This window comes from Coffea arabica, chromosome 4c (genome assembly GCF_036785885.1).
Source record: "Coffea arabica cultivar ET-39 chromosome 4c, Coffea Arabica ET-39 HiFi, whole genome shotgun sequence".
In the NCBI taxonomy this organism is placed as follows: domain Eukaryota; kingdom Viridiplantae; phylum Streptophyta; class Magnoliopsida; order Gentianales; family Rubiaceae; genus Coffea; species Coffea arabica.
The window spans coordinates 51979820-52083409 of NC_092316.1; the positions used below are offsets into that span (position 1 = coordinate 51979820).

At 36.9% G+C, this 103590-nt stretch overlaps 9 protein-coding genes and 1 long non-coding RNA gene across 24 annotated transcripts; 7 read left to right on the top strand and 3 right to left on the bottom strand.

Moving 5' to 3' along the window:
* Positions 1-26438: 26438 nt before the first annotated feature.
* LOC113740393 (E2F transcription factor-like E2FE) lies at positions 26439-31913 on the bottom strand. Of its 2 annotated transcripts, XM_027268014.2 has the most exons (12): positions 31775-31913; positions 31379-31543; positions 31144-31211; positions 30906-30958; positions 30678-30755; positions 30523-30576; positions 30318-30429; positions 30162-30232; positions 29990-30062; positions 29842-29903; positions 29212-29623; positions 28331-28620 (listed from the first exon to the last, which is right to left on the bottom strand). In XM_027268014.2, the coding sequence occupies exons 2-12, from the start codon at positions 31519-31521 to the stop codon at positions 28532-28534; spliced, it is 1215 nt and encodes a 404-aa protein (XP_027123815.2). In that variant the 5' UTR covers positions 31522-31543; positions 31775-31913; the 3' UTR covers positions 28331-28531. The 2 variants fall into 2 exon arrangements, with proteins under 2 accessions (XP_027123817.2, XP_027123815.2); XM_027268016.2 differs by lacking the exons at positions 28331-28620; positions 31775-31913 and adding an exon at positions 26439-27049 and having other exon boundaries at positions 31379-31739.
* Positions 31914-33927: 2014 nt separating this feature from the next.
* LOC113740391 (pentatricopeptide repeat-containing protein At1g74900, mitochondrial-like) lies at positions 33928-38443 on the bottom strand. 7 transcript variants are annotated; one of them, XM_072046371.1, is made up of 4 exons: positions 36693-38443; positions 35730-35824; positions 34994-35070; positions 33928-34462 (listed from the first exon to the last, which is right to left on the bottom strand). In XM_072046371.1, the coding sequence occupies exons 1-2, from the start codon at positions 38086-38088 to the stop codon at positions 35802-35804; spliced, it is 1419 nt and encodes a 472-aa protein (XP_071902472.1). In that variant the 5' UTR covers positions 38089-38443; the 3' UTR covers positions 33928-34462; positions 34994-35070; positions 35730-35801. The 7 variants fall into 7 exon arrangements, with proteins under 7 accessions (XP_071902472.1, XP_027123812.1, XP_027123811.1 ...); XM_027268011.2 differs by having other exon boundaries at positions 35730-35835; positions 36592-38442; XM_027268010.2 differs by having other exon boundaries at positions 36592-38440.
* Positions 38443-43507, top strand: LOC113740390 (anaphase-promoting complex subunit 8). The gene is made up of 4 exons (XM_027268009.2): positions 38443-38724; positions 38846-39179; positions 41697-42947; positions 43045-43507. The coding sequence occupies exons 1-4, from the start codon at positions 38639-38641 to the stop codon at positions 43114-43116; spliced, it is 1743 nt and encodes a 580-aa protein (XP_027123810.2). The 5' UTR covers positions 38443-38638; the 3' UTR covers positions 43117-43507.
* A 1013-nt stretch (positions 43508-44520) lies between these two features.
* Positions 44521-59055, bottom strand: LOC113740389 (zinc finger protein BRUTUS-like At1g74770). Of its 6 annotated transcripts, none has more exons than XR_011813249.1 (14): positions 58515-59005; positions 57303-57521; positions 55911-56105; positions 55489-55838; positions 54829-55060; positions 52932-54592; positions 52016-52234; positions 51790-51927; positions 50160-50382; positions 50008-50067; positions 48812-48883; positions 48603-48716; positions 45309-45628; positions 44521-45238 (listed from the first exon to the last, which is right to left on the bottom strand). XR_011813249.1 is itself a non-coding variant. In XM_027268006.2 (13 exons), exons 1-12 carry the CDS (start codon positions 58794-58796, stop codon positions 48615-48617), a joined length of 3753 nt encoding a protein of 1250 aa, XP_027123807.1. In that variant the 5' UTR covers positions 58797-59005; the 3' UTR covers positions 44521-45628; positions 48603-48614. The 6 variants fall into 6 exon arrangements, 3 of the variants coding, with proteins under 3 accessions (XP_027123807.1, XP_071902474.1, XP_071902475.1); XR_011813251.1 differs by adding an exon at positions 49084-49202 and having other exon boundaries at positions 44921-45628; positions 58515-59018; XR_011813250.1 differs by adding an exon at positions 49084-49202 and having other exon boundaries at positions 44921-45628; positions 50148-50382.
* On the top strand, positions 45024-46126 carry LOC113740394 (LOB domain-containing protein 27-like). Its single transcript, XM_027268017.2, has 2 exons — positions 45024-45817; positions 45938-46126. Exons 1-2 carry the CDS (start codon positions 45024-45026, stop codon positions 46038-46040), a joined length of 897 nt encoding a protein of 298 aa, XP_027123818.1. The 3' UTR covers positions 46041-46126.
* A 3714-nt stretch (positions 59056-62769) lies between the features above and the next one.
* LOC140005012 (uncharacterized) lies at positions 62770-65689 on the top strand. The gene is made up of 3 exons (XR_011812838.1): positions 62770-63215; positions 64868-64911; positions 65513-65689. It is a non-coding gene; the product is annotated as an uncharacterized lncRNA (long non-coding RNA).
* A 5691-nt stretch (positions 65690-71380) lies between these two features.
* LOC113740395 (protein NUCLEAR FUSION DEFECTIVE 4-like) lies at positions 71381-75202 on the top strand. Its single transcript, XM_027268018.2, has 2 exons — positions 71381-72044; positions 73639-75202. The coding sequence occupies exons 1-2, from the start codon at positions 71547-71549 to the stop codon at positions 74830-74832; spliced, it is 1692 nt and encodes a 563-aa protein (XP_027123819.1). The 5' UTR covers positions 71381-71546; the 3' UTR covers positions 74833-75202.
* Positions 75203-75380: 178 nt separating this feature from the next.
* Positions 75381-81885, top strand: LOC113738394 (protein NUCLEAR FUSION DEFECTIVE 4-like). Its single transcript, XM_072046375.1, has 2 exons — positions 75381-76088; positions 79282-81885. Exons 1-2 carry the CDS (start codon positions 75600-75602, stop codon positions 80482-80484), a joined length of 1692 nt encoding a protein of 563 aa, XP_071902476.1. The 5' UTR covers positions 75381-75599; the 3' UTR covers positions 80485-81885.
* On the top strand, positions 81746-90198 carry LOC113740404 (protein EARLY FLOWERING 5-like). The gene is made up of 9 exons (XM_027268029.2): positions 81746-81885; positions 83064-83157; positions 86008-86093; positions 86851-86900; positions 87004-87076; positions 87159-87240; positions 87329-87756; positions 88040-88558; positions 89660-90198. Exons 1-9 carry the CDS (start codon positions 81805-81807, stop codon positions 89873-89875), a joined length of 1629 nt encoding a protein of 542 aa, XP_027123830.2. The 5' UTR covers positions 81746-81804; the 3' UTR covers positions 89876-90198.
* Positions 90199-92680: 2482 nt separating this feature from the next.
* Positions 92681-98015, top strand: LOC113738574 (HIPL1 protein-like). Of its 3 annotated transcripts, XM_072046376.1 has the most exons (7): positions 92681-93433; positions 93535-93692; positions 94322-95119; positions 95206-95422; positions 96218-96396; positions 97003-97244; positions 97452-98015. In XM_072046376.1, exons 1-7 carry the CDS (start codon positions 93337-93339, stop codon positions 97846-97848), a joined length of 2088 nt encoding a protein of 695 aa, XP_071902477.1. In that variant the 5' UTR covers positions 92681-93336; the 3' UTR covers positions 97849-98015. The 3 variants fall into 3 exon arrangements, with proteins under 3 accessions (XP_071902477.1, XP_071902478.1, XP_071902479.1); XM_072046377.1 differs by lacking the exon at positions 92681-93433 and having other exon boundaries at positions 93552-93692; positions 94341-95119; XM_072046378.1 differs by lacking the exon at positions 92681-93433 and having other exon boundaries at positions 93553-93692; positions 94344-95119.
* The last annotated feature ends 5575 nt before the right edge of the window (positions 98016-103590 follow it).

A 103590-nucleotide genomic window follows, 5' to 3' on the forward strand; every position in this document is an offset into this window, starting at 1 on the left:
TATGAGCTATATTTATGCACTCCATGAATATTTTATCATTTTGGTAAAGGCTCTTTTTTTTTCGGATGGGGTTCGGGCGTTTTTTTTTTGTGTTGTTTTTTTGTTTGGGGGGGGGGGGGGGAACTGTGATATGTTTAGTTGCTCTGATTCAAGCCATCATTTTTTTTTACTCCACTTGTTTGACATTAGATATGTGTGTCCAATTTACTTTGTTGATCAACTTTAGCTTAGCATCCGTCACTTCAAAGGCTTTCACCATCAACACCCCCACCCCCACCCCCCTCCCCCCCCCAAAAAAACACCGTGCGGGGGATGTTTCCCTTTCACACACACACTCAGGCACACAGCCAAGGCAAATATGTCAACAGAGAAACCTTCCCTTTAAATGCTGTTCTCTCTCTCTCTCTCACACACATGCACACACACTGACACACGCCCCTCTTCTGAAAAATATGTTGCTTAAAATTCCTGATCTTTTCAGCACCATGGACAAGATACAATGAACAACTTCTAATGCATTTAAATGCTATTCGATAGCTTGTGAAGTGGTTATTTTAGTTGTATTGGTGATGAACGTGACTGGACCCTCATCTTTGAAAAAGAATGGTTGAAAATTTTTTTTTCTAATGGTCTTTTCTCAATTTCTTTTCTAGGTTTGCTATTACGGGCAGCATTATCACTGTTTTGCGTACAGTCAGGATCATGAACGGTGGCTTATGTATGACGACAAAACCGTGAAGGTAAATCTCATTTGTCTTGCTTTTATACCTTCTATACCTTTGTTTCAAGAAACAAGTAAACATCTGAGGTTTGAAATATAGGTAATCGGTGGCTGGGAGGATGTTCTTACCATGTGTGAGAGAGGGCATTTGCAACCTCAAGTCCTCCTTTTTGAAGCCGTGAATTAGTGTGATGGGAGTTCATCGCATAAATTATATATTTACCATGGGCTACAAGTCGCTCGTCAAACGCATCCATGAATTGATATACTTGCCGTGTACAGCTAGCTCTTCAAGATACACACTTCCTTTAATATAATAGGGGAAGTTGGAAATGTCACGAGTCCAGAATTGTAAAATACGAGTAAAAGGAGATTTTGTTGTGTATTTCAGGAGGAGAGCAGGAGACATTGGCCTGCAGCAAAGTTTTGAAAGAAGTTTTGTCTGAAGATTAGCGAGTAAATTGAACCGAGAGAGTAGACTTTGGTGCTAACTAGCCTGTTGAACTGAGCCTTTGTTGGTGTTGAAATTAACCAGGCATCTCACAAAACGAGGCATTTCGGCTGTAAAAATAGGATTAAGTTGTGACAGTTGAGGGCCAGTAAATAGTTGCCTGCCTGGCCCTAAATTAAATAGTTGGGGCATGTGAAATGGCAGCCTCTTAAGTGGCACTTGGCAACTAGCACCTTTTGTTAGCGGATGGATCCTTGCTACAGATGTATACAGGAAAGTTTAGTTTATTAGTTTCATATATTATAGCTCATTGTTTTCCAGTACGATGAGGAAGTTGTGTACAGATGAGATGTTTTACCCTTTAGGGCTTACCTACCACCTCAGCCCCCCATAGTAAGTCTGCATTTTGCAATGCTTAAAATTTTGCAGAAAAGTTTTGGGTAGCGTATTGTGATGAGGGACTCTGTAATAGGGTGGATGATGATGATGATGATGATGGTGGTGGTGTTACAATTGATAAAAGCGAGATCATGTGCCCTTCTAATACTGATCTATTTTTCCCTAATTTGCTTTAGCTTCTTTCACCCTCGAAAAAGAACAGAAACCGAACCAACGCACTCTGCTCAGATTCTGCACATAAGACTTTGCGTGCACATTTCCACGTTGTATGTCAACCCAATGACCCGTTGAATATATGGACACGTAAAAGATTTCAAAGTACGTGATTGCTGGCATGTCGACGATGAGATTCACAAGAGCACCCACAATGCTATTACACTTTGTGGAGTTCTTCTCTTTTATTATACTTTCACTCACAATGGATTACACTCCACAAGGTGTAATAGCATGGGTCCACAATTAATCAAAAATTTATTTTAATAATGCATAACTCATATTCCATAAATAAATAAAGTAATTTTTAAAACTAATTTTGTTATTTTTAAAAAATAAAGTACTAACTTTCGTTAAATTTTGTACATTTTGAATTTTTTTATTTTCTAAAAATGATATTATTAATTTTTAAGTTTGAATAATATATCTTTTTCTATGTTTCAAAAATAATATATTGTTATTTTTTTAAAAATAATTATGTAGGAAATTAAACAAATATTTGATACTTCAAATGCGAAGATATCATAATAATCCATACTTAATTAATAATTCGGAATGTAATTAGTTGAACTCCATAACATAATATTACATAAGTTAAATCAAATAAAATACAAATAATAGAGTAGAATATTGGGATATGTTTTAGCAAAAAGTGTTGTGTGTTTATATAGAATTCTAAAAATAGTGCCGTTGGATATAACCGTTGGAAATGTTAAATATGCTTTGTGCTGGAATTTTACTGTTGCCATAGGGCCCACCTTCAATGGATTACACGCATCATGGACATGATGCGTGTAATCTCCATGACACAGCTCCAATGGGGAGCCGTGTCATGGAGCGGTGTAATGGCTCCCCATTACACTCGCGTTGTGGCTGCCCTAATCTACAAAGGTTATTATAACCATGTCTATAAGCAGACTAAGAAATAAATAAATTAACAATAATGGTTCTCTTTTTCCAATATTCGTTCCGTTCACCTTATTTTATTATTTTTATAAAATATATAAATCATTATTTAGAATTCTAACTTTATATGTTCTCCGCACGTGTAGCATGGTATAAATGCATGAATAAATAATTTAAAATTTGCTGCTTCAAAAGGAGATTTTAAAATTACTATTCTAAATTGTAATCTTAAAAGTTAAAATCACTATGTCAAGTAGCATCTTATCATAAGAATGTCGAAATATAGTATTTGTCCTATTACTTGAGTGTTTCTGACTACGTTTTGTGCTTAAATAGAAGATGAAAATTGCCAAAAAAAGAAGGGGGGTGGTAATTTAGAGGTATAATAAATTTGATTTTAACCCCTAAAAAACTCAAGAATATATTTTCACAACTAACAATTTGAGGCTTCAATTAATCAATTGTGAGCTGTTACAATTTGTAATAGGGAAACATCAGCATGGCTTGCATAGTCACGTAATATTTCTGTGAGTGATAGTTGAACAAATTGAGAGCACCTCACGGAATGTAGGTTTTTTTTAAAAAAATATTATCTGAGTTGCATCATAAATAAAAATGCCAACCAATTTTTTATATTCTCAACTATTTTTTTTTATCTCATATACATTATATTAAAAAAAAAATCCTACAGTGTTATTCTGAATAATTTGTCCAAATGATCTCTTATCCAAATACACTAATGTATATCCACAAGCACCAATTAGACAAATCAAACTCAAAATACATCATTTACCATAATTAATGAGTGTGATAAACGAATTACAAGTAACTCAACCCAAGTTACCAAATTGGCCTTGTTTGGATTGCTCCTTTCCGTCGAAAAATATTGTCGTTTTCCGTGATCACATTTCCCTATCACCTTTTTCCCTCACATATATCAAATCGCTACAGTAATTTTTCCATGAAAAATGACGGAAAATGCAATCCAAACACAACCGATTCCATCCCATATTTAGTTTCCAAATTGACACTTTCCAACCGACCCGTTCGAATTTACCGTTGGAACTCGGGTCACACTAGCGAGCCAAAATTAGCCGTTTGCCAGCAATCAGTGGACACTATATATATGCTCGCATCTGTATTCTTGCTTTCCAAAAATTCAAGAGAGAGAGAGCGGGAAAGGAGAGAGAGAGGGGTAGGGGGAGGGGAAGGGGAAGGGGAAAATCAGAAAATTGGGAACGCATTTGTTTCTTGGGAAAAAGTTGCTTGTTTTTGTGGCTTGATTCTGTCCAGAGTTGGCTGTTTTCTGCAGCTGTGAAGAAAGCTTTCTGAGGAGAAACGATTTCAGGAAAATATTATTTCTCTTCTCCTTTCTATTTTTTGTTTCCTTTCCCTGGAGATGAGATTCTTCAAATCCCGTGCTTTCTTGCTATGCATATTTGCTTTCAATATCCATTATTTGCTTTCAATTTTGACCTAATGGCAAAATTTCAGCGACTTTGTCCGATTCATGTCTTTGCTTCCAGTGGGTTTAGACCTAGTTATATTGAATTTTGCTTCCAATTTAGTACCAATGGTGTAGATTCCCTTTTTTTAAAAAAAAAAAAATTGTTTGAACACTCATAATTATTGTGTCTACTTTTGACATGTTAGAAACTGAAGGTCTTAGAGTGTTGATGCATATTGAAATTTTAAAAAAAAAAAAGAGAAATAAGACGAAATTAGTTAGCAGTTGTTTCAAGCACTTTTGTACCCCTACAAAGATTTCATATCCATATCAGTAGGCCAAGAATTCACAAAGCGGTATACGAGGGCTGTGAGTTGACCTATGAAGTCCCTTTAATCCTCGAAACATGTATGAATGAATTCCAGAGATTAAAACAACATCAAACTCAAATTTGCATTCTTGATTCTTCGAATTTAAATTTTGGCTCTATTGAAAGCCCTTCAGTTTATTACTATCCGGTGCACCTTCTTAAGTGCAAAAGGAACCAATTGTGCATGTCTATCTCCTTTTTTCTGAAAATTGAAATCTAGTGATTTTTTAGGCCCACACTACTGTAGGCATCACCCACTTAATTCCAGTAATTTCATTAGTCTATATCAACCTTCTGCGGCCATCTCCCAATTAGATTTCAAATTGTCTAGTGTGATTTTGTGTTGTCTTCGTTGGGTTTCAGCCTTTAATGTTATGTGGCATAATTCAAAAACATAAGCTGATCTCATGGACTTATTGTTCACTTTGTTTCATATTTCAGTGTCAAAATGACTAAAATCAATACAAGTATTAATCAAAGAATTTAAAGCAGGCTGCATGTAATTTTTTACTAACCATTTTGGACTCAGATAGTGTAGTTGTTTGACTCAAAGCACCTTGTGGTTTAAATGACGTGCCGTTTGCCCTATATGGCTTATTTCATCGACTCATATACCTTTCTATTCGATAGGGAATGGGTTTTTTTTTTGTAAGCCGAAAAGGGATAGATGGTACCATATGGAGTTTTTGAGTCTTTCAAGTACACTATCAGTGCCCAGAATTCTTTAGTGAATAATTTCTTTGTTGCCTGCATTAAAATCTTTGGCTCATACTTTTAATGATTTTAGACATGTTGAGACTGAAATATCAAACGTAACTGCACGATCAGTACTTGTGTTAGTTTCTATTTTTGAACTATGCTGCTTATCAGTAGAGATTGAAACCCCATAGAGAGAATAATGAATCAGACTAGAAAATTTTAGTTCTGATTGCGAAATGGCTGTTGATTGCTGTTTTTTTTTTTTTTTTTGCAAATTTGTTTGAAGACTCATAATTGTTGTGGGTACGTTTTACATTGTATGTTAGAAACTGAAGGTCTTAGAGTGTTTTGTCTACCTCTCTGTTTTGGTTCTGGTTTAAGCAATATTACCATAATCTTTTATGCTGATGGAATTTGAAATTTAAAAAAAGGGAAAATAAAATGAAATTAGTTAGCAGCTGTTTCTCCATGGTTGTTTTATGCTTGAAGGGTAGTCATATGGAGTTCTGTATGGTGGCTCTTTATTCTCTCATTTGGGTTTTGTTATCTCATGGTAAACGGCATAATGCAGAAACATAAATTTAGCTCGTAGACTGCTTGTTAATGTATTTTTTTCAGTTTTTATAATATCAAGACAATTAAAAAAAGCCAGTGAAATATGAATTAAGGAATATAGTGTTGGCAACTAGTAAGAGATTGACTAGATTTTATGGCCGCAGATAGTGGAGGTGCTCGAATCACAAAGCTCCGATGGTTTAAATACTGTACCATCTGCCCTTCATGGCTTGTTTTATCTACTCGTAAATCTATCCATTTGGTGGGTTAATAGGTACTTTTTTTCGTAAGCTGCAAAGGGGTAGAAGGTATATTTTTAAACCAAACGGAGCTTTTGAGTCCCGCAACTAGACTATCCAGGGCTGAAAAGTTAACTTAATACTTATTGCTTAGTTTTAACACTTTGATTAGTTTTACTAACGCTAATCATTTTTAGTTTGAAGTATGGAGAACTTTAGATTTTCTGTTGCATGGTCTGTTCTCATTGTTGAATTGTACAATTTGTCTTTTCTTGCTTTATTTTTGCATCAGCTGTCTTTTGTTCTGCTTAGTACACTTGTGAAAGACATGTAGCTTGATTACAATAGTGCTGCCCAGGCATGTTCTGTAGTAATTTGTCTTGTGAATGGTGGTGGTATTCCTTTGTCATATTGCATTTGATATTTAACTGATCTTGGTGATTATATGGGGATTCTAGAAAAAAAAAAAGAAAGAGATTTGTTTGAGTAGCTAAAAACTTATAATGGATTGCTAATAATTTCTTTAGTTGTTAACTGGCAACAAAACTGTTGCTGCTTTCATTTAGGCTTTGAACTTTTGCTTGTGACAATACACATGAGCCACTTTTGGTTTCACTGTATATCATCTGCCCAATTGTTGGGTAAAAAGTATACTTTTGGTTTCGCTTTTGGTTTTACCCAATTGTTGGGTAAAAAGTATATGTTTGCCAGTCAACAGTATCTCTACTTGTTTCTAGCTTCCCTCTTTTGTCAATGAGGAATTCCTGAATGAAATCCTACTGCCATTCTTAAATGAATAGGCCTCTCTTTTCCCTCCAGGTTTCCTTTCAGATGACTCAACAGATTCTAGCTTTGTTGCTGATTTCTCCATTTGCTCCTACTTTTTCCTTGCAGGAAATTACTTTAACAGACTTGTTTCCTTCCCTTTTCCTTTTCTTTTATCTTTTTCTTTTGGAATCCTTGGTTTCTTCACTGTTATACTTTCAATTCCGTTCATCTGATGCCCATTTGTTCTTCATACTTAAATAAGAGTCAATCTGGGTATACCCTCTTGCTGAAAAGTGTAATTTCATAGTATAGTTGTATATGCATGGTTGTCTTCTACTTCAAGGTAGGAGTTGGGTTTCTTATGGTTTTGTTTTTTGTCCTGCTTTTCCTTCTTGTATTTGATTGTCCATGCTCAATAAATACATGTTAGAAATTGAAATAGAAAGATATACTCCTCGGAGGACCTGATTTTTGAACTCTTCTTGTAGGTTTAGAATTTATTTTACCCATTTTGCTAAATATCCATATATCTTTCTGGTTATTGTGAAATCATTTAAAGAAGAAGAAAAAAAAAGAAACTTCCAGACCTCTTAATATGGACATAGGTGATTTATTATTCATTAACTGGCAAATAGGATGAACAGTTATTACTGTTAAGTTCTGCAATTTCGACCTGCACGATCTGTTCTCTCCTATAGGAGTCCTTATTTCTTAGAATTCCTTTACAACTCAAATTCAGAAGATACATTGGAGGCAAAAAAGTATCATGATATAACTGATGCTTTGATATGACTTAGCAATTCTCTATGCTGTTCATTTGGACTATTGGACATTGTTGTGCTTTCTTTGACATAGCTTCTAAAAGTCATATGTCAGGGAAGAACTTTCAGCTTCCTGACAGCCCAGAGTGATGGGCCTTTCTATCCATCATGACTTGTCTTCTACTCTGATTTTCCTCTTCAATTTTCTTCAAAATTTTTCATGGACTAATTACTCTTCCCAAGACCCTGTCTTTTGGTTTAATGTCTTAGGTAAAGCCCCCCCCCTATTTAGTAGGAGATATCCCATTTTCCCATTTATGGCTTATCTTCTTGTAAACCTTTGAGTATTTCCTAGAGACATAATGGAATAGAATAGCATATCACAAGCACTTTTGTACCCCTACAAAGATTTCATATCCATATCAGTAGGCCAAAAATTCACAAAGTGGTATACAAAGGCTGTGAGTTGGCCTATGAAGTCCCTCCAATCCTCTAAACACGTATGAATGAACTCCTGAGCTTAAAACAGCATCAACTTGAAATTTGCATTCTTGATTCTTTGAATTTAAATTTTGGCTCTATCAAAAGCCCTTCAATTTATTACTATCCGTTGCACCTTCTTAAGTGCAAGAGGAGCCAATTGTGCATTCCTATCTCCTTTTTTCTGAAAATTGAAATCTAGTGATTTTTTTGGCGCACACTACTATAGGCATCACCCACTTAATTCCAGTAATTTCATTAGTCTATATCAACAATCTGCAGCCATCTCCCAATTAGATTTCAAATTGTCTAATGTTATTTTTTGTTGTCTTTGCTGGGTTTCAGCCTTTAATGTTATGTGGCATAATTCAAAAACATAAACTGATCTCATGGACTGATTGTTGCACTTTGTTTCATATTTCAGTGTCAAAATGACTAAAATCAATACAAGTATTAATCAAAGAATTTAAAGCAGGCTGCATGTAATTTTTTACTAACCATTTTGGACTCAGATAGTGTAGTTGCTTGACTCAAAGCACCTTGTGGTTTAAATGACGTGCCGTTTGCCCTATATGGCTTATTTCATCTACTCATATACCCTTCTATTAGATAGGGAATGGGTTCTTTTTTTGTAAGCCGAAAAGGGATAGATGGTACCATATGGAGTTTTTGAGTCTTTCAAATATACTATCAGCGGCTAGAATTCTTTAGTGAATAATTTCTTTGTTGCCTACGTTAAAATCTTTGGCTAATAAATTTAATGATTTTAGACATTTTGAGACTGAAATATGAAAGCTAACTGCCCAATTAGTACTTGTGTCAGTTTATATTTTTAAACTATGTTGCTTATCAGTAGAAATTGAAACCCCACAGAGAGAATAATGAATCACAATAGAAAATTTTAGTTTTAATTTAGAAATGGCTGTAGATTATTGTCAGATACAAATGAACTTTTCAGAATAAAATGGGTAATGCCTAGAGTAGTGAGGGCCTAAGATGGCTGGATTTTAATTTCTAGAAAAGAGGAGATAGGTGCGCATTTGACTTCTCTAGAAATGATAGTGCCATGGATACAGACAAAGGCTTTCATTAGAGCCAAAGTTACAATTTTAAGAATCAACAACGCAATTTTGTTTTTGATATTATTTGGGTCTAAAGAGTTTGCTCTTGTGTGTTCCAATTCTTGGAAGGATTTCGCTGGTCAACTAGACTGGGCTTTGAATACCTCTTAGGTGAGGATGTTGTAGTATAGTGTTTAAGTTGAATATGCATAAGGAACTAAGTAGCGCATCATTTTCGATTTCTGAGATGTTTATGGCCTTTGTCTTGTCTAGATGAGTTAATTTGAATATATCTGTGGATTTGTTACAATTTTGAGGTTTGTGGTCAAATAAATGGTTAAGAAATAAATTTTAATTAGAAACTCTGAAACTCAGGTTTTAGAAATTGCAGACATTTGCAAGAAAGCATATTGCGCTTTGATTCAAGTGGAGGATGTTTTTGACCATTCCACAAGGTTTCTGGTTAAGAGTGCTCAGAACATACTAGGTTAGAAAGAAATTAGGTAGATTTGTAGAGTTTTGCCCTTTCATGCAAATATAGGATTCTAATTAGGGTATCAATTGGATATTCAAATGGAGAAAGAAGGAACAAAGTATATCTGCATGTTGTTAGATTCTAATTAGTGTAGGTGGGTTACTTAAGAGTTTAATTGTGGGTTGTTGAATATTTGGAATATTGCCAATTAATTTTATGATAAATGAGCTGTGTTCTGGTCAAACAAATGGTGAAAAGAAAAAAGGCATATAGAACAGAAAGTTAGGTTTAAGAAATCCCATGAATTGTAAGTCAGCAAGGTTCATTTGGAGCCTTTTTTAACCATTCTACAAGGCTTAAGGGAATGATTAACCAAACAATACTAGGTTTAAGAAATCCCAAGAATTGCAAGTCAGCAAGGTTCATTTGGAGTCTTTTTTAGCCATTCTACAAGGCTTAAGGCAATGATTAACCAAATAATACTAGGTTTGTTTAGAGGTTTGTTGATGCTACACAAAGATTGGTTCCTTAGCAGGCAATTAGAGGACTTGTACACAAGGATGCATTGCATTTTGGATTCTATCTAATTTAGGTGAATTACTTGGGATTTATCTGTGGGTTTGTTTTCACAAATTTTGAGCATTGTTAATGATTTTATGGTAAATAAGTAGCACTGGGGTGAAGAAAACAGAGAAAGTTAAAATGGTATAGGGGATCTGAGACTCTACTTCTAGAAATTTCAGAGATTTGGAAAAAACCATATTCCATCAAGGTCCATTTAGAGGTTGATTTTGACCATTCTTCAAGGTTTAAGGCAAAAGTAATTAGACATACTAGCCTTAGAAGTTAGGTGAATTGTGTAGACTTGTCCTTTGCAAGCATTTACAGGATTTTCATGCACTAATGTTGCACTTTAGCATTTGATTTGAGTATGGAAATGAACGACGGGCTGAAAATAGTATATGCATGTTTTCTTGGATGTTGATATTTTGTTGGACTAATTAATCTAGATGGGTTACTTGGAATCTGTTTGGGTTTATTAAAAATCTTCAATATTGTTAATGAATTTTATTTATGGTGATAAGTACTGTTCTGGAGAAAAGAAAATAGGTGAATTAGAAACTAAAATTTGGGTTTTAGAAATCCCAACAATTACAAGAAAGCATTTGGAGGAAGCTTCATTTGGAGGTTGTATTTTCATCATTATACAGGGCTTAAGGCAGAGAGTTACCAGTTTGTACTAGGTTTGCTGCTAAGGAAACGATTATGCTTAGAAATTAGCTGGCTTTGTACCGAGTTTGGTTCCTTTGCAGATGAGTTGCTTGGGATTTAAATTGAAAATCCAGATGGTAACACAAGGAACTAAGTATTGCATCTTCTTGATTCTATCTAATTTAGATGAGTTACTTGGGATTTATCTGTGGGCGCGTGACTAATTTTTAAGTGTTGTCAATGATATTATGGTAAGTAATTTTGTGGTGGAATTAGTGGAGAAAATGATGATGGTATTCAAATCTGAGTCTCAGCTTCTAGAAATTATAGAGATTTACAAGAAAGCATATTGTAACAAGGTCCATTAGAGGTTGGTTTTAGCGATTCTACAAGTTTTAAGCAAAGAGTACCGGTACATGGTAGGCTTAGTAAGAAGTTAGGTGAATTGTGTAGAACTTTGTCCTTTGCATGCAAATATTGGACTCTCATTTAACGACTTTGTACTTTAGCATTTGATTTGAATATTCTAATGGACCACCAGTTGAAAAAAGTATATGCGCATCTCATTGGATTCGGGGATTTTGTTGGACTCTCTTTCTTTAATCTTGGTGAGTCACTTGGAATGTCTTTGGGTTTGTTGAAAATCTGGAATATTGTCAATAGATTTCAGATAAGTACTGTACAGGAGAAAAAATTTTCAATTAGAAACTCAACCTTTGGTTTTCCAAATCCCAAGAATTGCAAGAAAAAGGTAAATTTTTTTTGGGGGGGGGGGGGTTTGCCCATACCATTTTATAAGGCTTAAGGCAATGATTAAATAGAACATAGTAAGTTTGGTTAGAAGTTTGCCAGCGTTGTTACAAGGATTAAGACAGTGATCAAATAGTACTTAGTGCAGAGTTTTCTCACCATTTTACAAGGATTAAGGCAATGATCAAATAGAACAGACAAAGTTTAGTTAGAAGTTTGCTTGTGTTGTGCAGAGTTTGGATCCTTTGCAGGCGATTAGAGGACTGATATACAAGGACATTGCACTTCAGGATTTATATTGAACGTCTAGATGGTGACTGAGGAACTATGTATTGCATCTTTAGGGATTCTATCCAAGTTTCTTGGGATATATATGTGGGTTTGTTACAAGTTTTGAGTGTATTGGCAATGATTTTATGGTTGATAAGTAGTACAGTGGTGAAATAAATAGAGAAAATAATTATGGCATTTCGAATAGAAATTTCAGAGATTACAAGAAAGCATATTGTACCAAGGTCCATTTAGGAGATTTTTTTTAACAAGGTTTTAGGCAAAGGGTAACCAGAACTTAGTAGGGTTAGTAAGAAGTTAGGTGAACCATGCAGAGTTTTGTCCTTGGTCAGCAAACATAGGACTCATATGCAATGATGTTAGCTTAAGCATTCGATTTGAGTATTCATATAGGCGACATGTGAAACAAAGTGTATGGTGCATCTTGTTGGATTCCAAAATTTTGTTGGACTCTAAATGGTCTAGGTGAGTGACTTGGAATCTATTTGAATTCATAAAAAATCTGGAATACTGTCAAGGAATTTTATGGTAGATGAGTAGTCTACTGGAGAAAAGAAAAATAGGTCAATTAGCAACTGAAAGTTAAAGGTTTAGAAATTTTAAAGAATCACAAGAAAGCATATTGCAGCACGGTTCATTTGGACGTTGTCTTTTTGCCATTCTACAAGGCTTAAGATAGTTTTTAGAACATACTGAGTTTGATTATAAGTTTGCTGGTGTTGTGTAGAGTTTGGTCCTTTTACAAGCAATTAGAGGACTTGCAGACAAGGAAACTGCACTTTAGGATTTAACTTGAATGTCCAGATGGTGACATGAGGAACTAGTATTGCATCTTTTTGGATTCTATGTAATTTAGGTGAGTTACTTGGTATTTATCTGTGGGTTTGTACAAATTTCGAGTATTGTCAATGACTTATTGTTGATAAGTAGTATTGTGCTGGAATTAACGGATAAAATAAAACTAGTATTTCAAATTTGGGACTCAGCTTCTATAAATGCTAGAGATTTACAATAGCAAGCTATTCCAAGGTGCATTTAGAGGTTGTTTTCAGTTTAAGGCAGTGAGCAAACCTCAACATACTAGGCTTGGTAAAAACTTAGGTGAATTGTGCAGAGTTTCATCCTTTGCTGGCATATATTGGACTCTCATGCATTGTTGTTGAAGTTTAGCATTTGATTTGAGCAGTCAAATGGGTGGAAGGTGGAATAAAGTATATGCACATCTTGTTGGACTCTAATTAATCGAAGTGAGTTACTTGGAATCTATTTGGGTTGTTAAAGACTTGAAATATTGTTAAAAACATAGTAGTGTTCTGCAGGAAAGACGAAAAGGTCAATTTGAAACTGATATTTAGGTTCTAGATGTCCCAAGAATTAGAAAAAAGCGTATTGCAGCAAGGTTCTATTGTAGGTTGTTTTTTAACATTCTACGACCTTTATGGCAAAGTGTAACAAGAACATACTAACTTTACTAAGTTGGTAGATTTATCTAGAGTTGAGTTCCTTTACGGCAAATATAGGGCTCTTATGTAAGGGCATTGCACTTTTAGGGTTTAACTTGAATATTCAGATGGTTTATATGTGCTTGTTGGATTCTGAGATTTAGTTGGATTCTATCTCATGACGGCGAATTACATCTATTTGGGTTGTTAAGTGAAAGAGAAGAAGCAAGAGAGGAAGATATTTTGGGATAACATTCCTACACACACTTATGTGAGTAGTACAACTGACATATATATACAAGATTGAAATAATCTAGATCCTAAAATCAAGCTATCAAGATCCTAAAATCAAGCTAGAATAATTAGCTATCTACTTCCTATAATTAAACTAGGATAATCAGACTAATAATCAGGCTATCTAATCCCTATAATTGATGTATAATATATCACACATATCTAGATATATTCAACACTCCCCCTCAAGCTGGAGCATACAAATCATATGCACCAAACTTGCCACATATATATTTTATACGAGGACCTCTTAGGGACTTGGTAAGAAAATATGCAAGTTGATCACTTGAATTAACGAAACCCGTCTCAATAACTTTGGAGATCAATTTTTCTCTAACAAAATGACAATCAACTTCAATGTGCTTAGTCCTCTCATGAAAGACTGGATTGGAGGCAATGTGGAGTGCAGCTTGATTATCACAAATCAACTTCATTGGGTCACTAGTCCCCAAATTCAACTCATTGAGCAATTGTTTAAGCCATATTAGCTCACATGTAGCCATAGCCATGGCTCGATACTCAGCCTCAGCACTGGATCTAGCAACCACATCTTGTTTTTTACTTTTCCAAGATATTAAGTTGCCACCAACCAGAATACAATAACATGTGGTAGAACGACGATCAATAGGTGATCCTGCCCAATCTGCATCAGTGTAACCAATTACTTGCATGTTTCCTTTATCAGTATACAACAATCCTTGGTCAGGTGCTCCTTTGATATATTTGAGAATGCGGAGAGCTGCATTCCAATGAATATCACACGGGGAATCTAAAAACTAATTGATCACTGAGACAGAAAAAGATATGTCAGGACGTGTTACTGTAAGATAGTTCAACCGTCCCACAAGCCTACGATACTTTCCAGGATCCTTAAGTGGCTCCCCCTGTCCTGGAAATAATTTAATATTGAGATCCATTGGAGTTTCGACAGGCTTAGCATTTGACATGCCTGCCTCCTCCAAAATGTCCAATGCATATTTTCGTTGGCAAATAACAACACCTTCTTTGGATTGGGCAACTTCGATACCCAAGAAATAACGAAGCTTGCCCAAATCTTTCGTCTGGAAATGGCCAAAAAGGTGGTTCTTTAACTGAGCAATTCCATCATGATCCTGTCCAGTGATAATAATATCATCGACATAAACGACAAGATAAATGCTACCTTTTGATGGAGAATGACGATAAAACACTGAATGATCAGCCTCACTACGGATCATGCCATATTTTTGGACAACATCACGAAAGCGTCCAAACCAGGCCCGAGGAGATTGTTTGAGACCATAGAGTGCACGTTTTAGTCGACAAACCATTCCACTAGACTTCCCCTGAATAACAAAATCAGGTGGTTGATCCATATAAACTTCCTCCTGCAATGTACCATGAAGGAATGCATTCTTGATGTCTAATTGGTGCAAAGGCCAATGATGAACAGCAGAAAGAGATAAGATGAGACGAACAGAAGACATCTTGGCCATTGGAGAAAAGGTGTCAGTATAATCCAGACCAAAAATTTGAGTATAACCCTTAGCTACTAGACGAGCTTTAAGACGATCAATTTGACCATCCGGACCAACTTTAACAGTATAAATCCAACGACAACCAACAGTTGATTTACCAGGTGGGAGTGGGACCGGCTCCCAAGTGGAATTGGAGTGAAGAGCAGCCATTTCATCTATCATTGCCTGACACCACCCAGAGTGGGACATAGCCTCACCTATAGTTTTAGGAACAGACATGGACGACAAAGAGGACAAAAAGGCATAATAGGATGAAGACACGCGCTGATAATTGAGACAAGTATAGTTGGGACATTGATTGCGAGTAGAACGAATACCTTTGCGGACAGCAATGGGTGGGCTGGCTGGAGAGGAGATCGTGGTAGGTGACGAACTTGGAATAGTTCGTGAGGCATCAGGGACATCAGCAGATTCTCCAACACCATTATCTGGAACTGTAGTAGGACAATTCCTTACATTGCGTCTCTGGTAAGTGAGCAATGGTGGTGATGCGGGTGAAGGTAAGGACTCTTTAGGAGGCTGACTAATGTCAGTGTCATGAGTAAGAGGAATAAAATAAGTAGAAACAGGAATATCCTCTGTGATTGTAGAATGCTCAGACTTGTTAAGCTGAAAGAAAGGAGTAGACTCAAAGAACGTAACATCTGCAGAGATGATGTATCGTCTAAGATCAGGAGAAAAACATTTGTACCCTTTTTGTGTTCGAGAGTACCCCAAAAATACACATTTGACAGCACGTGAAGACAACTTATCTTTTCCAGGAGTGAAATCATGTACAAAACATGTACAGCCAAATGTACGAGGGGAAATAGAAAATAGTGGAGTATTAGGATATACAAAAGAGTAAGGAACTTGATTCTTAAGGACAGATGAGGGCATGCGATTAATCAAATAACATGCAGTGAGAATGGCATCCCCCCAAAAACGTAACGGAACATTTGCATGAAGAAGTAAAGTACGTGCTGTTTCAACCAAATGTCTATTTTTCCTTTCAGCAATCCCGTTTTGTTGTGAGGTGTGAGAACATGATGATTGATGAATGATCCCTTTAGACTCCATAAAGGACTTGAAAGAGGTGGAGAAATACTCATGTGCATTATCACTACGTAAGATTTTTATGGAAACACCAAATTGTGTTTGAATTTCAGAGACAAAACTTTGAAAAATAGAAAACACTTCAGATCTATTCTTCATAAGAAACACCCAAGTACAACGAGAATAATCATCAATGAAAGTGACAAAATACTGAAAACCTAAAGTAGAAATAACACGACTCGGTCCCCAAATATCAGTATGGACCAAAGAAAATAGAGATTCAGCTCTACTATTAGCCCTTTTCGGAAAATGACTACGAGTGTGTTTTCCAAGCTGACATGATGCACACTCTAAGGAAGACATAGTAATAGATGGCACCATCTTTCGAAACTTATTTAAACTTGGATGACCCAAACGACTATGGATTAGCAGAGGATCATCTACAGCAGAACAAGATACTGGTGTTGGTAAAGACAGATGGTAAAGTCCCTGAGACTCACGCCCTGTGCCAATCGTCCGCCTCGTACCTCGATCCTGTAAAATTACAGATTCCTCATCAAATGTAACTAAGCAGTTAAGAGAACGACACAAATGACGAACAGATACTAAACTAAAAGGACAATTGGGTATAAAAAGAACAGAATCGAGAGGCACAGAAGGTAGAGGGTTAGCCTTGCCAATCCCTTTAGCTTGGGTTTGTGAGCCATCAGCAAGAGTAATATTGGGTAGAGAAGTAGAACTGTGGAGTGAAGAGAAAAGTTGTGGATTACCAGAAATATGATCTGTGGCAGCAGAATCTAAAACCCATGGGCCAAGAGATGGAGATTGAGAGACACATGCACTAACATTACTAGTGTGTACAACTGAGGCAGTAGGTGTGGAAAATTGTTTGGCTGTAAACCATTTCACAAAATCTTCATACTCGGGCTTGAGAGTTGGTTCTGAACTTGCGCAAGGTTCGGATTGAACAATATTCGCCACTTGTTGGGGAGGACATCCATGCAAGATCCAACACCGATCTTCTGTGTGGCCAACCTTTTTACAATAGTCACAGTAGGGTCGATTTTTGTTACCATTATAACCACCTCGACCACGGCCACGTCCACGACCTCCTCTTTGGCTGGATTGAGATGCCAAAGCTGATGAATCAACAACGATAGTCTCCGAAGATGATTTTGATTCATCCGGGAGCCGTAACAGCCGTGAAAAAGCTTGAGACAAAGTAGGAATTGTGGGGCTAGCAAGAATCTGATCACGAATGGTAGAATATTCTGCAAGTAATCCAAAGAGAGCCAAAAGCATAAAAAATGTACCTCGCTGAGAGAGTTGTTCCTGCTGAGTTGCAGCAGGGGGTAGCAACTCATTGAAATCGGAAAGGACCCCTTGAATTCTGCCTAAGTAAGAACTCATAGGCATATCAAGTTTTCGAGGTGCAATGAGACTCATCAAATTAGAACAAACGGCATAAACACGAGATATATCATTAGTGTATAATGCTTTGGCCTGCTCCCAAACACTAAAGCAAGTCTTATGTGGACGGAAAATTTGCTTTAGTGAAGAATTAATGGTCTGCCAAAGCATGCTACACAATTGAGCATCGATTCGCTCCCACTTGGATGGATCAGTCATAGTATCATCAGGTTTAGTAGTAAGATGATCTTTATATCCTTGTCCCATAAACCATAGCTCAACGTCAGCAGCCCAAGTAGAGTAGTTACTGCCTTTTAGTTTTTCGGTAGTAATAATAGTACAACCAGTAATAGATGGATTGGCCATGAGAGGAGTTGTGGATTTAGATGTTGATGTTATAGATGTATCGGATGTAGACATAATGATATTGGGTTAAAGAAAATCACCGGGTAAAATCACCGGGTGGGATGATTAGAAAACGAATTTCTCTTTCTCACTTGCTCTGATACCATGAAAGAGAAGAAGCAAGAGAGGAAGATATTTTGGGATAACATTCCTACACACACTTATGTGAGTAGTACAACTGACATATATATACAAGATTGAAATAATCTAGATCCTAAAATCAAGCTATCAAGATCCTAAAATCAAGCTAGAATAATTAGCTATCTACTTCCTATAATTAAACTAGGATAATCAGGCTAATAATCAGGCTATCTAATCCCTATAATTGATGTATAATATATCACACATATCTAGATATATTCAACATTAAGTATCTGGAATATTGTCAGTCTATTTTACGGTTGATAAGTAGTGTTATCGAGAAAAGAAAAAAAGGTCTACTAGAAACTGGCTCTTAGTTTTTAAAATCCCAAGAATTACCAGAAAGCATAAAACACCCAAGATTCATTTGGAGGTTGTTTGTTACCATTCTACAGGGTTTATCGCAATAAGTAACAAGAGCATACTAATTTTATTGAAAAGTCTGTTTGATTGTGCAAAGCTTAGTTCCTTTGATTGCAAATATAGGATCCTTATGTAAATGCATAGGATTTTAGGATTTAAATTGAATATTCAGATCAGGATACTAGGAATTATGTATTGCATCTTTTTGGATATTGAGATTATGTTGGATTGTGTGTAACGAAAATGAGTTATTTGGAATTTATTTGTGGGTTTGTTATAATGTTGGACTATTGTCAATAGTTTTATGGTGGATAAGTAGTGCTCTGGTGAAACAAATGCAGAAAAGAAAGAAATGTTAATCAGAAATTGAAACTCAGGATCTAGACAATTTGAAGAGTTAAAAGAAAGCATATTGCACCCCATGGTTCATTTGGAAGTTGTTTTTTGGACCAGTCTACATGGTTTAAGGCAAAGAGTAATAAGAAATTAGTGAAACCGTGCAGAGTTTTGTTCCTTTGCAGGGAGAAATTTGACTGTTGTCTATGGAGGTTACAGTGGGGTTTAAATTGACTATTTAGATGGTGACAACAAGGAAGAAAAGTATTTTGCATCTTGTTGGATTTTGGTAGTGTATTATGGAATTAAAGTTAATCTAGGTGAGTAATCTGGAATTTATTTGTGAGGGCTCGTTACGAATTTGGGAGATTGTTTAACAAAATTTTATGTGAAATAAGTGGTCTTCTGATGAAATAAATTGGTGATAAAAAGGGTGTCATTAGAAACTGATGCTAAGGTTTTAGAAACTCTTTTTTTTTTTTTTGTCAAAACGATAATGTATTATTAAAACTTGGTACTACAAAAGTTCTACAAATGTGGGCAACTGCCTATCAGATCATCTTGTGCCATCTGTTTGAGCCACTGGGGACAGCTAAGCTTCCACATTATATTCTTCACTAATGTTGACGCAAATTTTGCTACATAATGACCTAGACAATTCCTTTTCCTACTAACAAACTTGAAATTGCAAACTGAAAACCAATCTACTAACTGAATGATGTCTTCCACTATAGTTGTCACTGTGTGGTCCTCAATTCTTCTTTCTTTTATCATGTTGACCACATTTTTACAGTCAGATTGCAATTCAATTTTCGTCTATCCTGCATCTTTTGCCAGCTGAGCCTGTTTGATTGCTGCAGCTTCTTCCACTATTGCTCTTCCTTTCTTTAGTTCCTGTACTGCCCTCACTTCTACTAGTTCCCCTTTCCAGTTTCTTGCAACTATCCCAAGTCCCGTTCTGATCTTCTTTGCAGAAACAGCAGCATCCTGTTAATTCTTATTGTATCACACTGGAGAGGAGTCCATCTTTGGTTCATCATTTGTTGTCTTGGTTGGTCCTCCATTTTCTCCAGATTCCCCTTGTTTATCTCCGTGTATTCCATCCATTTTTTCTGAGCTCTCCTAATGGTTGAGTTGCTGTCCATTCTGTTGCCCTCGAACATGAATTTGTTTCTTGGTTTCCATATTTGCCAATGTATATTGACTGTGAGTTCCAAGTGTCCCTCTCTATTCTCCACTTTGCATGCATCTATAAGACATTCCCACAATCTATCTCCAAAAATTAAACCTCAGATCATTCAAGCCTTCCCACTGTAATGGTGCTAATTTCCATGTCTGTTGCGTATTGGTGCAAGAAAAGAACGTGTTCAAGAGTTTCTACTTCCTCTCCACAACATCTGCACATAGGATCACCCATTTTTGTTCTATGGAGTATGCATTTTTGAACCGGGAGTACTCTTGTAAGCGTTTCCAGAGAAAATGTTTATGCTTATGTTTAATGTTCAGGTTCCACAAACCTTTCCAAACTTTATCCTTCCTAGGTCCAGTACTAGCCTCCTCATGCTTTTCTTTTTCACACTGGAGTTTCTTCTTCCTCTGCTTAGCTAGAGCATACCCTGTTTTCACAGTATACACCCCAGATTTGGAATGTCTCTAGTACATCCGGTCCTTTCTTTGGAAGCAACTGATATGAATTCTTTGTATTTGCTCTACATCTTCCTGACAGAAAGTTTTCTTCAGTAACTCCATATTCCACTTGCCACCTGATAAAAGTTGATCGACTGTTTTCACTCTACAAACTGTAGGTTTTCCATTCTAACTTTGCCCTCTTCTGTATTGGATAGCCACTTATCATTCCATATATCCACTGCATTCCCGTCTCCAATCCTCTTCATTATTCCTTTGGCTAGCAATTCTCTTGCACTGGATATCCTTTTCCATACCCAACAATCACTGTTCTTCACCTTGCTTTCAAAAAGGTTTCTATCTCTCAAATACCTGGCTCTGATTACTTTGCTCATCTGCAGGTTTGGTTGAATTAAAATCCTCCAACATTGTTTGGCCAGGAGAGCTTCATTAAAGTTTTCTAGGTCCCTGAACCCAAGTCCACCATTTCCTTTAGTTTCAGTGATCTTGTTCCAACTTACCCAGTGCATTCTTTGTCTGTATTCGCCATTTCCCCACCAAAAATTTGCAATTCTTTTACAGATCTCCTTGGAAGCTTGAAGCATGATGGTATTCAAATCTCAGTCTCAACTTCTAGAAATTATAGAGATTTACAAGAAAGCATCATTAGAGGTTGCTTTTGGTGATTCTACAAGGTTTAAGCAAAGAGTACCAGTACATACAAGGTTTAGAAGTTAGGTGAATTGTGTAGAGATTTGTCCTTTGTGTGCAAATATTAGACTCTCATTTAATGACTTTGTACTGTAGCATTTGATTTGAATATTGTAATGGGCCACCAATTGAACAAAGTATATACGCATCTCATTGGATTCAGAGATTTTGTTGGACTCTCGTTAATCATGTGAGTCACTTGGAATGCATCTGGGCTTGTTAAAAATCTGGAATATTGTCAATGGATTTTAGATAAGTACTGTACAGGAGGAAAAATGTCAATCACAAACTCAACCTTCAGTTTCTGAAAAAATGTTGATTTTGAGCAATGATTAAATAGAACATACTAAGTTTGGTTAGAAGTTTGCTAGCGGTGTGCAGAGTTTTCTTACCATTTTTCAAGGATTACCGCAATGATCAAATAGAACATACTACGTTTAGTTAGAAGTTTGCTAGTATTGTGCAGAGCTTGGATCCTTTGCAGGTGATTGGGGGACTCATATACAAGGACATTACACTTCAGGATGGTGACATGAGCAGCTAAGTATTGCATCTTTAGGGATTCTAAGTTACTTGGGATATATATGTGGGTTTGTTACAAGTTTGAGTACTGGCAATGGAGAAATAAATGGAGAAATTCCAGAGATTAAGAGAAAGCATATTGTACCAAGGTCCATTTAGGAAATTTATTTTACAAGGTTTAAGGCAAAGAGTAACCAGAACATAGTGGGCTTAGTAAGAAGTATTGACCTTATATGCAATGAGGTTTGCTTAAGCGTTTGATTTGAGTATTCGTGTCGGTGACAAGTTGAACAAAGTATATGGGACATCTTATTGGATTCCAAAATTTTGTTTGACTCTAATTAGTGTAGGTGAGTGACTTGGAATCTATTTGGACTCTTAACACAGATATATCTCATTTCTGTTCTATTTTTGTTGAATCCAATTTGTCCTGATGCTTATATTGAGATTCTGAAAAGAGAAACTAAGGACTTACCTGACTTGTCAGAGATTTTAAAATTGGCTGCAGAAAATTTCTTTAAAATTGGACTCTTCCTGATTTGAACTTTGATTCTTCACTTGTGACAATATGCATGACCAACCTTCTTCGGTTTGATAAAATACCATTGGCCATTTGAGGATCTAATGTTTAACTGTAGAAGGTTGAGTCATCCCCTATGACACAACATAACTTGCTCAGTACGAACTCCCTTGTCTGGTTCCCCAACTTCACTTTCATCGTCTTTGTTTTCCTTTTTCCAATTGTTGGTTTTAACAGTACACAGTTTTCCGTTCAACAGGGGGAGAAAGGTCTCTCCAAAGAAAATAGAGCAGCCCTTTTGGGTAAACTTTCTATTCTTGATTGCATCTGATTAGATTGACGTGAAAGTAAGTATATCTACTTGTTTGTATTGTTCTTAGATGGTTGGTTTTCTTTTTATTCTGCAGTTACCTTTCTCTGCAAGAGTAAAAAATCTCCAGTTAGTCTTTCTCTGCACTGGTTCTGTGATATTGCTCTAAGCTTGGATTTTTTATCTTCCAATACTAATCGCAAATACAAATATTTATTCTTCCTCTGCTGCTGAAAGCATGCAGCTACAAACGGTTAGTTCTCCTAAGGTGCGACGAGGTACTTTTACCAAAATAGTAAAAGTTTGAACCACTTTATCGTACAAAATAGTAAAGAATCCTGCAAAAAGCAATTATGTGATGGCTGGTCCTTACTGATTTAAGTATAAGACTAGGTGGACCTACTGAGCAAATATGGAAAGAGGCTCAATTCCATGAACGATTACGGTGAATACAGATTGTAATTTTGTTCATCAACACGAACGATGTGAGCTTGGGTTAGCTCAAACAGGGCTCATAACTCAAAATCTTGTCGCGAGTCAAGAATGAGCAACACATTCCTGAGTCTTGTTGAGCTAAGTTTGGATTCAAGAATATGATCTACTGTATGAGATGAATTCCAGCCTATGTTACATGGACCTGGGGGGTGCAAGAGTCCATTATAGGTGCACGTATTGCATCTATATCGAAGTGTCTGATCCTAGTATTTGAAAATGATGGGATCTAGGGATATGTGTTCAAATTCAGATATGGGTGGAGGGATTCATTTCTTATACTCATAGGTGCACCTATGAGTATATTTAAAAACAAATCATTCTAAAATTTATCCACAATCATATTTGAAACTTGTGCTAATAAAAAGATCAGTTAAATGTGCAGTTAGGTTGAAATAAGGACGTCTGTGCATTTATATATAGAGTGTGTACATCTGATTTAGTATCATCGTCCACAAACTGCAATTTAAGTAGTACTTTCAGAAATGCAGTACCCGTGAGTCTTGTTTTGGGCTTCTGCTCTCACAGTCGAAGCTAGGCCATTCATATATATAACAACAACTTTATATAAATCCCAAAAACTCATCTTATTTAATTGCAGCTGATCATGTCTCACCAGGTAACATTAAAATGAAAACTAGAATTAACCAGGCACGATTCAGTTGTGGATTCCACTTCAAGAACAATCTAAGAGCAGGATATTTGACTGCTAATGGGTTTAAAGGGGTATTGATTATCGGCTGCATAATTGAAACTGAAATTGCCGTGTGTAACGCCGTAATAGATCGGCTGGCCACCGTTAATGAGGCAAGAGTTGCCGCCGTTTTGGGACAGGACAGCGGGATTAATCTTTTCAACGCTTTGAAAGCCGGAGCAAGACAACTTGACCTGGGTTTGAGTGCAAGTACAATCATTAAAGATGGTGAGTTTGAACTCCGGTTTGGATTGTACCTTTGCCCCTGTTGGAGCCTGCAATATGATCAGACTTGATAGAGAGCATCCCTGGGCATTTGCAGTGCCTGCAAGTTAAAATAAATTACTACTACGAATTAACAACATAACATATATTATTTATTAATTCCAAAGAAAAACACATTATACACATACATATAACTAATGCATATATATATATATATATGTATGTATATAGTAAGCCAAATACATGCATTGTATGTCAAAAGCAGACCAGCCAAAAGTTTTGAAGTTGATAACACTACTATTTTATCTTTCACTTGAAAAAAAAAAGAAGATGTTTTCAAGTATAGATTTTAAAGAAAATTTATCAATACACATCTCTAATTTCTTTTTTTTTTCCCAAAAACACAGCGTGCACACACGTATATGTATATGTATATGTATATTTTCTACGATTCTTTTCGAAATCTGCTGCAGTGGATATAATGATGCATTTAGAAACTATACCTGCGCTTAATAGACCAAGAAAGAGAGGCAAGCAAAGGATCTTGAAAATGGCTGCCATCTTCTTTGTTCTTGTCTCTTTACAATGATTCTAAATCTCAAAGTGTGCTACTTTTACCTGCATATGCATAAGAGAACTTGGGAATTTATATATGCAAGACTTTCATATATATATATATATGGAAAAATGAGCATTGGAGGGTAAGAATTAATATGCATGCGAAGGGGAATCCATATATATGAGATGGTCTATTGACAGTCGACCAGCTTCAAAGGTTTTTGTCTAGTTATCAACGAAACAATTAAGACGCCAAAGATTTTTGCTAAAAAAACAAAGAAAGAATTTCTCCATGCATATAAACCCGATTATATTTCATTAAATTAGAGATTTTATTAAATCAGCGGTGCATTTGACACATTGCATCCAGCTGCATATCCCAATTATTTTTCTTTCTAAAGAAAAATAAACCTGATATTATTTTTTCTTAAAGAAAGCACTCGTTAAGGGAGGCACTAGGTGATCGACTTTTTTTCTTAGTGTGATAAAGTGACTAAATACAGATAGTGGAATTAATGTGATTGCGTGCATTTATATAGCAAATTAGATACAATTGTCAAAAAAAAATCCATTAAAAGATGGAGAATTATTAATGTACTTTTGATTGACATCCCAAAATTCCACTTATTGTGATTTCATATCATTTCTATTTGAAATGTACCAGATTGAGTTGTTTTAAATGTTAAAAGAAGATTCTCATTAGCATATTGATTCCCTTGATTTCTTTATTTAAAAGGCAATCACTTTCGATTTATATTTGATTCTCATTAATTTATTTCCCGCAATGATTTGTATGCCCATTTACAGATCTCTTTTCATTTCCCAACTTTTCCTTACATTCTGGCCTAAGTTCTCCCAAACTGCAAGCCTAGCCATATTTCAGACCGGACATTTTTTGCCATCACAAAACGAGGTGTTTTTGGCCCACCACTTTTTTAAATCGGCCTTTACAACACCCGGCTCCGTCTTAACAAGCCCAAAATCCATCCAGAACTACCCATTTGTTGCTGTCGCAATAGATGAATAACCTACCCATTCTTTTTCTTTAGTCAATCCTAGGATTCTGCTATAGTTATGAAATTTATCTTTATGTCATCTTATTTTGTTGCCCATTAGGGCCATTGGAATTAAGGATGTTGATGTTGATCAAATTAAGCATTCTTATCATATGGATTAGAATCAATAAAAAAAAAGTTGTTAGGAATGAGTAGTAGTATAATAATGGAACCATCCACCGTGGGGAAGGAACCTGCAGCCTAGACAGGTGGATAATGGTAATAGTAATACCCACACATTGCCTTCCTTGGTAAGAAATTTGGTTAGGAACTCAAATGCGTAGCAGGTACCTGATTTCATTGACTGATTGATTGAACCCGAATCAATGACTACACGTTCTCTAATCATTTACCATACCATACCCTACATGCTCTCAGGGTCGGCTCGGCTGGTACTGGGGTTGCCTCATTAGGTCCCAGGCCGTATGGTTAGAGTTCGACTCCTTCTACCGTCTCAAGTCTCTTGGGAAGCGGCGACTTGGGCACAGTAGGACTAGTTGGGCCGAAAGCCCGAACATCCATTGTGTTGACAAAAAAAGAAATATCATACCCTACCAATTAGTGAGGGATCGAAATATTCATTTTTTAAAATGTGAGGGATGGAGAAATTCATTTTGTGAAATGTGAGGGACGAAAAAATTATTTTATAAAATGTGAGGGACGAAAAAATTTATTTTATAAAATGTGGAGGACTATAAATCAGATTATGTAAAATATAATTTGACAAGTTTACTCTTAAAAAATGATCACGTGCCTTGCACGTGATGGATTCCGGCCAAAAAATGATCGGAAACCTAGTTAGGGACTAAATTTGACCGATATAAATATGTAAGGGACATAAAATTACACTTTTAAGAATGAAAGACGAAAAAATTATTTTACAAAATGTGAGGGACGTTTTGGACGATTTTCCCATTATTAAAACATAAAGTTGCTATTTGGATAAACAATTTAAAAACAAAAAGAGAGAGAGAGAGAGAGAAGTTCGGGTAGAAATTGAATTTCTAATTAGAAGAACAATATCCAGGTAATTAAACCTCGTCATTTATGCTGATATGCATCCTACATGAATGTACAAGCTTTCTATAGAAAGAAAATAAGAAGATTAAATTTTTTACCAAAAAAATGAAGAACAAGAACGTAATTCCACAATGGACTGGTATACAAGGGCTCTTCCGGAGTAGATCCATCCACATCCACCCAACGGAAAACACCATCTAACATCATGAGTAGTGCTAGCAAATTTGTACTCAAGCTTGCCATTTCTCTTTGTTTCCTTGCTCAATTACGTCTGCAGGTTTCTTGCTCCATTGAATTTGAGGGTGATGGTTCATACAAGCAAGTGTTCCTCCACATCAACAATTCCCTCACAAATGACTCCCCTGCATTAGTTGTTCATTGTCAATCATCCAAAGGTCTTGATTTCGGCAACGTATCGCTTCCAGTTAGAAGCGAATTTAACACCGTCTTTCTTGCAGATTCGACCGGACAGCCTACCTACTCTTGCCACTTTTGGTGGGATCCCAAACAACAAGAGTTCAACGCCTATGATAAAGACGTAGATGGGCACTGTCTGAGTGCAGCTGAAGCTGGACCTGCACAAGAAGTTCCGACCATTTCATGTTACTGGCACGTACAGACGGACGGTTTTTACCTTGGTACTAAGGATACATCAGATGAAAAGTTTCATGATTGGTGATCCTGTCCCGAGTAAATGATTAGTCAAAGAGGGGAAACATAGGCCTGGTGATTATTAAGGCATTAAGATTCTCCTTTGCTGGATGTAAAGCTTGTTGGCCTATGGCGTAACCAATGGATAAATTAAGAATGATTGCCATTGCCTTCACAACATAAATTTCAGGATGGCCCTATTAAGATTAATGCTTTGACTAAAAGAATACACCTCTTTTTCTAGATTAATCATGTCCTTGCTAATTCTCCTCGCAAAGTAACTACAGGTCCCTGCAAAAGGCTCTCCCTTTACTTATTTATTTGAGCCCTACCATAAACTATACCACAAAACAAGAGTTACCACCACATAGTTAGCCAGATGATGACATACCAGGACTGAATAATGATAGTACAGACCAACTGTACTTACAATATTTTGCTACAAGTAAACAAAAATGGTGACGATTCAATTAAATTCAAGTGGACATTCATTTATGCTCTTATGAGTTCGTATATGAATCCAACTTGCAGAACCAATTTTTTTTTTTTCATAATATACTCAACGAGTTGTCCAGTGTCCAGCAGCAATCTTTGAAACAGTCCTTCCAGATTTTGTCAAAAGCCTTTGCTTAGAGGTCCGTATTTTACTTTTTCTAAGCATGTATTGACTTTCCAGACATCATCGATTAGATACTGTAAATCTTAAGTTAGAATGTTCATCAAAGCACTTTCTAGGGTTGTATACTTTGAAGGACTCAGCTTACAAGAACTTCTGATCCAAAGAAAACAACTCAAGCTTCAGACTTTAAGCTCCTTTCCGCATTGATAATATAGACAAATAGATAAAATTAACACCTTACAACAGTTCTGAAAACTACAGCTGAGTGATCTCTTCAAAACATAAGTGCTCTCTGCTTTAAATCCACAAATGAAAAGTTGGGTGAAGAGTTAGCGTTTCAGAGATGAGCATAAATCAACTATATGTCCAAAAGTCGGACGTTGATAGATGACTATTAACTGGTGCACTGAACATGGCCAAGATTAAACTAAAGCTAACACCAAACAGACATAAAGAAGTAAAAGCTCAAAGAAGAGTATATGGAGCATCATTCTAGTGATGTATTATTGAAATAAATATTGAATTTGAGCTTACAGGGTGTAAAGCTAATACCAAACAGACATAAACAAGTAAAAGCTCAATGAAGAAGAGTATAAGGAGCTTCACTCTTGTAATGTATTATTGAAATCAATATTGAATTTGAGTTTTACAGAGTGTAAGCTTTGTGGCTGATGCATGGAGATTATGCATACAGGATCAGAATATCTACTCTGTGCCATGAAATGAATCTCAGAGCTTAGTTGCCGTGCTTTCTGAATACAGGTAATGACTATACAAAAAGCAAGTTTTAGGAGATCAGTTGTATTGGGATCTCAGCAACTTCAGTGTACCAAGATTTCCAAGCTTCCACATAATGTGCAAAAAGATCTCTCAAAGCTGAAACATCAGAAGCACCAAAATTCTATTAGTAATGAATCACATCAGGCTCCTTTAGGGTTCAATGGACAAAAGGTATATACCTACCATCATCAAGTTATTCAGATCCTATCATTTTTTAATTGAAATCTGATCGACAATATGATGGCTGTATAGAAAACTGGTAAACGGACAATCTCAAAAATTGAAATTTATGACTGAGTGCATGATAGTTCTTTTTTTTTTGGGCAAGTATGAGGTCTTGAACCCAGGATCTCCTACTTATAATCCCTCCTACTTGAAGAAGAGGATGTAATCACAAAATGGACAGGTAGCTTAACACAAGGCAATAGACTATAGGAAGTAACAATCATTGTAAAACGTAATCTGTATGTCGAGAAGTATCAATGTAAGAATAACATCTAAGTAATCACCTAAGCATAGAATTCTAGTCGAAACATGCAACTATCCAACACACCAAACAGCACAAAATGGAGAAACTGGAAAAGAGAAAAACTGCACATTTAAAACTGTTACTGGAATGCCTCATTTATAGGTTTCCTGAAGGCTTATACGGTCAAATGTACTTTATTGTGTAATCAAGCATAATACCTTGATTATGGTACTGAGGGCGATAAGTAGCTGCTAGACTTTCCCAATCATGACTCTGTGTTTCTTTGTTATCCTCAGAAGCTGCAACTTGCGGTGCATTCACAGGGGCAAAAGGACCAAACCGGTAACTTCTTGTGCTGGCTCTTGAGTCAATCTGCAATTTTGGTCGAAGAACCTCATCTTCCAAAGCCTCACGTTTTACTTGTGCTTTAAGTTGTACCTTCATGCCCTGTTGCAATCCTCCATCCCCCACCGGTTCCACCTTACTCCTCTTAACTGTCATATTTGTCAGATCCATCCCAAATGCCCTTTTCTTAGACCCATCAATAGCCGAAGGATCAGCTCCGCTTTCAGATATACCTTTCATACCCAACCATCTAAAAGCAGGTTTTCTTGTTTCTGGATGATGCGTCTGCACGTCATGCAAATGACAGGTGATTAATACATAAATGTTGCCATTAAAGCTTCGCTCCAAATCCTAAGAAGTTCCATGCTCTCCAACTCATAGTTTGAATACAGTTTAATGTTCTTGCACCAATGCCATATAAAATCTTAACCATTCTACATGACTGGGATATTTTCCTTGAGTCCTGTGCATTACTATACACATACTAGAAAAGATGGGATTACCTTCTCAATAAATTTCATTGAAGCCAACACATTGGCAATGTCATACAGCCTTCTGACTTTACCTGCAGCACATCATGGAAAACAATGTTATCATCCACATCCAGATATCTACCAAATACAATGAAAGTCAAATTGACAAGGTAATTACTTCTTGTCATTGCAGGATCCTTTCCATTCTTAAGCAATATCTTTGCAGCATCATCAAGAGAAATCATGTCCATCTACAAGAACATAAATCAATTCAGGCACCCAAAAGCTGAACAGTGTGACTGATTACGCCAGCAGGAAAGATTAATCATTCAAACCGTGGTTTCACTTACATCCATACAAAGGAATAGCTTAACAAAGTTTTGGGTGAGCAATGCCAAAGACTTCTCTTTCCTGTTGTCAGCTGAAGTACAGGATGATAAATTAGTCTAACAATTCAGATAGAAGTCTAGCACAAAACTGACCGCACAATAAGCAAATAGTAGTACCATATTTGGATGACTGTGGAAGCTTTGGAGCAGAAATGGGGTTGAAGTTGTGATTCTGACTCGAGTAGTTGCTAAGATTTGAGTAGGTATCGTCCTCCTCATCATCTGAAGTCTAAAAGGAGAAAATGGTACACATATCATACAAGAGCACAAAATATGGCAGGAAACTGGAAGGAAGAAGAGTTATGAAAATGGCCAAGCATACTTTTACAGACGAAGTTCCATCATTTGCATTCTCATTCGTCACCATACCTTGTTCCTATGACACCATGAGAGCACAGTTGAGTACCATTTTCCCACAAGAAAGATTAAACATGACAAGGGAGGAAGAAAAAGAAAGAAGACAACCAACCAACCAACCTTAAGAAGTTGCAAGGCAGAAGGAATTGCGCCAAAACCTTTCCAAGTATAGCGATTTTTGGCCTTCCTAGCAAGAACCTGAGCCGATGAAAATTCCAAGACAGCAAGGTCAGGTTTTTTTGGCCCAATTCATTTAATTTTAGAAGGCCTAGACTGAAGTATAAAAATATAGTAATACTATAAATCTGAAAAAAAAGAGAGGGAAAAAAGAAAGAAAGAGAGTCTTACACCAACACTCTCCAAGACATTGACTATGTCATAGATCCGCCGCCTCTCAACCCCTAACATCATAGTAATAGAATTAATATAGTCAATTGGAAGAATCCGAAAAGGAACATCTCTTGCTGCTACTAATTCACGTGCAGGGGAAAATTAACAAACAAACAAAAAAAAAAAAAGAGGAAGAAGAAAGGGAAAATGGCGAAGGAAGTAAGTGAAAATTGGAGATGAGAAGCAAGGTACCTACCCAAACGAGCAGCGGCGTCGTCAAGGCCTATAGTCTCGACACCTTCCCTATCGTATAATCTCAAGAAACTACATTATTGCATTCAAGATACATGTATCAGACAATTTTCCGTCTGTAAAAAATGAAACACGAAAATTGATAGTACTATGCGGCAGTAGAAATGAAAATTGGAAAAGGACATGAATAGCGGAGAAAGAAGAAGAAGAAGAAAAGGTAGTGGTGGTAGCAGTAGTACTTGGAGCATAAGAGGCCGAGAGATTTCTGTTTACGGCAATAAATGTGTTGAGATCCACCGCCGCCGCCACCACTACCTCCAGCAGCGGCAGCAGCAGCTGCTTCGTACGCTTGATTTGCTGAGGGCAGCAACTCCATTCCCATTCTTCTTCTGCTGCTGCTACTACTGTGCGAGTAATGCGAGAGAGAAAGAGAGAGCCGTTAAGAAGAAGAGGACAAAGAGAAATAGGGATTTTGGCGGAATTAGAAAAGGAGATCTGGGAATGAAAGGAGGGATTTTGAAAGTTCGAATGAAAGCGCCAACTCCCTTTTTTATTTTATTTTATTTTATTTTTTTGGGGGTGGGTACTAAAAATCCGAAGCGCGGCCGGCCTGTATGAGCGGAGATGTTATTTACCATTTTGGCCTTCCACAATTCCAACGTCAATCGGCGGCAATTTATCTGGTCAACTCAGCTCCAGCCCAGGCACGGGAATGAATACCAGGGCTGACCATGACTTCCTAACCTAACCTAACCTAACTAACGAATCAAGGGCACGAACTCTTGTCGTCAGTGATAACCGTTTTGAACGATGTATAATTCTACGTCAATTACTCATAAAACTTAATAATAGAAACACAATTATTATTATATATGAGATCCATATGAACAGTAACAAAATATCACATCTCATGTTATAAAAACGTACAAAAAATTTACATAAAATTATAAAACATCAAAAAAAAAATGTTAAACTGTTCGAGGAACTGTTCCTGCCCCACTTCCCTAACTAACGAACCCAACCATGTGGGGCTTTTTTTATTAGTATCTTTATAAAATACTACAACTACATAATACTAGTATGATTTGGAGTGTTTACTGCTTAATTAATTGTGTAATATATCAGATAAGCCAAAAAACCTTCCAAGAAATTGCACTTATTAGTGCTCACCCTATAACAGTTGAGTTGACATTGATACGAAAAGAGTAGTCGTGTACATTAAATTTCTAAAACTCAAAGGAACCTATGACTTATCCTCGAACATACAAGGTTTAATGTTCACCGTCAAATCTTAGATGACAAATTCTTAGCTCCTTTTGAGGAGGAGGGGAAGGGGTAATAGTTAGTTTTTATGATTGGAGATGGTTTTATTGAAACTAGAAACGTTTGTTACATTTAGGAATATGATCAAACATATGGCTATAAACGAATCGAGTCGAAATCGAGCTCGAACTCAAGTTCAAAATATTAAGATCGTTAGCTCGCGAGCGTCGAGTATATATATATATATATATATATATTTAAAATTTTTTTATCTCGCGAGCGTCGAGTATATATATATATATTTTAAAATTTTTTATTTTAAGTATATTTTTTTTTTATTTTGAGTATATATATATTTTATATTTTTAAATTTTAATAATAAAATTACATATATATCCTTAATATTTTATTATTTATTAAGAAAAAAATATTATTTTATTTATTTTTTAAAAATATAAATATAATTATTTTTTTTTCGAGCTTAAGCTCGGCTCGAATCAAGTCGAGCTCGAGCTCGAGCTCGGGCTTGAAATTGTCAGCTCGTCGAGTTTAAGCTCGAATTCAAGTTCAATGAAATTATATCGAGGTTCGACTTGATTAGGCCAAAACTCGACTCGACTCAGTTCGTTTGCAGCTTTAATCAAACATCACATGCCATGTTATTCTATCTACTAAATAAATTTAGTGTGTTTTTTCCATTCAAAATCCAAAAAGTGTAACATCGACATACTTATCAATTACAATTTTCAATTGACATGAATTGGGACCCTCATCTCATTATATTGGAATTAGGCGCCAAACTTTTTATTATTGTTAATTAACTTCACTATTCAATCTTACTCGATGTTACAACGTTTCCATGAACATGTACATGCAAATGGTGTCCACCTAAAATAGTGATCATTTAGTATAAACCTTTATAATTTTCTTTTTGAACAAAATTTTCAATAATGATATGTGAACAAAGGGTTGCTTGTCAACAAAATAAATAGGAGTACAAACTCAAGGAACCGACAACAAGAAGGAGGTTTTATGTTGCTTTGAGAGTTGCTCTTTTATTCCTTGGCTGCCTTCATAGAGATGACAATTGGGACAGATACCCCTAGAATGGAGATAAAACGCTCCCTCCATTGAAAAACGAAACGGGGGACTATACCCCGATCCCATCCCCTGCTTAAATAATATATATATATATTAATTATATGCATAACATATTTAATATTATTAGTTATAAATATCAAATTATGCATGTGTAATATAATTAATATTATTAGTTATACTAATAATTATATATTTATATTAATACAAATTATTGATTAGTTATACCAATATACTTATGCTAAATAACTAATTACAATTTTTACTAATCTACATTTATTCTACTAGATACTTTTTACTAATTATACATTTATACTAAATTACAAATTATATACTTTTATTAATTATAAACTTTCCCCCGGCGGGGGAAGTAGGGCGGGGCGGGGAGCGGGTGACTGGGGGCGATCCCTACGCCTTAGAAACCAGATGGATAAGCTCATGTCCTGTATTACTCTCCAATGACTCGGAAAATGTTTCACATTCATTACTAACTTCACATTGAGATCCTCACTAGCTACCTTGAAAGTCCTACATGTAGGATAGGATATCTGCACTATGTTGTTCACGGTTTGACGATCTCTAGTACACCCTTCATCTATGGTTCAGTTATGAGAAATACAGGAGTATGCAGTTTAAGAATGCAAGATGATCCCTAGATATTAACAGTCGGATTCAAAGAAATAGTATGCATTTGACCACTAAATGTAGATCACTACAGCCCCTGAAGCAAAATCCAACAGCCCAATTCAACTTGAATTATGCCCAGCAGGTTTCAGACACCAGAGGGGATCTCGTAGCATCTCCTTCAACAACTGCACCAGGCCCCTGCATGAATCACCGGACAATATCGTTCTTATCACTTGCTGTATACTCTCTCTTGCAATTGACTTTGCAATCCACCAGCTACTGAAATCAACTTTCTTGAGCGCAAGATACTTGAAGCATCACACTTAAAACAGCCTCTGAGAAATAGTAATGCAAAAGATCAGAGGGACTTTGATCAATTGGGGCATAAATTCTCAATTCTCCAAATCTTGAGAGATGATCACCAATTCAATAATAAACTAGAATGAACTACAAAATGCATCCTCAAAGAAATGGAGAAACAAATAAGGACTTATCAAGAAGTGACCCAAGGGACGAAGGCCTTTTCATAGGTTTTATTGATCTCAGATGTCCATAATGAGAATCACATCTCTTAGAACTTGTCCAAGGGAAATATGCTGGTGTTGGTACGTTTGGCATGGGCAAATAAGAACAGAATTTGTTCCAAGAATAACAATCAAGTGATCAAGAAATAGAATGGTAAGCACCCCTATTTTGATACATTACACAAACTACAGTGAAATAGGATCAGATGCTAGTAGCATAGGCCTGGGATAAAGATACCAGTATCCTGCAAGTCGGCAAAAGGTACTATCATTTGCATGACAAAAGGAATAGTCCAGGTTTTGCATTCCAATCAATATAGTACCTTCCAGGTTTTCACCTACCTAAGCAAAGCTGAGCAATATGGTGGCAATCTGGAAAGCCATAGTTTCACTTCCATCTTCAACTCTTCAGCTAAAAGCTGACATGTACCAAGAATTTCACAACTTAGTCCAGTGACAAACACCAACTCGAGTACTTCATAGATAGAATAAACGACATATACAATACCATGTACAACTTCTGATATGGATAATAAAGCAACTGTTGATTTCTTAACTGAGACAGTAATAAGATGGAATAACCCCTTGCTAACATTGAAAATGTAGCAAAATGCTCAGCTACACCACTGTGGTGTATGATCAAGAACTTCCTGTAGGCTTTAGACCATTAGTTTTCTGCAGCCTATATATAAACTCGGCATTTTACTGTCTGTAATTCCATCCTTCACTGGCTTTCTTATCATTTATCTCCAAAAGGATATTAACATGATCTATATCTTCTTCTTTCTTTAAGTTCTTTATTGACTGGATGGTACAAAAGCAAAAATGAGAATCTTACAAATTGATTGCCTATTTTCTTCGCAATTTTGACTTACAAGCAATTGTGATAGAGTAATACAAAAGCATGCATGTTCTTAAGTTAACGCAATCAGCAATAGGTAAGTTCCTCCCTTGCTCCAGAACTGTAAGGCCAATCCTTCATTAGGTACTTCCCACTCCAAAAAACACACAGCAAATGGACTCCAAATGCAGAAGAGAGTACCCATGTTAAAGAATATAAAGGAAAGAACAGAAGTACCTAAGGCAGAAACAATCATCACAAGGTTTGCAAAAGTTCCACCATGCCTTTCCTTTCGATGGCACAATTCCATCATTTACTGAATACTTCCTCTCCTATTCTCAGTCTCAACAAGAAAAGCTGAATTAGATAACTAGTAGAATGGAGAAACAAGTTTCTGTTTCTTGAATTAAGCTGAATTAGATAAGACAGAAACATAAGCACAAACAGGATGTCCCACTGATAGACTCATTTCTCAAGGTCCCAACCTTTAACTGGCTCACAGGAAATATGCTAACAATTCATGTAAAATGTTACAATTATAGACCTTTGTTAATCCAATCTTGAGAAAGAAGCCTAGTAAGCAAATAGTCATAAAAGAAAATTTTGTTCGTGCAGATATGATATATTGACACAAAGGTGATTGTGGCAACAGTCAAGTGAAAGAAATTCTCCAAATGCAAACCAGTGCAACCAAAAAAAATGCTATCAAGGATAAAATCATCTATTTCCAAGAATATAAGCTTCAAAACAATATGTATAACATGCCCAGAACTGGAAAACGATCCTATTTATAAATACAGTTTGCCACAAGGAATTGACCCAAACAAAGAAGCAAAAGTTCGCATTTTCAACAATTTGATCATTGATAGTTCCAAAGTTCAGTCTAAATATTTCACTCCAAGACATGAATGTAACAAAATTGTCTTTCATCTGGCACTGCTAGTGTCATAGAACACAATAATTAGTTTTCAGTTCAAAAATTAAGCTGAAGTTTCGTCAAATCCTAAACCTCAAGTATATCAAGTGAAGACAATGCAGAAGACAAACTTGCATGCCAATGGAAAAGGTTGGGCCATTGCAATCATTAAAGCAAACATACTTTGCCTGAGGTAATGCAACACAATCATAGTCTGAAATGACGAGGAACCCGGCCAGATCTGCTTTGCAGTCGTAAAATCTCTCTAGCAAATTCTTGATTACCTGTAAGCAAAAGGCCATTCAGAATGCGGTTGAAAGTAAACCTTTGAGGCAGAAATCCTCTGTCAATCATTTCTATCAACAACTTTCCTGCCACCACCAAATCATCTGATTTCTTTCTGACAAACATTGCACTGATCAAGATGTTATAAGTATCTAAGTTAGGTAAGCAATGCCCACTACCCATTTTCTCAAACAATTCGAAGGCCTTCTCAAATTCTCCATCATCACAATAATATCGAATTACAAGATTGTATGTCTGAACATTAGGCTCACACTCATCTTCTTTCATCTTGTCCATATACTCAACTGCCCTGTCCATTTTACCGACATGACACAAACCTCTAATGAGCACATTATAAGTAGTGACGTTAGGTAAATAGCCCTTCCGCAACATCTCATCAAACACCAAAATTGCATTTTCCACATTGTCTTTCTTACATAAAACTTGAATCAGAGCATTGTAAGTTGCTACTGAGGGAAGCACTCCAGCTCCAACCATCTCATCAAACAGCTTACGGGACCTCTCAACCTCACCTGCAACACCAAAACCGTGAACCATAGTAGTATAAGTCACCACATCAATCTCACATTTTCTCCTCTTCATTTGCAAGAAAAACTCCCAAGCTTCCTTCGTTTGCCCTGCTCTAAAGAAACCTTTAAGAATTATATTATAAGTCATCACATTTGGCTCCAATCCTCTCTCCACCATTTCCTTCAAAATTTCCAATGCCTTTGGCGTTCGCTTCATTATACAATACCCATTAGCGAGAATGTTATAACTAATCATATCAACTCTAAACTTCCTCCTAAACACCTTAAACAGATTATAGGCTATTTCAGCCCGCTTCGCCTTACAGAGCACATCAAGAAAAGAATTGAACGAAGTCAAATCCTGAGGACAACCATGTTTATGCATTGACAAGAAAACGTCAACCGCCTTATCAGCTTTGCCAGAAGCCACATACCTTTCGAGGATGATGGCGAAGGTTTTCGGGCAGGGACCGAGCTTTCTAGCCCGCATTTGGGCCACAAGGGCCCATAGGGTCTTGTAATCCCGCATTCTGGCAGCAATGTCGATGGCGTAGTCAAATGCGGTGGCGGAGTGGGTGTAAGAGAGATGGGAGTCGAGGGCTTTGAAGAACTGGAGAGCTTTCGGGCCATGGTTCCAGAGGCGTTTGAGAATCGTGTGGACAAGCTCAGGGGTCCATTGCACAAGAGTGGGCAGCTTTTGAGTTAAAATTTCTGGGTTTGCCTTGAGAACGAGGTTGGTTATGGAGGTCACGTCCACCTCCGCCACTGCCGGTGGCGGAGGAGCTATCTGGTGTTTCAGAGGGGTTTTTGCAGAGGAGAAATCGGGGAACTTGGGGCCTACCGCTGTTTTGTGTAGTTTTGACATACTTTAAACTAGCAAGACGGTGGCAGAAGAGACCGCAAAACGCCACCGTTCTATCATGCTGCTAAAGGAAATGGACGAGGGTGGCGACACTGGCCAGCGGTGGCAAGCGGGGAGCTTCCATCGGTGGCAGAAGATATACATAAAAAATGAAGAGGGGAAAAAAGGAAGAATATGGAAAAAAGTAGTGGAAATATTTCGTACAAAGTCCTTCATATTTTCAAATTATCCATGTTTAGCCCTTATATTTTCAAAGTGGTGCATTTCAATCCCCAACATTAGCGGAGCCGCATGTGTTTTCACACGGTAACAATTTATTCGTTGAAAAGGAAAATGATTAGCAGAAATTTTGAATTTCAACACAGGCATTTCATCAAACATCAGCAGCCCGCGTCCACTTTCCCCCCAAACCCACCCACCCTTCCTCCGCCGCCCTCCGCCTCTCGTCCCCCTAAAACCACCCCATCTCCGCCCCAGAAGTACGTGCATTCCACACTGACTATGTGTGAGAGCATGAACGTATAGAAACTAGTAAAAAAGATCCATTGGGAAAATGGCGAGCAAAGAGACCTGTAGACAAGAGCTCCGCACAGCAATCCGCCAACTCAGTGACCGCTGCCTCTACTCCGCCTCCAGATGGTACCCGCATCTCCCCTCTGGGAACCCAGAAAATACTTTAATTTTCATTTAATTTCTATGACGGGTTTTCTCATTTTTCTTATTTTCGGATAATTGTTTCCACAATTTCAACCTTTTTAAGGGCAGCGGAGCAGTTGGTGGGGATTGAGCAAGACCCGGCAAAGTACACCCCGTCACATACGAGATTCCAGCGCGGCAGCTCCAGCATTCGCCGGCGGTTTCGCACTGACGGCACCGGGGATGCTGCGTCAGCCTTTAACTCCACTCCCGTTGCCGGCGTGTCATTTATATCGACCCCACCGGCTTCTGAGGAGGAAAACGACGCCGTGGAGAGTGATTTTTATTTGTTGGCGAAGTCTTATTTCGATTGCAGGGAGTATCGGAGAGCAGCCCATGTGCTCCGCGAGCAGACTAGCAAGAAAGCTGTGTTCTTGCGCTGCTATGCGCTATATTTGGTTATTTTCTTCGCTCATCCTTTACATTTGCTTCTGTCTAGTATTTTGAGTGTTCTTCCTTTTTTGTTGTTTCCAATGGTAAAGTAGTTTATTGAATTTGATTTCAGGAGCACTCAAGTTGGGCTTTTGGTCTTAAGTGATGTGTTAAATTATATAGATACTGACGGCCATAAAATACACATTTTCCACGTTTAAGTTCTTTAGTTGCGTCAGGTAGTCTTAAGTGTTGGACTTTCACAAAAAGAAATGATTCTGCTAGCTTGTTGGTTTATACATAATCCATCCACAATAAAATAGGTAGCAACAATGAAAAGTTGAATAACTTTGCATCAGTTGCACAGGCATTAATTGCATTGCCTGCCGTGGAGTTACAAGTTGAAATTTGAGCTATTTGATTAACTTGGGATGTTAGCATTAGGTTTAGGAAATGTACCATTTGTTATGACGATTGAATGATAAATGCTGCCTTGCATTCCAGTTTCAGGAAAGTGTTTGTATATGTGTAAGTTTAGGAGCAAGCTTTCATGCATCGGTACTTTTGTTTGAGTCTTTTAGTCTTTTCTACGTTCACAGTTGATGTTGTGCAAATAGTGAAAGTTGGAGTGGTCATGGAATTCTCACAGAAGGCAACCTAAAGTTTCCCCTGAAGCAGTTAGAAGCCCAATATGAATGAAAAAAAGTACTAGACTAAGACAAATGGCAAGTTCAATTGAACAGTAGACTAAGATTAACAAAGTTAATAGTGGTCTAAATATACGTTTCACCTGACACTGCTATATAGTTTACATTTTGGGTTTGGGAGTGACAATGATTTGGCTCGCTGGACCTGTCACAGTACCATCTTGTCTTGTATATATCAAGTTTTCTCATACACAAACTCTTACTTATTTTCTACTAGAAATCATTAGTAATAACTACTCCCTCCATCCCATTGATAATCTCATACTTTCCTTCTTGGTTAGTCCTCAAAATTTGTGCCACTTTCCAAATTATGCACAAAGTTTCCCTTTGCAGGCCCACCAACTTTGTTCATGACTGTCGCTAGGTAATGATGTGAACTCTCCTATTAGTGTGTGAATTCCATGAGCTACAGCTGAGCGTTTATGCACCTTTAAGGGATTGCTCACTGACTTGCAAATTTCCTTGGCAACCCAAAATGATTATTCTGTAATTTTGAAATTTAAAAACACTGGCAGTTTAGCCCCAAACACATGTTTCAGATTTTTATATGCCCGGGGAATGAAGGGAAGAAGAGCTGAAGTTTACAAAAGCTTTTCACCATTGATAGATGGAGTAACAAATGGAATTTAGATATTCATTTGATCAGCTAGCTATTGTTATGCTTTATTTCTTTTCGTGTTGTTTTATCATGTTGAACTCAAAATTTCAAAACAAGAACTAATTAAGAAAGAAAATGGGTCCTATTCTGTGACCTCAAGACACAGAGTAAAGGGTAGGTTGCATGTCATTTTTTCCAAAAAAAAATAAGTTTTTCGTTGGGAAAGCCTATGCAAGCTAGGGGATTGGGGGTAATTTAGTTTTTATAGTGGCCCACCCTCTCTTTTTGGTGTATTATCCTAAGGGCGCAAATAGAAAAATGGAAAGAAATTAAAGGAGAAGAATGCATGTGGCTGTATATCCTGTAAAATATTGAGATTGAGTTGCTGGTGAAGCATGAAGAGAAGCGTCATTCTGCGGTTCAAATTGTATTTGCAAGAGCCTGAGATTTGTTTTGTGGTTAAGTACAATGATGTTCCTTTGTCCTAATCATAATGTACTTGCAAGAAGGTTCTATGGTTATTATGCATTACCTGTAATGCTTAAAGCATTGAATGGGTAGAGTGTACTTGCATGTCTATTATGCATTACCTGTAATGCTTAAAGTGCAAGAAGGTTCTATGTCTATTATGCTCTAAAATTCTGGCAATGGGGATTTTGGATGTCATGACTTTAGTACTTTCCTTTGGCTTCTTAACAATTGAACCACCTTTGGGGTTGGAAGGCTAATTTTCAGTTATGGGTTCCAATTTGGGCTGGCTGTAAAAGTTTCAAGCTGTTGAAATGTCTAAGATTGTGTGAAGTGTGAAGTTATAGAAATTAATAGAAGATTGACAAATCTAGTTGACCTGTAATGATCATAGCCAATACTTTATTTTAGAAGCTTGGAGGATGATATAATGAAATATGCGGACTGTATGATAACATTCTGCTTCTTGTTGGAAAGTAAATTTGAGTAGTTTGGTTCCATGCTTGTTTTTCAAGTTAGTTTCTTAGATTTTGTAGTGCTTGGTCATACTTACTATGGCCTCACTTTTTCTGTATGATAACAAGCTTATCCTTGAGTTCAATGCCAACCTTCAACTCCACCTGCTGTAATTTAAAGTTTAAATCTGGGATGGTGTAGTGATTGTGCTTCTTGTTGAAAAGTTAACTTTAGTAGTTTGCTTGTTGTAGGCGAAGTTGGTTTCTTAGATTCCTGTACAGTTTGGTCATACTTTTCTACTTTTCCTTCAATAGGCTGGTGAAAAGCGTAAGGAAGAGGAGACGATGGAACTAGAGGGACCTTTAGGCAAGAGTGATGCTGTAAATAAAGAACTAATTTCACTTGAGAGGGAGTTGTCAGGACTTCGCAAGTGTGGAACAATTGACTCGTTTTGTCTTTTTCTGTATGGTCTCGTTCTCAAGGAAAAAGGCAATGAGGGTCTTGCTCGGGTTGTTCTTGTAGAGTCCGTAAACAATTACCCTTGGAACTGGAGTGCTTGGTCTGAGCTGCAGTCACTGTGTACTACAGTTGAAATACTGAATGGTCTTCATCTTGTTAACCATTGGATGAAAGACTTCTTTCTTGCCAACGCGTATCAGGAACTTCGTTTGCATAACGAGTCATTGGCAAAATATGAATATATACAAGGAACTTTCAGTTTCAGCAACTACGTACAGGCTCAAATTGCTAAAGCTCAGTATAGTCTGAGGGAATTTGAACAAGTTGAAGTTATATTTGAGGAACTTCTGAGGAATGACCCGTACAGAGTTGAAGACATGGATATGTATTCCAATGTGCTTTATGCAAAGGAGTGTTTCTCAGCTTTGAGTTACCTTGCACATAGAGTATTTTTGACGGATAAATATAGACCAGAATCTTGTTGTATAATTGGAAACTATTACAGTCTCAAGGGGCAGCATGAGAAGTCAGTTATGTATTTTAGAAGGGCGCTTAAATTAAATAAGAATTATTTATCAGCTTGGACATTAATGGGTCACGAATATGTTGAGATGAAAAACACCCCAGCGGCTGTTGATGCCTATCGGAGGGCTGTAGATATTAATCCGTGTGATTATCGGGCCTGGTATGGTTTGGGCCAGACATATGAGATGATGGGAATGCCCTTTTATGCACTGCATTACTTTAAGAAGTCAGTGTTCTTGCAGCCAAATGATTCTCGGTTGTGGATTGCCATGGCTCAGTGTTACAAATCAGAAGAGCTTCACATGCCTGAGGAGGCAATTAAGTGTTTCAAAAGGGCTGTGAATTGTAATGACCGGGAAGCGATTGCACTTCATCAGCTAGCCAAGTTGCACCGAGAACGTGGTCGTTTTGAAGAGGCAGCATTTTACTACAAGAAGGATTTGGAGAGGATGGAAGCTGAAGAAAGGGAAGGGCCAAACATGGTTGAAGCTCTGTCTTTTTTGGCCAGATATTGCAAAGATCAGAAGAGGTTTGAAGAAGCAGAGGTGTATTGTACCCGTCTTCTAGATTATACTGGCCCGGTAAGTCCTGAGCCTGTTCTCCTTAATCTAATCTCAGATTAGTTTCATACTCATTGGTTTTGATTTACTGAGTGACACCTCTTTGACCCTGATGCAGGAAAAGGAAGAAGCAAAAAGTCTTCTTCGAGGGATAAGATCTGCCAAGGATGTTGAGCTCTTTCCGCCTTAAGTTCTCTCCTTCATACGTTACATGCAAATAGAAATCATGAAAGAGTTATGGAAATTGGGTTTCAGATAATTGATTGACGTGAAAAAAAGGTTGAAGAGCTCACATGAAACAGCAAGTATTTAGGTGGCAGAACTTCTATTGCTGTTGTTTACTTGTTAATGTACCGACAGTTTCCTGTCAGAAATTTGTTGCAGTCTTTTCACAATCTACTATTTGTTTATCCTTATCCTTTACAAGAAGTAGTCGCTCTTATTGGGAGCGTATTTTTATTTACTGGAAGATGGTAACTTGTAAGTGCTGAAGCATTACACCTTCTGGGAAGTGAGAGTTTTTGTACTGGAATAATACTTGCACTCCCCTCCAGTAAAGTGAATGCATTCTCTTTTTCCCATATCCCCCCTTCCCCAACAGAAAAACCATCATCTCATCAAGGTAGCATCCAAAAAGAATCGGCTCCTTATCAGTTGGTGAAACTTTTCTAATGCTTGGTTGTTGCTATAGTATGTCTCATCTCTCGTATGAATTTAGCTGTGCCCCATGTGAAATCTTCCATAAGATTAATTGAAGTGGAGTGGGCAGCTGAAACCAGTTTGAGGGAGTTGTTTTGTGTTGCATCATTTGGTGCCTCTTGCAAGAGTCTCAGCAGGCTATTGTGCTCAGTTATGGTTTTCGCTACCCGGAAATTGAATCTTATTGAATGGCTACAAAGTATTTCTCAAGTGCTCATGAAAAGAATATAATTATTGTATTAGTAGTAATTTAGATTTACTTACTGATGAATTTGAATCTACGTCTAGTTTAATTAGTTCTGAATAGGTAGTTCCAAACTATCTATTTAATAGCTATTAATTAATGAGCTTAATTAGGTTATTCATTTAAAACTAATAAAATTGTATATCCATATTCATTTATTAAAGAACGAGTTGAAAAATTAGTCACTATTTATAACTATAGATGGGAGTCTCCTCAGAATTAGGACTGTACTCGAAACGTTTTCCCCTAACGGTCATGCGGTTGAAACAAGGGTTAATTACATTCACCTCTATTGTGGTTTGGTCAAATTACCATTACATCCCCTCAAATTTTAAATATTGCAATTACCCCCTTTGACTTGATGGTCCAATAACAATCATCCCCTCACCGTTAAAAAACCAACGTGCAGTTACTGAGAAAGGCTACAGATTAATTTTATATTTACCAAAATAACCCTAGCTCTTAGCTTTTCTTCAAAAAAAGAAAAAAGGAAAAAACACCATTTAGCAATTACAAACCATTGCCTTTGCGCATATTGCTTACATTTTAGTTGGACTGCTGTTGCTTCCATTTGGGTTCTAATCATTATGAATGGTAGTCTAAAGCTTTAAAATTAGTTAGAAGGGGGAGGAAATAAATATAGAAAAAAAAAAAGAAAAATGAATTTCTTTTTAAACCTATAAAATGGCATTGAGGAATTTCAAATTTACAACACTTGTGGGCGAGTGATCTTTTCACTGATTCCGTCCAAGACACTTTGGCAGAAGTTACTTAAAGGGGGTGTTGGTTATTTAGCCAAACCTCAGGGTTTTTTTTGTAGTTTGGTCAAAACTGAAGGGAGGTATATGCAATTAACCCGTTGAAAGAAACACCCCAGCATTTTCGGGTCTCCCTCTCTCAATCTGTTATCTTACCAAGTCTTGCAGCAAAATCCGCATATATCAGCAGACTAGTTCAGTTGAGATCAATGTTGCCATTTGGCTTCTGTCTTCCTTCCTTTGAACACCAGCACTAACACTCCTTTTATCTTATCTAAGCAGAGCAAAATTCCTTTCTTTCTTTTTTTTTTGGCCATCTCTTTTGGCTCAGCCCACCTCCAATATTTTTTTTACATGAATACTCTCTATTTTTGTCACACATTTCTTTGAGATGAGATGACCCTCAAAGGTGGCACCAGCCAAGCCTGCGCTGCCTGCAAGTATCAGAGGAGGAGGTGCACGGCTGACTGTCCACTCGCGCCATACTTCCCAGCTGATCAGCCTAAGATGTTCCAGAATGCTCACAAGCTTTTTGGCGTGAGCAACATCTTGAAGATTCTGAGACAGCTAGACCACCCCAGCCAGAAGTTGGTTGCCATGAAGTCCATCATCTATCAATCAAATATACGCGATAAGTATCCTGTCCACGGATGTTTAGGAATCATACAACAGTTGTGGTACCAAATTCAACTAGCCGAGGAGGAACTTCAAGCCATTCATGCACAATTGGCTCTCTATCGACAGCATCAGCAACAGGAGGTGTCAACTGGATTGAGTGATTCTATATCGCAATTGCACTTAGGAATGGCGCCTCCAAGCAATGCCCTGTCGCATTTTCACCAGGATGCTCCCCAAAATTATGACAATACCGTATCCGCACTGCCCATTGGATCACACCCCACTTACTCCTCCAATAGTGCCAACGCTGCCAATTACAATGCAACTTACATGGATTCCAAGGAAAACAATGCTGTAAACTCTTTATGGGTTCAACAGCCGCCCTACAACAATAGCAGTAGTGATATTAATAATAGCAATCCAATGGTTATGCAATCTCAGTTGATAAACTCGCAGCCCTTAATAATCCAACAAGATTGTGGCACACAAGATTATGATGAAATGCACCCATTCTTTGATACAATTGATGATAGACAGTCTTATATTGCTTCAAAGGAAGCATATGAGTCGAGGTAAATAAACACACTGAATCGCTATGTCGTTTTATCAATCAATTTTGAGAGCATGATTCAGATTTTACAAGAAAGAACATTTCTATTTGGTCTCATCATGAGGTGTCTATGAATTTGCAGCTCTGAATCATCATTGAAGGACACAACACAATCTGTTGAGCATGTAGCTGAGAATGAGTTGAAGAGTGCTGCGGCGTGTTTCAGTCTTACCAGCATTAATTAGTACCGCAGAACACCATGGAATGTGTGGAGTAACTGGTACCAGAGAGTAGACTTGTGACTATGGTGCCTGTATTCTGCACATGTTATTTCACATATTCACAGAGTACGTTTTGTTAAATTTGCAACATTTCTCTTTTACTTCAACTTCTTTCTTTTGAATACTTAATAGTTGTTTCAGTAGGAAATGATTTGGTCATTCATTCTGTAAACCTGCACTTTCAGAACAGAGGAGTATTTGTGTCCTCCCCTCAACTAGGAATGTGATCAACTCTCTGCAGATTAATTTGCAAATGATGAGCGAAGCCATTATTCATGACGATGTATATTTGAACTCTTGAGTGGACAAAACCACCGTTCTAGTTTGAAACAACCACCCCAAATCCAAATGAATCACTTTAGTAGCTCTGATAAAGAGCTTCAATGTTTTAGTTCGTACACTATCTAGGTCTTTTCTGAATTGCAAGCGGATCTCTTTCTTTTCAACTCCTGATGGCCAAAGCAAACTTAAACACAAAAACAAACGGACGGAAAAAAGACAACAAAATACAGATTTGAGTTTCAGATAAAGGTATGAACCTTCTCAGAATCCAAAGTTTGTGAAAGCTAGGACATGTGATCACTGCTCTTTGTTAGTTTAGTGTTTCTTCAAGATTAATTACTGCTAAAAGCTTTCAGTTCCTATCATGAAGCCTGCACATAATAGCTGATATCGGGTAGAATGTCATCAAAATGTACTGTGAAAAATGTTGTCTAGAGCAGCAAAAACCTACCAACTACAGATAATTCTGTAATATGGCTATAGCTGACAAAGCTACTGAAAGTAACTGGACCAAAAATGTTGAAAATAACCTAAAATTCTAAGACTATTCAATTACAGTGTCAGCTAAGCCTTAATCTGAAGGGTCTTAATCCCCATAGAGGATCCAAGAATCTATAACTAATCATTTTGAATTGAAAATAATCCAATTTATTAAACTTTAAGAGGTTTAGGTTGGATGATTAACCCTCTAAATTATCTTAGGAATAGAAGATTTAACTAAGATAGATTGACGTAGTCAAAGAATACCAGTGACACAAATTAAGAATGGGTAAATAGGGAAGATCATAGTATGGTTTAAAGTATTACGGGGAACTTAAAATACAAGAAGGTGATTATTACCTTGGGATTACTTTTGTGTAAGGTAGTTGCTATTCATTAAACCTGCATCTCACGCTTGAGGTCAGTCAAATGATGACCCTTACCTAAATAAACGCTCAAAAAGCACTAGATTTTAACTTGCCCCAGCTACCAAGTCCTTGAAGGAGAGCAGCACTCACAAGTAGATTAATAGGTCGGTCATTTCTTCACTGTTCCAATTATTTCTTTCCTCTGTTTCTTTCTTCTAGAATTACATTTTAAATTGCTGAATATATCAGGTTCACCTACTGTTGTGAAGTAAAATATTTGAAGGTTTACTGATCCACTTAGCATCCTCCTGTTACACATACTTTGTTGGCTGTTTGATAATTTAAAAAGTACATAAAAATCCCTGCCAGTGATTAAAAGTGCAGCCAGCGAATGCATTTGATCTGAGTTTGCATTGCAAAAGAAAACCCGAAAAGAAGTTTCTCATGATAGTTCTTAGAAGTTATGAGCTTGGTGGATTAAAACTGTTTCCTTCTTTTACAATGTCATTTAATTTGTTTTCTAGAAGGGGAGGGGATTGGGGTAACAGAAGTGAGAAGAGAGTATGGACATGGTGAGAATCAAACTATTGTTCTGAGATGATGATACAAGACGGTTTTCTGAGTTAGTTACTTTTATGCTTTCTCTCAAGAATCTGAAGATTTACACTAGTAACAGCCAAATGACTTCAAATCAAGAAAACTAGACCATGGTGTAATGCAACTTTTATTACTTCCCGCAGCATAAAATGTCTTTTCTATTCTTTTATCTCTGATGTACTTCACTTTCTCCAGTCAATTCATAGACCAAAAATAAAACAAAAAATACTTGGAACAAAATAACTTCTCCATATTCAGATTCTACTACTAGCTATTTAACTTTTACTTTTTGTGAAGATCATACTTGTTTAGTTCATCTCAAGTGATTAATACATTTCATTTTCCTACAAGTATTTCATTATTAAACTTTTCTATTTTGTTACTGATAAAATGTGTATAAACACATAAATATACATTAGATTAGCTTTGTCCCCAATGAAAAAATATCTTTGCTCCCCCTGCCCATGCTCATACTGTTTTTAGCAAAACATTCAGCTTAGAGCAGTAATGAGGTGTATGGGCAGAAAAGCATCACTAATGGAGTTGACGTCTTGCTATTGGTAGCTTCACAGAATAAGGAATTTCAAACTTAAAATATTACTTATTGTTTATGAAATGATGATGATGCAAAGTCTAGGACAGTATCAAATTTCTTTAGGAAAATGGGAAGACAGAGTATGTGCCAATTCCTAGTTTCTTCAAGCTATTAAAATAATGCAAGGCAAGTACTAATTTCTTATCTGTATAAAACGGGCTAAATTGTATTACAGCTTTATCAGATCAGTTGTCACACACTCACTGTGTATTTGGCTTATAGGAGCCTGGTATTGTATGAACCACAATGAGGGCACTTGTGATACAGCCAGTGGAAGGAAGCATTTCCTTTCCTTTCACAGTCATTGCATAGAATAACCTGTGAATCATAACAAATTTCAATATCAGGACTTACTAACGTGGCAACGTTTGGATGATAAACTAGCATCTTGAATAAGATAATAGATGATCAACCTGAATTCGACTTGAATACTCCTGCGGAACTTTCTCTTCAGCTAATAGTGCGTCTAACATTCCAAAATACACCTGAATGCAAACAAATAAACGTTGTTTCCTGATTCTTCACTTGTAATTCATTTAAATAAAAGTCATAGGTTGATCATTCTGGTGCTTAAGGCTGGCATACAAGGGCTGTGATACCTGACAGTCAATCACTTCCAAATTATTAACTAACAGTGACCTAAAGATGCATAAGAGAAGAGACACTCGGAAGGTAAAATATTCACCTAATGTAGATTGGAGATCGAACAAGCAGATTGGTAAGTGTTCCAAAGCGTAGGAAAATACTGATGCTCTACCACAAGGTATTGTATATTGGTCAACAGTTGCTGTAAAGCAATGTCCACTGAAGGACATTTAGTAGCATATCAATAAGAAATTTCAATCATCATGATGTTAAAACATGAAACTCTTGTATGCTTACTGAATTACACCTAATTATCATAACAACACATCAGGTTTGTCATAAAACCTAAAAGCAGGTAAATGGAAGATGTGGTAACCAATGACTTAATCACAAATGCAAACCCATACTCCTAAAGTGGCACTACCTTGTGAAGAGCATCAAAGTAACACTAGATGTTTTCGAAACAGAAGGTAGGAAAATGTTATTAAGCCTATTACTGTTACTTAAATCGACCATAATTGGATGCTAGTATGCTAAATCCTCCAACTCAATGGAAACTAATTAAGTTATATACTTCACAGAATGTGACACATCTATTATCCTGTATGCATCAGTACAAGTTTACTCGAAAATCAGGACTGTGCTATGCCTTTAAGATTTGTTGCTTTGTAATGGGTTAGATGAAAACTCGAGGTTTTCATTAAACAAGGGTACCACTTATGAAGCGTTCTAGTAGAGATCAACTTTTGGTTGAAAGACAACATTGGTCCTCTTATCCATCTTGGATTCTAGAACTGTTAAAGCATTATTAGAATATATCCAGGTCAACAGGACAAGATCAGTGTCATTTAGTGTAACAAGTCTACCATGTAAAGTAACCTATATGAATGCACCTGCAAGTAGTAGAATTTGATACAACATGCCGAAAAGGACCATATATACTCTCCAAAATGGATTTCCTAATAAGCACCAGAGCTAAAGGAAACTGCATTAGCAGAAGTAATACATGGAAATAACTACTAACCTGCATGTCCCCAAGTGACTTGCTACAAATTGGGCAGGTATAATGAGTATATGTGTATTCCTTGATTCAACAGAAAAAGCGTCTCAGCAGTGAAGAATCTTTAATTAATCTTTAGAGAATTCTGTACATGAGACAGATACCTGAAAACATACTGAGTGCATTAAATGACCACATGGAAGTGCCTTGACTGGAGAGCTTGAGGTAAAAATGTATTCATGGCAGATTGGGCAGTTGTCCTCAAAGCACTTCTCTCTGCAGATATGCACGGAAAGAGACCGTGACATGCAAGCATTACAATTCATGCAATGGAAGTAATCAATACCCAATCCCTTCCCAACTCGGCACAGATTGCAATAAGGGCAGTGATAAATTTTCCTGTCCAAATCTGTAAAAGTCAGTATTGATTACAAACAAGACATAAACAAAACAAAAAAAAAGATATGTAATAATGATCCACGATCACAAGATCGGATATCAGCTAACAATAAGAGAGGGTGCATCTTCAAACTACTCATCAAATGACATCAATGTGTTGTCCTAAAATTCCAAATCTTAGAAACTCTAAATTCCAAACCTTAGTTACTCCATAATTGTATTGGTTTGTAAATTTAACCAACAAGAAACTAAAATTTCCATGAAATCAAAATCGATAGAATAAAGAACAAAATGCTTCAAGATCCATTCTAATATGGTGCAAGTTTATCCTATGACATTTACAAGTGATTAGCTATCAAAGCCATGGTACGGTAATATAGATATCTATCAAAAATCATAGGTAGGTGATAAATCAGGAAAAAGGAAAGGAAACAGAAAGGAAGAGTGTCGTAGAAAAAGATAGAAGGAACAAGGTAAAAATCATCAAGAGGCAATGAATCTCACAAATTCAATAACCATAATTCAGCTCTAACAAAGTCAAGGAATAAATCAAGATGAAAAGAATCGGGTATAAAAACGCCGAGGCTATGATGATCACGACAAAGTTCCATACATGCTCCATCCATTGACTACGCTTCTCATGAGTGAGACATTCATGTAATGTGACAAGAAACATAAATTAAAGAACCTACTAAAATGACACAAGTTAGTAACTTGAGTCTAACAAAATAAATATAATTTTAATATGTATAAATTCCAGGAAAATGTTGAATGTTACTTATAGCATATAAACTACAATAGCAATGTAAATCAGTACCAATTTTAGTTTGCATTGCCCCCAAAATGCTACTAACGACTGACAAGCCAAAACCAAGTTGCTAATAGCTGAAGCACTTGGAAATATAGGCAAAACCTATTGAAATTCAATTTATTAAAAAAATATTTAAAATAACAAATAATTCATGGAGAATTACTTCAGTTAGAACATATAATTCCTTGTCCCAGTGTATTGTTTACAAGCATGATGTACTTTCACCTTCCCCCTGGCCCCTACCATACAAAAGATTTGAAAAGAATAGATAGTATATACAGAAGTAGATGCTAACATGCACATAAAAGAGCATGCTGGATAAAAGATTGTATGAACTTTTTGGACCCAATTGGTAAATTACAATAAGAAAAAATGATATCATTTTAATACTTGCATCAGAAAAAATAGTGAAAATGAGAGGAAAAAGACTGAGTGATTTCAAGTTAAGCCAATCTGGAAGGTACTGGTTAACTGTTGGCCCAACTCTGCAATTGACAATCAAAACACAACGCGTGACTGTAGTCATTCACAACTAACAAAGTGGTACTTTTTCTATGATCTTATCTACTAGAAGCACGTCATTCTGATTATCTCACCTTTCATCATCAAATAGTTTGCAAACTGGGCAATAGTATTTTGCCATTGGAAAATTATTGCAAGCATTGTTTGAGCATTTTGGGCCAACTGGTTGAATTACCAAGCATTTCATGCACATCATTTTTGTAATAGCTTTTCTGCACGCATGACATAGAAAGAGTAAATAAATACAGTAAGAAAAACCAATAATGAAGAAGTACAAATATATATATAAAAAATTCAAACCTTTCCATAGAATGATCTGTGAACTCGTCATGACATTTTATGCATGTAAACAGTTTGCTGCAACATGCAGCAAGAAGTTTACAGTTGCGTTTGTAGTGCTTGCAGCCAAAAATTTCATTGAGAGAATCCTGATAAGATGGATACTGGCCAAAATCTTCTTCTCTGTCATTAGCTGCAGCACTCAACGTGTTTGAATTCTGTTGTGTTACAATCCAACGGCTTGAAACACACAATGCAAGCTCAGTCAATTGTGATATCAACAAGCAGAATAATTCCAATTATCAAGAAGAAGAAAAATTTTAGCATGCTTTCAAGAAAAGTTTTTAGCCTATAGAAACAACTTTCCAGGATATAGCAACTTAAGCTTAAATAGTTCAGCTGATTGGCTACTTTCAACACGTGTAAACATCAAATCTAAATGGAAAACAAATGTTGTACCTTGATGGTACCACGTATACTTAGGTCATGCCATTTAATTTGAAGATGCTACTTAGTTCCAACTTTGAGGAAATCAAAACCTGTTCCTTTGATGAACGACAAAGTTTGTTTTGTCCTAAGTGAAATCAATCTTGCAAGAGCTTTCGTATTTGATAGCTTGGATATCCCATTTACCCTACAGGATGCGGCTTTTCTAGTTTAAAATTTAGCAGATGCCACATGATTCATGGAACTGAGGACCGAATCCGATTGCAGAAATTACATTGAAATGTTGTAATCTTGTACAATATTCAGGGGCCTAAACATGCTAGAGTACATGTGCATAATAAACTTGAGACCTATCTAATTCTATAATCATTTCTTATCACATGCACAATCACAAACAGGATATATATACGTGTTGACCTAACTTTTGATGTCCCATAATTCCCTCAAGAACAGTTGATCAGAGAAAACAGGATAACTTTCACATGATTACCTCATTATCAGGCTCTGGATGATATGTGATTTCTTCTGAGAATCCAATGTAGGATCACGGGACACTCTTCTTATTGCAGTTTCCAGCTCCTTTTGATTTAATTCCAGTGGATGCTCATCATGGCACGCCTGAATGTTTTGTCCAGCTTTATCAGCTTGATCATCAACAATTTGCTGATCAGTTTTCTTATCAAGTTCTTCACCACAGTTGACTAGATCTTCATATTTATCATTGTTTTGACCGCCTTTGAAATCTTTTGAATATGGACATATATACCCAGAATGCTCAGCATTGTTATCAGAAACTTCTTTTCCTGAAAGTTTGCTTTCTCTGCATGTTTGTTCCCCCAGATACACTGAGACAACTTCCAGAGGGTTAGCAGCCAAGGAAGGAGGAAAAGAGGATTCTTCTTCATCCTTAGCAACACAATAATCTTTCATATCTTCCCACCATTCTCCTAACCATTGTTCAAAATTGGTATTTTTTGTAGCCCTACGCCACAGAGAAATCAGGGCATGTTGTTCATCTTGGGTTAAAGCTGACATCAACCAGGGTATCATTTCTTGTAGAGTTTCAGCTCTAGTTCTGCCAAGCATACACCCTAACATCTTTTCTTGTTCCTCAGTGGAAAAGTATTCTCCAAATAAAGGCCAAAGTTGAATTTCTTCACGATGAATATGCCCCGAGATTATTTTCTGCATAGACAGGCAAGTCTCATGGAGCTTCAAACACATCTGTCGATATTGTAGACTTCCCTCACCCGGTTTGTCTAGATCATCATGCAGGGTGGCAATGTCATTTAGCAGAGATGAAACTTTGGCAAAGTTTTCCTCCTCCAATTTATGGTCAATGGTGTAAGACTGGGTAATGTTTTTGAGTTTCCCCTTTGATTCTAGAGCCGGAAAGACAACCTCATCCTCTGAAGCACTGTGAATGTCATACAGAAACTTTAGAAGTTCAAAATGTCTACGTAAATCAGGGATAAACTGAAAGCTTTTGGCCATGTTAGCTGAAAGAAAGACAATGTAGTCCAGATCTCTTATGAGAGCTTTGTGAAAGCACACAAAATGATCCATTGGTCTTGATTCTAGAGCCAAAACTTTTTTGGCAATGCCATTCTCAGCAGGATGTCTCACAACCGAAAGAATATTGCTCCACATTTGAGGGGAGAATTTATGAAGAGTCATTCCACCAGATTCAAGCTTCTCATTGGTTTTGGAATGAGAAGATGAGGGGTTCCAGACCATCTTGTTATCTTTTACAGCAGGGCTCGGCTCAGATTCTATGGTGTTAAATATAGTGCAGGCTTGCATATCAAACTTTAAATTAGAAAACCCAACATCCTCCCCAATTCGATCAGATGTGAAATAGATTCCTCTGATAAAATTTTCTTGCAGATCTTTTGCAAACCTTTCCATGGATATTTTACCTAAATAACCCATGCGAACCCAACTATGCAACAGAATTAAAATTGGCTTGTTGCCTAAAGGGCATGCATCTGTCATGGCATCCAGCATGGTCTTGAACTGCTCATCCAATAAAGTAGCAGAAAACCAAAGAACAGCGCATTTTAACAACCCAAGAGGCATAGTTTTGAGACCTGCATATAACAGCCACAGCAGCATATTATGGCTGCACTTCTTGCCAATAGAAGAATATACCTGTATGTGACTAAAAACAAGGGTTAAATTCATAAAGGAGGAAACATATTTCTTACAAATAAAAGCAGGCAGAAGTTTATTGGTTGTCCAAAAAGATATGGTTTAGTACAGTCTGTTATCTGATGCCCTAATCTGCCAGTGCTAGAAATAAGTGGAGAAGATGAATATTATTTTCCAAGATTTTTTTTCCTGCATCTTCAGGGTTTTACATTAGAGGAACTGACACAACATCATACCTCTGTTTCTATATGTGTCAGGTTTTGGCTAATTCCTCTCACAAGCAACTCCACTTCCCTGCAAAGGCCCTTCAGGAAATTGCTTGGTTGTGCTCCATCTTGAAGCACTCCGTACAGCAAGAATTGAAGTCTTTCGACTTGACCTTTCTCCACAAGTCGTGTGCAAGATAATGGTAGGACATTCTTGGAAAGGTCATTTACCAGGGGAAAAAATATTTGATTCAATGCGTTGCTGCAGATTAAACTCTAGTATTAGAAAAATATCTGGTCATTGAAGATTAAAAGGTATTTCTGAACATGCGTCAAACCTTCAGCAAACAATTTTAGTTTTGTCACAATGCAAAAGAATATTTTCATCTCATTGTTTTTCATGAAAAGTTTCAGCAACTAAAAAGGCCTCTGAGGTAAATGGGGCATTTCAGCATAACTTCAATTCAGAAAGAATATATACTGCATGTGACAGTTACTACAGCTTCTCACGCTGCTGAGTAGAATATTTGAAGCAAAGGACTGACATACTTTTGGAACAGCCAACAACATCCAAACTTAAGCTTATCTTCTTGGTCTAATTGATTTAAAGAAGATATAACAATAACTTGGAGACCACTCCTGATTGAGCAGAATTGCTTATTGGGAACTATCAATTAATATGGAGGTTACCTGTAGGAGATAAGGACATCTAAAAGGAATTGTAGCTGAACTACTATGGAAGACAAGTTTGACATGTTGTTCGAGCTTCTTATTTGGTATAACTCATCCAGAACTTTCCTGAAATCTCTTGCAAGAGCAGTATTCCAAATGTAAATGCCATCAAGTGGGTTTGGTCCTATAGATGTGTAAAAGGAACAGAGCTTTGATTTTTCTTCTTCACCAAAATCAAATGTATTTGGATGTATCTTGAGTATCTCCATGGAGCTAACGTGTCCACTGTAAAATTGAGCTCCTTGTCCATAGACATTGCAGGCTTCAGGAGGAGAAGGTTTCTTATTATTAAGCCAAGAGATGACCACCTTTAAGATGGAAATCAATACATCAAGTTGGGATTATAGACTATGATCTTGAAGCTAAATGTTATTGTCTACCTCTTCAAGCACTTCCTCCTTGGATACAACAATCTTCATGCAATCCAGAAGGTCTAGTTGCTCATCTGGAGGAAGAGAACAAGCCATCCACGGCAGAAAATCTTCCAATAAAGCAATAGGAACACTGCAGATATACTGCCAAACAAGCTTAGCCTGTTCTTCAGAAGGGAATTGTCCTATCAGCAAAGGAAAAACCTGCAACCATTATGCGGCTAATTCAGTGTAGTTAAACTGCAGCTGCAAGAAACCAAGGAACTGAGATATTTGACTGTAATAAGACTAATTTACTGATAAGTTGATTAGTCAAAAACTTTCTGGGGGCTAAAAGAACCTTCAAATTAAAACTATTATTAAACTGCATCTAGTAGAGTAAAACAAGCGAAATAACACTCTGCAGAGGCCATCTATTCCTGCAACCCACAACTCAAACACTCTACCTTAGCTTTCATTTCATTTGTCTGAATATATAAGAATATTAAGCTGGATGTAGTTTAGCATAGATAAAGACAGCAGATCATGTTAAGATTTCTTTATGTTGGTTAAAATCAAGCATCGGCTCAGCTAAAAAGGGGTGAAGATGGTGTTTAAGTCTCATCAGTCACCCAGATATTGCATAATTCTCACATATCACTTCCTCCTGGTTTTCTTTAAAATTATGCACATACAAGTCAGTGCATTCAAAAATTGTTTAAATACCTTTCAGAGACAACATCATCATAACTCCAATGCAATATAAAATAATCTTCATCTCACCAATTATGTACTCCTTTAATTTTCATTTATACTAAAGAACATGTTTTAATTACTGTTTAATTTTGATGGTCTTTCCTATTTTATGGCTTACTTGATAAAGTTGTGTGCTCTCATATATGTTTTCAGATACAGCTAGGTTGCATCATGTCGAGTATCCCACAAAGTTCTGCATGAAGTGGACCATTAGCAAGTTGTAATGGGGTTTATCTTAGCCAAAGATAGCCTAAATTTTCTATTTTATCTCTGCTATGGATCTCAAGGAGCATGGGGAGAGAGTAGTGAAACATATGTTCTTCTTTTTTTCTTGTTTCAAGTCCTAACTGAGTTTGGAGCTCTCTTTGATGGGAGACAACAAAGAGAATGTCTCGTTATCCTTCTTAAATCTAGCCATGCTGAAGAAATTTCGTATGACCTTGCCAATCTTTTGGTTAGAATGGTATCGATTGCGAGTCATTTTGCGTGACTATGCTTATGGTTTAATAATTTCCAGAAATTCAAAATGTAGGAGTATCATAGTGGAAGGAAAGGAAAAGAAAAAGGAAAGAGCAAGGAGAAACAGAATCCAGTTGATCAAAGCATAAAAATCAGAGAAGTAACAACATGTAAATTGGAAGTATACAAAGGAGAAGTAGTAAATACCAATTTTTCTTCCTTCAGCATATGCTCGCAGATAGCGGACTTTATAGAGCTGATGCAGAAGATGAGTTTTTGAAACAGATGGGTAAAATCTTCACACTCTTTTCTTAAAAGATCCAAGCACTGGACTGTGGAGCAGAAGTCATCATTGATGCACTTATGTTCTAATGCAGATGTAGTCACCACGTTCTTTACTTTGCTATTTAGAGCTGGAAATACAATCTGCCAAAAATTTCAGATAAAAATTTCCACAGTAATTGATGAACTCAACGTTTAACAAATTTATTTCTTGCATGATAAGGAAAAAGAATAGAAACAGATCAAGTTGATCAGGAGAATCTCACCAGCTTAGTGCTAATAAAGTAAAAGAAAGGGAAATGTACTCATTATTTGATGCTTGCTGTATCTAGCTCAATATATTTCCAGTCAAAATTGTGTTCAGCTTCTCAGTAAGACAATACATTTCAGGACAGATCTAAAATGTTTTGGTAAATTTTCTTCCAATATTTCACAAGTGAGCAAAACACTGAAATAGTCTAAATCCTCTGGGGAAACTTTGGTGCCTCAGTAAGTTTGGTACATAGGTTAGGAATGAGGACTAAATGCGTAATAGAGGACGCCCTGATGCTATCCTTTGACGTTATATTGAAGATGGTTTCAAATCTTCCATGTTGTTACGATTTCCTTGTACCGGCTACGCCAATCATTCTATTACCAGGTTAAGGAATTGAAGTTCGTTCGGCGAGTATTGTCATATAGAAGCCAGTTTCGAGGACTCTCGAGGGAAGCCTTAAGCAAACCCTGCGTCTTAATTGCCAATGATGTGAGAATTTCTGCCTAATGACCTGATGGCATTTCTGATAAAATAACAGGGAAGGAGCTGAAGCAACTTAATTGGCATTTTTGATAGTACATCAAATTGCCCCCCCTGGGATCCTAAACATTGATTCTCCATCACCAAAAACTAAAGTTTTAATCTTTACAGCTACTACCAAAATCAAGCATAGTCACCACATTTTCACCTCAATCCTGTCTAAAGAACCAAAACCCTGTGCTACAATCACATCCGACATTCTTATGAAGTAATGATACAACAACCAAAAAGGGAAAACAACACACGCCATTTGTTCAATGACAACAAATCCCACAATATAATTTTGCTCAATAAAAAGAAACGAGAAAAGAAATTAATAGAAACACCTCCTCAGTCCTCACCTCATCTTCCGCTGCAGCGTGGTACTTATAAACAAGCTTAAAGAAGTCAAACCTCCGGCCAAGATCATCCACAAACTGGCGATCAGGGGACCCAATGTCAGCCACCTCCAGGGCGGAGCGGTGGAGCTGCTCAAGCTCCCTGACAAAAGCCTTGTGAGAAAGAACAAAGAAAAGAATAGGTGCATCAACCAGTTTCGCACCATCCAGGCAAGGTAATAAGGCCTCTGTTACTGTTATTGCATCCTCCTCCCCATCCTCCTTTTCGGGTTCTTCGCCGGCCATTGACTAAAACAGTTCCACCTCCACAGCCACCACCTATCATTAATGGTGAAAGGGGCCAAAGGGGAAGCTCAATCATCAAAGTTCGAGTTACTTATACTATTTGATTGATTGATTGATTGATTGATGCCACTGTCTTTCTTTGCCTGTTGGTTCGAGGGAGGCCTGTTTCTTGCCACTTCGATGTTCAAACTTCAAACCGTGCTCGGCCTTTTTTAATGCTCTGTTCAAACAACTACTAATCTAATAGTAGTAATGGAGTAGGGGTGGAATTTGCACTTATCTAATAAATATTACTGTATTATGACAAACTTATTTAACTAGTGTGAATGGTCCACATAATTAGCATAATCTGTGAAAAAAAAAATTGAATATTATTCAACTGGCATCATAAATATAATTTTTCAATCATTTTTTTTAATGAAAGAATTGTGAAAAATGCCCCTAGGCATTTGTGGTGTTCTGCAAGTTACTCCCTCCGTCCCACTTTAATAGTCCTGTATTTCTTTTTCATCTGTTCCAAACTGTAATCTACTTTCCAATTGAAGAATGTAGTTGTATTTTAATTTTTTTAAAATACCCTTATTCAATGTAAGCAGTTGTTACTATAAACTTACCCCATTTAACGAGAGTTGATTCTTTTTTTACTATCAATTCAAGTTCCCATAAAGTTATACCATATTTAATGTGAGGGTATTTTAGAAAAATAACAATTTAAATTTACTTTTTCAATAAAATTAACTACTTTTTTTTAAATTGTGTGTAAAAAGAAACAGGACTATTGATAGTGGGACGGGGAGAATATTTCCTAACATTTTCTTTTTGACAATTCATCCCATTAACTCGTAGTAGTAGTAATAATGGTGACACTTAACGGGTAAAGGACAATAGTATCACTGGTAAAAAAAATGAAATGACCACATACCATTTCCCAGCCGCTCTAAACTTGTCGGCATTCTGTTTGGCAGTATTTTGCTGTGGGGTGACATAGGATTAGCGTGGGAGGGATTAAAGAAAGATGGGCACGCCTGCACCAATGGATTCTTGCCACATCAATGTCCACTGCACTTAGTTTTGCGGTGAAAGTTCCCCACTGTTTTAATCTAAGCCGTGCACACACGCTCCAGTCATTTCCGTTTTCCACCTTCGTTTGGGGAAACATAAATTATGCGGAGGAGATTATCAGAATAGGATCAATATGACAATTTTAACATTTCACTCAACTGTTTCTTCAAAATTATATGGACAAGCAATAGTAAATATTTGATAATTAATGTTAATATTTTGTTCATTATCAAGATGTGAACTTTCTTTTTTAAAACAAGGACGGAAAAAGAACAAAAAGAAAGGGAGGTGATAAAAGAGCTAAACATAAGTTTTTATGCTAACTTGATAAACACAGGTAATATAATTTAGATTGATGCCATTTCACTAATTTTTCTGTAAATTGTTTGGTTTATTATTTGAACAAACACAAGAGACCTGAGATTTTAAATGAGTGATTAATTAGAAAAGTTTAAAATCAATAGCATTTCGTTAATTTTAGGATTTTTGTTATTACAGAGGAGGTAATCATTAATTTCTTCTATTTTTATTTACAAGACAAGACTAATTGTTTCAGATAATGCGTGTCTGAATAAGAATATCCTTGTGAACAAAAATAAAATTGACAATTTGGGCAAAGCAAAAGCAACAAGGGAAAATAGGAATATAAATGATAAGATTTTTGTAAGTAATGTTGAAAATATGTATTTGAGTTATATATGGATTCTTTGACAAAATTTGTACTAGCGAACAGCATTATACATAATGACGTCCAAAATTAATAAAATGCAAGTTTCACAGTATGAATAAAATATATAATATTCAAGTCTATCAATGAGAAAATTGTTCTTGGCTAGTTAATTAGATAATGTCTGTCAAAAGCATTGATTCAGCTAGTATACTTTTTAATCAATTTGCAAATCTTCTTAATTAACTAAATAACATTAGATCAATTCCCCTCAAAATTGAAAGAATTTTCATTGGATTCTGAGCGTTGCACCAATTGAAAAAATTGCCTTTTATTTAAATGGTGTAATCCTTTTATCTTGAATCTTGTACTACATCTCAAGCAAAGCTAGTATTTTGACGGTGACCTTGAGAAATATATAACTCGATTTGATTGTAACCCTCAAAATGTGAGCAATGGATCATATGACAGGAATTATGAAGGAATTATCAAAAAAAAAAAAAAAAAAGAATGATGGAGAGTTAGAGGGGCGTGGGTGGAGCGTCCAAGTAACATGCTCCTCTGGCAAGTGGAACTTGAAGTAAGAATTAGAGCAGAAATTCAGATAGTTAAAGCTCTCCTGACCGTATGTGCAGAAATTCAGAACTCCTGACTTGGGACTTGAGAGTTAGGTTTAACTACTTATTTCTAAATTTCTGAAAAAAAAAAAAAAAAAAAAAAAAAGCTCTCCTGACCGTATGTGCACCTCACAACAGGCACGCGCAATCGTCGCATATGCGCGTTCTGGCACGTGTCCCATATACTTTAACTTTCACCTTCCAATTTTGCTTCTTATAATTATTATGACCTTCTTCTCAATTAATACAACTTTAAAGCAAATACTTGGACTTTGACCGTCTACTAATTTATTAGTAGTTCGTTAAAGCAGCTGACTCTTATTTCTGGTTAATAAGAAGCAAGAACAAAGTCAACGTAATAATTAAGTCAAATTAAATACAAGAAAGGGGAAGTACAAACAACTTGGAGTATCTTTTTAGTTAATATTGCTTAATATTAGACTTTTACATATCTTTATAAAAATTTACATGAGAGAAATCTCATGGTTCACATTAGTCTAGTTAAAAAATACTACAATTTTGACTGCAATCATTCGTTATGCTATTAACAATCAAACACTGTGTAAAATCATCCGTTTCTAGATTTATTCATCATCTAATCGAGGTACGTTAATTCGATAATTGCTGAATATCAACACTGGATTAAGTTTTGAATAACGTCTGAATGCAACGAAATGATAAATACAAAAGGACCGCCTTTAAATGAAAACCTAAATGTAAATTACATTCACTAAACACCTCTCATCGAACATCTATTGAAAAAACTCGTGAAGTAAAGTTGAACGTCGATCGCAATTAAACTACTCGATACTTTAAAATAGGTGCTCACAATGTGTCACGAACTTGTCGTATTACGTTAGGGGTTCTGTGATTACGCCCCATGGTCATTGTCATCGTGATATTCATATCAGATTTGCCAATTTAAATATTTATAAGCCGTACAAAATCTAAAACCGTGATGATCTCTCGAGTTTTATTATGATAACCATGCTTTGTAGTTTATTCAGCTCCACGCATGCTGATGGAATAATAATTAGTGATCACTGGCAGAAACAAATTAAGGGGTGGGGCAGCGACAGGCAGCTGCCCCGGAGACTCCAGAAATATATTCCCTTAAAAATTACTAATAGTTATCTTTTATAGCGTTGTAAAAATTAAATTTTGCTCCTCCCAAAATTGTCGAGATCATTTATGTTAGCTTAAAAGTTAAAAGTTTTCACTTATATACCTGTAAATATTAGACTCTACACTGAAATATTCCGCAAAAATGTAAGGTTGCCCGGCCCCTTAATATATTTTTTTTCCCCTGATCATTAGTTTTGCTCCCTCAAACTCCAACCTCTGGTTCTGCCAGCATTGCTGTGAACGATCCAAATCATCATATATACTTGGATAGAGGATTATTTGTCAAAATTTATTTGCTTACATGTGAGAACCCTAACTTCCCTCAATTTTCTTGGCCTTTGGCTTACTTTCTTTGCCCCATTTTAGTGAAAATTTGTCAACCCCTTTTGGTTTAAAGTATGAAAGGTCGTGGATATGTGCAATCATGTATGAGATATGTATGGATGTGTATGTGGTAGAAATACGTTTGAGCACGACAATCGAATTCGGAAGAAAAAAAAAAAAAGAAAAAATTTTGGAAAGCTGAAGTGGCCAAATCCGGCCGGAAATCCGGCCAGTTTCTGGCCGGATAGCTGGCCGGATTGCCCTGCGTTTTTGAAAAAAAAAATGTTTCCTCTCGGCCTCATATCCGGCCAGGAATCCGGCCAGAATCCGGCCGGATTCTGATGTGACACAGCCGGTCAGCAGCTTTGACCGGCTGTTTCTTCCTTCTTATCCCCTTGGTTCACCAAAATATCTTCATTTCCTCTTCTTGTCCAGCCGTGAGCTTTGAGAGCAAAGAGAGAAAAACTCTTCAATCTCCATCTTTGATTTTTGCTTCAATCTTGAAACTTCACCAATGGATTTTTAATTCCCTCCATACAAGTGATCTTCTTGGAAGGTTAAAGCTTTTGGGTGGAGTGTTTTGGCAAGGGAAGCTTTGAATTGCTAGTCTTCTTGAGTTGTGAGGTAAGATGCTTAAGAAAGTTCTCTTTTACATTGATAATGGTTAAGTTGTGAATTATAAGGGTTGGAAATGTCATTTTGTGAGTGATATTGTGATTTGGGTTGATTTATGGTGACATTTTATTTTTTTATTATGATTTTTCTATTTGAATTTGATGTTGTCTATGTGGCCATGTAAGATGAAGGGGAATGATATAGAATGAGGCTAGTTAATGTAAATGATGGTTTAATGCAAGGAATTCTTGTTTGAAAGGAAATTTGGAAAAGTTAGGGTGTCACACCCTTCAATTCTGGCCGGCCCTGTTTAGCATAGTTAGAGGCCGAATTGGCCTTTGCTTAAAACATGAAAGTTGTAGGTATTGATGTGTTAGAGGTGTCTGTAAAATTTCAGGTCAATCGGAGTAATGTAGAGTGAGAAAAGTCGAATTTACCCCTGCTGCTCTGGTTTCATCCTAACTTGGGAATTGTTGCAGTAATTAGCTATTTTGGCTAGGAAAACTTCTGAACTGGTTGTAGAGGTCTTCTAATGAAATGTAGCCTGATGTCCTAGCTATCATTTGGCTTTGGAATCAATGGATTTGGACCTAAGTAGACCGAATTATAGTTCGTTAACCAGAACGTGGTTTGTCCACCTGTATTTTGCAGTTCTGAACTAGTGTCTTGTATTTTTGACCTAGTTTCACTACAAACTGGATTAAGTGACCTTCTACATTGTTGTAGCCCTGCCTCTTAGTTTCGAAACGGTGGGTCTTACACCCTAAACCAATAATCGTAGTGCCTTTAGTGCTATTTCCGCAAAATGTTGTCACGCATTGTTTTATCTGAAAGTGTTTCTAGCTCGCTTTTCGTATTTATTGTTGTATTTATATGAATTTAAGCCTAGTGATCGGCTTTTGGACATGAGGTTATTCTATATGACATGTTGGGACTGAGTTGAGAAAATAATGAAGCCATTAATGGCTGGAAAATAGGTAAACACAAGGGACATGCCGTCCGTTTGTTTTCTTGGAAATTGAATGAGTTAAAGTGGTTTTTGGAAATGTATTTTGTATCAAGTTGGGTGTATTTCCTAGAGAATTTCATTGGGTCTTTCAAATAGGGATTCGAGGGCTAAGTTCTAGTTAAACTTGTATATTTCTGCAAGGCAACTAATGTGACCCTTTTACCGTTCGAAAACATGTTACCTCTTCGATTTGAACCACCAAATGTTTACTTACCCCGTATTCAAAATAAAGAGGTATGAATTAGGGGTTTTATCGGCCAAGTTAGGGTTTTCTCGGCCACAAGTGAACTACTTTCAAGTAAGGTTTTAAGAGTCCTCTTTTCCATATGATTCTCATCAAAACCCTTATTATATAACTGCTACTTGAATATATAGTGGCTTGTAGCTGCACGAATGATTCTTTATAATTCCAAGAGAATATTTCCTTAGCCTATCTATTGGGATTTTAATTTGTTATAGTTAAGTGTTTCTTTTAGAGACTTTATAACCCTCTCGGTTTGGGTCGCATTAGGGTTATTCTTGTCTACGGATCCAAGTGCGCTCTTTACATTTTGAAGGTCTTTTATACGTCTACTCGCGAATAGTCGGGTATTTCTTAATTGCATCTAAATCATGTTAGATGGATTGTAATGCGATCTTTGTGAAATTTTAGGTTTCATTGGTGATTGAGAATTGGGCGTTGTTTTGCGGTTATAGGTGAGTGTTCCTTATTTGTTATATTTCCTGATTATCTGGCTTGTTTGAATGATTGATAACATGTTAAACGCTTTCAATGATTGCTAAAACGATTTTCGAGGCGAGTGTGTACTTTACCGCACTTAGCCTAAATGATTGTGAAATTTTAATGATTGAGCGATTGAAATGTTAATTGTGCATGAATGTAGGCCTTCGGGCTGAACTGGCCATAGCCCCTTGTTACCGGTCGTCTCGAGCCAGTCGGACTCGGTCGAGCGATTAGGAACTTTGGTGAACGATCCGGTATACTCGAGTATTACCCTGTAGGTTGGTGGAGCCTGGCCAAAAGCCAGGGACGGGGAGAATGAATGAATGAATGAATGAACGAGGGGTTTTATTTATACAAAAATGCATTTTCAAATGATTGAAGGTTGGAGAATGGAAGGAGAATGAATGAATGATTGGCTCCTTGTGAGCCCGTATCCTTTTAATGAATGTGTTTATCGCTTTATTGTACTTGTATCGTGAATTGTGGTTTACATGCATTTGTTTCTCTTGTTGCCTATGTGTACGGAACCTCACTGAGCTTTCCAGCTCATCCCTTTAGTTTTGTTTTCCTTAGCAGGGGAAGACGTGCGAGGACGGAAGCTACGAATAGATTAGCCGTTTTAGTACTTTTGATTCTTTTGTTTGGTTCTCGCCCCAATGTTTGGTGGGCTGGTTGTATGGAGAATGGGGAACCTTTGTACAAAAGTTGTTTTGCTTTTGGAATAAATATGTATATAAGTTTACGTTAAGTTTGAAATTTTTGTTATTTCGATTGTTTTGTGGATTTTCTTGCCTTCTCTTATAGCAACTGACTGAGTCCCGGCGAGAGCTGGGCAGACGGTCCGCCGATACCCTGGGGTACGCCCTAGGGAGAAGTGGGACCGTCACATTACATCATCATTACAATTTTCAACACACCTTTTTATCTTCTCAATTACTTTTTTATCTCACATACATCACATCACAAAAAGTGTTACAGTAAAAATATCTCAAATAATTTACAATGCAAATAGATTCATGGGCTGCATCCTGTTATGCTTCCCTGTGGGATCTTTAATTAGTTGAGCTTAATTACTTTATCATATATCCAGGGTGGCAATGTATTTTCAGCAATGTCACTAGTCTATATATATTTTAAGATTCATGGCAGTTCGATTTCGTCCAACATGGGTTTTTCTGCTCAAATATTGAAGCAGATGCTTCAGATTCAGGTGTAAATGAGGCACAGCTATTCATATATACAATCAATCTTCGCCGGGGGGGGGGGTAATAGAAGTATGTAAGATTTCCTAAAAACTTTTTATTTTTAATTTCAATTTTTGTCAAGTGAATTTTTATTTCTTTCAGAAGCAGTTGTAGATATGCATGTAAATTTTTAGCCACGAATCTTGATACTTAATAGAGAGATTAACTACAGCAAGTCATTCATGTTAATTTTGCCAATGTGTTGAGCACCTCAGAATATTGTTCTATTTTTTGGATTGTTGTATTTTTTAAAAACAAGTTTTTCAAATATAATATTACAGTAATATACAAATAAAAACAATTCAGAAAACATTTCATCCATACAATATATCAAAAATAACTCACAAATATACACAAAAAATAAAAAATAAATAAATTCTACAACATTTTATTTCTATCACCACCACCCCCTCCCTCTTCCCTCTTCCTCCTCCTCCCCCTCCCGCTCTCTTCTTCCTCCTCCCTCTTCCCCTTCTTCCTCCTCCCATCCCCTACACCCAAGCCCTTCCATTCCCTTCCCTTCTCGATGTGGTCACGCCGTGACCACATCAAAGGGGCAAGAGGAGGGTTGGGAGAAAGAGAGAAGGAGAGTTGGAGGGGAAGAGGATGGGTGGAGGAAGAATGAAGGGGAAGAGGGAATGGGAGTTGGAGAAAGGAGGAGGGAGAAGGTGGTGACGGCGGTGGGTGGGGGTGGTGTTGGTAGTGATTGTAGTTGTGGTAGTATTATTTTTTAGAAAGGATCCTACAAATATTTTAGTTTTAAAAGGTATCTCAAAATATATTTTAAAAACATCACAAAAAGCATCTACAATAAAAGTTTTTTCATATACATTGCTATGATAAAATATTTCAAAAATATTCCAAAAAATAACTAATCCAAATGGAGCAAATTCTAGCCCAAAGGAACCCTTAAAACCTGTAACGTCCTAGCAAATTGTTATTGCGGCCAGAAGGAAGCCTTAAAACCTGTTACGTTCCTATTGCATGAATCTATCTCCCATGCATCATATCCCCAGCCAGAGGAGGTTCAACCACGTCCGAAGAAGAATAGATTAAGACTAGTTTGGGGCTAGAATACTTGCATAAAAATTTCCATCCTCTTCGAAAGTGAAAATGACATATAAATTTGCATTCTTGGCTCTAATGTCAGTCTATCAAATGTTTTACTTTTATCATTGTGAGTTCCTGATAATTCAATTAAAACAAAAAAAATCGCACCACTTATATGTGTTACCATACCAATGTTTGCATGGAGAAGCCAAAAATTAAAAGGCCCTGATCAGACCACCCCAGCTTGGCTGATGATTTTGGAGGGGTTTGTATGAATATCTTCTTGTTTGTCAAAAAGTATTTGATTGCATCAAAAAAATGTTTCTAATTGCCTTTTTTTTTTATTTTGCATATATCACATTATGAAAAAAATTCAATATCATTCAAAATAATCTTCTATGCAAACATAATCCAATTTGACACAACCCACCTGCGGGAATTTCCAACCATAGAGGCAGTGCAACTATCTGGTAAACATGCCCGATATGTTGTGTCCATGGATGCTTTAGAGTTAAATGTGATAGTATAAGTTTTTGGATTAAATTAGAATTAATTTTTGCTACACTGATAGCGTATACAGTAGTCCATAATAGGACTCCCTTATTTGTTAATCACATTTTTTTTTTGTTTTACTTGCGAAGAAGAATAAAAACAGTTTTATTCTTCATTTCAATCACAACTTTAAAAAATGGATGGTTAATAATTCAATGAAATATACGAGTATTGTGTATAATCCGCATGGTCAAAATGTCAAAGAGAGTACTATTAACTTCTTTCCTTGAAAATTTTGTGCATTAAGATGAAACTATTATCAATAAGTAAACAATTATTTCATAATGCTTCGTTCATTTTTAATAACATAGAACCTCTGACTCTCTGAGGTTCTAAGAATTAGAAAATCTATAAGTTCAATTCTCCCTTCTTCTTCTTCTTTACTTCTTAAATTTTACACCTCCCTTGTTAAAAAAAAAAAAAAGGTCACGTCGAATCTATTGACCTCATGTAATAAAGTAATGATCCCAAATTTTATTGGGAGTCACTTTTTGCCTAAAAACATAATGCTCACTACATGCTAAAGAAAAGCATAATTACTTATATTCCACGTTCATTTTAGAAGTTAGAAATTGAAAAGAGGGTAAGATACACATAAATGTCCTTTTTTTCCTTTTAGATTAAAAAAAAAAGTTGTCTCCGGTTGTTAGCACTTGATAGAGCATGACAGACTCCATATGTTTGGATAGTAAATTTTTTCAAAAAAAAAAAATTCGCTTGTATTATAAATACATTTTTCAATTCATTTTTTTATCCAATCACTTTTTTATCTCACATACATTACATCACAAAAAGTGTTATAGTAATTATTTGGAATAATACTCTATCCAAACAAAGCTAGTTACACCAAAGCAATGACTACGAGGAAAGGGATTGAGGACGAAAATGTTGATGGCCTTTTACTTTGAATTAGGCATGGCCACGGTTCCAGAACCGTCGGTTCTAGTTCTTCAAAGAGGTAGAACCAGAACTGCATAGTTCTGATTTTGGTTCCTTATGGTTCTGATTCTGGTTTCCGGTTTTGTATGATTGTATACAATTTTATTTAATTCCTTATCCTTACCAAATTTAATACGGATATAACAATATATTTAAAATTTCAAATAAAATGTAAAAAAATATATACAAAATAAAGATCATATATTAATTTTATTATTATTCTACAAAGTAAGAAGTAATAAATAGATAATATAAATTTTATGAAAAGTACATTACATTGTCAAATTAAAAAATACATTACACTATCAAATGGTTGCCATGTGTTGACTTTCTTGAGTTGGACAATCATCAATGTTGAGGATTCCATTTGAAGAAATATTGCAAAAAATATTTTTTTGCTTGCTTGATTTTGAAGATGAATTACTACCATCAAAACTTGTCATTTGATAGCAAATAAGCCAAAAAAAAAATTTTGTAAGTAATAATTTAATACTTACAAATTATAATGATAGATATTAGATGAATAGAAAGAATTAAATAATTAATAAAATATATAGAAAGTCCATAAAATTTAAATTTTCTTAAAACCTATTAAACACAACTAATTTTTTTTTGAATTATCTCACTACTTATATTAATTATTTTTAACGGTTCTGGAACCGACGATTCTAGTTCTGGTTCTATCTTTTAGAGAACCAGAACCGGAACCTTTATCCAAGGTTCTACCACGGTTCTAGTTCCATAGTTTTGGTTCCGGTTTCAAACGGTCCGATTCCGACGATTCCAAATGGAACCATGGTCATGCCTACTTTGAAAATAACAATGACCAAGTTTAAACAAAAAAAGAAGGCATGGGACACAATTTGTAGAGGGAGGCCCGCCCAACTCTTGCTTTGGAGGTCATAAACCTCTTAAATTGCATCATTGCCTGCCAGCTAAAAAACGAAGGAAAAGTTTCACTTTCGCTACCTCCGATGAAGGAAGGACCCCAGATGGAGTCTGGTTGACTGAATTGATGATGAAGGTTAGGTTAATCATCTGGCGTGTAACGGTCAATGACTGAATGTTAGATCACTGTACTACGAATAATAAATATCAATCGGCTTTTCACCCTACCAGTCCCAAAAGCACCAACAAAACTTGTCAAAAAAATTTTAAGAAAGCGAAAAAAAAAAGAAAACAACAAGGAACTAAATAGGTGATGTGGCATCACCACTGGTCATAAAACTTTACTGTAATTTTCTGTAAAAATTATAGAAAAAATTTTTGGAACGTGTAAATTTTTAGGTATTTTAAAGTGTATAGTTTAACAATTTTAAAATTTTTTTTGAGATTATTATAGATAAAATTATTTATAAAATTTATAAAACACAAACTTGACAAAAAATTTATTTGCTAAACAAGCCCAAAGATTGACCGGATGGTGCAAAGTTGTGACTTTACAACTAACGGGGAATCTCAAGATCTTCAGTAAACTAATTAAAAAGAGAAAGGATATATAGAAGTTGACCTTTGACAAAAAAATAAAATAAAATAAAAAGAGAAAGGAAAAACCGATGCAGACAACCTACTTGAGATCTCAATATCTTCATTCGATCCAATATACAATTAATTAAAGACAAAGAAAGGGTAGATAGTAGGGTATCCGTGGTCAATGAAGATCGTCACATATTGTGACAAATTTTATGAGAGGTAAGATTCGAACTCTTGACCTTCCGCACCACCAAGTCTAAGAAGGCTTGGGATGAGCGAGAGAATCAAAATATTCGATATATATATATATATATATATATATATATATATTTATTTATATTTTCCGGTATCTCTCAATCTTATTCCAAGCTCCTAATATTTCCAGTTATAGTAACTAGTTTTTAGTCTCCAATGTTTAGTACCTATATAGAATTGGTTCTTAAAATTTTGGCAAAAATAAGTCTGGTCCTAATGTTTAGCACCTTTTGGTTTTTAGTCCCTAAAATTTTGGCAAGAACAAATCTAGTCCAAAATATACACAATTTAAAGCAAATCTAGAACATTTGAAGAATTTTCTTAATTATAGATAGAATTTAATCACGTACAATCATTTGTCCATAAAGTCAATTATAAAAGTAAAGAAGCAAAATAGCCGCTATTTTTAAAAAAAAAAAAGAGATGAAGGACTAATAACTCAAATGCTAATTGATTAACCAGCTCAAAAAAAAATGAATTTTGTTATGTTACAAAATGGAAACCAATTAGAGCGCCTAATTCATCATTCCAAACTTGTTTTCACTCTCCCTCCGTCTCCAAGCAGAAGACCCTAACACCCAATTTTCGGGTATAATTTAACCAAAAAAGTTTTTTAGTTTCTTAGTTAATTAATTACTCAAGTGGAGTTATTCTTATTTTTCTAAGTTAGTCACTTCTTTAAAAAAAAATAAAATAAATTAACGAACACGTGACTGCACGTGACCAATTTCGTCGGTAACTAAGAAAACTCGTCAAATGTCATAAATCGGTTCCAAATTGAAAAAATTGAGGACTAAATTTGTTTTTACAGAAATTTTAAAGACTAAAATGCTTAAGATGCCAAACATTGGTGGCCAGATTTATTTTTTATCAAAATTTCAGGGATTAGAATGCTGTAGAGATTAAACATTGGGTGGGGACCAACGCTGCATTTCTCCGCCAGAAACTAATGCAATCATTCCTCATAACCTTTCTACTACCGGAGTAAAGAGTATAGACCTGCACAAAAATTCCAAGAGTCCAGGACCACATATTTAAACTTTTAGACTGCCCTTTCAAAATTTTCAGAATTCAGAAGCAGAAGCCCGAATTGAATGGAGAATAGCCACCGCCATCAGCACCGCGGCAGCGGCAGCAAATGGATAGCGGCGGTGGCGAGCATATGGATACAGTGCAGCTGCGGAGCATCGTACGCCTTCGGAATCTACTCACCAATCCTGAAATCAAGCCAAGGCTACGATCAGGCCACGTTGGACACCGTGTCAGTGTTCAAGGACATCGGGGCCAACGTCGGGATCATCTCCGGATTCCTTTACTCCGCCGTGGTACCCGACCGGAGAGGGAGAGGGCAAGGGCGGAGCTGGTTACGGCAGCCCTGGGTGGTGATCCTGGCGGGCGTAATCCAATGCTTTTTGGGCTACATCATGATGTGGGCTTCGGTGACCGGAATCATTGACCGGCCGGGGGTGGGATTGATGTGTTTGTTCATGTTCTTAGCAGCTCACGCTCAGACTTTCTTCAACACCGCTAACGTCGTGACCGCTGTTCATAATTTCCAGGATTACAGTGGGACCATTGTTGGTATCATGAAGGTAAATGTCTTTCTTACGTCTTCAATTATTGTTAATTTATTACTACTACTACTACTACATTTTACCTCTGCATGGTTAATTCTACTACTAGTATTTATGTTTGCCTAATATTCCGTCTACATTAAAATGGAGGTTTTTACTTCTTATTAGAGGTTTGTGACCCAAATGCACCAGTATGATTTTTTTTTTTTTTTTTTTTTTTGGGGTACAAGGCAATGTTTTGAAACTCGTACAGTTGATTGAACCGGTAATGTGTTCGGATCGAGGTTTAACCAGTCGGATCGATTCAATCCTGGTTCAATAAATTTTTTTAAAAAATAATAATGTATATAAATATATATGTATAAAATAAGACATGCAATGGACTAATTTAAGACTTTATGGGGTGAAAAGTTTAATATTTTCAAAGAATTTGGATTTTCACAAGTAAAAATTTTAAATTATAAGTTGCAACAAATAAATTTCATCTCAGCATAAATTGTGTCTACCAAATAATCTTAAATTCAACCCAAAATTGTCACAATATTCTAAAATTATACAAAATTCACGTCCATGGGAATTAGATATTATGAGTTTAAATTTTTAATTCACGTTTTTAGAATTTAGAGATTGCAATTATATATATATATATATATATATATATATATATATATATATATATATATATATATATATATATATATATAGAAGTTTGGAATCTGGAGGAAGTCAGGATAATAGAAAACAGAGATGTAAACTTGATGAAAGGCAAAAAATGAGAAAAAAGTGAGTGGACGTGGCATTTAATAATTAGTCTTTAGAATTAAGAAAAATCTATTCTTTTTTTTCAATTTAATAGACAAAAACAAAAAAATGCCGGTTCAATGGTTCAATCCAATTTACATGGTTTTTACCAGTTTTATCCCTTGCCTTTTTTTTTTTTTTCCAAGTTATTTTTTGCTGGATAGTTACGCGGAAACTGAAATTTGGTCTCAACAAAGTTTTGTTTATAGGACAAACTATTGGAAATGTTTATTAAGTTCTGGAATTTTGTCAAGACGAATCAATTTGCGGCATGCCTAATCAAAATCGGTCCATATCCACGTGTATATATATATATATATATATATATATATATATATATATTTAATGCCATTGCTATTGTGACAAAATGCTAAGTTAAGTTTTACAGCTCCTTTTTTTTTTGTGTCTAAACCCAATTTTTTAAAAAAGTTTTTCTTAAAACTACAATAGGCTTGGAAGACCATGGCATCTATTATGCCCTAGTGATCCTCAACCAACGTGTAAAATATATGTAGCATTGACAGAAATTTGAGGAACTAACGTGTAGAATAAAGGCAGTACTCGAAGGAAATTTGAGGAACTAATATATGTACATATTACTTCTCAGCTAACTACCAAAACGTTAAAAAGAAGTATAAAAGTTACTCTCCTATTCTTCCAAAACGTTAAAAAGAAACAAAAGTTAATGTTCTCCTATTCGTCTTTTTTGGGGGTTTTTGGGTTAATTGTTGTCAAGTTGTACATGCATGATCGGAGCTACACAGAGGGTGTATTGAAGAGTCATCATACTCTTGCATTCTTGTCTGGGCAGGGATTTTTAGGTTTGAGCGGAGCAGTTGTAATTCAAGTGTACGACACTTTGTTTGAAGGCAATCCTAGCACTTTCTTGTTAATCCTCGCACTGCTTCCTAGTCTCATTTCCATCTTGCTTATGTGGTTGGTCAAGATTGATGCAGCGCGCACCAAAGATGAGAAGAAATATTTGAATGGTTTCTCTGTAGTTTCCCTGGTCGTTGCTGCCTACCTTATGATCCTAATAATCTTGGAAAGTGCCATCACTTTGCCACTATGGTCTCGAATCATTACCTTTCTTGTCCTCCTTTCTCTGCTGTCTTCGCCCCTGGGCGTTGCATGTAAAGCTCAGAGTGATAGCTCGTTGAACCTCGCGTACTACACATCGTCCGTTGGGACTCCTTTGATGGATGAGGCTGAGCCAATTAAGCAGGAGACAACGTCGTCTCGAGCTGCAAATCCCGTGGATATTCATCCTGATGATGATGAAGTTCAAAGCAAATCCGGCTCTGAGGATATGCTCGACCTTGGAGCGGAGTTAAACCTCTTCCAAGCAATGAGAACTGTCAACTTCTGGTTGCTGTTCGTTGCTATGATATGTGGGATGGGTTCAGGGCTGGCCACAATAAACAACATCAGCCAAATAGGGCAATCTCTTGGCTACTCTACTGTTGAGAGGAGTACTCTGGTTTCGTTGTGGAGCATCTGGAACTTTTTAGGCCGCTTTGGAGCTGGATATGCATCGGATATATTCCTCCACAGAAGAGGCTGGGCAAGGCCTTTGCTCATGGCTCTTACGCTAGCAGCCATGACTGCTGGCCATGTGGTTATTGCTTCCGGATTTTCTGGGAACTTGTTTATCGGTTCAGTGTTAGTCGGCGTATGCTATGGCTCTCAATGGTCCTTGATGCCTACCATTACCTCCGAGATATTTGGAGTACGACATTTGGGTACCATATTCAACACGATTGCTGTGGCCAGTCCTATTGGATCTTACGTCCTCTCCGTTAGAGTCATTGGCTACATTTATGACAGACATGCTACAGGCGAAGAAAATACATGCTACGGCAAGTACTGCTTCATGTCATCTTTCTTCATCTTGGCATCTGTTACTGTCCTCGGATTCCTCGTTGCACTGGCACTATTTTTCAGGACGAGAAGGTTTTATTCCCAGCTTCTGGTTCGATGGTTGAGGCACACTGCAACCCGCTAGAGTTAGATTCTTCTGTCTCGGGTATTGGACAAGAATCCCTGGTTCGTTGAATTCTACTCAGGGATTGGAGTGAATAATATACGGAGTTGAGCAGGGCTTAGCAGCAGCCCAGTTTTGACTAAGGCTGTTTCAATGAATGTTTCCTGTACACAACCTTTAAGAGTTTCAAGAATGGCTTACAGCAGCAATTCGCCTGGCACTTCAACGCTTACAATCAGGTTTCTGTGGCAAATATGTGAATCCTCCACGCCTCAGTGTTTTCATAGAATCATGTATATTTTCTCCCCTTTTTTCACATTGAATGGTTTTTTGTGGGTGATATTTTTTTTTTCTATATATAATTAATGTATTATACTCCAATTGTACTACACATATTTGTTGCATTAAAGCATTTTATCCAGAAATGTCTCACAAAGCTTACCTGCTGTGCTTTTCAATCTATTAACAAAATGACCCACAATCCAGAAATGGCTTTGAAGGTAAAATTGGGGGAAAAAAAAACAAGTGCCAACAACTAGTCCTCCCAACGCACTCCCCTACATCACTTTTCAGTCAACTCATGTGCAACTCTGACGGTATTAGTACATTCCTCCTCCTTCCTTTTTTTTCCTTGGGCCTCCGTTCATTTATTAAAACTCTCGAGTTTCAGCAACAATACATTCTCCAGTAATCTCCACTCCAAATAAAGAAGCTCGCATGGATTTGGATCGAAAAATTTAAGCTTCTCAAAACGGGCAAGGGAAAATTAACCCAAAAAAAAAAAAAGTATGGAGCTTGATTACAATCCGAGTTACAAAACCATAATCAAGAAGAATAAATGGGTTTCCACGGCGGCCAGCATCTGGATTCAATCCACCAGTGGCTCAGCCTACACCTTCGCCATCTACTCTCAAGTCTTGAAAACTAGTCAAGGCTATAATCAGTCGACCCTCGACACTATTTCTGTTTTCAAGGATTTTGGTGCCAACGTCGGGGTGCTCTCCGGCCTCCTATACTCCGCCGTCACCAACCCCCGCCGCAGCAGCAGAATTGGGGGGCCCTGGGTGGTTTTGGCAGCTGGGGCGGCCCTTGTGTTTGTGGGCTACTTCTTCATGTGGATGAGTGTTGTGGGGAATCTGCCGAGGCCGCCGGTGCTGCTCATGGGCTTGTACATGTTGTTAGCTTCTAATGCAACGACGTGTTTTAATACGGCTAATGTGGTTACTGCTGTTCATAATTTTCCTGATTATAAAGGGACTGTTGTTGGCATCATGAAGGTAACAATTTTCTTCTTTCACCTTCATTGTTACCAGCTTTATTTTTTCTTGGTATTGGTTTGGGGGTAATTCATGGAGCTTATCATTCAAAATGTTTGGTTACCTCTGCAGTAGTATGCAATTTGTGTGTTTGTTACTGGAATTGGATTTTTACAATGATGGAGTAAGTGATCATGATGCTTTTGTGCCCAAGCTACTGATGGATACCTGCCTAAGCTCATCGAATGGATTAGGGGCCTTGCTGCTGCTTGTTTCTTATTAAAAAAAAAAAGAGCTTTATGAATGCAGTTTGCTGATAAGTTAACGTTCAATGTGCTAATGAATATTGTTGTACACAGAGGTTGAGAAAAAAGGATGATTTTTTCTGAACAATCTTTTCTGGCCATCTCTGGTTTGTGTAAGTAGTCAGCCCTAGTTCCATAGACGGATGGAAAAAAAAATGGTAGAAGGTCTTTGACTTTGAGCTTCGAGGAGATACAGAGCTTCAAGCCTATACCCCATTACATCAGGAATCTAGAAATGCAGATTTTACTCATATCTGAGAGTGATTTTAGATGCAAATTTATGTCTGTATAGGGCATATAAATCTTATACTGTTTTAGTTTGTGGAACACTGGCGTAGTTTCCCATTGCTTATATCTGGCCTTGGGAGATTTTACCAATACAACTCTCGGTGAAATGGTTTGTATCCAAGCTTGTGATTCCTAAAATTTGATGGAGAGTAAGCACAAAATGAACGGACAAATAGCCAGAGTTACTAATCTAGCTTGAGTCTGTGTGTTAAGGACCGCATTTCTAGTTTGAGTTTGTATTTTAAGCAAACAAAAGAATAATTCCCATGGTAGATTTAGCTGATATGGTGGCAACTACAAGACTATACAGTGTTTAGATAAGAATCGAAGGTATCTGTCGATAATGAAACATACCAATGTATTAAAAGCTATTTGCATCATTCTGTTGAATGAGACCAGACTGCTTGGGGTGGAGGGATTTAGCATTAAGCCCTGAATGCATGCTTATATCGAATTGGAAAATCAGTTGCAAAATTTCAATTCTGAAGGTACTCATCCACTGAGGAGTGGGTAGCTTTTGGCTAAAATCTCTAGATTTGAGGACTTCAAGTGTCTATATTTTATGCCCCAAATCACGGGCAAATGCACCATTATGCTTGGTTAATATTATGATTTTTTCCCCTTTTCCCCATTTTTTCCCACTTTTTCTGCATTTTACGGATAGTTTGGATTTATAATTTTAGGCATGGTTAATGTTTAGTTGAGTGCGGTACTTCTTTTCTCAAAGGGGTAGTTGGTATTATGACACTAAATTAAGAAGTATTAAAAAAAAAGGGTCGGGACTTGGGGCCTTCCACGGGTGTAGGCAGTCCGTAGGGTAATGGTGGTATAACTTTCAGACTCTATCTATGCCTTATCATCAATTTTGATCTAATCAAAATTTAGTGAAGTGTCAAGATGGGGATATGTTTGAAAAAAGAAAAAGAAATTCCTAAAGTAGGCCCTCATCTCTAAGTTGTTTGTTACTGATAATGAGCCAAATGAAGGGATGAATTTGCTCCATCGTTAACCCAATATTTTCTGTAAAAAAAATGGAATTGATATATTAAAATTTCTGTATACTCTTCAAAAGTAAGAGTTCATTTTGAAATGAGCCATTGATTTTATTTATTTATCTTTTGGTTTACTTCTTGTCGATGGAACATCTTAAGGAGTTGCATTTCACCTAAACACAATTAGAAATTCCCTCATACAAATCATCATTTTTTGCTGATGGAAACTTGGTTTAGAAACAAAAATGAATGAGATTAAAGTTCCCAATTCTGATGCTGCTTATAATGCTTTTGGCTATTGCATTTTGATTGGGAAATTTTACAAATGTTAATTTGGTTGTATATTTCAAAACAAAATATGAAAATTTTCTAATTATTTTCACTTTTTGAGGTAAAACGAATTAATCAATAATGATTAGTGCTTTCTTATTGTATTTAGATACATACAAGGTTGTCTCCTTTATGTGAAAACGTCAACTTCAAATATTTATTTCCTTGCTTGCACTTGTTGATGTCCACCCACCGATTTCATGTGAAGCATATTTATTTCGGAGGTCAAATTCACAAACAAGATGTAACTCTAAGCCCATTATCATGAATTGAAATTTTTAAAGGTGCTTGGGATAAATTTGCAAGATAAATTTGATTGAATAAGGCATCCTTGTTCATGAAAAGGATTTTAATATTTCAGCAATATCTGAAAATATTAGGACTATTTAGGCAATTCGAATGCTATATTTCTGATTTGGAACAAGTGTTTAGCTACGTTTACAATGTACATGAGCTGACATCCTGTATAGATACATCTATTTGGACAGACTTTCTGGTTTTATTGGTAATTGAATTGGATTCTGTTGAAAGCAATGATTATGTGGGTGGAATCTACTATTGTGATATGTCTGCTTTGCTTATATTTTGTTGTCTCCTTTTTCTAGTTATTTTTTTGTTGACAACTACCTAATAGCTGAAACTACATCTGAAAAATGTTTTGTTTATTGACCAAACTATTAGAAATGTTTATTAGGGTCTTGAATTTTGTCGTTCCCAATTTGCATAATATCTCAATTTTTAGTTTGAGTAAATTTTTTTTTAATCCAACAGGATTTTCTTGTCGATTATTTACCAGAGATAGAAATTAATAAGGTGGATTGCAGACCTATTCAACTTCTTCTCTTTGGTATTAGTAAAGCTAATGAAAGTCATTTAGGGCAGAAACCAAAAGTGGCTGTTAATCGATATCGACACTTGATCTTTAACAGAGTACCATAACTATATCTTTATAGTTATCATTATTATTTTTTAATGAAACAAGCCACTGCAATATAAAATGTTAAAATTATTTGAAAATTTGCTTCTGCAAGTGTCCATTAACTTAAGCCATGTGTGGACATTATTTTTGGTTTACTTTAACATCTGCAATTAACAAGAAGGCCAGAAACATATACTTTGTGAAAGTTTGGTGGTCTATCTGATGGAAAGAAGTTGACTCGCCAATGGTCTCTAAACCTTGATTTACTTTTTCGCGTCCCTTTCCTTCTCTCTCTCTCTCTTCCTTTTTTCCTTTTTGTTTGTTTGCTATATTTTTTCCAACTTGCAAGACAATACTCTGCTCTCATATTTTCTTTGTAGGGCTTTCTTGGCTTGAGCGGTGCAATATTGATTCAGGTGTACCATACAATTCTCAACGAGAAGCCAACCACATTTATTTTGATGTTGGCACTCTTGCCCTCCATAACTGCCCTTCTGCTAATGTGGTTTGTAAGAATCACTCCAACTAATGAAGTAGGCGAAAAGAAATACCTTAATGTTTTCTCGTTGGCTGCTGTAGTTCTTGCTGGTTATCTAATGGCAGTAATAGTCCTAGAGAATGTCCTTACATTTCGTTCAGCAGTACGAATTTCTACTTTTGTCATACTTATTTTGTTGCTAGTGCCACCTATATACATAGCAATTAAAGCCGAAAAGGAGAAGGCAAGGAGGATTATAAGATCCTTGCTTGAGCAGAACCAATTGGTTTATGATGGAAACCAGTTGGGCAACAATTTCGTGCAGACCAGACAAGATCCTGAGGGCCATCAAGAGATTTCGTGCGATGCTGATGAAGAGATGAATATAAATAATGAAAGGACTGTTCCAGAACGGGGAGAAAATCTGAATCTTTTGCAATCTATCTGCACCATCGATTTTTGGTTGCTTTTTTTTGTTTCAGCATGTGGTATGGGCTCAGGACTAGCTACTGTTAATAATGTCAGCCAAATAGGAGAATCTTTTGGCTACTCCACTATAGCAACAAGTACATTAACTTCTTTGTGGAGCATCTGGAATTTCATTGGGCGGTTGGGATCTGGGTTTGTGTCTGATTACTTTTTGCATGCACAAGGTTGGTCAAGGCCACTGTTCATAACCATCACTCTGGCAACTATGAGCATTGGTCATGCTGTGATTGCTTCTGGTTTGCCTGGTGCCCTATATGCGGGTTTGGTTCTTGTTGGTATCGGCTATGGCTCACAGTGGTCACTGATGCCTACAATTGTTTCAGAGATATTTGGTCCAGCACATATGGGAGCAATATTTAACACTGTCAGTATTGCAAATCCTGTTGGAACTTATATTCTCTCAGTTAGAGTAGTTGGTTACATCTATGACAAAGAAGCGACAGGGAGTGACAACACTTGCATTGGAACTCACTGCTTCATGTTATCGTTCCTTATTATGGCATCAACTACTGTTCTGGCGTCTCTTGTTGGTTTAATATTATTCTTTCGGACAAGAAACTTCTATAGACAAGTTATACTGAGAAGACTTTATATTCCCATCAGGAATCTGGAGTAAGAATTGATGTTCTTTGGCATGTCAAGTTGATGTCTCAAATGATCCATCACTTGGATTTGGTGTCATTGTTGCTGTCCACTGATAAAAGGTACTGTGCCAGATCTCCTTGGTTCATCTATAGACTAGAAGAAATTCACGTTCTCTGAGTTCGAGAAAAATTTAGCATCATCCTTGAAATATTGGTGATTATAAATTCATAGACCTGACCCAAAATTTTCACCAAGCAATTAAGGGCATTCCTGGGCACCTGTCTTTGATGAGGTTGAAGTGCTCATTCGTCGACAGAGCTCGGTTGCAGCAGCTACGCTGGGGGCTGTTCTGCGTGCATGATCAGTTGATGATGTGAATTTGTTCAAGGCGTACGTATGTGCATCAATGAGGTAAACTGCTTCAAGAACCTGGTTCCATCTTCCAGCAAAATTTGAAAGTCCCAAGTAGAAGCGGATCATCTTTGCTAGCACCATCATAAATGAAATTGTGGGATGGATCAGATGCATTCATTCTCTTTGAACTGAATTCCGTCTTCGGTCCGAGACGAGAGGCATCTAGACGATGTTGGGGCAATCCAATGATGAATGAGTTGATTTGGTAGTGCTTGAACATTGCTTGCTGCAAAGTTTGCACGGGTTTCACAGGGAGAGCAGTGTATTCGATTGGATGAGATAAGCCTCTGCATGGAATGTTGCTAGGCTTAGACCATCATTGCATGATGAGCTTGAAAATTGACTGACTGTATTATCATATTTGCTAAGCTTAAACCATCATTTTTATTTTCTTTCTGTATGTTTAACGGACCTCCCAATTATACTTAAAAAAAATGAAAAAAATGAAAAAAAAAAAATTGCCTATCCGTTTAATGACATGTGTTGTGTTGGGCCACTAATCATGAATAAGAGAGACCATTCGTTGATCAAAAGACCAACAGCCTGACCTAACCGGCCCAAGACACATACCCGTCCGTCCACGGTCAAACCCACTGCTTTTCTTTTTCCTAAATTTTTTTGAAACACTGTCCAAGCCCACTTTAAGTCGGCATTCTACAGAACATGGACTGGACCTCTCTATCTGGGCAGGCAAAGTGAATTATTAGTACTGAATTAATGTTCCGATCAGAATCGCAGAAGCAGAATTTAAGAGAGAGAGAGAGAGAGAGAGAAAGTGGCAGCGAAGAGGAAGAAGAAGAAGAAGAAGGCTTTGCAACTTTCATGCTCTGAAGCGACGTCGTCTGGGCAGTGTATACATATACCAGTAGCAAGGAAACTCGCAGAATAAATATACAGAGAGAGAGAGAGAGAGAGAAGGGGGCGCCGGCGCGTAACAATGAAGACGACAAAAGGAGGCAAGGTTATGAACCCTACCGATGCTTACCGGAAAGAGCTTCGCAAGAAGGAGTTAAAACGGGTATGCTATACTATTTATCTCATTCTCTGTATTTGGTTTCATGTAATTCGTTTGTGTAATTTTGATATAGTTTCCTGTGTATTAAATGTTGTCCGCTCTTGTCTTGTATGCATCAAATTTAGATTTTTGTGCTTACTTAGGGTTTTGGTGATTTATGCTGAATTTTTATTTGAATGAGGATATGAATTGGCAAACAAAGAGTAAAAAAAAATATAATAAAAGCTACCTTTTTAATTATTATTATTTTTTTATTCTTAATTTTTTTTGGGAAGTTGTGGTTAATTTGAGTTTAGGAGGTGATAGTGCATTTGGTTTGGTATGAAAATTGAATTATGACTAGAGAAGAAAAGCTGTAAATGGCCGTGTTGGTTTAGAAAAATGTGATAAAAGTGGGACTCTAGTATTGTACGGCTGCTTAATCACTGTTGTATAGGATTAGAATGACAGCAACTTACTATTTTTGTCTTTGTAGACGTTTATGGGGCATAAATCAAGCTAAAATATTCCTTAGATATTTGGGAGAGGTGTAGAAGGTGTGAGGAGGGAGGGTATGTTTTGTAGTTGATCATCCTGCGGAAACAGTACATATTATTTAGTGGCCCAGGCAGGGCGGACTGCTGCTTGTGGAGAGTATCGACAAGCCGGCCTTTTAGACTATCACTAGCATCTAATTGTTGTGCACTGCTAAAGGGGTGATGTGAAGACCAACAGTAGATATGATGTCCCAGAATCTTGATAGAAAGGATAGCGAAGGAGTAATCAGAGTTCAGGGATAGAAGACAAGTTGGGTTCAATTTTCTAGAGGTGCATTTCATTAGGCAGTTTGATAGGTTCACGAACTACATGAGCGAGAGGTAATTAGTTTGAAGTGCAAGATTTAGTGGTCAAAACAACTAAGCAGCAGGATGCAGTGGATTGTTTTGCCGCTAGAAGCTAACTGTAATGTTCTGGCTCATAGTGTTCCTTCAACTTTTTCTAAAGTTCAGTTTTATGCGGTACAATGTTGCATTCTAGCTTTATTCAAGACCTCATAGGATTCGCTATAGATTATGAACACCTGTTAATTGCATGCATAATAATGGCCATCTATGTGCTGGCGCACAAATTCTTCTCTGTAACTTGTTCTTTTAAATATTTTATCTTCTGAAACTCATGTGCTAATTTTGATGCCTATGTAGAACAAAAAAGAAAGGAAAAAGGTGCGGGAGGTGGGGATTTTGAAGAAGGATCCTGAGACACTAAGGGAGCAGATATCGAAGCTGGAAGCCATGAGTAAGTTTGACTGTTCTTGAAATGGAATTGATCTTGAGGAGTGAGACTTTCTTATTTTCTGTTGCAATTCATCTGGGGATTTTAGTGTCATGTCTTTTCTTCTTTTTTTGCAGCAAATTTTAATGGATGTGGGAATAGCTGCATTTAGTTTTCCATGTTGTTTAGTCCTTAAAATGACTATCCAGAAGAAGTCAAATTATAGTAAATACTAATGCAATCCTCTCAATAAAATTGAAATTATTGTGACTTGAGGGGCTTTTGTTTGGCAAGTAACTTTTCCTGCAAAATTGTGTTGATGTAGAAACAAAGAACATTGCAGGTGCTTGGTTCCTCACGGACAATACATGCTGAGTTATTAGTTTCTTTTATTTTAATCATTTCGAAGGTTTTTTTTTCCCCTTTCAACATCTTCGGTTGAGTGGTGGTTGGAACTTCTGAGCTTTTGATAACCATCAGTCGAAGTTTTAGTTGCAATTTAAATACTTCGGCTGTTTAAATCTTTCAAATGGATAAGTTAGACCAAGTTTATACTCCTATGCATGTCAGGAAGATGAAGAAAGGAAAGTGCTGTCATAAATTTACAAACACGCCCTAATTTTAACATCAAGAACATATTAAGTGCACCTGTTGAGTTGTCAGATGCAGGTTATTTGGAAGAGTAGAACATATCTATTGACTACTTAGGTCATAGTTCTTAGTTAAGATATTCACTTCTTCTTCAAGGTCTTCCAATCTCTAGTTCATGTAGGGTGCTGCAGTAATGCAGAGCATGATGCCATACTGTCATTGTCTGGGAAAAGTTGGAGAGTGGCGGAAGGATGAGAGGGAATAAATTTTATTTGTGTGACTATTACTCGGCAAATTTCTTTAAATAATACTAAAAAAATAAAAAGTCCCTCAAATGAGGCAAATGTGAGGGTTGTTCTCCAAATAAAGTTGCTACACCCCTGGTGTGCGGCAACAAAGGAAAATCTGTTTTTTTTAATATATATATTTTTTGAAATAGACACTAAGGAAACATATTTTTGCATTTCGGTCCTTCAAGAAATGCAATTAAATTATTAAAAAACTTAATGTGAGAGTAGCGTGCAGCAACTCTCACTATTTAAAAAAAAATATCTATGTTAGAGTTTTTCCAAATACCAATAAAGGTTCATTTGATTTTCTATCTTTTATGGTTCTTTGATTTTACATTTTTACCTTGATTCAACCTGTAGCAACATGGTACTATATGTCTTTAACAGCAAACAAGACCTCAGCCCCGCTTTATATATATTTATTATTATTATTTTTGGGTCCAAAGTCAGCTGTTAGCTTCTAGCCAGTTGAGATACATATGGATCATTTTGTCATTCAATTTTACCCAGGCTCAAAAGCTCTGGTTCTTGTTAATTAGTTGATAACCAATTGTTAATCCGTTTTACTTGTTACATGTTACAACATGGATATCAGATATTTCCAATCTGAGTTCTTATGTGGATTAAAAGTGGAACGAGATAAACCTACACAGACACACTAGAATAGAGTTCATTATTCAGGGTTGATAGTTTTGCTGCAGGCCGTCTTCCAATTTTTGATCAATACATAAATTCTCTTTTAAACCAACACAAACACACTAGAACAGAGCTCATTATTCAGAGTTCGTGCAGTAATTTTGCTGAGCATTTCTTGCTCATATTTGATTTCTTTTTGCAGGATGAGAGGTCTGTAAGGTAAGGCTTAAATTGTGATAGGGTCGTCAAAAAATATCACAATTAGAGTTCTTTTTTTTTTTTTCGGTTTTCATGGATGGGAATAGTCCTCAATTGTTGATGCTCGAATATTTTTTAAGTATTTAATTTTTTGTAAATTCAGTGTTATAATCATAGTATATACCCTATTTTTCGTATTTCCAAATTAGATAAGCCTTAACAAGATTTGGGCTCAGGCCAACGGCAACCAGAGCAAGATCTAAACTCTTTCACATACTTTCGTTTTTTATGAAAATGTATTATGGCAGAAACTTAGGAGGATTATTTCTCATTTCAAATTTCCCCAACATTATTCAGTCACTTGGTTGTTTAACACAAAAAAGAAAAAGAAAAAACAGTAAGATTTTTTTTAAAATTGTGAAAGTTTCTAACATAGATTTTTTTAAAAAAAATTGTGAGATAGTTTGCAGCAGCTCTCACATTAAATATTTTAAGTTAAGGACTGAAATGCAAAAATAAGTTTTATTATTTCCAAAAAAAATTAAAAAAAAAAGAAGATTTTCCTCTGTTGCTGCACACCTGATGTGTGGCAACTTTATTTGGAGAACGACCTCCACATTTGCCTCATTTGTGGAACTTTTTATATTTTTAGTATTATTTAAAGAAACTTGCCACTATTACTCATTCAAAGAAAAGCCAGACGATACAAGTTTGATCATATCTAGTTTACAAGCTTCATTGGGGTTTCCTACTAAAGCCCTTTGATAAAGACTTGCTGTTTAGAAATATCTGTTTCTGCAACTATGAAACAATATTGGGCTACACTTGTTGGTTCATACTTGGATTTAATATCTTCTACTCCCAAATCAAAAACGCATTTTTCAGTGGCTGTGGTGGTTTAGTACTTTGTGTTTCTTTCGGTCCTATGTGCTTCTTGTTTTGAAGTTATATCCTTCTTAAACTCTTGGCAATTTCTAGTTGATATTCTTTTCCATGCCTTTTCCTTTTTGGATTTCTGGGGTTTTCAGTGTTTGTCTTGAAAAAGTATGCAGTGTTGGTCTTTGTTTTAGCCATGTCAGTGTATTTCAAGGTCCTAATAGCTTTTAATTGATTAAGTGCCTTGGCAGTGCCCTAAAATGCTTTACTGTACTCAATGCAGAAGCAGAAGGTGCTCTGGATAAAGCAAGAAAACACAAGAAGAGACAACTTGAAGATACACTAAATCTTGTTCTGAAGAAGAGAAAGGTGATGTTTCCTTAGGCATAGCATATGTAGTTTTCCATTATTCTGTTCATTGGAGCATTTATCTTGTCTCCGAGCAATAAATCTTCTTCTTTGACAGAAGATGGTATATTTATTTGAAACATGGATACGAAGTAAAGTGCTTCAGTATGTAAATATTGATTTTTGATATAGTCATTACATGATAAATTCTATAGCTATGTTTTCATTCAATTGCTTGGCCGGGGTTTCTTTTGCCCTTCCTTTTGCCTCCAACTCTCCGCCCACAATGATAAAGCAAATAACAAATTTTTGGTCAAAAGAAAAAAAAAAAGGAAGCCTGGCAGGGGTGCTAGGCACCACTTCTCTTGCAGCCTGTCCTGCCCAGCACTCTCCTTCCCAGAAAAGAATGACAAAAGGAAGGCTGAGATAACTAAATCCTAATGAGGTCAGTCTCTAGGCAAGTGTTGTCAATGTTCCTTTAAGTTGTTCTTACACTCTTTGAGCAGCACAAGTTTAGGGGACGCGAGAATATAAAATGGAGAAGAAAGTATAACAAAAGAAGCCCCCTGTTATGCTCCTGACCGTTTACTCAAGATAAGAAAATGGTCATCTACGGATTTGTTGCACTACTTCATTGGTTTGTTATTTATTTTGCACTGCATTTGAAACTGTCAATTCGTTCCATGTCAAGCAGATGTTGCTGAGTAGTTTGTTTAACTTTTTTGTTTGACTGGTGATTTACATATATTGAAGAGTGTTTTTTACATTCTTGGGGCAGGAATATGAGGATAAAGCAAAGGATAAGGGTGAAACGCCAGTGATGTTCAGGTGAAGACATTTTTCTCGTGACCTAACATTCAAGTTGTGAAGTTTGAATTTTTCCTGAATGCTAAACTATTCAAACTAATCCCTTGAATTATCTCTGCTGCAGCCATTTGGGACCTCCTCCTCGTAGGCGCTCCGCTGCAGAAGAGGAAGAAAGAGCGAAGCACCCGAAAGCTGAAGTAGTTTCTTTCTTGAACCAAAATATCTTATATGTTAAAATTTAGCTCTTCATCTGTCTCATTTGGCTGTCAATTGGTGCAGGATTCAGTTTACTATCACCCTACACTAAATCCTACAGGAGCTCCTCCGCCTGGAAAACCTCCCATGTTTAAATCATCTGTAGGTGTGTATTTCAGTTTCTATTTTCTTATGAACATGCTGTTGCTCTGTCTGTCTGTGTGCATCTAATAGTTATATATTTTGAACTACAGGACCTAGAATACCATTGTCTGCAGCCACATCAAGTGGTGCTGCATCTTCTTCAAAATCAGACTTGGATGATGCTGCTTTACCCATTCCTCCTCCACCTCCACCTCCACCTCTGCCTCGTACTGGTGACATGGACTCTGGTGATGCCTCCGAATTGCCTGCATCTTTGCCATTGCCACCTCCCCCACCTGTACCACCAAAGCCTCCAGTAACAGACTCCGGTACTTTGTTGCCGCCTCCACCTTTGCCACCACCACCACCTCCTCCTGGACCCCCTCCAAAGGACCAAATGGCTATCCGTTCATCACTCCCTCCACCCCCATCTCTCCATCAATCTGCTCAACCTCCACCTCCTGGAACTGGTGGAAGTGAGACGGAGAAAAGCCAGTTTGCAAAATCTGATGATCAAGCTTCACGGGATCCATTTCAGGTATGTTCTCTCTCAATCTCTCAGAATATGTATTGGGGAAGTATTAGAAACATAATCAAACCATTATCTTTGAAATTTGTGAAAAGCATTGATAAAGAGTTTTGGCGTGCTTGTCCGATTTCATTGAGAAACGTGAAATGGAAGAAAAATTTGTAAATTGTAATCTTTTACTTGAACTTTTGTCACACTGGACATTACATTCATTTTCCTGATAGCTGATGTTCATGGACTGCTTTCTTGTGGTTTATGTCTATTGACTTGAAGTATTTGTTTCCTTTTGCAGGCAACAGCAACACTTCCCCCACCTCCCCCTCCTCCACCAATGGGTTTGGCACCAAAGATGGTCAATAATCAGTTGGAAGGCATATCTTCTGAATCTGATGCTAATAATCCTGGTTACGATCTGTCAAAAATGATTCCACCTCCACCTCCACCTCTGAGGCAACAGCCTCCACTGCCAGGACCTGCCATGGCTCCACCATTGCAGCCTGATGTTTTACCTCCAGGAATTTCACGATTTCCCCCACCCCCACCTCCAACAGATATGAGGCCTGCATTGCCTGGCAGCGGAATTGTTGGGCAACCTGCTCCACCTGGTGTTATGGTCCCAGTTATTGCAAGACCCTCTTTTGGACCTCCACCAATGATGAGACCACCACTTCCACCTGGTCCCTCACCTATTCCACAAGATGACCCTGGTGCTGGACTACCTGCTCCACAGAAACCATCATATGTTAAATCTGCTGCATCAACTGTTGTTAAAAGACCCCTAGCACAGCACACACCAGAGCTGACAGCCATGGTAAGTTAACATCTTTGCTTGTGTTGTGCATTTGCATCTGCAGCATTTGCTTTGAAGTAATTATTGATCGCTGGTGATATGTCACTCCATTTATTTATCTATTAATATTTGAATAAGTATGTAATTTTGCCTGATGCAAATTGGTTGAAGAATCCATGTTTGGAAGAACTATCTTTAATTGAGCTGTCTGATACAACAACAGCTACAGAGGTTGAAATACAACGAAATTCTAGATTGTAAGAATAACCAATCATATCGTATCCATAAAGTGGCAATCACTCATTTGGCACAATCTGTAGAACTATCTTTAATTGAGCTGTCTGATACAACAACTCACATCTCCCTCTTATGTGGCTCCAAAATACTTGAAATTTGTTACTGAGCCAACTTCTTTTAAGCCATTGCATTTTTAGGCCAGAAGTTTCCCTTGTATTACTTTGTCAAAGCTGTCCAGGCTCTTGCTTTCCTGTTTCTTGTTATTAGCAGTCTGTTTTATGTCATCCCATAGATGATGTATTTGGTCGAAATTCAACATGCTAAACTATCTAGTCCACTTGTGCCGTTTTATGCTTGCTTTTGCATTTTGTTGCTTTTAACTCTCTCTTATGTGTTTGCTTCTTTTCCTGTATTCCAGAGATCGATCTCAATTTTGGCTAAGCTTTTTTTCCCCCCTTCCTAATGCAAAAATGTGTGGTGACGCTATTGCTGGTAATTTGATTTGTCGACATTGGTCAATTGAATGTGGATCAGTCTGCTCCTGCACATCATCTAATTAACTTGATTTAAGATATAAATGGGTGTTCATGGTCTGACTTTCCTTGTCATACAGCTTCATATGTAACAGGGTAGTTTGGTGCTGTAAACACAATTTTGAGTTGATATCATATAATCTAGCCCTTGTCGGTTAATCAGTGGAGTGCCTACGTTCCCCCACAAAAAAAAAAACATCCTTGTTGTATATGAAATATGATATTCTTGCAGTCTTCAGTGGAAGAATATGCCATCTTGTTCCTGATGATGTTTAGCAACCCCACTTATATCAATTGCCAACTTTTCTTCCATTTTCCTTTATCTCAGAATGTTCCTGCGTTCTACTTGCAGGTTCCTGCTTCTGTTCGCGTCAGAAGAGAATCTGCAGCACCAAAAGCAAAGCCAAAGCCATCAAATACGACACCAGTGAACCACGCAGTGGCAGCTCCAGCTGAGACAAAGCAAGAATCAAGTGGCTCATCATCCGCACCGAAACCACAGAGCATTGACGACTCCTACATGGCATTCCTGGAAGACATGAAAGCACTGGGTGCTCTAGATAGTTGAGCTGATTCAGCCATTTAAGGGATCAAAAGGAAAGAAGACAAACTAGAGTAGACAAACATGGGCTGTTAATTCAGTCAACGATAAACTAGCATTAATGGAGGCATATTTTTTTTTCTTTTTTCCTTCCCCTACCCCTCTCCCCCCCTAATCCCTCCCTCTCCCCAAATTCGGCGCGTTTAGGTTTGAACCTTGGTCTGTCAAGTGAGACATCAAGTTACTCGTCTATAGCCCTAACGACTATTGGTCAATTATATTAACTTGCGCTTCTTAATTTAATTAGTATGAAAAAGATGTCTATACTCACGGGATGGAGGAGTATTTCATTCGTTGAGCATGCTACCCATAGCAATAAAAAAAGTTTTATTTTATTTTCTAAGTATTTCAGTGGCACGAGACAATCCAAGGTTGGAAAATAAAAATGAAGCGAAGTTGCATATTCAAAATTTTTTATCCTAAAAAAAAATTAAGTTTCTGTCAACAAAATAAAAACATGGTACTTGTGAATTGTATATTTAACTAAAGGGTATATTAGATAATTTACAAATAAGATCGATGGAGTTAATTTCGAAGTTAGTAGACCCAGACGGTCAAAAGGGCAAATTCCCAAATAAATTTGTTTGAGGGGGTGAGGTGCAAATTGACTCCACGTATCCTGTATGAATATGTTTTATTCACTTAAAATTCGTAACGGATCTTCTGTCCCATACCCTGTGCCACTCTCGGTCCCACTTTTTATTATATTGCTATTTCTCCTACATAAACATCATGTTTTAGTTTTTTTTTTGTTTCCTTAAGATTCAATAACTATTAATTGAATAAAAAATAAATACAGCAGCTTAAAATAAGCAATATATAATAGAAAATTAAAAAATACAGTAGAAAATTCATAAAAAATCTCATTTTTTATGCATTTTGATTTTTTGAGTTTGTTAAATTTTGTGTATAACTCAATTAATAGTTATTGAATCTTAAGGAAACAAAAAAAAAACTAAAACATGATGTTTATGTAGGAGAAATAGCAATATAATAAAAAGTGGGATAGAGAGTGGCACAGGATGTGGGACAGAAGATCCGTTGCTCTTAAAATCTACAATGAACAATTTAATAGTAAGGATTCCCTTTGTAAGAAACAAATATAAGCATATACTAAGGAGTCCAAACTCCAATAAGTAAACATATATTCTATTTTTTTTTTACAATACTTAATTTGTCTATGACTTCTTCAAATTTTATGGGTTTTTTTTTTTTTTAATTCTTTCTGGTTGGCATACCGGGACCTCGATTGGATTCCCTTCCATCTAGTCTTCATTTATCTGTTTATTAAATTATATCCTACTTATTGAAGCTTTAAAAACAGGTAGGTCCAGACAACATCTCCTGCCTTAATCTATTTGTTACTAATTACACTTGTGAAAAACTTTGGAGTTGGTGAGAACATGCGGCCATCAGCTTTATATTGGTCAGCAGATTGTCATACTTGTTGTGTTCAAAAATCAATTTCACTCGGAAATTTCGGGTTGGACCTGAAACATAATTTCAATTTACTATTGTAGTTTCTGATAGAACCAATTTCGTACAAGGCTAATTGCATAATCAAGTAATAAAAATCTCGATAAAATAATCCCAAATTAGATCTGAAATAAATTAAAACACTGTAAAAGTATTTTATCCCAAACCAGATCTAAAATAAATTAAGATACTATAAAAATAGAAAATAATGTAATATATCTTTTGTCCAAATATAATAATTCCAACTTCACACAAGTTAAACAAATTCATTTATGATTAAGTGGTTAATGCCTTTGGGGAAAAAAATAACTTAGTTTAGTTAGATAAAATATTTTTATATTTATTAAATTATTTTTAATTCATAAACGAATTATCGGGTCAACCTCTCGGTGACCTGAATTCAACTTTCTTTTTTTTTTTTCGGGTTCATTAGGTTTGACTCGATTCTGACCCCAACTCGTGTTATCTCAACCCAAATCCATTAATTTCGTGTTAAGTTTGTGTCATGTTTTCAAATTATGTCGAAAATTGCCGCCTCTACTTGCACCACAAAGTAAACTTCTTGCCTCATTGATGAGCATGTCATGACCTGTCGTCTATTTGTCTCTTACCCAACACTAGTTCCCGTGTGGACATAAAATCTGGATAAAGCGCATAGGTATGATATATACTGACTTAATAATAGAAACGACAATTGGAATTAAGTGCGACTAACTAACTAACTGAACGTTCGATTGTTGTGCTTTTTATTGAATATAATGTACATTTATATAATTATAAATTTGATCGTACTCATGAATTTTATTAATGTACATGTCATTTCACGAGAACACACGTTCCACCGTTCACGTGTCGCTCCGAGTGCCGCCGGGCACTCTTCGCTTCTCAATCCAATAGCCACTATTCATGCTGGTAGGGCCGCGCTCTTCCGAGTGGCCAGTGGCCTTCGGCCACGTGGCAAAAAAATACAGCAGTCCACCAGGATGAACAGTGGCTATTGGGTTGAGCAGTAAACAATGTCCGGCGATGCTCGGACCGACACGTGGACGGTGAAAGGAGAAGATCAGTTGTATATAGAAAAAGTAGACTGATGAGAATGATTCCAACTCCACCGGGAAGCGGTAGATATATATATATATATATGATTGGTCTGTAAATGCAAACGAAATTGCGAAGAAATACAATAACTAATCAAAAAAAAATTGCACTAAACTCAACTAGACCCCGACTTGTACGATTGTAGTAATTCCCTGTAACATATGCATTTCTTTGTTGGATACATTATTATCCCCACTTCTGCTTCTCTGCTAGTAGCAAGTCCAAGTGCCCAATTTATTTATCATGATATGCAGAATGTTTTTCAATGCATTCAATCAAATCTCACGATATTGCAGTTAATGAATGAATGTAGGCTCTCAACTTGTCTAGCACGTAGCTCTTCAATCAACCAAGAAGGATGCATCCAGCCTGGTTTGTCTAGACAGGCAGGCTGAGCTTAATGCATCTTCTCCTCTTCTCAACTACCCAAATCAGTAAGTAGGATAACTATAACCTTCATTTTCAGGTTGACAAAATGATTTCAAAAAGTCAACTTTGCATGTAGGAATGTCCTTTCAATGCCTACTTCTCAATTTTGACCAACGAAAGGGTCAATTGCGCCTGCTGTCCCAGAGAAAATGACAGGTTCAGGGAGGGAGAGACCCTTATCCCTTCCGGAAGCTGTCTAGGTCCTACAAAGTACAAAGAGATCGACAGCTACATTAGGCCAATAGCAATACGGGGGCTGCAAAGAGGGAGACAAGAAAGTTCGATATTTTGGCAGAATATGCAGATTCCAGACACAAACAAAAATCCCATCTTTAGAGAAGGTTCTCATTTAGCAGCGAAACAGATTTGCAGCTGTTCAAGGAAGAGTTAAAAGATTAATTTCTTGTTTTTTGGACGCATCACACATGGGAGTCTGCAGGAACTTGAGTTTCCTACTCCTTTTTCTGAGCTTGCTGCAGTTTCTTCATCATTCATCCTCACATCCTTTATGCATAGATTCAAGTATGTCATGCTAGTAATTCACTCTTCTGTTGAGCTGGATTGAGTTTGTTCAGTTCTAAGATGATTTTGTTTGTTTCTTCTTCTGGTGTGGAATGGAATAGGTGCGCCCCTTCCTCAGAAGGTTCCTCTGTCATTCTGCTCTTACAATGGAACATCATGCTGCAATTCTACTGATGATTCGCAAATAAAGAATCAATTCAAAGCAATGAACATTTCTGACTCTAGCTGTGCTTCCCTTCTCAAATCCATCCTTTGTGCGGTAAGAACATGTATTATTGCTCTTAGGAATTTAAGCCAATGCCTTGCTATCATTTACTTCCTCTCAAAAGCGGGATTTCTTATCATATTGAATTGACCAACCACATCGAGATTTAAGATTCTGTTCTTAAACCAAAAATACTGCTATTGCTCGAAGCCAAGAGTTCGAACCTCATAGGCTATGCGAGCTGTTTCAGTAACAGTAAATCGATGAGTCTCTACATTTATTCTGTACTTTGTTTTTCTTGTTATTGCTGATCTTACAAGGAACAATTTCTCGGGATTGCAGCAGCTGATTGATATGTTTTAGTTTGAGTCTTGTCTGTAAATTTCTATTAAATAATCTTGAAATTTTTAGAGTTGCCATTCTTTGAAGTTGTCTTGTTTATCATACTTGATGCAGTTCATGGAGAGATATTGTTGTCTTATCTTAATTTGCATGCTTTTTCCCCTTAAAAGCCTTTAAGTCTTGTTCGCAGACAAATTAGGACAAAAACACAAATTTCCAGTTAAAGCGATATGCAAATAATAAGAATAGGTTCATCTTAGAATTCCCAAGTTCTATATGCTTACCTTTTTCATTAACGTTCTTCTATACTCGGTAAATTGTGGTATCTCCATCATTTACAGAGATGTGATCAATTTTCAGCAGAGTTATTTAGGATCAACTCCAGGCCTCAACAAGTTCCTGTGCTTTGCAACTCCACGGTCTTACCAAATTCTACCCAAACAAGCCAAGCAGCAAATAACTATTGCTCTAAACTATGGACTACATGTCAGAATGTGTCCATGGTGAATTCACCCTTTTCTGCCTCTGTACAAGGTCAAGCTGGAGGTGGAGTAATGTCCAACTCTACAAAGTTGACTGATATTTGGAAGTCGCAATCAGACTTCTGCAATGCTTTTGGTAGAGCTTCTGATGAAAATTCAGTATGCTTTGCTGGTGAACCTGTAAACCTTAATAGTACCGGAACGTCAATCCCTCCAAGTGGTTTGTGCCTTGAAAAAATTGGAAATGGTTCATATCTAAACATGGTTGCTCATCCAGACGGCTCCAACCGTGCTTTTTTCTCAAACCAACCAGGCATGATTTGGTTGGCCACCATACCCAAACAGGGTTCAGGAGGTGTAATGCAGCTTGATGAGGCCAATCCCTTTCTAGATTTAACTGACGAAGTTACCTTTGATACTGCATTTGGGATGATGGGCATTGCAGTTCATCCAAACTTCTTAACAAATGGACGATTCTTTGCTTCGTTCAATTGTGATAAGACAAAGTGGCCTGCTTGTGGAGGGAGATGTGCTTGTAACTCGGATGTGAACTGTGATGCTTCACAACTACCTCCTGATAGTGGCTCCTTTCCATGCCAATATCAAAGTGTAGTAGCAGAGTTTACAGTTAATGGTACCGCATCCCAGCCCTCCTTGGTATGTCTCAAACAGAACTATGCTTTCTGCCCATTACACATCTCCTCCATAATTTAACTAGATTTCATGCTTCTTATTTTTTACAGGCAAAAACTGCCCAACCATCAGAAGTTAGAAGGATATTTACCATGGGTCTTCCCTTTACGGCCCATCATGCAGGCCAGATTCTTTTTGGGCCAACAGATGGATATTTGTACTTCATGATGGGGGATGGTGGAAATTCAGGCGATCCATACAATTTTTCACAAAACAAGAAATCCCTACTCGGGAAAATCATGCGGCTTGATGTTGATAACATACCAAGTAAGTTGTTATGATACAATTTCCACATGTTACTTAGTTCATCAAGATCAACCATTAGGATATCCTGCATTGGAGTTTTCTTCAGACAAGATAAATCAGTTTTTCACAGTTGCACATGCTCCATATCTAAATTGCTAGCCAAAGAGCATCTACCATGTCAATTGGTCCAATTACAACAACTTAAGAGGATCAATCATTTTCTTACTGCGAAGTGCTAGTCCCAGGTCTGATACTAATGTCTTAATAGCAGACTTGTTATGTTTGGTTGTTACCAGAAGTTTTATCTGCTATGTTCTTCCCTATACATTTGCAGAAACAACATGGTACCACTAGTCATGATTATTTTTTAACTTTTGCTTCTTCTTCTTCCCTCATAATCAATTATTAACATTTACTGGCTGTGCAAGCTTAAACAATATGCCTACATCCGTAGCATGTACAGGTAATGAGCACACCCACCAGTCAAAATTTTCATAAGCCCTCTTGTAACTTAGAAATTACTAATGCATGCTTCAATAGCACACCTTAACATCTACAGCATGTTTGCCTACCAGTCAGAATTTAGACCCCGAAGCTTTTCCTTCCTATTTGGCTGTTTTTTGGCATTCTCAGGTTGTATAGATTTTTTTTTCAATTAATTCATTTGCCTTCAAAAGCATCACAATCTTTTTAATTTAAGTTGCTATTTAGTATTCTTCTATACTCAGCCTTTGATGCTTCAATAAGAACATTTAGAATAGAAGGCAATACCTGATTACTGCCTCCCTTCAATCATATCCTTTTGCTGTGCATCAGGTGCCGCAGAAATCAGTCAGCTTTCTCTATGGGGAAACTACTCAATCCCCAAAGATAATCCTTACACTGAAGATAAAGAATTGCAACCAGAAATTTGGGCCCTAGGCTTCAGAAATCCTTGGCGTTGTAGTTTTGATTCTGTGAGGCCTTCTTATTTCATGTGTGCTGATGTAGGCCAGGTATTGTCGATTCTCAGAAGAAAAAATCTGGAATTCTATGTTTGCTCTACATTGTCAAGGGTACCTACAAATCCTGTTTGTGCTATGTGATGCACAATGGTGCATCTTTCCAAACTTCTTATTCAACCTTGAGTGAAGAATAATATGAAAACTTTTTTCCACCATACTGATGTTAATCAACATCTAACTGATTAAACTTACCCTTATGTCACTTGGATTTATACTTTCCCGTTATAAAAATTTTTGTATATTAGAACCTACGACACTAAGTAAGAAACCAAGAAGCTAAGATTGCTGCAGGGTGTTATCATTTCTGACTTCTATCAGGTAAAGCATTTCTTTTATTTTCATTGAATCTATGCTTATTCAACTGCTGATGCCTTCTGCAAATTGATTAAGAGATCATATCGAAAAAACTTGGTGGAAACATATTGATGAGCTATCAGTCATATTCTATATCAACGTATCACGTAATGATCCTGGTTTTGAGCCGGTCAACTTTGAATTGATATTTATACGTTCTTCAATGCTTGAGATATTAACAGCTTGGTGTTTGGATATAAAGCATTGGAAGCTTATTACTATACATTACTTCTTTCATATCAGGATACGTATGAAGAAGTGGATCTGGTCATGAAGAACGGAAACTATGGATGGCATGTGTATGAGGGCCCTAATCTTTTCAATCCTCCAAAATCACCTGGAGGAAATACATCAGCAAAATCTATGAACCCCATTTTCCCCGTGATGGGATACAACCACTCAGCTGTGAACAAGAATGAGGGCTCAGCATCAATCACAGGAGGATATTTCTACCGAGCAGAGACTGATCCTTGCACATACGGAATGTAAGTATGTCAAATTTGTCTTGGAAAGATGAATATATATTTGAAATCAGCACATTGAGAGAGTAAAAGGAACAAAGAGTTCAGTATGACATGGTTGATGCAGAATTTGCAATCACAGAGGGGAGTTTGAATTGTTGTTAGTACAATCTCCTCATGGAATACTCTCTTATCAATTGGCTTCTTATGATGATTTTGATGTTACTGCAGGTATCTGTATGCAGATCTTTATGCAGGAGCTCTGTGGGCTGGCATTGAAAGCCCTGAAAACAGTGGGAACTTTACCTCCAACCTGATCCCCTTTACTTGTGCTCATGATTCACCTATAAGTTGCACCTTTGTACCTGGAAGTACACTTCCGGCATTGGGATACATCTATTCCTTTGGTGAGGATAACAGCAAGGATGTTTATATCCTTGCAAGCAGTGGTGTCTACAGGGTTGTTCCTCCAAGTCGGTGTAAGTACACTTGTTCAAAAGAAAATACCACAGCTGAGGTGACTACTGGTCCTGCTCCATCCCCTCCTTCGGGTGCAACCAAGTTAACCAATCCATATGTGAATTTGGTGTCCTTACTTGTATCCCTTTGGTTGCTTTGCTTATTATAGCATATTTGCAGTCATCTTTTGTGTTACGTGGAGAGATGAGTTGGGCTGCTTTTTGGTTTGAGAGGACTTGTGATTCTTCTTTGATTAATCTGTGTTCTTGCTTTTGGGATGATTCATTTTTCTGAGTTTGATTGGAATTAAGTTATTCTATGAGGTTCAAAGCCCAATCCTTTCAAGAGTAAAGATTCATTATAGTAAAGGTTCTAGTCACTTAAAACAAAATTTTCATGTAATGGTTCTAGTAGAATAAATTGTTGAAGATTCACAAAGCTGGATATCCAGAACTAATATCTTGAGACGCATATGTTCAAGATGTTATAGTGTATAAAAAAAAATCCTTACAATATCAATCAACACAATGTGTTGCCAAAACCTTGTTTTACTTGTTCTAACTTCTAATGAGCAATTCAACCGGTGAGAGTCCTCCCCCGCCCCAATTCCTGTGCTGCCTCAGATGAGGCTAGAAGCCTCAAACTTGCATGGTATCATTGTCAATTTTTTCCTCCATTAGCAAGGCAGTAAGAGGGACGAATTAAACCAATCAAACAAAAACAAGAAGAATGAGCAACAAAGTAATCTTGTCATTTCTCCAACAGAGTTATCAAAATTGACAGAAGAAACAGTCTTTTCAGATAGACCTGCAGAGTTGTATGGAGCTGTCAAAAAAAAAAAAGCAAGAAAAAGAAAACTACTGAAGAAGTACCTGAAGTAGCATATGCGCGTACTTGTTTACCAAGTGCTGACAAAGATTAAAAAAATAAGAAAGGGAATTGCGGATTCACCTTTGAGAAGCAAATTGCAACCTACATTAGTGCTATTACGACAAGAGTTGTCAGGCCATGATGACATTGAAGTTGCAGTTTCTAGTGTTGCAGAGAGATGATACCTGCTTTGGTAGCTTGCTTAAATTGAATTTACTAGCAGCTAGCAAAATAGGTGCCATCTCTTCTGCGACATCAGAACTCAAACTCTTCCTTACCTCATCTAGATTTCCCTCAAGTAGAAACAGTACTGCTAAACAGCTACAAATTGGATTATGCTCCCTTCCCTCTTCCCTTCTGGTGTACCTTTATAATTTCCTTGTTCTGCTTCTTTTGTTTCTGCATCTTCCGTTTTAGGACATAAGCAACCTCTTGTCCTTGTCCTGAAGGCTGAAACACGAACGACAGCTGGCTAGCCCAACCTGGTAAAGAGAAACTTTTTCAATTTGAATATTGAAAAGGGGGGCAAATCAATTGAGCATGCTGGCTGGCTACAGTGTCAACACTTTTGTACGGAACGATACCCATGCAGGAAATCTTGTTTTAACTACTACTTCACAAAAAAAGAAAATTAGGAAAGATATGTTTCAGGAGAGGCATCTGAAGCAATACAAGACTAAAGTTACTGCAATGATCATATGCAGAATGGAGTACAGAGAGAGGTAGCTTTTGAGTTGAGAATGATGGAACGAAAATGGCACTTGGAAAAAGTTAGGAGCCACTAAAAATGTGGGTTGCTTTAACTGAAGCATGCTAATCATACTCATGCAACAGTTCCAACCAGATAAAAGTAGTACCACGTATCCCAAAAGAACAATTATTATTATTGTCTGTTCACTGTTTGCAATTTGCATAAAGAGAATATTGCACCTTTATGAGTTCTTGCCTGAATTTTTTTCTTTTTCAACTTATGTATTATCGGCTTCTAATTTTTGTTTCTTTTTTATTCTTTTATAAGGTTCTCAGAAGTGTATAAACTCCTGTATGATGTTCCCAAGTTCAATGTAAAACAGCATGAACAGATGGAGGGAATGATGAGGAAATCATGTTGTATAGTACATAACAGGTTATACCATAAATAGACAAGAAATCTTTCACGCCCAACAGGCAACAAACCATGCAACCCAAATTTGGCAATTTGCCTCGCATCCAACTTGTGAAATACACTAGTCAGCCAGTCATGGCTCTCTTAAGCATCCAACAATAATGGGAAGTTCCAGGGTCCTAATATCTTGAAGGGTTTGACTAATTAATAACTTTTACACTTCACAAACTTGGATAAGAACTCCATGAGATGAAATTTTCTCCAAGCAAGCAAATAGTAGTGAATCATTCATCTCAATTTGTCATTCATTCAAAGCCCACGTATTAACTTCTTCTAGGGTTATTATAGACACAAAAGGTAGGAAATGATATATCTTTTATTTGTGAAATCGTACAAGTATATCTACATGTAAAAATTTATTATGATCTTCTACACTTTTACATAATTAAACCTATTACTCTAATGGCTCAGCTACACTAACCCCATTCAGATAATCGAGAGTTTGTCTCACAAAACTAACAGCAACCACTACAATTAATTTTTCACCGAGGATTAATAAAAGGCTTTTCTAATGGTTTAACTTAGCATATTATGTTAATAGTTGATTTATCACTATGTGGTTAAAGACTTGAGAGACTGAGAATGTCAGTGGGAGCTTTAAGTCGGCAAGATTCGGACTGTTGCATAATATATATATATATATATATATAGAGAGAGAGAGAGAGAGAGAGAGAGAGAGCAATGCTACTCTAACTGAAATGGGCTCCAATTGTTGGCCATCTTAGTTATGCAAGGCTTTTGTTGTTTCTTGTGAAGTGACCCAACAACTTGCACAGAGTCTTGAATTTGTGTCGAGCTTGGAGCGTAGTGGGACGTTTCTACATATCTAGCAGATGCCCTACTCCTACTTAGGATGAAATTGGGCGTTGCCCAACCGTGGGCCTTTACTGGAAACTCTCATTGCTTCAATCTTCGAAAAAATGACAGGAAATAGTTAGTTTACTACATGTTAACAGTCCAAATCGTGCCGTATCATTTCAAACAATTCAAGTCGTTCATTTTAATTCCTTTAATTTTGATGTAAATAATCTAGGTAGACCGAGTCGCTTGGTTTCTTTCAAGATTGACACTATTGGACGATTGCACCTGCAATCACACATGCCTCCTATACTTCATCAAGCAAAAACATTTTTGTAGTTGTTATCAACTAACTATGATCCCGTTTGAAACCTAAGTTTTTCAGAAGTTTGTCTAAAATTTTACTGTAGTGCACTATAGAAGTTTTTGAAAAAATTTTTTAAGATGAAAAACTTTTTTTTCTTTCTTTCCTTTTTCTTTTCTTTTCTTTCCTCTTCTTCTTCTTTTTCTTCTTCCTTCCCTCTATCCCTTCCCTCCCCCGTTAACCTTTGCCTCCGACGAACCAGCAACCAGGGTCCTACCATATTTTTTTCTTTCGTTTTCTCTTTCTCTTTCTTTTTCTTTCTTTTCTTTCCTTCTCTTTTTCTTCCTCCTTCCCCCTGGCCTTTCCCTCCTCCGTTACCTCTGCCTCCGATGAACCAGCAGCCTTGTTCAAAATTTTTTTTTTCTTTTTCTCTTTCTCTCTGCTCCCCTCTCCCCCTCTACTCCGCTTCACCTTCCTCCTCTCCCACTCGAAGTTAGAGAACCAGCAGCCATGGCACGCACAATTTTTTTTTCTCTCCCCATCTTCTCCTCCTCTTTTCCATCTCCCTTTTTGTGCAATGGGTTATTAGATTGGGTTCAGGACCGTCGGCGAAAGTTAGTTGCCGCGGGTTGCGTCGGCGGTACGTGGCTACCGTGGGTTGCGTCGGCAATCGTGGCTGCTGTGGGTTGCGAGGAAGAGAGAATGGAGGAAGCGATGGGTGGCATGCGGTGAGGGTTGGACAACGAGTGTTGGTGGCCGAGGGTTGGCGGCGACTGTTCAACGTTGGTGGGGAGGGTGGCCAGGAAGGGGAAGGGGAGAAGAGGGGGAGAGGGGAGGGAAGGAGAGGAAGAGGGGGAGAGGGAGAGGGAGAAAGGAAGAAAAAAAAAAGAGGAATGCCGGCACCAGAATAGGTGGCGGCGGCGATGGCCGGCGGCGGAGGTGGTGGCCGGCGATGATGGTGTGGTGGATTGGGACAGGGGAGAAAGAAGAAGGAAATAGAAAGTTTTTTGTGTATTAGATATTTTGAAGTGTGTAGGTTAAAAAATTTGATAAGTTTTTTTGAGTTTCTGTAGCAAAAGTTGTTAAAAACTAGTAGCAAAAAAACTTGGTAAAAAACTAGACTTCCAAACAGGCCCTATTGTTTGGATAGTCTATATTGGCAACACATTTTTTTTGCTAAAACATACATCTACCAGTAATCCTTCCTAAACACCTCAAAATAATTTGAAATACAAAAAAAGTCACACACACAAAAACTACACCTACAACACCCTCATTACCAACCACCCTTATCATCCTCCACTTTTTCCTATCACTCTTCATTTTTCTTCTCACCCAACCGCTCCTTTTTTTTTGCCAAAAATGGTAATTGTCATTTCACTAAAAAACTTGTTACAAAATTCAGATCAACTGCTTTGTCCTGTCTTTCTTGGCTGACATATTGAGCCAAGTTGGGAAGTCTCTTTCCCAGGTTACATTAGTGATCAAGTTCATGGCGAATTTTGCCAACATATGACTAACTACATTGCCTATTCTTCTAATGAAAGAAAAATGACAAACATCAAACTCGTTCCATAGCTTTATAATATCCTCCAAAACTGTAGCACAGTTGACATCCTCAACTGAGTCTTCTTGTAGCTTCCCTATTATAGTTTTGCAATTTGACTGGATCTCTATTTCCTTCCATCCTTTCTGTTTTGCTTTTATCAAAGCCATTTGTATGGCTAGTGCTTTCTCCACCACTAGTACTGAGAGATATTTGTTTGGCATTGCCCATGCCATGATGAGCTTTCTCTCAAAATTTCTAGCTACTATACCCCATCCAACTTTTTCTTTTGATTTTTGTACTATTGCATCAATGTTAATTCTTGTGCATCTTTCCCTTGATGGTATCCACCTTTTATCTTCTTCCTTTATTTCACTACACTCTTCTTGATCCATTGTATCTGATTGCACTTCCTTATACTCTAGCCATTCTGATAAAGCTTTATTGATTTGAGCTATTGGTTGCTTCTTTAGTGTGTTAAACTGGAACTCATTTTTTGCCTTCCAAATCTGCCATGGTATGTTGATTGTTAAGGCAATATGATCATACCCATCTTTTCTCTGAGTTACCGCTATAAGTTCATTCCACCAGTGCCAGAAGTTGTCTCTGTGCTTTTCCAGTCCATCCCATCTTATTGGAGTACATTTTTATATTGCCTCTGCATTTTCACAGTAGAAAAGCATGTGCTCCAATGTTTCCACTTGGTTGCCACAACATTTGCACATTGGTTCTCCTCTTCCTGTTCTGGTCTTGATTACTCCATTTATAGGTAGGATTCCTTTTAGGCATTTCCATATAAAGTGGTTCAACTTGTGTTTTACATTCATTCCCCCACAGAGTTTTCCATATTCCTGTTTGATTCTCATTTCTACTGTTGTCCCCACTTCTGGTATTTCTTTTCCCCTTATTTCTCTTTAGTTCCTTGGCCACCATATATACTATGTATACTCAAATTGTTGAGTGAGCCCAATAGATCTCATCTTTTTTTCTCCCTTGCTCATCTAGATCAGATTGGGACTAGGGGTGTGCAAAATCGAAAAATTCTGATTTACCGATCGAATTCGAATTGAATTCAAAATTTTCGAAATCGGTAAATCGAAAATCGGAATCGAATTCGGGTTTTCCGAATTCATATATTGCAAATTTGGTTCTTATTCGGTAATGGAGTTTTTCAAATCGGAATTTCCGATTTCAAATTCACAATTCGAAATCGGAATTCGAATTTCGA

Coding starts and splice junctions, on each gene's coding strand:
- LOC113740393 (XM_027268014.2), bottom strand. CDS start 31,521: ATGGGAATGGAGTTGCTGCCCTCAGCAAATCAAGCGTACGAAGCAGCT. Junction 30,959..31,143: donor CGACGCCGCTGCTCGTTTGG/GTAGGTACCTTG, acceptor CTATGATGTTAG/GGGTTGAGAGGCGGCGGATC. Junction 30,577..30,677: donor CTGCCTTGCAACTTCTTAAG/GTTGGTTGGTTG, acceptor ATGGTGTCATAG/GAACAAGGTATGGTGACGAA.
- LOC113740391 (XM_027268011.2), bottom strand. CDS start 38,088: ATGTCAAAACTACACAAAACAGCGGTAGGCCCCAAGTTCCCCGATTTC.
- LOC113740390 (XM_027268009.2), top strand. CDS start 38,639: ATGGCGAGCAAAGAGACCTGTAGACAAGAGCTCCGCACAGCAATCCGC. Junction 38,725..38,845: donor CTCTACTCCGCCTCCAGATG/GTACCCGCATCT, acceptor AACCTTTTTAAG/GGCAGCGGAGCAGTTGGTGG. Junction 39,180..41,696: donor GCTGCTATGCGCTATATTTG/GTTATTTTCTTC, acceptor TTCCTTCAATAG/GCTGGTGAAAAGCGTAAGGA.
- LOC113740394 (XM_027268017.2), top strand. CDS start 45,024: ATGACCCTCAAAGGTGGCACCAGCCAAGCCTGCGCTGCCTGCAAGTAT. Junction 45,818..45,937: donor AAGGAAGCATATGAGTCGAG/GTAAATAAACAC, acceptor ATGAATTTGCAG/CTCTGAATCATCATTGAAGG.
- LOC113740389 (XM_072046373.1), bottom strand. CDS start 58,796: ATGGCCGGCGAAGAACCCGAAAAGGAGGATGGGGAGGAGGATGCAATA. Junction 52,235..52,931: donor ATCCAGAGCCTGATAATGAG/GTAATCATGTGA, acceptor GTGTGTTTCAAG/CCGTTGGATTGTAACACAAC. Junction 51,928..52,015: donor ACAGATCATTCTATGGAAAG/GTTTGAATTTTT, acceptor TCATGCGTGCAG/AAAAGCTATTACAAAAATGA.
- LOC113740395 (XM_027268018.2), top strand. CDS start 71,547: ATGGAGAATAGCCACCGCCATCAGCACCGCGGCAGCGGCAGCAAATGG. Junction 72,045..73,638: donor CCATTGTTGGTATCATGAAG/GTAAATGTCTTT, acceptor TTGTCTGGGCAG/GGATTTTTAGGTTTGAGCGG.
- LOC113738394 (XM_072046375.1), top strand. CDS start 75,600: ATGGAGCTTGATTACAATCCGAGTTACAAAACCATAATCAAGAAGAAT. Junction 76,089..79,281: donor CTGTTGTTGGCATCATGAAG/GTAACAATTTTC, acceptor TTTTCTTTGTAG/GGCTTTCTTGGCTTGAGCGG.
- LOC113740404 (XM_027268029.2), top strand. CDS start 81,805: ATGAAGACGACAAAAGGAGGCAAGGTTATGAACCCTACCGATGCTTAC. Junction 81,886..83,063: donor GCAAGAAGGAGTTAAAACGG/GTATGCTATACT, acceptor ATGCCTATGTAG/AACAAAAAAGAAAGGAAAAA. Junction 87,241..87,328: donor CATGTTTAAATCATCTGTAG/GTGTGTATTTCA, acceptor TTTGAACTACAG/GACCTAGAATACCATTGTCT.
- LOC113738574 (XM_072046376.1), top strand. CDS start 93,337: ATGGGAGTCTGCAGGAACTTGAGTTTCCTACTCCTTTTTCTGAGCTTG. Junction 95,423..96,217: donor TGATGTTGATAACATACCAA/GTAAGTTGTTAT, acceptor GCTGTGCATCAG/GTGCCGCAGAAATCAGTCAG. Junction 97,245..97,451: donor GATCCTTGCACATACGGAAT/GTAAGTATGTCA, acceptor ATGTTACTGCAG/GTATCTGTATGCAGATCTTT.